This window comes from Pseudopodoces humilis, chromosome 28, assembly GCF_049639895.1.
Source record: "Pseudopodoces humilis isolate 2021_Gansu_Grassland_sample_001 chromosome 28, ASM4963989v1, whole genome shotgun sequence".
NCBI classification, from domain to species: Eukaryota; Metazoa; Chordata; class Aves; order Passeriformes; family Paridae; genus Pseudopodoces; species Pseudopodoces humilis.
In genome coordinates this window covers 5,530,112-5,634,096 of record NC_142227.1, presented here as the reverse complement: position 1 = coordinate 5,634,096, position 103,985 = coordinate 5,530,112, and the positions used below count along the sequence as shown (strand labels likewise).

At 44.8% G+C, this 103,985-nt stretch overlaps 3 protein-coding genes across 12 annotated transcripts; 2 read left to right on the top strand and 1 right to left on the bottom strand.

Moving 5' to 3' along the window:
- Positions 1 to 18,829: 18,829 nt before the first annotated feature.
- On the top strand, positions 18,830 to 55,847 carry LOC102100089 (excitatory amino acid transporter 4-like). 10 transcript variants are annotated; one of them, XM_088067697.1, is made up of 13 exons: positions 18,834 to 19,079; positions 32,378 to 32,488; positions 41,694 to 41,951; positions 42,800 to 42,937; positions 43,734 to 43,938; positions 44,797 to 44,839; positions 45,424 to 45,764; positions 47,918 to 48,151; positions 49,123 to 49,317; positions 49,744 to 49,878; positions 51,246 to 51,349; positions 53,499 to 53,525; positions 54,205 to 55,847. In XM_088067697.1, the coding sequence occupies exons 3-12, from the start codon at positions 41,738 to 41,740 to the stop codon at positions 53,501 to 53,503; spliced, it is 1,614 nt and encodes a 537-aa protein (XP_087923823.1). In that variant the 5' UTR covers positions 18,834 to 19,079; positions 32,378 to 32,488; positions 41,694 to 41,737; the 3' UTR covers positions 53,504 to 53,525; positions 54,205 to 55,847. The 10 variants fall into 10 exon arrangements, with proteins under 10 accessions (XP_087923824.1, XP_087923821.1, XP_087923818.1 ...); XM_088067692.1 differs by lacking the exons at positions 53,499 to 53,525; positions 54,205 to 55,847 and adding an exon at positions 40,752 to 40,836 and having other exon boundaries at positions 18,833 to 19,079; positions 51,246 to 51,481; XM_088067691.1 differs by lacking the exons at positions 53,499 to 53,525; positions 54,205 to 55,847 and adding an exon at positions 20,243 to 20,286 and having other exon boundaries at positions 18,833 to 19,079; positions 51,246 to 51,481.
- Positions 55,848 to 58,279: 2,432 nt separating this feature from the next.
- On the top strand, positions 58,280 to 79,511 carry LONP1 (lon peptidase 1, mitochondrial). Its single transcript, XM_005531372.3, has 18 exons — positions 58,280 to 58,663; positions 60,718 to 60,806; positions 61,210 to 61,329; positions 62,471 to 62,699; positions 63,222 to 63,283; positions 64,546 to 64,675; positions 65,812 to 65,895; positions 67,620 to 67,840; positions 69,366 to 69,504; positions 70,261 to 70,439; positions 72,131 to 72,218; positions 73,592 to 73,714; positions 74,470 to 74,586; positions 74,875 to 75,015; positions 75,102 to 75,267; positions 76,194 to 76,402; positions 77,665 to 77,829; positions 79,136 to 79,511. Exons 1-18 carry the CDS (start codon positions 58,280 to 58,282, stop codon positions 79,298 to 79,300), a joined length of 2,811 nt encoding a protein of 936 aa, XP_005531429.2. The 3' UTR covers positions 79,301 to 79,511.
- A 1,130-nt stretch (positions 79,512 to 80,641) lies between these two features.
- Positions 80,642 to 82,420, bottom strand: RPL36 (ribosomal protein L36). Its single transcript, XM_005531371.3, has 3 exons — positions 82,226 to 82,420; positions 81,333 to 81,467; positions 80,642 to 80,772 (listed from the first exon to the last, which is right to left on the bottom strand). The coding sequence occupies exons 1-3, from the start codon at positions 82,316 to 82,318 to the stop codon at positions 80,683 to 80,685; spliced, it is 318 nt and encodes a 105-aa protein (XP_005531428.1). The 5' UTR covers positions 82,319 to 82,420; the 3' UTR covers positions 80,642 to 80,682.
- Positions 82,421 to 103,985: the final 21,565 nt, after the last annotated feature.

The window sequence follows — 103,985 nt, the reverse complement described above, 5'->3', positions numbered from 1 at the left end:
TCAATAGCAGCTGGCACAGGCAGTAGAAACTGAGCAATTCATGATTCTTATCTAACCCGTAATGATTGCTTCAAGGCTCATTTAACAACAGCATGCACAGTGCCCATCATTTGACTACATCCCTCACAAGCTATCATACCAGCATAAGGCAGAATCCAAGGGCCAGGCTCCTGATTCCTTTTGCAAGTACCACTTGAAACCATCTGGTTTGCCTGCTAGGAGAATTGTCCATCAGGAATATAACAGCAGAACTGACAAAACTTGGTAAAAATAAACAAATTACACTAATTTAGAAAAAAAAATCAGAATGGGTTGGGTTCCAAGGAACCTTAAAGCCCATCTCATTCCCCTCCTTGCCGTAGACAGGGACACCTTCCTCTAGAACAGGTTGCACCAAGCCACATCCAACTTGGACTTGAACACTCAGGGGTGGGTCAGCCACATCTTTGGGCAACCTGTGCCAGGAATTTCTACTAGCCAAGAATTTTTCCCCAGTATCCCACCTAACCTGGCCCTCTGGCAGTGGGAAGTCATTCCCCCTTGTCCTGTCATTCTAGACTCCTTTTCAAAGTCCCTCTCCAGCTCTCTTGGAGCCTCTTTAGGCACTGGAAGGGGCTCTGATGTCTCTCCAGAGCCTTTTCTTCTCCAGGTGAACACCCTCGGCTCTCCCAGCCTGTCCCCAGAGCAGAGGGACTCCAGCCCTTGGAGCAGCTCCGTGGCCTCCTCTGGACTGGCTCCAGCAGCTCCACGTTCTCCTGATGTTGTTCCCCAGGGCTGGAGGCAGCTCTGCAGGTGGGGTCTCACCTGAGTGGGGCAGAGGGGCAGAATCCTCCCCTCCCCTGCTGCCCATACTGGGGGAATCAGCCCAGCACAGCAGGGGGGTTTCTGTGTGCCAGTGCCCATGGCCAGGGCATGTTGAGCTTCTTATCCACCTGCACCCACAAGTCCTTCTCCCCATGCCTTTTCTCAATCCATTCTCCCCTTAGCCTGTGTTTGTGTTTGGGATTGCCCTGACACAAGTGCAGGAGTTCCACTTGGCCTTGTAGAAGTTTTTAAGTCCCACCTCTCCACCCTGTTCAGGTCCTTCTGTATGGTATCTCTTCCCTCCAGCATGTTAACACCACACAGGATCTTTCTCTTTAAATACAGAATACCTATCTGTAAATAAATGTCCGTCTTCAGCATATGGTGGAATACTTCCATAGATCAGGCAGGACTCTTTGTAGTTCATGATTGCTAGTGCAAGCTGCATTATCAGTTGAATTTGCAAGACAGTGGGCACAAGAAATCCAGGCGTTTTCTAAAGCATGTTAAGGACAAATTCTTACTACCCTTGCTAGACAGGCCATCTAATTTAGCTGAACACCCAACTGTATCTGGTACTCATGACCAAGAGAGGAATGTTTGGGGACTTTATAATGGTCATGTTGGGTGTAACAACTGAAATTGTGTTTCTGAGGGGCAGAAAGATAAATGGCAGGCTGCAGCCCCTTCAAGAGAACGACTTTGGGTTATTCAAGTGAAATGAGATTCTGTGAGAGTTAGCTCTGAAGGACAAAGAAGCTCAAAAGAGCTGGCAGTTCGTTACAGACTTCCTCCAAGCACAAGAATAGCCTGTCCCAGCAATTAGAGGAGTAAGTAAATGTGTTGGGAGACCAACTTGGTAAACATAGAACTTGTGAATGAATGCAAAAACTATACATGGGATGAAAGCAAGGACAATCTACTGAAGTGGAATATAGGAATATTTCTTCTGCATGCAGAGGTGGTATTAGGAAAGCCAAGTTGACACTGCCAAGGGACTTCAAAAGCTTTCCTGGCCTTACTTTCCACCAAGGAAGTTCCCCAGATCTCTGAGCTTTGAGGCAGGATTCAGAGACAGGATCAAGTCAAAAATCTCTTGAGAACTCTCAGCCCACATGAGTCCGTGGGATCCAGTGGGCTTGGGGGGGGGAGGAGAAGGGGGATGAAAGCTGGCTCATGTTACTGAACAGACACATTTCATCAGCTTTAAAGGGTCCTGGAGATCAGTGAAGACCACATCTGCATTCCAGGGGGCACTTTAAGCAGCAGGAGGCTCTGTTTAACCTCTCACTCTCCAGCTACCAAGGCAGAAGAAAAATACCATTAAGAGTGTTGCTTTTCACCTGAAATGGGTCCTGTCATGCTTCCCTGGCTTAAATAAACTTGCCACTAGTCAATAAGCTACATGGTTCTGAACAAGTCATCCCCATTTTCCCTGAGGGTAGAGCTTCAGCCATGGAGCTCCCACAGATACCTGGGGCTGCAGCATTTTTTATTTGATCCCAGCTGACTTAAAGCTGATTTTAGCATATCCTCTGATCACGACCTGAGACCTTGAATAGCTTTTTAAGATTTTTTTTATTTTGTGCATGTCCACTAGGAGCTTACACAGCTGGACATTAGTGCTGGCAGCTGCATGATGTCCACATGGCAACCTGAGTCTGTGTGTGGTTCTAAACCTTGTCTGTGCCTTTTCCCTGGAGAACATTTGGTGCAGATGATTTGCAGAGAATTTAGCCAAAAGAATTAGCATGTTTCTATTCACACAAGAACTCTAAGTTTCAGGGATATACAACATGGATGACTTAGCTTCAGTCTTTATGGAATTAAGCTCCTTTCCCAAAGCAGACATGTCCTACAAACTGAGCCAAACACTAGTCTTGAAAAGCAAGAGTCAGAGTAATTACTTATTATGTGTCTAAAAAACAATAATTACATTTTTAATTTAAGTACTTACTCTGATACAGATATCCATTATAGAAAATTTCAGTTTAGAGCATTAAAACCTATTAAACTTATAAGAAACTGTGAACATGCTTTTATCATGAAAATGTTGGGCAACTTTAATTATAGGAATTACTGTCCTGTGCTTCTCTAATGAATGTGTGGTACTAGCATAGTGAGTGATGTGACCTATTTAAGGGGAGTGCTATAGAAAGAATGCACCTCAGAAAGTTACACTTAAGAATCAGCAGGTCATGTTCTCTATTCACGTTCTAATTAGAGCCCATACTTCTCAGAATCATTAACGCAAGAGAGGAAAATTAACAGTTTTATCCTAACAGCTTTGGGAGGTTTCTGATTGTGATTTAATTTACCTTCAAGTAAATCTGTAGTAATACCAGTGATTCTAGTAATTTATTATTTCAATAAAAAGTAAACTCCACCCACACCAACTTCACAGTTCTTGTGACTTTTAGAAATTAATTACAAGAGTTATCTGTACCCTGTGAGCTTGTCAACTTGCTGATATAACTAGAATCTATTTTGGGTGCATGCCATTAAGATACTATAAATGCCATACTTTCTGATTAGTACTATTGTTAGGTCAGTATTTCTAAAGGGACATGGCCTAAAAGTCACTATGACTTTGAAAAATTAAATATTTTTCCACAGCTGAGCTCTCAAAAAAAAAAAAAAAAAGAAAAACAAAAAACAGCAAAAAAACCCACAAACAACACCACCACAAAAAAACACAAAAACCCACCAAAAAACCCCACACAGAAAACCAAACAAACAAAAGAAAAACAAATGAACAAACAAACAACAAAAAAAACCAAAAAAACACAAAGGCAAAAAGCCGCCACCTCACAAAGAAAACCCCAGCTAAAACCAAGCCACTCTGTGGTCTGTGACTGTCATTTGGATGGAATCATACCTGGGAGCATTCACAGTTGTTCCACAGCATGACAGTGGCATTTTGATCCATAGTTATAAGCATTCATCAGCAAGAAAAGAAACAGAGGTTCTAGAGTGAAGATAGTGCCACAGGTAATCACTATCTCACTTCTAGGTCTATTGCTCTATCAGTGTCCTGGACAAGAAGGCAGTCTCTAGATGTTCATCCCATGTAGGTCAGTAAATATACTATCTTGTCTGCTTCTGGTGCAGACCTGGATCAAGCAGAAGGTTGTACTTGAGGCCTCCAGAGGTGCATTCTGCCCATACCTCTATGATTTTCAGCAGTACAGTAATTATTATTAATTGGGAAATACAGCCAGGACTCTGTAAAAGTTAGGTTCTGCTGTAGCTGATTCAGTTGAAACCTCTTTTTTTAACTTGTTTCTGCACTGATGAAATTATTTCTCAGATAAGTCATTCCTTACAGCATGGGGGAGCTGGCAAGGACAAACAACCTTAAGAGGAATAAGGTTTCCTTTTTCAACAGCAACATGGATTTATGTCACACTCAACTGATAGACGTCACATGCTTTCTCAGCTGCTAGACCATTTCTGTGGGTTTTACAGATCCACTTCAGAATATTTTTTAAGGTCCTGCTCCGTCTTGTGGCAGCTCACACCTCCCGTGACATCATGACCCTGAGCCAGAAACTGCTATATTAATGACACTGGGTGACTGAGCAGTGTCCAAGCCACATATTTCCAAACACTTGTTTCCTGGAGATTACAACAATAGAGAAAATACATCTGTTAACCTGCTTTCAGGCAACATGCAATGTGAAGGCAGTGGTCCATCCCTGGAAACTAATACTTGCGTGTAACCCTAACCCTAAAGTATATGGGGTGGGGTCAGCCACACACCCCACATCTGAGGGTCTTTAACATGACAGTGATGTTGGTTACCACCATTAATGTTTTCAGAGGTTCTAACTCAGCCAGCGATTTCTTATGAAACATTTTTTTCCTCTTTTGTGAGGACTGAATCATAATTTTTTCCCTGAGGAAAGGGAGCCATCAATCTTTCTCCAGCTGTAAGGAATGAGGTCATCTTGTGACAGCTTTGAGGAACCAACCAGCTACACAGCCTACACCTTATCTTTATCTGGTGTAGTTTCAGAAGGTTTTCAGGTTGTTATTAAATTCAGTTCCTTCTAGTATCCTCATCTGCAAGGATTTATAATTATTTCAGTGGGAAAATTCACAGGGTAAAATACTTGCTAAAGTGGAATGATCAATATGTCCTATGAGTGAATTGATTCATGAGTGAAGCTACTCACATGCTCAACACACTCCAGAACTCAGTCTAGCTTTATGAAAATGAGGGGCTATTTGGGGGCTTACTCAGCATTTCCAGGAATTGTATACAATTTCAGCTGCAGATCTTGTAACAGCATGGGCCAAGGCACCACTGATAAAAAGGGGAAGGTTTTTTCTGTTAAATGCTTTGCATGTTAAATGTTAAATGCTTTGCATGTAACCAACAGCTCAGCTGAGTGAAACTCCAAAATTCCAATGATGTCCCATTGGCACACAGCTCTGCTCATCCAGGCATCACTTAAGAGCTGCTCAAAAGAGCAGCCTGATAAATGTCCTAGGCCATGGCAAAGCTGTCCTCCCTGGCTGTGGTGGGATCTCCAGCACCCACTAGATGGTGATCTGGGATAATAAGAAGGAGGCTTATGAGGCCCTGAGAGCAAAGAACAGGGATTGTTGACATGAGGGACTGAAGGGTTTTGTCAAAACATAAGACCTGGGGGCAAAGGGCTAAAAACACTATGGGAGGGTCACTAAAGCTACCTTTCTGATGTTTTTTCTAGAGGAAGCAAGCTGGGTTGTTACAAGTTGTGTCTTGCTTCTGGCAAAGTGCATTTGTGCAAGGGCAACTAAGTCCACTCACTAATACTCAGCCTTAGAAGCATTCATAGTCTGAGGTTCACTTCTCTAATTAACTTGCAATGTCAGTGCTGCTTCTGAGCTGTGATTCTCCAGGCACACTGGTCCAAGACTCTAAAGCCTGAAAGCATGAGCAAAGCTGTCAGTATTTAGGGCTATTCAAGGCCTGAACTAAAAAGCTTAGAAATCCCACTCACCACCCTGCACTGCTGCTAGACTCTGGCAGTTTGAGCCAGTTCATAGAACAACCTAAGAGTGTGCTAAGAATCTATGCAAACAGCATCTTCTTCTGCAGACATCACAGTGTGCAAGAAAAAGGGGACCTGGATTCCCATTCCCTGGCAGGACTTGGGAGCAATTCTTTTTCTAGGACTTTGTTTTCTTCAAGTGCTTTCCCCAGGTGGTGGAACAGTGGTGGAATAGTACTGCTATATAGACTAAGGTGGTATATTCACTGAGGTGATGAATCTCCATCCTTAGAGAGTTTCAAATTTAGCTGGATCAAATTTGACTGAATAACCTGATCTACTCTGCAGACAGCTTTGTTTCAAGCAGCAACTTAAAGTACAAAATGTCTTGCCCTACCTATACCTTTCTATGATTTTTGTGATACATTTGATTTCTTTCAGTCTTAAAAGATTCTCTGAAATGAGCTGTGCAGATAGAAGGCGAAGAAGACGTAGAGAGTTACAACTGCAACTCTTTGTCCATCTAAATAGAATCAATGTGCAAAAACACGTAAGACCACATTTGTGGTGTTTGATTTTAGTGCATGCATACATCCCCAGCCTCCAGAGACTAGCATCTTATATTTACTAGAACATTCTTCCTTCTGGATATAACCACTAGATGGGGAAGTAAGCACTTGATTTTTTACAATTGTACTTCCATGGTTTTGGCTATGCTTATACATTGTGTTCTTGCCTCTTTATTTAGCATCTCTGAATGGATACCTGCTTTAGTACCTTGCATTGCAGCACCCAACCTCAGAATTTCAGCTTATTGAATTTTAGGAAGGCTCTGCACAAGACATCAAAAGAAAGACCCTAAATCTGGAGGTGTATAGTCATAGAATCACAGACAGGTTTGAGTTAGTAGGGACCTTTTTAGTGTTCCGCAGATGCAGGATCACGTCCAGGGAGGCTACAGTTACTGCTGACTGGCATGGGACTCAATGAGATGGGCTTCTGCTCAGGAAACCAGTTATTCAACACAGGAACCAACTCAGATCCAGAGACAGCCACAAACAGAGGCAGGGTGGTGGGTTTTATGGGACAAAACCAGGGTGGAGTTTAAGGTCGGGGTCTAATAGGGACACAGCAGGGGAGAAACCCCTGTGTCACAGAACCAGTCAGAACCCCTGGGCCGCCAGCCCCACGAGGGTCTGGGGTGGAGCAACTCTTCCCTGGCTCTCAGGGCCCATCCCCTGAGGCAGAGGGTGGATTTTACACTTAGCGAGCTTTAAAGCCACGCCTCTCACTTTAACAAGGCTTATCTGAAACGAAATCTCTACCTCGCTGGGTGGGGGCACCCCACAGACCTTAAAGCCCATCTCATTCCATCCCATGCCGCAGGCAGAGAATTTCCATTAGACCAGGTTGCTCCAAGCCCTGTCCCACCTGGACTTGAACACTTCCAGAGACGGGGCAGCCACAGATTCTGTGGGCAGCCTGTGCCAGGGCCTCATCACTCTCACAAGGAAGAAATTCCTCCTAATGACTCACCGTTATTTAAATTCCACCTCTTTTAGTCTAAAACCATTCCCCTTTGTCCTCTCACTATCTGCCGGTGTAAAAAGTCACTCTCTCTTTTCTTACAAGCTCCCTTTAAGCACTGAAAAGCTGCAGTTGAGGTCACTCCAGAGCTTTGTCTTCTGAGGTTATGAGGCAACCAGTTTATTTCAGCTTGAGCTAGTGCCTCCACCAAGGAGGCTGATCCTGAACAGAGCCGCCCCTGGGCCTTTATCTGTTCACAGTCTGTGCATTTTTATTCACACACAGTCTGTGCATCTGACCTTCACATGCTCTTCATGCACTCTGTACATGCCTCTTGGTCCAGTGGCAATTTATGATCTGAGGTCTTCTAACACGTTATTGGATTCTTTCTCCATGTCTATGTGAGCAGACCATTGACTGCTCTTCTCTTCCAGCTTGAGGTAATCTTGGGGCCCTCCAGGTCTCAGCTCTTCTTGAAGCTCTCCAGATTTCTGTTCCTCCCCTGCTTAGCCGTTCATGTTCACAGAGTTCATTACAGCTCACCTCAAAACCAAGCTTTGAGCAAGGCCCACTCATGCTAGACTGTAAGCAAGTTACAATTAAACTTCAACCTACATAATTCATTTCTAATATTCCATAAGTAAATTTACTTTAGTTCCCAACAGACCACATATCTCTGGCTGTGCACTTCAGCCAATTTCTTAGCCACCTATCCTGATTTCAGACAGCATAGGGTTAATTTTTGCAGTAGCCAAGAGGAGGTGTGGCTACGGTCCAGATGTTATTTGACACAAAAGGGACACTCTCTGTCTTGTACAGGGAGAAGAGGTTCCTTCCAGCCAAGAAAACATGATGGACAGAATGGTCTGATATTGGTTTTTTGGGGAGGCTTTCCATGTAAATAATTTATTTTTCTTGTACCTTTTGTTATTAATATTGTTGGCGTTAATGTTAGTTTCCTTATCTCATTGCTCTTTCCAGTAAATTGTTTTTATGTTAACCCATGATTTTTGCCTTTTGAGCCTGTCCTGGGGTGACTTTATGATGCTTGTATCCCAAATCACCTTGTTTATCTTACATATTAAGTTCTGCACCATTAAAACTGGCTCTGAGAGTGAAGCGGGGGAAGAAGAAGACGCAGTTTGGGTTGATAAAGAGCCCTCACTCCCCCCCATCCTGCTCCTGGACTGTGGTGTCTGCAGCACAGACAGACAGCAGGATGGAGACCTCCTTTGCTGTTGCATTGCTGAGACAGAGAGTTCCCCGGACTGTTTTTTTTCCTTTTTCTTGTATCTGTTCAAAGCTACTCTGGGCTGAAAACCCAGACAAACCCCAGGAGCTCATGCCTGTGGCCCACCAGGGCCTGGGCCTCGGCACTTTCCAGAGCCAGAGGGACCGATAAGAACCTGAGTGAGCCAAGCTACACCTCATGAAAAGGACGTTTTCTGGATTTGCCATCTCATCGAACAGTGAGATGTTTTATTGTTTAATGTTATTCCATTTCTGTTAAATAAACAGGTTTTCCTACTTTTCTCCAATGAAATATTTTTCCCAAACCAGTTGGTGGAGGGGCTGCTTGAATTTGCTTTCTGGAGGGACCCCATTCAGCGGTTCTCTCCCAAATTTGCCCTAAACCAGGACAGAGTCCCCAGTTGGAGGAGAAGAGGAGGGGAAGCAGCGCATGGTGTTAGCAGGAGTATCCCCTAATGGAGAATACCATGCTTAAACCACAACACTACCAAATACTCCCCCCTTGAAATCCATGTCTCCCCAGTTTGGAGACAAGGATGCCATGTGGGATCACATCACAGGCTTTACAGAAGTCTACGTAGATAAAATGTGTCATCTTCCCTTGTCAATTGTTGCAGTAACTCTGTCATAGAAGACCACCAAAGTGGTCAGGTACGACTTGCCCTTGGAGAAGCTGTGCTGGCTGTCCCAGGTCAACTCCTTGTCTTGCATGTGCCTTAATATTGCTTCCATGAGGACCTGCTCCAGTCCCTTTTGTGTCAGGGACCAAAGAGTGTTTAAGGCCTGCCATATTTCATGCACTGCTGACAAGATAATGTAGAAGAAGATCTTACTGTTAGTTAGCAAGACTTTAACCTTCAGAAATGAAACTATGTATCGGTCACCTGGTAGGGGATTCAACCTGTGAAAGGGGAAGAATATACAATAGTCATTGATGGCATGGAGGTGTTATCATGGGCTGTTATGACCTCATCTCACACACTGGCCCTGCATGAGATGATGTTGAAACAGGCCACTGCTGAGGAGGAGATATAAGGTGTCGTCCTGGGGTGGAGGGGAGAGGAAGATGTACACTGCTTTCATTCAGGGGATACCCTGAAGGTGCGCTGCCTCCCTACTCCTCCCACTCATGAGCCATGCTCTATCACCTTCTCCTGTTCAGCAGCTTCTCTAGAATCCAGGGGCCAGTATGTATTAATTGCTAGTGTGACTAACAAAATTAATTTACTTTGCAATTCTGAGTGCGTCTTGAGTTTTTTGTGCACATCCTCTGTATGTTCAGGCATCCTCCCAAACTTCACACCTTTCCAGGCAGAGAGATGATGGTCACTGGTATTTAGTTCCATGGGCCAGGACAGAATTAATGTTCTTGCAGTAGCCATGAGGGCTTGGAGCCTGGAGCTGTGTGGGCATACCCACATTGTTATTCTGTACCATCCACATCATATCAGGGGAGGTGGGGTAGAAGTGAGGGATTCTCATTTCTGAGAAGGAAGGCGGGGGGAGGGGGAAGTGCATGTGGTGGGCCCAGGGGCCATTTTCTTCATTGTCTCAGAACCATGCAGCACCTGCTGGATTGGTTGGTTGGTCAGTGAGCACTTTTTTGAATGTAAATCGTCCTCTTTTTGTCTATTTTCATAATTAAAATTGTTACTGTTCATTTTCTTATCACATTACTGCTTCCAACAAATTGCTCTTTAGAGAAGAATTGGTTTGTCTCTGACTTTTGTTTCTCTCTTATGGGAGGGGGTGAAAGTAAGGTAGCAGCTGTGTAAGGCTGAATTTCCAGTTGGGCTTAAAAGCATACCTTTTTAAATATAGGATTGACATTTTCCTTTTTCCAGTCACTGGGACTTAGCCTGACCACCATTTTCAAATAGGATGGAGACTGGCTTGGCAACTACATCAACTCTCAGGACCCTGGGATGCATCCAGTCAGGCTCCATAGATTTGTGCCTATTCAGTTCCATCAGATGGTCTTGGACCTCCTCTTTGCTGACGGTGGGAGGGACTTTGTCCCCCAACCTTCACCTGGAGGCTCAGCAACTTGGGAGAGGCAGAAAGTCTAATGACCGCTGGAGTCTGAGGCAAGGTTCTGCATGGGTTCAGGACTGCACAGGTTGTGCAACAGGAGAATGACTTACAGGGAAATGATTAAACAGACATGCTTGCTGATACACCTGCAAACAATCAATACCTTGGGTCTCTTCAGTCTTTATCCTAATATTTTTAAAGATCTTTCAGCAGCCTGGAACATAACAAAAGCAGTTAAGGCCTTTCTTAGCTTCAATCTAGTACTTGTAAAATACCATCAACAACAATTTGGAAAACTGGAATTACAGACTGCGGACATTTAAAACTGTTATAGATACATTTTATGTTATTGGCTTTTCGCAAATATTAAGATGAGTGTTATGTGTATAAGAATGAGAAATTTTGTTGTATTAATATAGTTTTCTTTATTTCTGTTATTGATGAAATTTAGAAATAGTAGTATAATACATATATGTTAGGTTATGGCATAGTATTAAAATAAAAACTGTCTTTGTTTGTATAACCCAAAGACTGAGGAAAAAAATAGCTAGAGAACTCCTGCATTTGTAAACTATCTTATCCAGATGAAGACAGCAGTGACCAGAGCTCTGGGGGAGGAATTTATTGCGTTCCTGGTATCAGAGAATGTAAATCTCAATGGCGCCAAGAAGATTGATCTATTGGGAAGGGGGCAAGAGAAAACTAAACAGAAGAACACCAAAGATCCTAAGAAGAATGTGTGATAAATGTAACTTTGGATAAAAAATCATGAAATAATAAATAAGTATATAACTGTATTTATAACAATGTAAAAAATATATAAAAGATAGTGTGGCCTAAGGATTCCTCCCCAGACCCAGCAGTAACTACCCATTCAGGCGGTAACGATCCTGGTCGACGCTTATCAGCCTGAGAGAAAGAGCAGGACACGGGCAATCAAGCTAGACAATGAGAGGAGCCCGGCCGAGATACCCATCGGCTCCACACCGCACCTGGACACTCCACCCTGAGAGTCCAACCGAAGATACAATCAGGAAGCACTCAGAACCTTTCATATGCGAAAGGACTCTGCCCAGTCGTCTATTGATTCAGTCCCACGGTTCCAGGAAATCCATTCAACCAACCATCTAGACTCTTTGTTGAACAGTGACTGCTCAGAGTTTGGCCTCAGGACACAAAATCCCTATAAAAACCCCGGACCACAGTCCCTTCCTCGTGGATTTGGGAAAATCTGTACCTCTGGGTGCAGACCCCTATCCACCCGGCGCTGCGCTGATTTATTTTATTGTGGTTTTTTTCTCTCATTGTTTGTGATTGAAATTGTTTTATAATAAATCGCTTTTTATATTAACCCTATTTTGCCATTGCATTTATAACAAATGTATGAATATGTATGAGAATTTATGAATATGTAGTAAGATTCTGTTTTTAAGAGACAATCCTTTGTTAGTAAGGTGTGCTCTCTTAGCTGAATGCAGAGACACCCGGCCGTATCTGTATACTTTATTTTTCTCTCCTAATTGTTTTTTTTATTAAACTTTTAAATTCTATAAAAAAAAGTATGTGAACCTCGTTTTTCACAAAACTGTAGTGCATATTAAGGAGGAAATAAAAATTTTAGGGGTTGGTTCTTGTTATAAATGCAATGGCAAAAATAGGGTTAATATAAAAAGCGATTTATTATAAAACAATTTCAATCACAAACAACGAGAGAAAAAAACCACAATAAAATAAATCAGCACAGCGCTGGGTGGACAGGGAGACGTCTATACCCAGAGGTACAGATTTACCCAAATCCACGAAGTAGGCACTGCAGTCCGGGGTTCTTATAGGGGTTTTCGTATCCTGGGGCAAAATCCGGAGTAAGCACCATCCAACAAAAGAGTTTGAATAGACTTCCCGGATCCGTTGAGCTGAGTCAATGGTCGGTGGAGCAGAGTCCTTTCACATGTGAGAGGCTCTGAGTGTCCTCCGATTGCATTTCCCAGAATGGAGTGGCGAGTTTGGGTGCGGAGGAGATGGATATCTCGACGGAGCCACTATCATTGTCTGGTTTGATTGCTTGTGTCCTGCTTTTTATTTTGTGTTGATAAGCGTTGCTGCCGGTCCTTACTGCCCGGGGAAGGTATCTCTGGATTATTTTACATTTTGCATCTTTACAGTATTACAAATATAACATATAATTCTTTATTCTCTTTCACGAATTTTTATCCAATGTTATATTTATCACAGTTCTCATATGCCTCATAATCAGTGTCTGTCCCAAAGGCTGTTGCTAGTTAGGGTTATCCAGTGTGACTTTTGCCACAACAAGTTTGTTTATTGATTAGGCAGTGTCTCACTTTCGGAAGGCAGGTGTCTGCTAGAGAGGGCAGGAGCCTGCCTTGGAATGAAAATGTAGACCCCCTCCCTCTGAATTATTATAATTTTGAAATCAAGGAGCTCTCAGACAGAGATCTGGGGATAGGAATAACAGTTCTTTACTAGAGTGTATAACGAGGCACACAAACAACAATAACTACAGCATTAGCAAGAAAACAGAACCAGGGACCCCGTGACAGCTTTCTCGGCTGAGAGGGGAAGGGATGGAGGAGAGGCTTTGTTTTCACAAACCCCCTCGGGCAGTCCCGGTGCTCCTGCAGGACTCTGAGGAACACTCAGCTGGAACAGCAGGGATGAGCAGAGATCCTGGGCCGGTGGATGAGGTGGATCAGCAGCTCCATGGTGGTGGCTGGCACTGCCACACGTCCCGGCAGGACAGGGGGTGTGAGGCCATCAACGAAGAGGGAAGGAGAAGAAGCAGCAGCAGCTCTGCCTGGGTGATGGCGAATTCCCTTCTCTCCACAGCAACAGCTCCCAGCAAAATGTCCTTCTCTGAAGCTGAAGAAGCCGCCAAATTGTCCCCACCCTCCCCTTTTCCTGCCCCCCTTGGCCCAGCCGAACACTTTGTGTTTCTCAAGCACCCACCAAGTACCTGCAGTCAGGTTTTCCCCGCAACTAATGGGTAAAAATTCCACAGGTGGGCCAGAACTAAAGGAAGAACCCCTAACCCCCAACAGGCAGTCAGAATATTTTCTTGGGAAATCACTGAGTATTGAATCCCATCTTTTATTCTAAATGGCACCTTCCTAGACTTGAGATTTCAGAGAAACATCTGAAGCAAGCAGAGCAGGAGGCACACAGATGAAGGCATCTGGCTAAGAATGGGGATCTGCATATTCAGCTATGACTTCATCTCAAGAACAGTGTTTGGTCCTCTGGCCATTCTGAGCAGGGCGTTCACTACAGCTTTGTCAACAATGGCACTAGATCTATGTTAGCCATGAACTGGAGGAACCCTGACCCCTCTCAGGACCCTCCCTGAGCAGCTTCAATTCAGCACAGGCTTCCCATGTGTTTCTACTTTTCCAGTATGAATTCAAACACACTCCTCCCTGGTTAACATCATGGTGGGCTAAGCCTCTTGAGGCATTAGGCATGACCACAGCAACTTTCTGCTCAGCCAAAGTGGACAGTCTACGCACATGCTGTCACACCAGGGAGCATTAAGGGTTGGGGTGTTGGAAATGCTGAGGTCAGGGTGTGGGGGAAGATCCCAAGGTACCAGGATGGCATCATGCCCACCGTAATTTCTCAAATCAATGTTATTTATGGCCACTGGAGAAGGCAAGTGCAGAGAGCCCAGATAACTTTTCAGAAGTCTGCCTTGACACTGCTCCTGCCACCACTTACACCAGCACATCTTATTTTCAGGAAGATTATGGGAGGCACTGTCCAAGAGCTGTCATGCTGGAGATGCAGTGAGGGGACATCAGCATGTCAGAGCTGTACAGGAAAGGAATATGGTCAGTAATGGAAATCCTGCAGTGGCACAGACAAGCAAGAACACCAGCCTCATTGACAAGTTGGGACCAGTTCCAGCTACCTGCCCCTAAAACTTTACTCTCAGGCCAAGCAGCAACAAACCAACTGCAGGCATCTTGCACCATCATGGTGGCACCAAATACTCCTGGCCGATTTATACCCTGTGTTCCTATACTGGAAACTTAAGAAACCAGCAACTATGCAGTTGCCACTGTGAAAAACGAAGTTCACTCCTGTAAATTTTAAAAAGTTTAATAAAGACAATAAGAGACATAAAATAAAGCAAAGAGTTAAAACGGCCGGGTACCTTGGCACGCTGCCAAGAGCACACCTGGTATCTCATGGATACCCCTTTTATCCCATCCTTGCTGTGAGGGGTTAATGCATATTCAAGCATGTCCCCTCCCTGGTTCCGCCTTCTTGGATCATGCTCCTGCACAGTCTCAGTTTCTGCTGGTCATCATAATTTTTTTGCTGGTCATCATTATTCTTGCTGGTCAGCATTCTTTTGGAGTCTGGTTTCCTTTTTTCTGCAGATGGTCAGTTGTTGATAAGGGTCTGGGCCCCTCATCCTTCTTCTGAGGGCAGCTGAGCTTATCTTTCCCCCCTGCCCACGTCCTGGTACTGGTTTTTTGATAACAGTTTGCTCTCCCTTTCCTGCTGCTGATAACAGCCTGTTTTCCACAGCTTAATCCTCCCATTGTCTTGCCTTGTCCGGATGAAACATATCTTTATTATTCAGAATTCCTATCTAAGCCTATAACTTACTAAGAGAGAAAAGAATATAGTGAAAGCATATAATATATATTTATCAGAATAATTGTGAAAAGCCAATATTTACAACATGAATTCACAACACCACCTCTGCCAGAAAACAGCACATTACAGGGAGCAGAACTGGACAATCCTCTGCAACTTGCCCTTGAAAGAGGGGCCTGCCCCTGTTAGCAGAGGGGTCATTGCACAGAATCTCCTCAGCACCAAATAACCCCTTAGCTCCACTGAAGCTTCCAAAATGCTCTAAAAGATGGAATAGGATTCCCCAGGGGAGGAGCTGCAGGGTTAGCTTTTTGTCTTCCTATCTGGGACTAAGAGTGGGGGGAGTGTTTGTAACCATAAAGACTTATTGATTCTCCAGCAAAAGTACCCTGACTCTGCAGTTCAGTAAATATCACAAAAATCTGCATTGTTGTATGCTTTGCATATCAGTGTCCACAGCAGCAGCACTCCTTGCTCCCATTGCCACACATGGACAGGAGTGTCACTTCCCATGCTGGACATGATTTGTTTCCTTCTGCATCATTTTACTGAGTGCCATGTCAGATTAAAGGAGTTACACTTTTTCCAAGCTAAGTGTTCTTATGCAAACTAGAAATGAGAAAGTGATAAGGTGGACAACAGAAGTTTTCAGATGTGAGATTTATGCAGAGGAGGCAATTGTCTCTGTACAACAAAAAGTTTTGTGAAATATGAAAACATGAATTTTGATGTAAACAAAACCCAAAGGGAACACATTTTGCTGCTCCTTTTTAATTAAAAAAAGCCGGGGGGGGGGGGGGGGTAAGTTTTCGGAACTTTTAAAGTTTGATGTTGAGAGGAATGACAGGTTTGTCTTTACAAACAAGCTGTGGGTCTGCTGATAAGATGAAACTATCACTGAGAGATAACAGAAACAATGGGATGGATTCCCCTGAGGGATGAGAGGGACACTGAGGAAACACCATAAATTCCACAAGAGTTAGGAATGAAGAGGAAGGTTATGCACTGGGGGGGAATCTCAGTGTCAGGAAAATTAATCCACAAATACCAGAGGTTTATGTCCAAAAAGGAGACAGAGGAGTCCTTTTACTTTATTCAAATAAAGGGAGAAGCCATGGGGCATTCTCCTGGGGTCTCTCAAATTTTTGGAGGGCGCAGCCTCCTTTTTATCCTAATTCCTTGCCGCTTGTCCCTTCTCTCTTTCCCCATAGGCTGAGGGACTTGAGAGGTACAGACTTCCCAGAACGCCTGATACCTGGGATACCTTCCCCCAGCAATGCATAATCTTTTCTTAACTTTCAACTCTTGTGGAATTCATGGTGCTCTTTCAGTGCCTCTTTCATTTTTCAATGGAATCTATCCTATTGTTTCTGTTGTCTCTCAGTGATAGGTGCATCTTATCAGCAGACCCACAGCTTGTTTGTAAAGACAAACGCATCATTCCTCTCATCAGGTACCAGGCGTTCTGGGAAGTCTGTACCTCTCAAGTCCCTCAGCCCATGGGGAAAGAGAGAAGGGACAAGCGGCAAGGAATTAGGATAAAAAGGAGGCTGCACCCTCCAAAAATTTGAGAGACCTCAGGGGAATGCCCATGGCCTCTCCCTTTATTTGAATAAAGTAAAAGGACTCCTCTGTCTCCTTTTTGGACAGAAACCTCTGGTGTTTCTGGATTAATTTTCCTGACAATGTGAACACACTCAAAATGTACTATAGCCTCCTTCCTCAGCTTTGCCAAACAACCTTACACAGACTTCCACAGCAACACTGTACAAATCCAGTATCAGTCTCTGGTAGTCAAACTTCTTGTGTTCCAAAGCAGAATAAGTGAGCATCTTCTACAAAGATTATTCAGATTATTGTTGCCATTCTATTGATGAGGTCCATCGGGTTCCAAGCAGATCACAGCCACAAGAAGTGTGTTTATGACAGCTAGCCCATGCTGATACTTGTTTATCTCTAGAGTCAGGAAGGAAATGTTTCAAGTGGAAAATTAGGTGTGTAAGATGCAGGGCAGTGGTGGACCTTCCTTAGGTACTGTTCTTCTTTGAAAAGTAGCATTACTGACTGCCTTGTACCTCGTTGTTCTAAAATATAAATACAAAACTGCTGAATGATCGAGCTATCCCTTCCTTGCTAATACCTCTTGATGGAGGTAGGAAGACTGCAAATGATATGGGCATAATAGTGAAGGCAGGCTATAAAAAATGCAGAGTAACATGTGGCAGATTGCCTCATTGGCTTTCATCCACAGTCAGGTCTGTGGAAACTGGTTCCTCCAAGTTGTCAGAGAAACAATTGCATGTAAAATCTCACTATGAGAAGCCAGTGTCCACAAAGGAGGCAGTAGTCCTGCAACTTTATTCAAATAAAAAAAGGAGAGAGTTCACTGGAGCATATCCCCAAGGGGTCTTTCTCGATTTTTTGGAGGGCACCGCACCTTGCTCTCTTCCTTACCCCCCTGGCTGAGGTACTAGGAAGATGCAGCCTTCCCGAACTGCCTACCTGTCCTGGGGTGACTTTATGATACTGGTATCCCCAATCGTCTGGTTTATGTTATATATTAAGTTCTGCACCTTTAAGACTGGCTTTGAGAGCAAGAGAGGGGGAAGAAGAAGCGCGCAGTTTGTGTTAAGGAAAAACATCACTCCCACACATCCCGCTCCTGGACTGTGGTGTCTGCAGCACGGACAGACAGCGGGACAGAGCTTCTCTCTGGATTTTAGTTAGTTTTAGCTAGCTGAGGCAGAGGAGTTCCCTAGACCTTTGTTTGTTTTTTTCCCAATTTTCTTGGATCTGTTCAAACCTGCTCTGGACTGAACACCCAGCCAAACCCCGGGAGCTCACGCCTGTGGCCCACCGGGGCCTGGGCCTCGGCACTTTCCAGCGCCGGAGGGACTGATAAGAACCTGAGCGAGCCGAGCTACACCACATGAAAAGGACTTTTCTTCCTAGACTTGCCATCCCATCGAACAGCAAGAGGTTTTATTATTTAATATTACTCAATTTCTGTTAAATAAACAGCTTTTTCCACTTCTCTCTAAAGAATTTTTTTCTTTTCCCGGACCAGTTAGTGGGGAGGGGCATTTCCCTGGGGAAATCCCCATTTGGAGTTTTCCTTCCTAATTTGCCCTAAACTAAGACACTACCCCATATCCCCCCTTGAACCTGGCATTTTACCCCAAAGTTCAGAAGTTCAGGCGTGTGCAGAGTCCCCCATTTGTCTATTTGAGGAGTCAGGCTGCCTGGGCTCTGTAACAAACCTGCTGCTTGAAGTTAGTGGACACGTTAAGATCCATTTCAAAGACGTCAACCCATCGAATTGGTTTGTAAAGACATGAGCACAAATCTTCCCTATCAAGGTCTCCTGGCCCTTGTTTGTGTTCTGCAGCTGCAGCCCGCCAACAGCCCAGACGCCCCTGCCCGGCATTTCCCTGAGCCCCATGAGCGCCTGCCCCAGCCGTGCCGCTCTTCACAGAGCAGCGGGGAATAACCCGGGCCCCACTGTCTGCAGCCGGCCCTGACCCGCCTCGGCCCGGCCTGGCAGCAGCCTCGTGCCGGGGGTGGAACTGGGCCTCTCTCGCTGGGGCCAGCAGAAGTCACGGGCACAAAGAAGGAATAAGAAACGAGCTGTGGATGTGATGCTTGTGGTTAACCCCTCCTCTCCACAGGCTTGCTTTCCATCTTCAAAAGCTCAGTGCCTGGCGTTACTGTGCAGTTGGAAGTGGGCAGAGCCTGTCATTCGACCTGAACAGGCAGAGCTTGGTTCCTGAGACAGTCAGAGCTCCCCCCTCCCCCCGAGCCCTCTACAAGCTTTTCTCCAGGTCTACAGTTTGAAGATATGGTGAGCACTCTGTAAAGGTAATACTCTGCTCAATTTTGCATGAAGACTTTGTTAATTATACAGGAGATCCCAAATGTGGGCAGGATTCTCGATCCAGGGAAGCATTAAAGATGCTAAGGGACTTGAAAGGACCAGAAATACTCTTTCTCATTTCTGGTTTTTAGAGATTTAGTACATTTCCCACCATCACAGGAAGAGGGGATAAGGTATCACAAATATAATTTGTCCTTACAGATTTTACATGAATCCAGGTTTTGTGAACAGAAGTTCATACACTTCTGACCTTCAAGAAGCAGCTTTGCTCTTGGGCTGTAAAGGAGCTGAACTGCCTAAGGCAGTATATTGACTATGTCACTGCTTTCTATCAATCTTTTACATGTTCTCCGACAGCTATGCAAAATGCGTATTTTAACCAGAACTCAGTATGTATTTTTTTTTGGTGCTAGATGCCTGGTTTGTTAGACTGAGCAAGCACCACTTCTTTAAATTTAATTGTATTTTCTGACACCACATTTTAAATTATCTGACTTGGAAAGTGCTAACAGACCTCCCCCAACGAGTGTTTTTTGAGACAGTACTTTAAATATATGGATGAAACATATGTATATAAAACCTCATCTAATGGAAGCATATAACGGAATTGAAGCCTTACTAAATGACCTTGTTACTGCATACCTAAATAAAATCCCTCAGAGAACACTTCTTTCCTGAGGCTCATTGCCCTTCTTAGTAGTGCCTCAGCACGTTTCTGCTACAACGTGGATGACTGGCCTCCTCCCACCCCTGCCGGGACCGGGATCATTTGTGGAGCCACTTGCTCTGCATTTCCTCTTCCCTGCTGTGATCAGAGGAGCAGGTGCCTTGTGGCCATTAGCAAGACACTTCATGATATTCAGACTCTCCCCTCTAACACAGCTGTGTTAGAGGGGAGAGTCTGAATAATATTATATGTTAATAATGAATACTTTATTTGCTGGTTTTGTATAATTTGATTGCATAGTGTTGCAAGAAACTAGCAATAGTATATTCACAGTGTGAAGCATAGTTTCCAGGGTTTACAGCTGTGTAAAATTCCCATGGGATTCATTCCCGTTGGAATGTACACTGGCTGTACACTGACCTGAGTGTCATTGTAGCTTTTCTGCTCAGACACTGGCATGCTTTTCTCACCTCTTCACAGGGAACTAAATGAACTTGCTGTGAGCACAGCTGAAGATCAGGGAGGTAAAAGTTTGTTTGTGTGTGGAAAAGCACCGGGAAGAGGGGCAAACAAGTCAAAGAGCACACAAAGGCTTTCAGACCATCAGCCGGGATTCCTGAATTCTTGAAAGGCTGTCATTCATTAGTCTCTTTATCATTTATGCCTTTTAAGTAAGAAGAGTCTGTAAGTTTGACCAATTTTACACAAGATAGAAGGGTTTGAGTTAACCTGAGATGAGGAGACGTCCAGAGCTGATTACTTAGCAGAAGTGAAAAGAGTGCAAGCATCAGGGAACAGGATTCTTGTGCTCAGCATGGAGCTGAAGGAGAGGTCGATTCTGTTGGTCCCCATGCTGGAGCTTCACCCTTCATGTTGCACTGCACTGAGTGTCAGCAGTGCTAAAAAAATATTTCAAAGCAGAGCAAAGTATGCAAGATGCTGTTCCAGAGGCACTTCTTATCACAGTGCTAAAAGAAGGCCGAGCAGATAGTTCAGGTATCCTGGCAAATGTACACAATTCATGGGACCAAAGCAGAGCAGCAGCCTGGCAAGCAGATAAACACACAGCTGGTTTGCTTCCCAAGTTCTTCAGCATGGTGTGCTGTGATGAAGAAGAGTGGAATTTTCCATCTGGTTAATCAGACTTTGCATGCCATGCTGCTGTCTCCCCACCATGGCTGCTTGCAGATGCCCATTTAGCTGCAGGCTATGAACAGTGAGATTTCTCAGGGGCTTCTCCTAGGTCAGGAACAATCACTGGAAAAGTAGATCAGAGAGCTCACAGAGGAGGTGGCCTGATAAGCTGGGAACGTGCCTTCCCTTTGGCTCAGTTTCTGTAATGAGCTGTGAGATGGTTTGTGTTGCCTCTGTTGACAGCTTGCAGCCAGCACAGCACCACTCTAAGCTTTTCTGAGCAAGAGCTTGAGCCCCACATGCCTGCCTGAGCTCAGCCTAACACCTAAAGGCATCTGGGGCCACCTCATGACCCATCTGCTTTATGACCCATGAGAGGGGATGGGGAGAAAACTCCCTCTGTGGGAATTTGGAAAGGATGCTTGGTTGGAGGCAGGAGTGATCCCTGATACTGTGTGACTGCTTGTACACCACTGTGCTGTGTGCTGGCACAGGACAGCAAACTTGGAGCACCCTTCCCATGTATGGAGGCCTTGCAAATCATAGCCCAGTATTGTCTGTGCTGGCTGCCTCCATGGGCCAGAACTGTGCCGTCTCAGTGGGTGAAGTGTGCTCAACAAACCCTTCTGTAGCACCAAAGGGGTCACACCAATGCTTGAGACACCAGCTCTGGAGAAATATTTGAAGACATGGCCATGCTTCCCCCTGTAATACTTCAAAGATGTAGCAGAAAGGGCAAAGCTTATGAAGCTGAACCTGTTCAACTGTTAATTTGAAAGCTGATTTATTGCCTTCAGACTGCATTAATATGTTAGTATATTATGTGATTGAGTGATTTGGCAGAAATCTTGCTGACAAGACAAGATACAAAGATAGACAGATAGCAGCATATGCCATTGGTATAAGATATCATTTGACAACAAAGGCAGTTTGGCAAGGAAATACATGTAGTGTCACCTGCATTCTGAAAGAGGAGATCCTGTATCTTTCTGATACAGCTTCCATGAGATGCTTCACAATGGGGAAGATTTGGAGATTCTGTCTGGATCTGGGAACCTTTGAGTTTTCCACTTGGGGGTCTTTATCGCAAGGCTGTACCCCAAGTGAACAGATGTTTTGTCAAAATTAGGAGCCTAAGAAGCATGACAGAAGAGTGTCATTAACAGAGTGAAATAAAGTCTATGAAGAAGAGGGAGGTAGAGTCTGCTTTTTCTAGACAAAACTTGAGAGAATGAAATACAAAGTCCATAAGGAATGGTTGAAAGCAGATGGTTTTAGGGGATTCTGCAATTCAGTGAAGGAAAGCCAGTGGTGTAGATTTCCTCTAGAGCTGTCTGCATTCTCTGAAGTCTTGTGGTTTTTAATTCTTCTCCTTCAGGAAAGCCATCTACAGGGTAGACTCCCAATGGAAACAAAATTGCAAAATCAAACCCCAGAAGTCAACATAATGCTTCAGTCTGTAGTTTAGGATCTCACTTGGAAGGAGAGGAAGAGGAACCATGTGAATCCATGCTGAGGGAAGTGGAGATTTGAGGGGGATCTGGAAAAATCTTGGAGATGCTGCTGTCGCAGTGACAGCTGCAGGATGATCCACTTCGACTTCCATACCACAGACCTCATTTGCATTTTAGTCTCTATGACTGCCTGCAGGTGCTGTATGCATGAGCGTTTGCTTATCCATGGTGATAAAGCTTCCACCTCTTGGTGTGTGAATGTCAGCATTACCATTAGCATTAGTAGGTTCAGTTCAGCTCCTCTACAGCAGCAGCTGACTGCTTTTTCTAGTGATGATACGTAATTTCCAGGGTCAGGTAGACTCAGGCTTATATAATTTGCCTGAAACTGGTGAATTAATGACCACCAGAAGACAGTGATGCAGGTTCTAAAATTTCTTTAAAATAGTATATTCTAGTTAAAAGAAAATTAATTAACACAGGGCTATTCCTGTCCTGAAAAAGGAGGTCAGATTAGATGATCACACTTGGTCCCTTTTGTCCTTGTAATACATATACAAATACACAGCATTGGGTACTGTCGGAGAAGAGCACAATACCAATGGTAATACCATATGGAGAATAGCAAAGAAAATTGGCCAAGTTAAATCTGGACAAATATATCATCAGAGCAGCAGAAGCGAAGCCTTTCCATCCTGTTTTCCCAGCTCAGAGAAGGCAGACTGCCCATAGCAGTATTAGACCAAGCTACTTGAAGCAACAGAAAGGCTTTGTGACATCCTCTGGTTTGTACAACTTATTAATAGAGGATGCCCAAATGAAAGTCATGTGCTGTTGTTGCAAAATCATGCAAGCTATTCCCCTGAAATAATTAATTGCCAGTTCAGATATTTCAGTCTATTGACATGGAACAGGATATACATGAAGGTGTTCTATTGCAGTCTTAGCCACAGAAACAAACCACTCTCAGAACAAATATTAATTGTGTCCACATCTGTTCAGAAGACTGTTGCTGCTGTTGCCAGTGTTTGTTTCCTTTTATTTTTTTAATTGCTTGGCTACATAAAAAATGCCTTCAAACAATATAGTGTTACCTACACATAGCTCCTCTCAACACAGCTGCTTTTACAGTTTTGGCCTTCCTAGTATCATGGTTGTCCTATGGCATAACATCACTGTACTGAAGATTCTTGGCTTACCAGGGACCTTCTAAATCATTCAAGCCAGAAACTGTTCCAGAGTGATTGCTTCCAACTCAGTAACCTTTGCTTCCTAAGAACCCAACTCTTATTCTTGGGTGGGATTCCCTTCTCCCTAACCATTCTTTGTTACCTCATCATCACCCACCTGTGGTGGTAGGGAGGCTGGGGAGTTAGGGAAGAGCAGCAGGAAAGTGCTGCTGAGGAGGGAATGGAGCAGTGGAAAGACAAAGTGAGAAAAGCTACAAAGGGGAATAACCCAAGCTCACTAGAGATAAGCCTGCGGGCAGCATGCTGATGTTAGAGAGATGGTGTGCTAGTGAGGTCCTTCAGTCTGTCATCTCCATGCTTGGGGAAGGGATGGAGATTGATGTGGCAGCAAAGAAACAAGAGTTATTGATGGGTTAGAGACCATGGAATCATCTGAGAATGGTCATGTAAGAATTAGGGGCTCTCCCTCCAAAAACGTGGTGGGATAAATAGGCCAACTGAAATGCACCTACACCAATACCCACAGCATGGACAACAAACAGGAGGAACTGGAAGCTGTGGTGCAGCTAGAAAACTGTGACATAGTTGCCATTACAGAGACATGGTTTGGTAACTCATATGATTAGAATGCTGCCATGGGTGTCTGTAGACTTTTTAGAAGGGACAGGCAGGGGAATTGTGGTAACTCTGTGTGTGAGGGAATGGTTTGACTGGCTCAAGCTTAATGATGGCAATTGATGCCACAAGATTTTTGCTTTTTATATATTTTTCATATATTCATAGCTTTGTAGACTATTGTTGTATTGTATAGTTATATAGCTTCCTAGTTTACTTCAGTACTTTTCCAGTACTCTCTTAAGACAGCCACATTCCTGGAATCCTATTCTAATCTTCTTCAGTGAACCAAGGCCATTCTTCTGCTTTCCTATGTATGTAGACATAAACAATGTAGGGCTAGAACCAAGGGTGGAGGCTTCAGCAGGAGGCTAAACCAAGGGGGGAATTACTTCATTAACTGTACTTCTAATTGGCGATTCTTGTCAACTATGTTCATATGCTAAACTTATAAAAGTATCATAGCCCTACATCACGTGTGCATTTCAGTGTGCGTTCTGCTGGGCATTTCAGGCTGATAAAGGCATCACCTTTATCAATGATAAGGTTGAATGCTTATGTTTATGGTTAAGGGGGAATGTCAATGACTTACAGACTGACCAACCAGGAAGAAGAGACAGACAAAACATCCTATAAGCAGCTGGAAAAATCCCCACAATCACTGGTACTTGTTCTTGTGTGGGACTTCAACTTACCAGTTGTCTGCTGGAAATACAACACAGTGGAGACAAAACAGTCTATGAGGTTCCTGGAGTGTATAGAATAGAACTGCCTGACACAGCTGGAAAGTGAGCCAACCAGGGAAACTGCCCTGCTGGACTTGTTGTTTGTGAGCAGAGATGGACTGGTGGGGGATGTCACAACTGAGGCTGTTTGGACACTGTGATAATGAAGTGACATAGTGTTTCATACTGGTCTGTTGAGGAGACTGAGTGTCCCTTGGGAAGCAGCCCTGAAGGGCAAAGGGGTCCAGGAAGGCTGGACATTCTTCAAGAAGGAAATCTTTAAGGTACTAGAGCAGGCTGTCCCCATATGCCAAAAGATGAGCCAGTGGGGAAGAGACTGGCCTGGCTGAACCAAGAAATTTGTCTGAAACTCAGGGAGGAAAAGAGTGTTTATCACCTCTGGAAAAAGGGGCAGGGAACTCAGGAGGACTATGAGGGTGTTGGGAAGTTATGCAGGGAGAAAGTTAGAAGGGCCAAAGCTCAGCTAGAAATTAATCTGTCCACTGCTGTAAGAGATAACAAAAAGTGTTTCTATAGATACATCAGCAACAGGAAGGCCAAGAAGAATCTCCATCTCTTACTGAATGTGGTGAGCAACATTGTCACAAAGGATGAGGAAGAGGCTGAAGTACTTAATGCCTTCTTTGCTTCAGTCTTTAGTAGCAAGAACAGTTATCCTCAGGATACCCAGTCCACTGAACTGGAAGACAGAGATGGGGAGCAGAATCAAGACCTTATAATCCAAGAGGGAATGGCCAGTGACCTGCTATGTCACTTAGACCAGCACAAATCCAAGGGTTAGCAGGAGGTGGTGAAAGAGCTAACCATGTCACTCTCTCACATGTTTTAGCAGCAGTTCCAGGTCAGCCAGAGAGGTCCTGGGTCACAGGAAGTCAGCAAATTGTAAGGCACACATGTAAGAAGGATTGGAAGGAGGATCCAAGGAACTTCAGGCCAGTCAGTGCTGGAGAAGGTCATGAAGCAGATCATCTTAAACTGTCACATGGCATGTGTAGGACAACCAGGGGATCAGGCCCAGCCAGTGTGGGTTTATGAAAGGCAGGTCCTGCTTGAATTGACCTCCTTCTATGACAAGGTGACCTGCTTAGTGGATGAGGGAAAAGGTGTGCATGTTGTATATCTCAGCCTTAGTAAAGGTTTTGACACTGTTTCCCACTGTATTCTGTAGAAACTGTCTGCTCATGGCTTGGACGGGTATGCTCTTTGATGGGTAAAAGCTGTCTGGACATCTGAACCAAGAGAATAGTGGTGAATGGAGTCACATCCAGCTGGGACCAGTGGTGTTCCCCCGGGCTTAGTTTTGGACTCAATCCTGTTTAATGTTTTCATCAATGATCTGGACGAGGGGATCAAGGACACCCTCAGTCATTTCACAGATGACACCAAACTGGGTGGGATGTTGATTTGATGGAGGGCAGGAATGCTCTGCAGAGGCAATTTGACAGGCTGGATCAATGGGCCAAGGCAAACAAGGGAAAAGGTTGGGCCCTGTCCTTGGGTCACAAGAACCCCACAGAACAATCCAGGCTTGGGGCAGAGTGGCTGGAAAGTTGCCAGCGGTGAAGGGCCTGGGAGTGCTACTCAATAGCAGCTGAACATGAGCCCAGGTGTGCCCAGGTGGCCAAGAAGGCCAGTGGCACCTGGCCTGTACCAGCAATAGTATGGCCAGCAGGACCAGGACAGTGACTGTTGCACTGTGCTAGGCACTGCTGAGTGCTAGGCCAATTGTGCAGTGTAAAGCACAGTGAACCACAGGCTGCAAGAGGCAGAGCAGAGATGGGAAGGAAGGAGAGATGCAGCCTGCTCATGGAAAGGAAGAAAAGAAATTAAAAGACAGTACCACATTGGCATTGGAATTGTCTCTGTGCAGCATAAACAGCTGAAGAAGAAAGCTGCATTCCTAAGTAATGGGTAAAACGCAAAATAGAATAAATGTACAAATACAGTAAGGCAAGTGAAAATAAAAAGGGTTATAGAAAGAACTTGCTTGTGACGAAACTTGAATCAAGTCTCAAGTAGGTCAGGGAGAACTACTGCTAGTTTGTAGTGCAGCAGACAAGCATGGGGCTGGGAGGAAGAGCCAGAGGTGGATTAGGGCAGGGAAATAAATCAAAATGACTCCTTGACAGCTTGTCATGCTGTGGGGATCAAGTAAGTTTCCACCAGGGAACCTCTCAGGATGGGAGCAGGGGATTTATTTTCCAGTGGCAGTGGCAGTGCAGTTTCTCAGACTGTTTGAGGAAAATGGTGTTTTTGAAAAGTCAGGCATCACAGGAACCACTGTAAGAATCTGCAGTTCGCACTGGCTGTGCCTCTATAGTGACTTACAGGGATTACTAAAAATAAAAAATGCACATAATAAATCACACATACTCCCAGTGCAGAACTCCTCCTAGCAGTGTGTAGCACAAGTTCCCAGTGCACCTGGAAGAAGCAGGGAGCATGAGCTGGGATTCAAAATAGCTAAAATGCCTCAGTCACACACATTCTCAGCAGAGCCAAGAAGAAAATGAGGACACTTTAGAATGACAGAAACTTCAGAAATTCACAAAACTTTGTCTCACTCATCTGTTGAAACTATCCAGACAAAATTTGGAGGTAATAATTTTTGTCACTGGATATACAATTTTTTAGCTTCACTGTCTTTGTTTTGTTGTCCCATCAGAAATTCTAACCAAATATCCTGGCAGGTGCTGTCAGTGAGAACAGCATCATATTCTCTTTTAGCTCTCTGGACCCTGTTCTCCTTGGCCCTTGCTCCTCCCTCCAGGCTGCATACAGGAAAATGCAATATAGCAACTTGGCTACAGGGACACTGCAGAGCATCATGAGACCTGTAGTCTATAAAAAATGAGGTAAAAAAAAATGAGAGGCACTCACATGAAGAAAAGCTATGACTCAGGTAGGAGTAGAATTACATCAGTCTGATTCAAATCAAAACATTTATTTACATTTCTGAATTTTCCTGAGCTTCATGTATGGTAAGAGTTGAAATTCTGGCTTTTTGATAAAAATAGGGCAAAAATAGATGTTGAGAGATTGGCATTTCCCATAGGAAGGAAATTCCATTATTTCAGTCGCTCTGTGAAACATGAAGGAAGTTCATTTGCAGAAAGTCTGCTAACTTGTAATGAAGGTCACAGCTGCATAATTGGACTCCATTCCCAGGGCCAGTGAGCAATGTAGGAGACAGAATTAATACCAAACCCCAAATTAAGGTTACTGTAACAAGGAGAACAAGACTATAGAATTGCAAAATCCAGGGAAGGGAGGGCTGAAGGATTGCTTAACACACAAAGAAATCACATCTTTCCCCACGATAATTAGCAGCAGGGAATATCCCAGTGTCTTTTTACATTCCAGCAGAAAGTATCCATATCCTAGGTATGGATGGTCCATATCCATCCTCCCAGTTACCACGTGTTCTGTTGACAGGGCTGTCACACCTGTCATTCAGTACAACTTGGTCCTGAAGGGCTTTGTACCAGTGGTTCAGAGAAATCAAGCACTTTCAAAAGACTGATATGCAAAGTGCTTACTGGAAGCCAGGAAAGCCATGGGACAGTCAATACAACCCTATACTTGGGTTTTGTATCCCAGCCCCACAGCCTCAATGCCTCCTCCAGGTTGTGTGTCCAAACTGGACACTTTAACTGCATTCTAACAGAGACTCACATGAGAGATTTACCTTCTTACATTATGAGTCAACTCTTAGCCCATTTTTAGGTGTTTTGCTTTTTAAAGATCCAATAGAAATCAGTCTTTCTTAAAAAGCAGAGATGATAAAGAAGACACACAAGCCCTTTGTAAATATTTGTCTCAAGAGGCATTTGCCCAGAACTTCACTTGTTTAGGACCTGGGTCTTTCCAATTTGGGCAGAGATACTGATGCCATCTGGATTTATACCTTTTTTTCTTTTATATGTATTTCTGTATCGTCCTGGAAATTAAGTCTTCTGATAATGTTTTCATAGTTTTAGTTACTTTCCCATGAAAGTCCTGTAAACATAAGTTGTTTATCACATTCCTTCTAAGAAATGTCTTTTGATGGACGTTTTGCATGACCAATGTGCTTGGGAAGGTGGTAGCTTAATTATCCAATCCCTGGTCATTGTCGAGAATCTATAAATACTGGAATCAGAGAATAAAGTCACGGGTTTTTGTTCTGACAGTGGTCGTGTGAATGATTTCATGTCCTTTAGCGACATTTCTGTATTCTTTTCACATTGTATTTGTAGCTTTGTAGTCTATTATTGTAACTTAGCTTCAGTATTTTCCTAGGCAGAAAGACAAAACAAATTCCATGCTATCATGGTTCTCCTTAGAAACCAAGGTTGAAACCAGCTCTTGAAGATATATTTTTATAGAGAGGGCCTGGTCCTTACCTGAGGGAGGAGGATTTAGAAGGTGCTAGAGCTAGGGGGCATTTCTTCATGGAGTGTGCTTCTAATTGGGGGGCTTTGTCAGATATGTTAATTTGCAGAATCTATAAAAATTGTACACAGATGATGCAGAGCAATTGTCTTCAGCATTTTCCACCTAATGGACTGTGCACCTAAAGATCCTTATATAAAGGTCACTTTTTATCACCCTAACTGTGTTTGGCTCATATTTCTAGGATTAGAGAAAAAGGCATCAATACAGACTGAGGATGTATCTAAAGACAGAAAGGGTGCAAAACTGCTCTGTCCCTATGTAACATTTTTAGTCTACGAGTGGAATTAGCATAAATCATTTTGAAAGGTGCTTTGTGGAGAAAATTTCCAGGAGCTGATTTTGGAAAGCTATTCCAGGCTGTTTTCCATCAAGCCCTTCCTTCAATTCCATCAAGCTCTCCAAGCAGCTGTGCAAGGATAGCATCAGAACACCCTCTGTAAGGTGACTCCATGACATGAGGTGCAGTTATCTTCTCTCATTGCCTTTCACAAGGTGACATTGTGAGTTTCCTTTTTACCCACTGATGAAAACTTAGAGCATCATGTGGCCTCTGATGTGGATGATCAAGCGTGCCTGGCACTCACAGAACAAGAAAAGACTTGGGGGAGTTAGCTGACCATGGGGTTTGTTCCCCAAGGACTGCTTTACCTTGGAAAAACTGCCTGGGCATCAGGCAGCTCCATCCTGAGGGAGCAGAGATCTTCACCTCCTCCATAGCTTCAGGCTGCTGCTCTGTTTCCTATTTAATAATTCAAAGTTGCCTGGAATTTGCCACAGGTACAAGTCAAAATATGGACAAACTTGCCAAAGGAGAAGGTTTAAGGCACTTGTCACTGCAAATTTATGGCTTTTATGGGTGCTAACCAGGAGATTAAAATCCAGGGTAGAAATTAGCAGATTCTAGAAACCAAGCTGAACTTCAGGCATCGGAGGTGGAAAGGACAATCATTCACTGTTAGTCAAACACTGCTGCCTGAGGTGGAATCAAGGAATAGAACAGCATTTGAGGTGTGGTCAAGTGCGTGGCTGCTCTGCCACTCTCTGGGTAGCACCAGAAGTGCACTTGTCCAGGGTAGGAGTGCTCTGCTACAGATCATCAGCCCCTAGCAGTGCCAACAGTGCTGTCAGGGGCAAGAGCAGCTTCTGCAAGAGCAGCTTCTGGCCAAACTACACGAGAAGCAGAGGCATGAGGAATAGGAGATGTCCTTTCTCTGGGACTGCCCCAGCAATGGCCAATGTGAACCAGCAGAAGAAGAAAAGAAGTTCAACCATGTACCAGGTGGGGCCAGCACAATCTGTCTCCCTTTACCTCTGTGGCTGAACTGGCTCTCAGCCACATTTCTGCAGGAAGGTTTTGGTGCATGGCACAGGCAGAGCACACCTATTCCCCAAAACCAGAAACATTAATTTTGGAATAAAAATATTTTCTTGGGTAGGCCCTTCCAACATGGGGTTTTCTGGAAAGATGACTGAAGCTTTGCAGGGCACAGTACTTGAAGTTACAGTCCCCAGTTGACACTTGCATGACCTAAGATGTTGTTGAACCTTCAGTAAGAAGATTGGTGTCATTAGTGCCATGTGAGACATGGAATCATGGATGCCTTGTGAGGTCTAGCAATTTATTTGGTTCAGAAAGTGTGTCCTTGTCTCCTAATGCAGTGATGGCTTGTGTCTGGAGCAAGTTTAATCAATGGGGAATGACAGAAACAGTCATAACTCCAAATGGCTCATCGAGCAAAGCCCCATCTAATCACCATCCTGATTTATGGTCTCACTCAATGATTTTAAAGTTCTTTTCAAACCTAAACAATTCTATGATAAATGTCTGAAAAAGCCAGTTGATGCTGGGAGTTGGTCTCTGTAACCTGGCCTGAGGAGATCCAGTTGTCCTCTTCTTACAGGGCTGATGAGGACACAGGATTTGGGGTGATTTAATTTCCAGGGTCATCTGTAAAATGACCATGGCGCTTTGGCTTTGACCTACTCCTCTCTAGATGAGTTCAAACTCTGTGGCAAGCTCCATCTGCAGATGCAACATATCAGCCTTGCTATGCCAAAGCCAGAGCACACAGCAAAACCCCTACACTGGGGCCACCTGAATTAAGGAGAAGGCTACTTTCATTGGACAGCTATGTCCATTGTGAGTGATGTATCTGGTAGGGCTAGAAACAGAGGTGCTGTTGTAACTTTGGTGCTGTGGCTTGATTTTTGAATATAATTTTTTACTCTGCCACATTCAGAGGCCAGCAATGGGCTGTGTGGTGCTCACACCTGTAACCTGACTTGTGGTTTTGACATAGTGCATTGATCAAAATTTTGAAATGTGGGACTTTTATTTAAAAAACTGCATCAGGAATCAATAAAGAAATCAGTGAGCAGTGGAAGTTTTGCCTACTTCCTTGGAAGCAGAGTCTGTCTCCCTGACAGACTGTACAGCTACTGTATTTCCTTTGCATGTCAGTGCACTGATTCCTCCATATGATGTGCCTAACACATCAAAGAGAAACTGCATAAGTTTGGCTGAAGCACAGACACATGTCTATTCCCTAAGGCTGATCTGGACAAACCACAGGGCTGTGTCTGGACCTCAGAGGTCCTGTGCACACAGACTGGACCAGGGAAGGACCTGCCTGTCCAGTACTCACTCAGCTGTTGCTGCTGGATTGACTTGTGCATGCAACCTCCCCTGTGGAAGGAACCCTTTTAAGGGGCAGAAGTGGAATGGGAATGAGATTTGATTCTCATTTAACAGCTGCCCTGCTCTCTGTTCCTGCTAACTCTCCTTGAAGCTTGTGTGAGGAGGCAGAAGAAAGTGCAAACCCACTGGTACTGTGAAATCCAGTAAGGGCTCTATGCAGCCTCCTGGTGACAGGTGCTTTCTGTGCTCTGGTCTGGTGCAATCATCAAAGATTTTTTCTGTCTCCTCCTACATGCCACTCCCCCACCCCTTTCTGCCATGTATCCTGAGCATATACAGTCTTCCTTCCCTCTCTAAGGAGGTATTGCTCAGAGCTCTCTGCTAACACTGTACCTTTCTAGGGAGAAAATCCTGCTTCCTGTCTTTGAAAGAATTAAAGAACGAAACAGAATAATCCTCAAGACAAAAACTACTTGCTTCCCTCTGTGCTTGACAACCTGCACTAGTTCCAGGTGAGTGGTTTTATCAGTGAATCTGAATGCATGAATAAGAGTGGTGCCAGTACCAGGGGCTGAAGCAGGGCAGGAGATTTCCTTGAGCATGTGCATGAGGAACCAGCAGGGATAGCTCTCATTTGCTTTAGGGCAGGGGGCTGCCCAGTGGGGGGTGCTCTAAAAATGGGACTCTATGTCTTGGGCTGTGGTTAAAAGCTGGTGGGAAGCTTGAATGAGACAACCTTATTACAGGACCTTGGCATGAGTAGGTAGCATTGCACAGAGTGGCATTTGTCTTTCCAGTATTGGACTTAGGCCCCAAACCCACTGCTCAGTCTTTGTAGAGCTCAGCTGGGTTCAAATTCCTGCCCATTGCAGATTCCTCTTTCTTTAGCTGGTGCTGTCTCACAGAGATAGGTCAGTGGCCCTGAGCAATCTGTTCTCCTCCTGGGTCCATTGTTGTGGTAGGTGTTGTCAGGGGGGGAGCTGGCTGACAGATATCAAGAAATAGGAATGCCCTACTGAGCAGAAAGCCCTTCTGGGGGCTGCTATAGCAATGCAGAGATGGCTGAGTTTGGCTTGGGAATGGAAATTTTCAACATAGGCTCTTTGGCTGCACTGCTTTCAGCTTGTACTTACCCTCCAAAGGGCAAGCAATGGGCCAGGCTGCAAAGATCTAATAGCATGAGGGATGAGGATGCCTCCAGCCAAGGGGGGGAGGTCTATGAACCCTGTGAAGATAGAAATCTTGATCCTCAAGACTGAAAAAAACAAACCAGGCAATAGCACAATAGCTGGATTTAATGCTCCTGATCACAGGCACTGAGCTACTGATGGGGAGAAGTCAGGTGGGAGTGGAAACATCTACTCCTCCTTTGCCATCCTTGCAAAGACAGTCCCCACAGTGGGAAGACTGTAGCTTCCCAGTAGAATTTGAGAGGTGCTAACATCAGCTTTCAGACCGCTGAGCAGAGTGACATGTCCCTTCCTTGCAAGCACTGAGCCTCCCCTCCCACCATATGAGAAGGGGCTATTTAACTCCTCTCCCTTGGTGACCCAGCACCAGAAGTCCACCTTGGAAAGACTGGCACAGATTTTTCAGTGACTCCTTGCCTTGCTCTTCCATATATGCCTAACTGTGCATAACTCTTTCCAACACCTCTCCTTCTGCAGAGAGTTCTCTTTCTCCCACTTTGGGTTGCTTCCTTTTTGCTACCTGCAGAGACTTCTCTCACTGAAAATTCTGCTGGTTTTGATGTTGAACATAAAGCAGAGTTTCCTTGGAGACAAGAGAAACAGTGGGCTCCAAGTGTTAATTATTTCACAGTCTGACTGGCTTTCAGCAATGAAAACTAAAAGGGGGATTGCATTAGCAGAGGGAAGAGGGAGCCTGGAGCAGCCATCATTGAGAGGGACACCCAACATGCTTTTCTAGTGTCATCCCTTTAGCGGCATGGCTTGACTGAGTGCCACATGCCTTATCTGTGGCAGGGTGTGATGGTACATGCTGTACCAAGCACTGCTGTCTTGGGATTATATTGCCTCTCTTCCACCAGCCCCTGGAGGCTGGTAAACCTGGGAGAGGGTTTGCAATGGGCATTCCTTATTTGGCTGACTTCTGACAGTCCCAGGAGTAAAACTGGCTAATTAGATTAACCCCTTTTTATGTTCTTATACGCAAACATTAACAATAGTAGGACAATGGTGTAAAGCAGCTGCATTTCAGTCATTGTTTCCCATCCATTTGTTCTGACAACTGGGCCTGTCCCAGCCAAGAGCCTGAACCTTCTGAAGAAGTGCTGGACACATAGATTTTTGCCTCTCTTGGGGTAGGTTATTTGGTCATCAGCTGATATCTCTTGGACACATTAGCAATCAAAAAGTTGCTCCACCTCATGAGGGAACAGAGCACAGGGCAAGAAGGCAGACACAGTCTTCGTCTGAAATTTTTGTTACTTTCTACAATCCCACACACCATGGCAAGAGTGCCCTGTAATGCTATGTCCTGCCAGTGGTCAGAACTTTCCCTTTTCCCAGAGAAGTATCTCACAGTGGATCCATTTGATTGATGGCTCCCCCTCTGCTGAGACACTCCTGGGTCCTCAAAATCTGTCCAACAGCCACAAATGGTGGCTATTTTAATGAAGCAGCATTTTCTTGTTTGTCTTTCAATGCAGTGCAGAAGTGCTGTGCAGGGGTCAGAGGGTGAGAGAAGAGTGGAGAACCAATCATGTCCCTGTGCTAATTAGAAATGTAAATAACCTCCAGGACACTGCCATGGACAGGATGTGTTAGTGCTGTCTGAAGTCCCATAAAGCTTTGTCTCACAGCAGCACATCAGCAGAAGGAAGGTCACATCATTGTTGAGGGTGGCAGGGACCCCTAAATATCATCTAGTGCAATCCCCCTGCCCAAAGCAGAGTCAGCCACAGTTCATTGCTCAGGACTCTGTACAGACAGCTTTTGAATATTTCCAAGAATGGAGAACATCCTGCTAGCCCCTCTGGGCAATCTGCCCCAGTGTTCAGTCTGTCTTGCAGCGACAAAGACTCTCTTTATGCTTAAGAAGAATTTCCTGGTACTTCAATTCATGACTGCCACCTCTCATGGTCACTGTGCAACACTGAGAAGGGTCTGGCACTGAATTCTTCACACCCTCCCTGCAGTTGTAGATTGTTAAGACCTACCCCAAGCACTCTCTCCTCCAGGCTGAGCAGTTCCAGATCTCCCAGTCTTTCCTCATGGGAGACGCCCCAGTCCCACCATCTCTGCAGTACTTCAGTGGACTCTCTTCCCTGTGACCATACTGGGAAACCCAGACCTGGACACAGGACTCACCAGGGCTGAGTTGCAGGGGAGGGATCACCTCTCTCAACCTTTTGGCATAAGCACAGCAGAGTTTCTGGACTCTAGTGCTAGTCCCACCTGGGATGTCTTGGGAGTTCTGTGGTCCCAGGGGTGATGTACCAGATGCAGGCCCTAAGAAACTGTTATTAGGGGTTTGATGTTGAGTTTGATCTGGACCATGTGAAGTAGTCAGATACATTTCTTCATCCACCACAGCCTTCTTCTGACCATTGCCTGGACAAAGGCAGGCCAGAGATCTCTGCAGCCCACCCCCATGCTCAGAACATTTGCTGCTCTGTGACCTCAGAGTTGTTGCAAGTCACTGGAATGAGGGCAGAGCTGCACACAGGCATGAAGTAGATTTATTTCCCTACATGTAGTTTCTCTTCTTGTTGCAAAGGGATATTAAGGCATAAGAAGCTCACGTGGAACAGAGAATAGTCCCCTTTAGTCCCAAACAGTCAAACAGCTTCTCTGCAGGCAGCAGAACTGTCTTATTCTCCCTGGCAGAAACTCAGTGTATCACTGCTACATAGAACTGACCTCTCACCAGCACCACTGCCCTGACCTCTTGGAAGATGTTTTCCATGTGGAGCTGTGCTCCCTCTGCAGATCTATATGCTGCTGTGTAGATCTACATATGCAGATACAACCTATCTCCTTCAGCTCCCCTAGATCCTGCCTCAGATGCAGCCCTACTGCCACAGCACTGGGCTCTGCATCATGCCAACACTGTCCAGTGACCCGCACCACACCCACAGGCTCTGCAGGGCTCCTCAGCACCATGGAACACATAGACTTAAGACCTGCCTGCCCAGTGGACAGACTGGATTCATGACCAGCGCATTTCTGAGGAAAGTGTGCGCTTCACCTCTGCTGACAGCTTGAAATATGCACAGCTCAGGGGGAGCTTGCTTGTGGGCTCCCATGGATGCAAACTGTCTTAATAAAGACAGTACAAAACTTAGCAGCACATGAAGAAAAATTTTTAAATACTTACAGCCTGCCTCTTGATGTTTGAATAACTGAATGCAGGAAAATTTCAGTGATGATGTCAGACTTGGCTGTGTTTTTTCTGAAGCTGAGCCTGCACAACAAAGAAAGTAAGTCATTGAAGACTTTCATAGATGCTTTCCTAGAATCTGACTTAAATGCAAAATTTCTTCAGCAAGCAACTTGAAATTTGCCCAAATAATTTCATTTTCGTTTCTGTTGTTGTGATGTAGCAATATTTAAGATGTGTATATGGGTTTCTAAATACTAAAAAAATCTCAACAGTTTCAAGCATTTAATGTTGCCATGTGAAAGCTGTATCATTCCCACAAGTGCGATTCATGTCTTGGCATTTTCACTTTATCACTATACAGTCCAAGATTGATCTTGTTACATGCTCTCACCCTAAATTTCAAACACAGCACTGTATCAACTACTAGGAGGAACTCATCCTCTCAGGGATAGAATATTTTCTTCTTTGTCCCCTAATGTCTCCCAAATAATTCCTAGTACTTTCTTCTGTCAGTCTGTACTTTTTTGTGGTATTTCCTGTTTCTTTGTGAGTCACTGGAATTAAGAGTTTTTCTTTCTGTGTTTACTGCTTTTCATTTTTGCATAGAGCAGATCATTCTTCCTGTCACTTGTGAGTAGATGAACAGCTCAGCCCTCCACACACTTTCTTTTTGGACCTCACAACTGAAATCTCTGTTGGCAGCCTGTCACCACAAGTGATGATGAAACAGGGATCTCCCCTTTCATTCCCTTTCATATCCATTGCTTTAAAAACCTTTCATACATGATCCTTGACAAAAGTTTTTTTAAACCCTGAATGATCTGACACTGATATTCTTACTGATGTGGGTTTTCCTTCAACTAGATACATTTGAAGATTGCTTTTTATTTCTGCTCTCCCTGGTTCTCCATTTAAACAAGCTGGTCTTTTCTCTGGGAGAGGGGCGTGGCCAAAATGTGGGAGGCTGTGTGTCTTTACGGAGCCTGTAGTGAAAGATTACATTCAAGATACTATTTCAAGAAGTTTCTCTGCTTTGTACAATATTTTACTCTCAGTGTAAAAGTGTGGAACTTCATGGGACCAAAATGACACAATTTGTGAAAAGGGGATGCAAACCTCTCCTGATGCTCCCACATTTGGCCCTCCAGCACTCTGAGTGTGCCATGGCTATCTCCTATCTCCTTTCAACTAGAATTTTAATACTCTCTGCCTCTAAAACATGCTCACGGGAAGATGCTGCACACTGGATGCTTTTCTGATTTTGGCTTTTCTGATGTTGGTTGCTTTAACAGAGACAAAAGATAAAGACGACAGTTGTTCTTCAATGTCCAGTACAGGCTGGAAGAGATGCACTGCAGTTGATTCAGATTCCCTGTTTTCTAGCTCTTTCTAAGTCCTTAAGCTCTATTGCACTCCTCCCCCCATGTAGGAAATCTCCTTGGGTGTTGCATCACATGTTGCAACAGCATCATGTCCAGGGAGGGTTCAGCCACTGGTGACTGATGTGGGAAACCAACAAGATGGGTCTCCATTTGGTTAGACTCGGGAATCCATTTATTGGGGTGTCACCAACACAGGAATTAACCCAGCATAAACCAGAGATGGAGAGCCCCGAACAGAGGCAGGGTGGTGGGTTTTATGGGGTAGAGCAAAGGTGGACTTTAGGGTCTGGGTCTAACAGGGACAAAGCAAGGGAGAAGCCCACGGGGCACAAACCAGTAAGGGTACAATAGGAGGGTTAATGCAGCAGAATACAATGAATAGCAACACAAGAAGGGCAGAACACCTCGGGCTGACACCCCATGAGGGATTTGGGGGTGGAGCAACTCTTCCCGGGTTTATAGGGCACATCCCCCAAGGCAGAGGGGTGGAATCCACTCTTCCCGGGACTTAAAGCCACGCCTCTCACTTTAACCGTGCCCGTCTAAAATCAAATCCCCTCCTCTTTGGTTTGTGTGTAGAAAGTCTGTGGTGGGTGATTTTAGAGCCATCAATGTGACTTTTGACATCACTAAACTGCTTGGAGCTTTCCACATCAAAATAAGCCAGCACTTCACATTACCAATGTGTGCTGGGTCATTTGATGAAGAGTGGTTTGGGAGTAAGAAAAAGAGTATCTGGGGTGTGAAAGTTTATATGGTGGTTTTTCTTTTAGAAGTGATTGCCTTGGACAGCAATCTGTTCTACTGTAGGCAGCCACATGGCTTCCCTGATGATTGGGAAGTGAGCCAATATTGTTCTAATCCATAAAATGGTGTGAGGGAAGACACAAAGAACTACACAAAGACCTGTGAGTCTAACCTCAATTTCTAGAAAAATTATAGAGAAGGTCCTACTGAATACTCCTGAAATGCATTTGAAGAATAATGCAATCTTCAACATGGGTTCACAGAGGAAAAGTCCTCTTTAACCACTTTGATTTCTTTCTAGGATGAGGTCACACCCCAAGTTGATGAAGGGAAGGTGCTACATGCAGTTTTCCTGACTTTTAGTGAGGCTTTTGAACTGCCTCTCAAAGCATCTTTCTTGACAGTTGTCCAGCTGTGGGAGGGGCGAGTTGTGGTGTGTGAAGAGCCAGATGGATCACAGGACTTGAATGGTTGTAGTGAATGGGGCTGTGTCTGGCTGGTAAGTGGTCACAGGTAGTGTCCTTGGGGCTTAACACTGGGGCCAGTACTGTTCAGTATTTTGATCCATGATCCAGATGCAGGAATTGAATATCCCATTAGCAAGCTTGCTAGCAATATCAAACTGGGAGGTGTCGTTGATTTCCCTGAGGAACAAGAGGCCTCAAAGGAGAATTTTGGTGAATTGGAACATTGGGCTATCTCAGTCATGAAATGGAAGTGGTCCAAGTGCTATTTTCTGCAGCTGGGAGGGAGTAACACTGAGTACAAGTCTAAGCTGGGAGAGGAGTGGCTGAAGAGCAGAGAGGGACCTGGGGGTGCAGATTGGCCACAGGCCCAAGAGAAGTGAGCAGTGTGCCCAGGCAGCTGAGAGGGCAAATTGCATGCTGAAGACATGACACATAGCATGACCATCAGGTCCAGAGAGGGGATTATCCCATAGTAGTGAGCATTGCTGCAGCCTCACATGGAGCACTGTATGCAGGGCTGGGCCCCAACATTGAAAAAGGATGTGAAGGTCCTCAAACATGTCCAGAGGAGAGGAATGGAGGGTGAACTTTCTTCTGAAGAGCTGGAAGGCATGTTCTACAAGGAGCAGCTGAGTGCTCTGGGTTTGTCTCCTTCAGAGAAATGAAGGTTGGGAAGCACTGATTTCTGCAACTTACTCAAGAGGGAATGTGGAGAGGGAGGTGCTGGACTATTCTCTCTGAGATCCACAGGAAGCACAACTAGGAATGGCCCAAAGTCATTCCAGGGGACAATCAGACTGGACGTTAGGAAGCATTTGAATGCCCAAGCAACAAGGCAAGGAGTAATGGCCTGAAACTAAACCACAAAATGTTCCACCTCAGCATGAGGTAGCACTTCTTCACATTGAGGGTGGCAGACGACTGGAACAGTTGCCCAGACAGGTCATGTAGTCTCCCTCTGGAGACATTCAAACCCACCAGGGTGTGTTCCTGTGTCACCTGTTCCAGGTAATTTGTTCAGCTCTGTATCTGGAAGGCTATACAGGATACAAGTTTATTGTGGAACACAAGGGGATTGAATTAATAGTTTCTAAACCTACTGCCAGGTTCAGGAGGCACAATCTCAATAAACTTGAATCTTGCAGTTCCTTTTTCTCATGTGTAGTTGTGAAAAGCAGGACTGGCAGTGAAGAGAAGGAAAACAGGCAAAGTTTTCACTTTGTCTTTCACTTCACTACTTCTGGTGTGTATTGTCTCTGTCAACAGATAAAAGTGGGGTGGTAAAGTAAGGAATGGACTGCTTGATCAAGCTAGAATAACTGGCTCAAAATCCATGGAATGCGGTTTGCTGATCTGAAAGCTGGAATGACCACAGCAGCACTGCAAGGTTCCTGCAGCAAATACCCATCATCTTTGCCAGTGGCCTTTGCACAGCTTAGCCTTGGGGGGGCTTAGAGTGACTTGGCTGGGCCACCTCAGGTGTGTCTGCTGTTCTGAACCTCATGAAGGCATTAGCATCTATGCAAACAAACCTTCTCTCAGAATGGAGGTTTTTCTCCAGCTACTGTGCACATAACCTTGCATTCTTGTAACACGAAACAGTTCCTCTTTAAGGCAATGTCTTCAGTTCATGATAGGCATTTATCTGGGTCCAAATGGAAGATACTAGGTGTGTAATTTATAGAGAATATAGTTTCATTTGTGAGGGTTTCTTTGATTTAAATTTAGGATTACAAATGGACTAGCTCTTATTTGACTTGGAACACCAAAGAAGGTCTTCCAGCACTTGCTGATGTGCTAAGGTGACTTTGTTCTTCTTTGGCTTAATTTAGGTTTGCAAACTCCTGGGAACAAGAATAATTTTCAGACCTTCCCTCTGTCAAGGCACAGTGACAGAAGGAAAATGACACCTGCATAGTAAGGCAATAATCTTCCTCATTATGTGAACTGGTGGGTGGCTGGTGCCTTCTAACTCTAGAAGGGACTGATTTGCCTGTGTAGCCTCCTTGTTCTTTTGTTCTGAGGAATATGGAAATAACAGTAAAAACGAAACAGATAAAGTACAGTAGACTGTCCAGGCCTTGCAGCTAATTGGTAATGGAGCAGAATTGGTTCTTTATTTATCTCTTTGGAGTAGGTTTGATTTCAGTCTTAGTATTTATGAAGACAGAACATCAGGTTAATCCCATTAGTAGAGTTTGACAAGAGATACTACTTGATACTACTGTTGTGTTTCAAAGGAAAGTCAGTAAATAAAGAATTATCCTCAGGATCCATGGAAGGCAGAAACAGAAACAGCCAGCACCACTCACTGTGATGGAGAAAGTTGTTGTGGTATGGGCCTGTCCACCTTGGAGGTGCATCAGAAAAGTTGTTTGCTGCTTGGTTTTGTTTGGAAGAGTCTGTGTATGGGAAAGGGGTTTGTTGCCAGGTGATAAAAATAAATTCCATTCCAAAGTGATCAAACTCCTAAGAACAAGCCTGGGTGGCTATAGAGCCCTCTCTGGCTGCCCACGCCAACATAAGCCACTCCTCAGTGCAGGCTGGGTGCTTTAGAGGCCAGAGCTTCTCTAGAGGCACCAAAGCAGTAGTGACAAGAGCCTGGCAGACCTTTAGATACCCTTCCCCAAGGTCTGCTCCTTGAAAGTGGTCAGAGGAACTCATTAATCACCTTTGAATAAACCTTTGTAAGCAGGCCCCAGGGAAATGACCTAAAGATGAAGGCAAGATGTGCCACATCTTATGCTTTCCTGCCTGTACTTCTCCCTGCCCAGCATAGGCAGAGCTGTGCCTGGAGGACTAAGCAGCTGTCCTGACCATGAGCGAGCAGAGCCACGTCAACAGCCTGTTCCTCAACGAGGATGCAGCCAAGCGGCTCCATGCCGACAGCCGGGTGCAGCGGTTCCAGCAGGCTGTGCAGAAGCGGGCGGCACGGGCCAAGAAGCGGATGCACAGCATCACTGCTGAAAGTGCTAAAAGCTTCTTCAGGAGAAATGCCTTTGTCCTCTTCACCATTGCTGCGGTCCTACTAGGTATGGAGATGGTGGCAACACCAGGCACCATTTATAAATATGGAGAAATGTTTATTTTAAAAAGGTTTTATTTTATCATGGCAGTTAGACTGAGGAGGTGAAGCTGATGAGCTGACAGCTCAAGGTGGTGTCCACATCATGTGGGCAAGATCAAGAGACCCAACAGACAGTGTATATGTGGGAGGGAGTCCTTGTTGATCCTTTCTAGCTGCAGTATAGAAACAGTCTACAATAGAAAGAGTTTGATGGTCGTACTCGACCAATCCTTATACAAATCATCTAAGTTTCTTCAGAGGCACCTTGTGAGTGCAGCTGAAGGCACAAGGGCTTTTCAGATTTGTCCCACAGCTTTAGCCTGACAGGACCAGAACTGCTGCAAATGGCTGTGATGCAATGCACACCAAATCTGCTTAGCAGATAGCAGGTTGTCCCTAGCTTTTGATCCAGGCTATATGTCTCTAACTGGCTGAACTCAGCTTTAAGAGATGGGTAGACAAAGAATCTGAACTGTGTAGTCACACTTATTTTAGTCTGGGAGATCATATCTCTCATCACAGCATTTTGTATTCATGAGCCTCCTGGGAACAGACTCTAGAAGAGCAGAACAGACAAGGAACAAAGAGACCTGTGGTTTTACACAAGGCTCTTCTGCACATAAATATGTCAGAGGGAGAGAGAGCATATCATAAAAACTGGATCACAGCCTTTTAGAAAATGAGTATTTGTTCCTATGGGAAGAGGAGGAACTGAGAATAGGTGAGAAAGAGAAATGCCACATTGTAGGAGTGAGGGACAAACCACTGGATCACACTGTCCCACTTCCATTCTCATCCCTTGCTGATCCACAGGGATTATCCTGGCCTTCTCCCTCCGGCCCTACCAGCTGACCTATCGCCAGATCAAGTATTTCTCCTTCCCTGGCGAGCTGCTGATGCGTATGCTTCAGATGCTGGTTCTTCCTCTCATTGTCTCTAGCTTGATTACAGGTAAGAAGTGCTTTTTGCTGCTTTCAGCCAAGACAATGGCCAGCAAAGCTGTTTGGGTGACCAACTGGAGGTGCTTGGATTAATTTGGCTAGTAGTAACAAGCATGAATCTACAGACACAGTGAACATGTTCCACACTGAAACCCCTGCTGGCTCAGTAGTGGTGCAGAGAAGCAGAAGACTTGTGCTTTCTTAGAAGACTGAGGAGAACACAATGCAGTGGTTCCAATGCCCAGCACTTGAGCACTAACCAGGATTTAATCCTACATAACTTCAAATGTCTCCAAGTTTGTTGCCCAAGTCAACTTCAGGTTTCCTCCAGCCTAGAGGAGGCTAATTTGTGTCAGTCCAAAAGGGTTGAAGTTGATCACCAGCTGGAGGACTTGTCTCACCCAGATCCTTAAAGAAGACATGACAGACAGCCAAGCTTTCAGACAGCAGAAGGGACTGCAAGGTGTTCCACTTGCTGAAACATTCCACCATTAGGGACTGAAAGGCCCAATGTACTAGGAGGGGATTATTTCCCTTCTGAGGGCTTTAAAAGAAAATTGCTACATTCCCAAATGCAGACTACGATCTACCAGTACTATGCTTCTTCATGACCACAAGCCATATTTTTCCACAACATCATCACCCTGAACTCCAAATTCTGTTCCTTGTAGGCTGTGCTTCCTAGAGACCCTAGCTCCCTGTCCAGCTCATGCAGGTGCCTTGCACCTTTTGAATCTTCCTCAATCTTTCCCTTTCTCTCTAAGATGATAGGCTTCCTCACCTTGTCTCTCTGTGTGACACCCCAGGAATGGCTTCACTGGATAGCAGAGTCTCAGGGAAGATGGGGATGCGGGCTATCATCTACTACATGGTGACCACAATCATAGCTGTCTTCATCGGCATCTTCATGGTGATCATCATACATCCAGGAAAAGGATCTAAGGACAAACTTCACCGAGAAGGCAGAATTGAGCAGGTGCAGACCACAGATGCCTTCATGGACTTAGTGAGGTAGGTAAACAAAATGGTCTCATGTTGAGACTATATCAGTGAGATTACATTCCTCCATGGAGTGTCCTTTTGAAATATCACAGCTTTAGGCATACAGTCTTCAGGAAAAAGGTTAATGGCTGAGTCTTGGCAAGCCTACTACTTCTAGCTTAGTCTAGCTAACTGGCTTTGCCACTCCAAGACTGAGTGCTTGGCTTGGAATTCACTCCTTCTCCAGAGGTATTAATGTAAGAGGTCATGGTGTGCTCAACAAAACAAGTAATGAAAACCATCAGTGGCTACCTCCCTTTCAGAAATTCACACAGCAAAGGCTACTCCAAATATTCATCTTCAATGACCAAAAGGAATCAAGGAAATGGTTCCCAAGACATTGCCTTTTCTTCCCTTGCTGTGACCTTACTCAGTGAATTGCAAGGCTGTACCATCTCAAGTGGCATAATGCCATATTTTTGAGGTACAGAATAATAGAAAGCTCACATGACAGCTGTAGAGATGAGGCTGAGAGCAAGGTATTAAAGCAAGTAGTATGTAGTATGTAGTATGGTATTGTTTCAAGGTTCAGTTGTGTTTGATGATGGTTTTACAACATACCTTTATCCCAGGGCATCTCTTTCCACATACTTGAATAACCTTCTGGAGTCTGAAAACATGCAGTGGATGTCTGACAAGTTGCAAGAGGTGCTGGGTCCAGATCAGCATATTCTCTTCTTCTGTCAGTCAGACTGAAAGGGCTTAAGTGGACATTGTGAAAGTTGTGACCTCAGACACTGCTCCAGGACAAAGAAGTTGGCCAGGAAGTCCATGTTTTCCTCCTAGTTCAACAGAACAATAATGCTTTCCTTGTTTTATCTACTGCAGGAATATGTTCCCGCCCAACCTGGTAGAAGCTTGCTTCAAACAGGTATGAAATCTCATCTTTGTGCCTTGTGCCCTGGACCATGGTCCTATCTACTTCTCTGAGGGATGGAATAGCACTTTATTCCCCAGGTCTGACTGCTGCAGGAGGCATTGCAGATTTTAGTCTGTATTATAGCATCCCCCATGCAAACTTTTCAAACTGTCTGTACATGGGGGCTTCAGCCTCCATCCCATCCCAGAGAGGCAGGAAGGGTTTGCATGATCTCAGGTAGCAGGCTTGAACTGGCAGTGATATGGAATAGATTCTTCAAGAATCTGTCTCTTTTGCAGTGCTAATGCCCTTCATAGCAGCACAGGGGGTTATCAGAGAACCCAGAATATCTCAGTCCTCATGATATGAGATCCTCTAATGGTCTCTTTTGATGCTCTGCTCTATGAACTCTCTGAACTTTCTGGTGAAAGCACTACACTGGGGACCTTGAGAACAGGCAAAGCAAGTTTCCTACACCGGTCAGCAGCAACTTGCAGTACTCTCCTTACTTTAAGAAGGGATGTAAGAGCCTAGCATGTGTTCTGATCATCTGAACTAGGGCCTGTGAGTGCATTTGATAATCTGTGTCTTTTCAGTACAAGACTCAGTACAGCACCAGGGTCTTCACCAGAACCATCCTCCACAGCAGCAATGTCACAGCAGGTGTGACAACCACTCAGATCCCTGTACCTGAGAATTTCACCAGTATCATGGAGAATGTCACTCATGCCCTGGGAACCATCTCCGAGGTGCTGACCTTTGAAGAAATCATTCCCATCCCAGGCTCAGCCAATGGGGTGAATGCGCTGGGACTGGTAGTGTTCTCCATGTGCTTCGGTTTGATGATCGGCAGCATGAAGCAGAAGGGACGGGCCCTGCGGGAGTTCTTTAACTGCCTCAACGAAGCCATCATGAGGCTGGTGGCCATTATCATCTGGTGAGGAGCACGGCCGGTTGGAGCAGGAGGTCTGCAGGTGCAGTTTCCATTGACATGATGAGAAGTGGGGTAGCTTTAAGGATTTCATGCACAAGACAGGAAAAGCAGATGGGCACAGCTCTATTTTGGCTCCATTAAGCTGGAGGGAAAAGTCTGGATGGGATATTTGTTCACATTTCATTTCCTGTTCTTTTTGTTTTTACCTTAGAAATATCAGGTACACCAGGACTTGCTTTTCTTGAGGCTTCTGGAAACATCCTTGGAAGACCAGAGAGCTGGAGTGGAAGATCTCTTAGCCTTACCAACAGGAGTAGGGTGTGAGGCTTTCTCACCAAAGGCTTTCCTTCCAGCTGTGTTCCAGGAGTCTGACTTAGCTATGAATCACAGTAACCCTTTGCCCCTTTCCTGCTTTCAGTGTGGCAGCTGTTTGCAGTTATGCAGTAGCTCTGAGAGCTGAGCTGGGTTGAGGATCAACCTCTCAGTTTGAGGTTTCCCAGATCATGACTTCTCTGGAGCTCAGCTACTCATTGCTTTCTGTGCAAGGCTACCTATGACACATGGTCCAGACAAACAAGGCTGAGACAAGTCTACTCTAGAAGGCAACTTTTTACAAAATACTGTGATTTAAGCTTTTTACCCTGTTAAGGCTCAAAGTTTTGTCAGGTACTGCAAAAGAGGATAGATGCAGGTCTGGCAGAATACATTCAAATGTCTGACAGGGAAGAAATCTGTCAGCCTGACACCCTCTCCCATTTTAGATCCCTCCAGCTTCTTTTCCTTGGTCTTTTAAGTCACCGTCTTGTATCTCAGAGCAAAATCCTGAGCACAGCAGGACAGGCCTTACAGAAAAAGGCACAAAGGGGAAGAATATCCCTGAGCCAATAGCAGATGTTGGGACGCCCCACTCCCCCAGGATGTTTTACTCCATGTCTGAACCAGAACTTGGGGCTTTGCTTTCCTAAGAACAGGTAAGACTTGCCTGAGGGCACAGAAGCAGGAGCATGAGCACAGTGCAACAAGTAGACCTGCATACTACTACAGAGACCTTCAACACCCCTCCTTAAACCTCCCTTTAGATGAAGGAAGGCAGGGTGTTTATGTATAGAACATTGGTTACACTTGGACACTGCCTGTGCATGCCTTCCTGTAGCCACAGACTGCAGATCATCTCCCAGGAGTGTGTTTTTCCTGGGGAGATCTGGTCACTGGCTGCAGCCAAGGATGTGTTCTAACAGGAAGGTCAGAGGAAATGAAATATTTATTAAATCCTTTCCTGAAACTTTTCCAAACCTCCCAGGCTAAGCTGGAGTTTGGCATGTAGATCTCTGAGCCTTGTGCATGAGTTGCATGTGAGCTCTTGAGCTGCAGAGGCCCAGCCCTTAGAGGTGTGGCCACAGAGCTGGAATTTTCTTTGGTCCAATTATTATATTAGTACCCATGATTCTCTCCATATCTGACTTACATCTTCTTTTCTGTGGAGGCTCACTGCTGCTTGTCAGCTGCATTGTTATGGAGGGGAGGGAAAAGGCACGAGAAATGGAAAAGATAGGTACCTCAAAATGGGGTTTTATATGAGCCATGGCTGCTTTTACAGGTGTTGATGTGCCCAGTGCTTGTTTCGCCATATCTGGAATCCCTAGATATTCATAGTCCCTAAACGTGAGCATCTGAAGACAGCAAGGGTGATATCCCAGAGCCTATAGGACACTCTTGCTTTTACTCCCTGATTCCCTGTTTCTCCTGTACTTTCCTGTGCCTCTCAGGAGAAAAAAAAATACTGTCAGCCCAAGCTCTGTTGGGAAAGGAAGGAACTCTGAAAGTTTCTCTACATAACCTTCCTTATCAATTCTACAAAGAGTGTTGTAGAAATGTAGAAAACCCAAAACGAGGAGGAAACCACCACTGCCCATGCTGTGTGCAAAACAGAGTGCTCAGGTCCCCAGGCATGCACCAAGAGCTGATTTTTGACCATGGGATGAACAAATCCCAGCTCTCTCCAGGTTTCTAGAAAAGAAACCAGTAGTATAATCCAGTGATTAGACGCAGTGAGCACTTATGGTATGCTGACTTATTTAACACAGACAGCATGTCTTAAAGCTGGTGTGAAAGTGTGGGAGCCAGTCCTGACCATCAGCCTTGTGTTTCTGTCACAGGTATGCTCCAGTTGGGATAATGTTTTTAATTGCGGGCAAAATCCTGGAGATGGATGACCTGGCAGTGATGGGAGGCCAGCTGGGGATGTACACGCTCACTGTTATCGTTGGACTCCTCATTCATGCCCTTTGCATCTTGCCCCTGCTGTACTTCATTGTCACTCACCGAAACCCCTGGGTGTTCATTGCAGGGCTCCTGCAGGCTCTCATCACAGCCCTGGGCACCTCCTCCAGGTATGATGGCTATGTATGAGTGGGGTTTGGGCTGACAGAGATACTACATCTTAGCACTCCATTGCTCTCAATGCAGCACTGTGGTCTCACAATTTCTAGCACTAGCGGCTTTTTGCAGTGAACCAGACAAACTCATTTGGGAGTGGAAAGGTTCCCTCTGTCCTGCTCAGGAGCCCTACTCACATGACTAGCTCTGACCATCACTGAATGGCCCATATACCTCCTGACAGAACATGAGGTTGACTTTGCTTACCACTGAAATGCTGAGCTCAGGACAAATATCCTGCTGAATCACAGCATTATTCCACATGCACATACCTCTCACACATGTACTTGCATACATTTTCACATCCGTCTCTCCCAGGAGAGTGAAATTTGACTGCCATGTCACACAGCCAAAACAAGAGATGGTAGGTAACTGTTGTCTCACTAAGTGCTATGTTTCTTGTTATATTTATGTCCTGGCAAGCACATAGCAGGGTCTTCCACATACATTCTCATACCATAACACGTAACATTTTTCCTGCTCATGTTCTCTTTCAGAAACAGTTCTTTGCTTTCCCTGCAAGATATATTCTCAAACATATGTGATTCTTGTCTTATGGACTGAGAGGGATGAGGAAGGGCTCAAGTTTTTTTAACAGCAGAAAAAGGAATTCTGGTCTTGAGGCTCTGCCCTATTACCCTGAATCCTCCTTCTTTTGGTGCTATACCAGCATCATCAGCCTCAGGGTTATACAGCTACTGTCCCAACCCCCTGAGAAAAGACATGTCAGAATGTGCAACTGCAGTGTGCATCATATCTGAGGAAGCTTTGCTTAGACTGTTCTTTCTCCTAGCAGCTTCTGGCCTCTGGCTCACGTGACAGGGTGAAAAAGCAGGTGGGTAAGGTCAAAAACCAGGCAGAGGCTTAGTCCTTCTTCCAAAGTCAGCATACAGGCAATTCATGTGGTTTTGTAAATTCCTTTCAGCTCAGCAACTCTGCCCATAACCTTCAGGTGCCTGGAAGAAAACAATGGTGTGGACAGGCGCATCACGAGGTTTGTGCTGCCTGTGGGAGCCACAATTAACATGGACGGCACTGCTCTGTATGAGGCCCTTGCAGCCATCTTCATTGCACAAGTCAACAACTATGAACTTGACTTTGGGCAAATCATCACAATAAGGTGACTTTTGAAAGAGTTTTGAAACTACAGAAAGGGTTTCAGTTTTGTTGTTTTATCTGAGGTGTGATCACGTTCCTCTTTTGCTCAGAAGAGACAATATGGAAAAAAGTATGGGAAAGAAGGCTTGTACTACAGCTCCAGGGGTCAAAGCACATGTGGACACCATGTATTTGAGGCTCCACTTGAGCCCTTCTTGCATGTCCAGGTCTTAGGAAAAGCTGTGGTGTGCAGTCTGTTATGAGGGGGTGTCTGGCAGGGGCAGCCTGGCATTGTCTTGATGTCTCATGTGTCACCATCCCTCTTGGTGATCAGGGCAGAAAGGCTGCCAAAACAATGATGAGTTTGAGCTGCTTCCTGACATTTCTGCAAATGCGACCAACTCTTTTCTTCCCTTTGCTGATAGCTCTGCTTTCCCATTCCCTCCAGCATCACTGCCACAGCAGCCAGCATTGGAGCCGCAGGTATTCCCCAGGCAGGACTGGTGACAATGGTTATAGTGCTGACATCAGTGGGGCTGCCTACTGAAGACATTACACTGATCATCGCTGTGGACTGGTTTCTGTAAGTTCCCTGCTCAGCAGGCATGCACTGCTGTGCATTCCTGCCAGTGCTTACAGACGTTATCTATATTTCTGATGTCTTTGCTAAAAGCAGGCTCACTAAGCTGTACAGTTAAGCTTAAAGCATGCCTGTATTCCTGAGACCTTTTCACAGCAGCCCTCTCTGCCCATGCTGGAGTCTTCGCCATGTGCTTCAGTGACTCAAGGCATCGGATGTCACTTGCTGATCAGCCTGGTGACCAAACAGAATGTCCTCCATTTGCTTTATTTAAAATGCGCACAGAAATTATCTGCAGAGTCATAGGAAAAGGTTGTGCCAATAATAAGCAAATCCACACTAAGAATGATAGTTCTGGGTTACCAAACACTGAAAGAGGGATGAGATTGGGCTGTACATAGTTGAAGAGTGTTTACATGGGTGCAGTTAGCCACACTGCTACATTTCAGCTTTCTTTCCTTTTTAAATAAAATAGGAGTGCTCGTAGGAACCAGATTGAAGAATGCATTTGTGCACAGTCCCACCTCTCTGTCTTCTCAAACACCAAAATCCTGATAGATGGATACACTGTCAGTATTTCCTCTGTTCTTCTGTATCTTGTATTGTTGGTTTGTAGCCATAACAGCCAAAATCTGCTCCCAGCCATGGCTGACCAGTTGGAAATAGATTTGCAGAACACCTTCACTTCTCCTGTGGATTGTGCATAAGAACAGACTTTGTTGGGAAAAGCTCCTAATAAGTCAGGTTACTTCTTGTGCTTACTCAGAGTAGATTATTTCAATCAGGTGCCACTATTATCACTGAAGGATCTGATGGGGCGCTGGACTGGTGGCAGCTTCCGCGGCTCTGACATACTGTTGTGGTTGTAAAGAATATCTCATTGCAAAGCATCTTTTAGATGTGCTATTTTGCACAAAGAATCTTGTGCCTTGTCTTAGTGCATGCTGTCCATGCTGAGGAAATCTGTGTCCACAGCAGTGCTGTCATAGGTTTGCACCAGAATTTCAGCACTTTCTGTAAAACAAAATGCAACTTAACAGATGTGGTGAGGTCTTCTGCAGCAAGGCCTTTGGAAAGGACAGTGTCCATATAGAAACAAAGCAGCCTTCCTCTTCATTGGTGTCAAGTCCAAAACTTTTCAGTAAGAAACTGGAAGTGCAATAAAACAGGAATGAATGTGAAGCTTGAGCTCAAGGATGTCAATCAAGGAAGGCTCTCTGGGAGTTATTTTCCTGTCAGCATTGAAGTATCCATTATTAGAATGACTTAGAAAGTAGAAAAAGTTTCACTGAAGATGCTTCTTAAAATTATCTTCATCCCCTTAGCTGCTACTCTGAAACTGTATTTCGTTTTTCTCTTTGATTTTTCAGGGACCGCCTCAGAACAACTACCAATGTCCTGGGGGATTCTCTCGGGGCTGGCATTGTGGAGCATCTCTCCCGGCATGAGCTGGATGCGCAAGACTGCGAACTTGGTAAATCTGGGACAGAGGAGAAAGAACAGCTCTCCCACCTGGTTTGCCCACAGAATGACACCCACAGGCACTCCAGGAGGGAGACAGCGCTGTGAAATCAGGCAGCAGAGCGCAAATTAATGCTGTAAAAAGCGAAAACTTGAGACAGAAGTCCAGAGTGGAGGACAAAGACTTTTCTATCACCTCTGCCACATGCAGTCTTCCCTAATCCTGTTGCTCCCCTATTTCTCTCTGACTGGCATTAAAGAGGAGAAAATTAAACTGCAAAGAAAGCCTGATTTAGTCATTCTTATGAGGCCAAATAGTTAGACTTGAGTAAGGAAGACCCAGTGAAGGAGCTGGACTAGGAGCTCCTTTATTTCTGAACTAGTTAGCCACATGACTCAGGAGCACCACCATCAGTCAGCTGGCACCAAAATGTTGCTGTAACTCTGTCCTGCAAGATACAGCTGCAAAGTCTTCACTTGGTTAGTACCTTCACCCAAACAAGCTTTTAGCATTGACCTCCTTGCTCACACTCCTGGTGTTTGCACAGATATGCACTTGATGCTTCCTGAGAGCTCCACTGGCAACCTACTTGGTTGCAGATACTAGTCACCCACCTCCTGAAGGAATGTGGGATCATACAGCAGGGACAGATGGCTGGTAGCACCAATAGGGGTCAACAGGCTTCTCATCAGTGGAAGATCCTAAAGGATTGTAAAAGAAGCAAACAGTTAAAAAATTATTATATCCATTATTCAGTCTTGAAAAAGTTCTCCCCTCTAACAAGGTTTGCCAAAAACCAGTTAACTGCATTTCTCTTTAGCAAGCTCTTCTCATCCTGCTGAAACCAGAAGGGGAAACACAAAGTTTAAGAACAATTTGCCCATCTGAGCAGCTGAGTAGGACATCCATGCCAGGAATGACTCCCTTCTGTGCCAGATTTTCTCAGAAAACAGTTTCACTCCTCATCACAGGATTCCTAAGGAAATGATTCCTGTGGTCATCTCTGCCTGTTTTCAGAAGTGACTTCCTCTCAGTCACATTGCTCTAGAATGTGCTTTCAAACACCTCTGTCTTTCCACAGCTCCTTATCTGTTATAGGCAGAGCCAAATCAGTTCTTAGTGGTTGCACAAGTTTGACAGATACCAGACTTAATATTTCAGGATATATTTTTCGATTCCTACCAAATGGAATTCAGCTTCTGTTTAACACACTTGGACATAAGCCCACATTACATCCATAACATCTCAGAGTCTAAAGATAGAAGTAGCGACCTGCTTCATCCATGCTCTCTTCCCTTTCCTTAGCATGGCCAGGAATACAGCTGGTATCTCTCACACCAGTGAACAGGACCACTGGGACTTGTTCCATAACATCCAAATCCATGAACATCCAGAAAATGAATGTCTATAACTCAGCCAGGAAGATGTTAAGGATCCACAGTGTTGGGGCTACTGCAGTATAGCAATGGCTAAGAGCAGGAATAGCAGTGAGCAGCTTCCTGACCCACCAAGGAACTATCTAAACTGGGAAGTTTTCACTTGAGGTCTGCTCTTTATTCCAAAACCACTATGTCACTTACACCCCTCTACCCTGGCTTTACACACTGATATTTTTCATCCCTAGCCATAGACATACACTTAGAGGTGCACATCGTGGAAGGAAGACCTCAGAGGCATTGCTGGAGTCAACTTTGCCAATCACAACTGCACACCTGCCCATGCTGCCCTCCCTAACAAAGCTTCCTCAAACACATTTCTTGAGATGTTCAAAGCTAGATCCTGAGGCTCTTTTTAGTTGTTCAGAAACTGCAGGGTTACATATAGGTGCTGCCACATTGTCATGCTGTAGGCAGAGTATTTTTATGGGCTGGACAATTATTTGGAACCTGAGATAAATGCACAGATGCATCTCCTTCATGTAAGACTGGTAGTAGAACATGGTAACTAGAAGTGTGCAGTAGTTCTGTTTAGCAGTGGCTAGCTCCAGACTGTAAGGCAACAAGTTGTTTGCTGACTGTCGAAGGCAGGTTGCTTATTTTGACAAGAGATCTACTCAAGCAGGAGGCAAGTGAATTGGATAACAAATTATTATCCTTCCCTTTGTAGCACTTTTTTAATCTTGTTTGAACACTTTTATAATGTCTGCTCTTCTCCTTTCTAGACTAAACAGATCCTGTATATATCACAGGTAATAATCATTCATGTTCCTCTCCTCTGGACTTTGTCCTTGGTGTTCCACATCTTTCTTGAAGTGGAATGACTAAAAATTACACAACAATCCAACTAAAGATTTATTATTACTGAGCACTGAGGAAAGAATATTTTCTGTACGTTAAGATTTAGACCTCGGACTCATGTTACCATGGTTGTTAGCAGGCTATGCATCGACTGATCAGGATAACTGTCCCTGATGCATACATACAGCAAACTCAAGTCTGTTCATCTTATCCTAACTCTTAGCAAGGTTAGACTCTTCCTTTGATGAGATGGCTCTATCTGAGGACTGGATCTTAATCAAAGAGTTTTCAGATACACTGCATCAGCTTGTATCTATAGTGAGCTAAGACAGCACAAGCTTATCAGTAACACTGCTCAGCTGACGAGTCTAAACCTTCATAAAGAACAGACCTGCTTATAAAACCCAGTTAAGTGCTTTATTTTTTAACAACAGCATGATAGCATCAGCACTAGTCCAGTGGTAATACATGATAATTCCCATATCATTTTAAGCAGGACTGCTGCCTATCAAGCAATTTCCCAGTCTCTGTTTGTGCAGTTGATTATTATTATTATTATTGAAATATAGTAATTTCAATTTGTCCTTATTGAACTGCTTCTTGGTTTGTTTTTTTTTTTTTTCTTTTCAGACTATTTGTCCAACTTTTCAAGAAAACATTGAATTCTAATCCTGAAGAGACTTCCTGTATAAAAAGGGCAAACTGAAGGATGAATCAGAAGATTGTTGGATTGGATTCTAGCTCAAACGGGAATTAATTCTGGGAAGTCCTATGGCTTGGGTTACACAGACAGTCATACTAGAAAATCATAAGGGTCCCTTCTGGCTTTATAATATATGCACATACTTTCTGGCTTAGATATCACAGAGGGTCTTTCCAGCCCAATCATTTCTAAAAGCTATCTGAAAGGATCCTAATGATACTTAAAACTCAGCAGGAGCCTAACCTGTTTTCAGTTCCTGTTAGCAGACATGTACACATATCACAAAAGGGACTCTCCATACCACATTGCATCCACATGTTCACAGATGTTCCCAAAAAGTGGTAAGCACCAAGCCTTTGTGGTTTCCTGCTTTCCACACAAGATTAACAGAGCACAAACAAGTAGAGGCATCATTTTCCAACAATGCAAACCAGTCTTCCTTTGGGAATTTCAGAATTCAGTTTGTAGATTTCAGCTCTGATGTTTACCTATGTTATTAACCAGATTATGATTGGGATTATCTGTTTAGAGTACCTCAACATCAAAGTATTGTCAGAAATTTGCATATACTTACATATATATCTGTACATATATATGAAAGGGGTACATATGTGCAAGCATACCTATACACTGAGTCAATTTTTTTGTTACTAATCCAAGAAGGAAAGCCAATATTACAGTCTCACTATGTGTAAAGCTGCATATTTCATTTTGGTGCCCACCTTGATTTACTAATTTAACCCTGTACTTAAAAAACTGAGGCTGTTCTACTTCGTTCCAGAAATGAGTTTCAAAGCCAGATTTCCCAGAAAGGAGCTCAATGCATGCCAATTTTGACTTGTACCTGCTGGTGATGAAATGAGAACTTCTCAATGTATAGAAAAAATTCTCCACTGTGTCCTTGTCTGTACACATCTCAAAGATCCGCATCCACGCTGCACCTGTATAGGCAAAGGCCAAGCTTTCAGAGCTCAGTCAAGAATACTAAAGTATTTGTACTCCTTCCAAATCCAGTGCTGACCTTGTACTAACTCAGCCTTTAAAACTGGATAATTGAAAGGTATTTTATAATTTTATCCACCATCTTTTAAAATTTCCAGATATTTGTGAGCTTATGCAGTCTTTACTGCGCTCCTGCTGCTTCAACTTGCAGAAACTTTCTAAGTTTCTCATATTTGCAAACAGATCTCTTTCTAATGATTATAAATGGCATGAAGCAGAGAGCTATCTCAATGTGTAAATACACAAGTAGCTCTTGAATAAGGACATAACTCTTCAATACTAATTTGAAGAGAGAAAATCCAGGAAGAATACGGATTTTCAGTTAGGCTGCATGTCATTTTATGTATGTGATACATGCACCTTTTTCCAGGAGTCAGAGCTGCCTATGAAATTGTATGTCCTTCTGCTCTGCTCAAAGAACTGGAGATCAGTACTGTACAGTGTGTTCATGGTATTTGTGCAATTTGACTCTGTTAATTCCTGAGGGCTTTTTCTTCATGCTGTTACTTCCAGTGTTAATACAGATAGTTTCCATATTTGAAAAATAAAGGGAATTTTTTCCACAATACTTTTCCATGATTTTTTTTCTATTATTTTTCCTCAGGACTGTGACCTTCCAAAGCCAGAGACATTACTTATCACATGAAGTATTATACTTTCTTATCTCCATGTGCCTATCTCATGGGTCAAATACTAATCTCAGATTTTGACAAGGCCTTTCCCTAAAGCTTCTTATTTGATGCTATCTTTGGCATATGTCCATAAACTGACAAAGCTACATGAGGTTTGCTTCATCTGCACCATACTGTACACAGGCACATACTTCCATCTAGAAAATCCACCCCCAAAAGAGATTATGTGGAAGAGGTCCCAGAGGCTTGAACAGTAATGGGTTTTCATTACTTACTAAAATGTTGCATTAATGGCATGGCATCTGCACAAAGTGAAAGGTGTTTGTTGCCCCCCTGATATCCCTTTTTCTTGTCTTCTGTTCCCTAATGGACAGGAAACAAGCTGAGTAACAGGGCTGCTGGGTGACATAAATAAAGGGCTAGGAAACCTCCTGCTCCCTTTACCAAGCCTTTATTAGAGAGAACAGGGCCTAAAGGTGGGAGTTCAGGGTGAGTGCTGCACCCAATGGTCAGTGTCTGCGAGAAGGATCACACAGGCCTGTCACCATTAGCTGTTGGCAGGACTAGAGCCTATCCTCACAGGGACCCTTCAAAGACCTTGCTTTTGGCTCAATAGTCCAGGGGAGTCTTCCCGGTCAGGTACTGCCTAGGTCATGGGGACCAGCTCGTTGGACTGAGACTGGCGTACCCAGCTTCCTCAGGTCCTTGCTGCCTCCATAGTGTGGTTTTCTAGATGTTCCTTGAGAGTGGCTCGTTGTCCAGGACTGTCTTTATTCCCAGGTGGTAATGATTTCAATATGCACCCATGCGCAAGTCTTTATGGGAAATCCGGAAGTTTGTCCTGGGTAGCAGCGGCTAAATTACCCGACGGGTTGGAAGGGAATAAGGGGGGGTACAAATGACTAAAGGCAGGGATAAAACAAGTAAGCACTTTTTAACAACTTAACCAGGGACATAAACTGGGATTAGAACAAGAAAATATAATTTGAACATTGGTTTTATTTATAACACTGGAGAAAGAGTACCCCCAGTCCCACAGCACCCAAGAAAGGCAACAGCAGAGACTCAGAAGTCAGACCATAAAACAAGTGATAAGCAGGTCTGAGGGAGGCTGCCCAGGGCCACTAAAGCCTAACAGTCCACTTGGGGTGCATCTGCCATCTAGTCAACCCCTCCAGCCCTCCCAGCCATGCAGACTCCTGTGTGGTACCACTAGTTTGGCTGAGGGGTCCCTGAAGATCCACAGTCAAACCCCTCTGTTCAGAGCAGAAGCAACTTGCACAGGCTTCTCAGGACTTTGTCTGATTGGATTTTGAACATCTCCAAGGATGCCGGTTCCACACACTGTTCCAACACTCAATAACACCCATTGTAAAAACGCTTTGCTTTGTTTAAATAGAATTTCTTGTCTTTTGATGTGTGCCCATTGCCTATTGTCTTTTCACCAAATACCACTGAAACAAGTCTCAAGGCTCCCTTGAATCTTTAAATTTAATTTAATCTTTCAACGGGATGGAAAGATGTTCTGATGTTCCCATCATGAAGTTCGGCAAATAGAAATGCAATGTCCTGCACCTGGGGAGGAATAACCTCACACACCAGGACACACAGGGGGCCGGCCAACCTCCTGAAGAGCAGCTCTGCGGAACAGGACCTGAGGGCTCTGCCGAGCCCTGAGGTGAACCCGAGCCACTGCTGTGCCTGTCCTGGCCTGGTGAGGTTCGGGGAGGGGAGCCTCCCCTCAGCACGGCTGGCAAATTGTGTCCAGCTGTGGGTTCCTCACTACGAGCACCACGGACCAGTCCAGCAAAGAAGTGCAGAGATGATGCAGGGACTGGGCATCTCCCCTGAGGAAAGGCTGGGGGAGCTGCCACTGCTGCCTGCTGAAGGGAAGGCTCGTGAGTGTCATAAAAGTAGAGCAATACCTACCTAAGGGAAGTGTGAAGACAGAGCCAGGCTCTTCTCAGAAGTGCCTGGTGAAAAGGCAAGAAGCAATAGGCAAAACAAGAAACACGGGAGGCTCTCTCAAAACATGGGAAAAGACTTTTTTACAGAGAGGCTGTCGGAGCAGTGGCACAGGGTGATTAGAGAGATTATAGAGTCTCCATCCTTGGAGATATTCGATAGCTCTCTGGGCAGACGACTGCAGGGAACAGAGGAGGAAAAGGAAGACTGGGCAGGGGCCAAAGCCACGCCTATGCCATCCGCGTCCCTCGCTCTAGCACCTGCCCGGCCCGGGCCCGGGCCCGGGCCCGGGGCTCGAACCCGCGCTCACGGGCGGGCTCGGACGTGCGCTCCGCCACGCGACCCCGGGAGGGCGGGGACGGCGCTGCTGGGAGGGCGGAAGTGTCGCGCGCGCGCCGGCAGCATGGCGGCAGCGCGGTGGTGGCGGCTGTGCGGGCGCTGGCGGCCTGCGCTTATCGGGCCCGCCCTGGGGCCCACGCGGCGTCGCCTCTGGGCCCCCGCTGCCGCTGTCCCGGCCCCGCTAGGCTCCGCGCCGCCGCCCCGCGCCTCCTTCAGCACCGGCTCGCGCTGGCACCAGCGCAGCCCCGGCGGTCTGTCGGGGGGCGATGCACTGGAAGGCGGCGGCGAGGACAGCGGCGGTGGTGGCGGTGGCAGCGCGGACAGCGGCGGGGCCGGGCCGGTCATAACGGCGTTGACGCCGCTGCTCGTCCCGGAGCATTTCCCCAACGTCCCGCTCATCGCCGTGACGCGCAACCCTGTCTTCCCGCGCTTCATCAAGATTATCGAGGTGAGCTGCCGCCGAGCCCTTGGTCCCAGGGCCGGGGCTCGGCTCCGCCGGCCCGGCCTGGGCAGGAGCTGCCGCTGCCGCAAGGTGCCGGGGTCGCGGGCAGGAGGTGCTCTGGGCAGGCTCTCAGAGCGGTCGGAGGCTGCTCAGCCCGGCGTTGTGGCCTCGGGCGAGGATCCCGGGGTTGTATCACCCGATGCTGTGCGGGGGTCAACGGCTGACCCCGCCGCTGTTGGTTCCGCCGAGAGTTGGGCCGCTTTCTTTGCCTTGGCAGGTTCCTTGAACTGCAGAGCAAGGCAGCCGCGTGCGTGACCTCCACGGTCAGCCGCTGCTGGGCCTTTAGCTCGAGCTTTGTAACCAGGTCCTATCGGGACAGGGGTTTCTTTTGGGCCTATTGAAGTTTCACGGTTATTGCATCAGCAGCTCTGCTTCTAACAGAGAAGGTCGGCTATTCGCACACACTTTCTCGAAGTTCGCTGTCTTCTTTGTGTTCTCTGATGAAGGTTAACCAAACGTGTCCTTGTTTCAGCACCGTGGATTGGTGTCAGAGCACTGAGACCCGTGTTGGTGAGCTGCAAGAAAAAAGCAAGAATTCGGTGTAGAGCAGGACAGCTGCAGTGGGAAAGGGATGGGGATGGCAGTCACTATTTCAGAGTGTGATCTTTTCCCTCTGCACCTATAAGGATTTTAAGAGCTGTAAATTATATCGCTGATGTGTGACTTGAGCTTACAGGCCAGAAATACTTTTCCTTCTGAAATGAAGCCCATTCTGGTTGTTCTGGAACAAGTACTTGTATTTTTGTATATATCTCTATTTTTGTGTATATATATATCGCCTCTCTGGTCTATTGCCAGTCTAATTTTGAAGTAAATGTAGTATGAAATAAACCAATATTTTCTTGTTCCTGTAGTATTATTTATCATAATGTTACTTTTACTATAGTATTTTTCTGCATGTCCAAATCGAATATGTACAGTTTCTAGATGTGTCAGGGAAAGAAGAAACATGCATTATTAAAAGCATGCATTCATATGAGATATAGGTACAAAAGCCATCAATTTCAATGCACAGGTCAACAACGTCTCACAGAATTGTTAAATGTTCTCCCTTATTCTGTGAATTCATTGTGCTGCAATTTACCTGACAAGGTCAAGTCTCTACAGTGCCTGTAGAATTACTGATTTTCTTCCTATTAATGTCTCTGACACTGGTAAACATATTTTTGCTAAATACTGTGCAAAATTAGAGTAGGCATGCTGAGATTACAATAAGCTAACAGTGTTGGTATTACTCATGTTCTGTCAGAGCCGTGCTGGTTGCTAGCAAAGCGATGAGCAATGCCGCTTATGTCCATCACTTTAAAGAACACTCAGTGGTTGATAAGGTGACTTCATGCAACAGCAGAATTCACAAGGAGTTATTTTCTTGGTCACTGAGGATTCGTCCTGCTGTGATTACAGTTCAGTGGTGCTGGGAGATCTGCCAGGGAGAGGTGTGTGGCATCTAGAGAGCAGAGGGGAGTGAGAAAGTAAACCAGGAAGAAATAACTGGCTGAAACTCAAAGCAGGAACTCAGGCTCATGGGTGTAGGAGAGGAATTGAGCAGAGAAGGCTTTGGAGGAGAGGATTTTAACTAGAGTTTGTGGGCAGAAATCAGGCAACTGGCAAGGAAGGAAGAACTAGCTCCCTATCAGGAGCAGAGGACGTTCACATACAGAAGGGGAACAATGATAGCAACAAAAATGTTCATGGTACTGTTCAAGTAACTCAGGTTTCTTGCTTGTAAGACTTGTACAGATTAGATCTTGTTCCTCCCTTAGCCTTTGAGCTTGTCTTGTCTTGACTGTGAAGCAACTTGTTCGAAATACTTAAATTTCATGTTTCTCTGCCTTTTTTTCCACTTCTATATTACTGTTCTCCAGTGGAGACAAGACTAGAACAGTATGAGCTCCAACTTCCTAATTTAGTTATAGGGTATCATCATACACCCTGGGAGTGCCAAGATTACAGAAAATCCACCTCTGATTGCCTACCTGATTGCATACCTGTTGTCCTAGGTGAAAAATAAGAAGCTGGTTGAACTGCTAAGGAGAAAAGTTCGTCTTGCCCAGCCTTATGCTGGTGTTTTTCTTAAAAAAGAAGACAAGTAAGTTGTTTCTGTTGATCTTTTTAAAAAATACAAAAGTAAGCTCCAGGTTGCATTTACACTAAAAGCTATCATCCTAAATACCCCTGCCTTGGATAGCATTGCAGAAATTGTGGCTAGTCTTGAACCATCCTCTTGCTATGACTGTTTTTGTTGCCACCACCAGCACTGCCGGGAGCTGGAGTTTTTGTTTAGAAAAGGGTGTTCTTTGGGAAGCATATGAGCTGTGCAGATAATTGGGTGATTTGGAAAGGGGTTACATGGTGGTAGCAGTGGGGATTAAGTGGTTTTGCCCCTAAGTCCAAGTTTAAAGTCCTGCAACCAGTGATTGTATTTTTCTTTTTTAATCTGACCTGCTATCTCAAGTTTCTGAATATCTGCTCCAATTTTTTTTGTTCAATAGCAATGAATCTGATGTGGTGGAGGATCTGAATGAAATATACCAAATGGGAACTTTTGTCCAGATTCATGAAATGCAGGATCTTGGAGACAAGTTGCGTATGATAGTCATGGGACACCGAAGGTTGGTTGCCTGTACTTCACTGCATCTCACCAGACTTCTGTATTAACAGAGACATCGCTTATCAGTTTAACCACATACATGCATTTTTCTACACAACTTGTGTTGAACGTGTGTTACCACGCCATATCCTGAGAGTGTCAGGATAGTCCACGTATTGTCACAGCTGTGGCAGGTTAGCTGCAAAACAAAAGAGACAGTGCATTTCATTGTCATATCAACTGTGATGTGATGCAAGCAAACATTCAGTAAGGTGAAGTTTAGCAGTTACTTTGACAATTACAACAAGGTTTAGTAATGGTGAAAAAAAAAAAATCTCTGGAACTAACTCAAGCCAGTGTTTTTGGTTAAAAAAAAAGTGGAGAGAGGGGGGTCTAGAACTTTAATTATGTCTTGTCTACATAATTTTGCCCCAGAAATGAATTGAAAAAAATATGATTATTGCTGAAAATCTAGTTTTAGCCATTTATGTCAGATATTTTTAACTAAGTTAGGAAATTGTACTTTTAAAAGCATCAAATAAGTAATTTCCATTAGAAGGAAAAATACAAAGGCAGAAACGTGGCTGAAGAGACAGATCCAGGGTGGATTTTGCTTTAAAGTATGTCTTTTTTTCCTTCTCCTCACTTTTCTTTTGTTCAGGACAGCAAAGAATGAGCAGTCCTGTCAAAGCTGAATTTATCTGAGTTCACAAGTCAGCTCCTTTTCAAATGAAGTCTTAGACCTCCTACTGCATTATCAAAGCACAGCCACGTTTTGATTGCATTTTTTGATTGATTTTTGATTGCATGGGGTTACTTGGAATAGAAATGTTTCCCTATAACTTGGAAGAGTTTGGTATTCCTAAGATAAAACTTGAGGATTGGTCTTTATATTTGATTGAGACATGGAGCACTGGTCAGTCGCGTCCATATGAACCACAATGGATATCAGATTTAATGAGCATTTTATAGGGAAACATGTAGAAAAGGAAACCCCTGTATAAAATCCAAAATCATGAAACATGGTGTCTTGAAAACGTGTGTCCTCTTTCTAAATTTTAGCTTGTTCAAAATACAACTTAGACTCTCTCCTTTTCATGCTGAAGAACTGAAATGACACGTAATGGAGAGATTGACTGTTGCTGGTTTCTTTTGGCTTTCAGGATTCGTATAAACAAGCAACTAGAGGTTGAACCTGAGGAGCCTGAGAACAAACAAAAAATCAGAAGGAAACAGAAGCGATCTAAGAAGGAGGCTGAAGAGGAGCCTGGAGCAAAGGACCAATCTGTGGAGCTGGTACTAGATCCTGTATCTGCTCCTTCAAAGGAAGTTCTCATGGTAGAAGTAGAGAATGTGGTTCATGAAGATTTTCAGATCACAGAAGAGGTTAAAGTAAGTGAATTAGTTTACAAGCTTGGACTTGTCCTGTAGAATTGTACCTACACTTCTTGCTTAAAAGGAAGAGTTCTAAAATCAAGCTCTAATTTCAGGCTGCAGAAACTAGTTCCTTCTTATAATAGTCACTGCACAAGGATTATATGAAAGTAAAGAATTTTTGTTACAACAGCTCAGTTCCTTAGGACTGTTGACATCAAAAAGTTACTGAATGAAGAGGCTGGTCTGTGCTTATATCTGTATAATGACCTCTATCAAACTAAGTGTTTCCTCAAGGGTGGCTTGAGTGTTCAACTTGATTGTATCTCTGGCCAAGAGCCAGTCAAATTCTGTGCATGCAGAAAGCCAGTCTATAGGCTTTGTTGCCTTTCCTGTGAGTAGGAACTGCCCCAGCACCAAGAACCATCACAGCCCACCACTGCAGTGAGTGGCTGGGGTCTGGGGAATGTCATATTTGTACTGAGATCTTGCCTATCCTTTTCCATTCTTTTGGTGATTAAATTTGTTTTGTGTTTATAGGCACTTACTGCAGAAATTGTTAAAACAATCCGGGACATCATTGCCTTGAACCCCTTGTACAGGTATGTCTTTCCTATGCTGCCCTGCTTTAGGAACAGCATGTTCTCAGTCTGGAACATGCTGATATTTTCTATATCACTTGCCTTTCTGGTGTAATAAACTAGAGATTTTTGCTGAATTGTCACATAGATTTTTGGTTTGGGCTGTAAGCTCTATCCGTTATTGGAATCAAAGTTTTGAAAACCTGATGTGCAATTTAGAAACAAGATAGAACAAAAGAACTAGTAAGTCCTAAGGCAGGTGATCTGGGTCTGAGTGAAAGACCTGATCTGATCCATGTCGTACCAGCAGGATAAAAGTGTTTGAATACTGGCACAAAAAAATCTTACATAACTGTTTGGAGAGCATTTCAGATACTTAGGTATATTGGTATATTAGGTATTTTGGTGATCATTCCTCTAAACAAGTGATTTATCTGTTTGTTACTGTGCAGTTGTCTTGGTTTGAAAAAGACAGGTGTCTGCTAAGGAAGGCGGAAATTTCCCTTGAAATAAATAAAAATGTAAACAACCCCCTTCCCCTTTGAAATATTATAATCTTGAAATTAAGGTGCTCTCAGACAAAGATAGGGGAATAGGAATAACAGTTCTTTACTAAGGGAATTAAAAATAAAAATGCAATTAGTACAAAAAAAAGCCAATAAAAAAACAGCCCACTGACAGAGTCAGAATACAACCTGACACCCTCTTGGTCAGGGTGTTGGTAGCAGTGTGATTAAACGGTGGCTGCAGTCCTCCTGGAGTGACAGATGTGGTTCTGTTGAAGCAATGATCCTATAAAAGGGCATAGATTTCCTCTGAAGGTCCAGTGGTGGTGTAGATGGGTCTGGTCTCTCCTCTGGGATCCAGTGGAGAAAGGCTGCTTGTGGTGTTTTGAGTCTCCAAAGAGATACAGGTAGAAATGCTTGGCTCCTCCCCCTGGGTGGAGCATCTCACAGTGGGATTTGTGAGATTTTACACAAGTCATGCAGTGAGACTCAATGGCCCATTAACAGAAGATATCCCCCAGTTACGAGGGATGGGTCATGAAAGAGATGAAGAACCCTGCCTCAACTGGTTTCAGCAGATGGTAATAGAATACAGACTTTTGGTTATACCTTGCATTGCAACCCAAGACAGTAGTGATATAGTCAAATTTCAAAAACACTTTGCTGTGAAACTGAGCTGTTTCATTTTATTGCACTGTCATAACAAGCAAATTAACATACTCCATTTTGAATGTAAATTTACAGAGTATTTTGGGGTTTTTTACCTTTTATTTTCAGAGAGTCCGTACTTCAGATGATGCAGGCTGGACAGCGTGTGGTAGATAACCCTATCTATCTGAGTGACATGGGTGCAGCCCTAACAGGGGCAGAGTCACATGAACTTCAAGACATCTTGGAAGAAACGAGTGTAAGATGAAGTTTATAACTCAAGGGATGTGAACAGAATCAGTACATCTGTTGTATGTCACAGTTTCTTTACCAGCCTCTGTACAGAAGAGACTTCAGTGCTACTGTATCTGTTTTAGTTTAGGGTAAATTTGGGAGAGAACTTCTAAATGGGGTTTTCTCAGGAAAGCAAAATTGAAATGACCCCTCCCCCCAACTGGCTCAGGAAAAAGAGATTTTCTTGGAGAGAAGTCGAAAAAACTGTTTATTTAAGAGAAATTGAATAATATTAAACAATAAATCTTTTCACTGTTTGATGGGATGGCAAATCTAGGAAGAAAAGTGTTTTTCATGTGGTGTAGCTCGGCCTGCTCAAGTTTTTATCAGTCCCTCTGGCGCAGGATAGTGCTGAGGCCCAGGCCCCGGTGGGCCACAGGCGTGAGCTTTCAGGGTTTCGTTGGGTGTTTTTCAGTCTAGAGTAGGTTTCCACAGATTTAAGAAAAAAGGGAAAAAAGTCTAGGGAACTCTTTTGCTTCAGCTAGCTAAAACTAACTAAAAGCTAAAGAGGAGCTTTGTCTCGCTGTCTGTCCGTGCTGCAGACGCCACAGTCCAGGAGCAGGATGCGGAGGAGTGATGTTTTTTTTCAACACAAACTGTGTGCTTCTTTTTTTTTTTTTTGCTCTTAGAGCCAGTCTTAAAGGTGTGGAACTTAATATATGACATAAACCAGGCGACTGGGGATACCAGTATCATAAAGTCACTCCAGGACAGCTACTTTTGATCATATGTTAATATCAGTGACTAAATTCCTGTTGAAGGATATAGTAGATCATTAGTACTGATTTACTGTGAGTAAATCAGAGTGCTCTACATCTTTGGTGGCAAATAATTTTCTTTGTGTGTTGTGGAGTAGCTACATGTTTGTCTTTCCACATCTGCAGGTGCTGTAAAGCTCTCCCAAACCTGTTGGAATTTTTTATTCTGCATTTCTCACTGGGAGGGATAAAGTGTGTGTGTGTGTGTGTGTGTGTATATATATATATATATATATATGTATGTTATTTTTAATTTACACTTATATATGTGTGTGTGTGTGTGTGTTACTTTACAAAGGGGGGTGTGGTGTCTTAAAACTCATTTTGTGTCTATCTTTTCCAGATTCCCAAACGGCTTTATAAAGCTCTTTCCCTTCTGAAAAAGGAATATGAGCTGAGCAAACTTCAGCAGCGTCTTGGAAGAGAGGTAAGTTTCTAGAGTAACAAACACTGTGTATGTATATTTATATTGTGTCCACCACTCTGATGCTTAGTTTGGGTACGTACTTTAAAGGGTACATTATTTAGATGTAAGGGTTTTTGTTGTTCTTTCAGAAATGTGTTTTTTCCTGCACATGGTGGAAGTAACAAGACATGAGGCAGCATCTGCTGTTAAATTGTGTCCAAGTTGTAATTTCATGCAAGCAGATAAATCTAGAGGTCTGCAGTTTACCAAGCATCTGTGTAACAATATACAGGCTAATACTGTATATCGCATGTGCTAGTGTAAATACCACAGTGTTATTTCAAATGACCCTCTGCTAACTCCTGTGAACTGCATTAGCTCCTGTTTGTTGTAAGATTTAATCAGAGTACAGTAACTCCATCTAAATGGTAATGAAGTATGTGAAGTACAAATATTTGAGAATACTCCGCTTGTTTTGTTTGCTAACTCCCCTTAACTGAGGCTTTTAGAATTCATGTCAATTGCAAAATGCTTTTGGACCAGGGTTGGAATATTTGGAGACTTCTTAAGTAAATTGAACAGATCCAGTCTGTGGGACCAGATATGCATCCAAGGATGCTGAGAGGGTTTATCAATGTCATTGTTTTGTTTTTTCACTCATCTTTAAAGCACTGTAGTTACGGGAGAGGTTTCTGGGAAGCAGAAAAAGCTAAATGCCATGCCCATCTCCAGGAAGGAGAATCTGGGAGAGACTGTAGGTGTGTCAGCCTACCCCTAGTCCCTGGGAAAATTATGGGGAAAATTGTCCAATAAATCCTGTACAGGCTAATGAAGAAGGATATGATTTGGAACCGCCAGAAGGGATTTCCCAAAAGCAAACTGCCTAATTGTCTTGCCTTATGAGAAGGCCCAGAACACAAAAAGGAAATGTGGTTTAGTGGTGGGCTTAGCAGTGCTAGGTTAATCATTGGACGCAATGATCTCAGAGCTCTTTTCCTACCTAAATGATTCTATGATACAACAATGACTTTTGTATTCCTTGACATTTGCATGCCCTTTGTTGAGGTCAGACATTCTAACTAAATTGGGATGTTAAAGACTGGAAGTATTGTAGTATGAGGTTGGTGAAAATACTGGCTAGATTAATGGGCGGAAAAGGTTGTGATCAACCTAGTAAAGTCTGACTTCAGACAGCTACTAGTGGTATCCCCACAGGGAGTTGATAAGAGCCTCCTTAAGTTCTGCCAAGAGAAATTTACATCCCAGAGCAAGCCTGGAATAATCAGGATAGAAAATAGCTATACAGCTTTTAAAGCTGTACGGACTTTGAAGCCCTGATGTGCAGGAAGCTCACCACGAATTAGTAGACTGTTCTTGTGGCAAGGAAGGCCAACTGCATACTGGGTTTCAGTTGCCTTGTGTAGGCAGGAGGTAGAGAGTAGTGGTTAACCCTCTCTGTTTGGTACTAAGGAGGTCACATCTGTCTTACTCTGCCCAGCTTTTGGTCTCCCCAGCACAAACAGAACATTGGAGCACTGAATCATGGCCAGTGAAGGCCACCAAGATATGGAGGATGCTGGAGAATGTTGTTAAGTCACTTCTTGTGTTAGAATACACTTCAGATGAGTTCCAAGTAGTATTTTCAGTTGCTTGGAATGTCATAACTGAGAAGTATTTGTAAGTGTTTGATGTTAGATGGGCTGTACCAGGAACATACTAGTTACTGCATTTGTTGCTTTGTCTAGGTTGAGGAGAAGATCAAGCAAACACATCGCAAGTATCTTCTTCAAGAGCAGTTGAAGATCATTAAGAAAGAGCTAGGTTTGGAAAAAGAGGACAAAGATGCTATAGAAGAGAAATTCCGTGAGCGACTAAAGGAGCTGGTAGTGCCAAAACATGTCATGGATGTGATTGATGAAGAGTTGAACAAGTTGGGCTTGTTGGATAATCATTCCTCCGAATTCAAGTGAGTGCATGGTCATTTCATGCTATCAGGGTTTGTTGGGAGAGTGAAACATCAGTGCAGTTCTATGAAGCACTTAACTTTAGTCCCTCTCCTCTCACCTCTTCCTTTCTTTTGTCCTGCTATCCCTTTTCTGCCCTCCCCTCCCTGTAGCATATCCTTACATTGTAGGATTTTTCTCCAAATTGTCTGTTTACTCATGTAGTCTACCTCTTTTGATCATTTTAGGTCTTCTGTCTTTTCCTGCAGTCTGATACTAGAGATAAAAAAATGTGTGGTTAGTTCCTCATGAAGTGTGTGGTGATTCTTTTTCTGCCCTCAATTTTGGCTCTTCTTCCTTGTACTTTGGTGTCTTCAGTAGATGTGAGAGGAGTTAATACATGACATTGGATAAGCTACCTGAGGTGGTCCCTGAAGCATGGGGGCAGGGTTGGAATTGCTAAGGAGAGAATGAATAGTTTATAAAGTATTCTGTAACGTGAATTGTGAGAAATTGAGGTTGAATTGAACATTTCTCAATTGTCTGTTGAGTCAGAGTGTGCTATACGATACAGCAGTTGGTGTACTCCTCAGTTCTCTTAATGTTCTGCTTTTAAAAGTATCTTCTACAAAGTCAAAGACTGTGGTTGGGGGCAAACATGCCTTTGGATGAGCAGTGTCTTGGCAATCATAGAAGATGTACTGGGCTTCACAAAGGCAGCATTAGCACCTCTCCCTTTCCTTCAGAGTTGTAACAGTGGTTGCAGGTTTGCATAGGAAGTACTTGGGGAAAAAAAGCCAAAGCTCTGATGGCATGGCAATTACTATCAGGTGAATCCTGGGCCCAGACAGCCCAGCTGTGCTTCCCTGTGTCCATGACTGTGCACAACTTGATAGTTACTGCGTTGTGCAGACCTTTCTGTACACTTGAGTTCCTGATCTAAGTGCATAGTTTTAGAATACTGAGTAGTGCTTTGACACACCTGTGTTCTCTTCAGTTTGTTTATGCTGATTATCTCTACTGTTAACTTCCATACTGGCATCATTATCCTGGTCTTAAATCTTTCTCTGTGGTGTTGTACATCCAGCTGTTTTGTCTTGCTTCTGAGCCAGGAGTCGTTCATCTCTACCATATCTTTAGTTTACTGTGGATACAGAAAACTTCTAGTTTTAAGTTTCGTGACCTGATCTAAGTAGTTGATGTGGTGGAGATCATACAAGCAGTCCTGTTCTTTTTCAGACAGGAGCCAGCCCACCAAAGCAAGTATACAAGGAAGTTGTGTGCTGAAATTTAAGTCTGTCCACAGTATATTGGAGATTCTCGGTTTCAGAAAAGCAAAAGCTGTGAAAAAAAGCTTTGTGGTTTTTGTGGGGGGAGGGGCAAGGGATTGAAGACTGTGAAAAAGGTTAGTGGTGACTGCCCAAATAGTGATGCTCTTTTCATAGCCTCACTTCCATGAGTAGATTATATCCCACTTGTTCTGGATGAGGTTGTTTTGGAAAGTGGTGGAGAAATACATGAGCACTTCTATTTGTGTGTTTCCATCAGTGTTACACGGAACTACTTGGACTGGCTGACATCCATCCCGTGGGGTAAGTGTAGCGAGGAGAACCTAGAGCTGGCCAGAGCCCAGGCGGTTCTAGAGGAGGATCACTATGGAATGGATGACGTCAAGAAGCGAATTCTGGTAAGGCAGGAGTAGGCAGTATGTCCCATTTCACACTGCTTACCATCAGGCATTTTGGATGTGTTTCAGATTGCAGTCTCCATTGAATTGCTGGTAATTCATGCATCAAACAGAAAGTTGCATGAAAGACACAGATGATCAGTTAATGTGCTTAATTACTTGTGGTAATGAAGGTCACATTCTCATTTCAAACTGCAATATTCTGGTTTGCACTTAATGCTAGACAAGTGTCCCAGGGAAGCAGTCTCTGGATTTTTTCTCCACTTGCACAGTCATTTCTTCACTGTAAGTGTATAACCAGTTGAGACTGGAGTTCTGAAATGTGATCTTTTGATTCCTCAACTGTTTAGTGTTACTTGAGGGTTGTCTGTCGTAGAAGTGTGAAATGAAACAAGCTTAACTTAGCACATGGGAGTGGTAAAGTAGGAGATGCTCACATGTAGCTTGAGAGACTCAGGTGAGAACAAGGGAACTAGAACTCTGTCTTCTCACTCCAAGGCAGTGGAGAGAGAGAGAGAGACTACTTCTGGTGAGATGATGCAGAGCACAGAACCTGGGGACAGCCAAGCATGCAAATAACCAGACTGAAAACAGATGCATCCTGATTTAGTTTCTCCCCTTGCCCTCCCCCAAGTCCTTTGAGGACCAGTTTTGTGTATGATGCTTGTTTTGTAATCACTGCTTGACCTGATAACAAATGTGTTCTGCTGTTGCTCATATTCCCTTCTGTTCACTGCTGGTGCTTTATTTCTACAGGAATTTATTGCAGTCAGCCAGCTGCGAGGATCCACCCAGGGGAAGATTTTGTGTTTTTATGGTCCTCCTGGAGTCGGCAAAACCAGTATTGCTCGCTCCATTGCCAGAGCTCTAAACAGAGAGTACTTCCGCTTCAGTGTTGGAGGGATGACTGATGTAGCAGAAATAAAAGGACACAGGTCAGTGTAACTTGAGAAGTTTATCTATGCAGCAGTTTTTACTAAAGTAAGTAGGTATCTAACTGAAGTTGGACAGTGCATGTAATTTTCACCTCTGTTCTGCCAACCCTTGCTGACAGGACTTGAGATACAGAAAAAGGTGAAAAAGATAGCAAAGGGTGGAGTTTGGAACATAATTCAATTTGTGCTTTTAAGTGCAGTTGCTCCCTGTTTCTTGTGTATTGTCAGCTTTGAAAAGCTGAGTGAGCTACCCAAAACCATTGGACTGATGCCAAATGCTAATACATGCCTGTCTGTAAATGTCAGAACTAGAGAATGGTGACAGTTCGAACAGGATCATTCACATGTGTGTCCAGGTGTGATGAAGACTTGGCTTCTGAATAATCAGGACAGAGATGCTGCATGAGGAAAACCTTGGAAACAAGAACATTCATGGGGAGAACAAGAAGTGAATAAAAATTGGTAGATCTGACCCTTGCATAGGTTTATTTTCCTTCCACATACATAAAATCTTAGAATGGCTGGTATTGGAAGTGATCTCTGGAGGTCGTCTAGACCATTCCCCTGCTAAAGCACATTCAGCTACAGCAGGTTACAAAGGTGTCCAGACAAGTTTTGAATGTCTCTAGAGAAAGAGATCCCACAGCCTCTCTGGGCAGCCTGTTCCAGGGCTCTGCCTCCCTCAATGTACAGAAGTTTCCCCTCATATTCAGGTGGAACTTCCTGTGTTTCAGTTTGTGCCCATTGCCCTGTGTCCTGTACTGGGCACCACTGGCAAGAGTCTGGCCTTGTCCTCTTGACAGCCACCTGTCAGATATTTTTACACATACTGGTAAGATCCCCTTTCAGTCATCTGAGGGCTAAACAGGCCCAGCTCCCTCAGCCCTTCCTATGAGAGAGGCTCCAGCCCCCTCATCATCTTCATAGCCCTCCACTGGGCCCTCCCCAGCAGTTCCTTGTCTTTCTTGAACTGGTAAGTCCAGAACTGGGCACGACACTCCAGATGTGGCCTCACCAGAGCAGAGGAGAGGGTCTGCATCTGAACATAAAACCAGCAGTGTTTTCAAACCAGTAGCCGTTCTGTGGAGTAAATTGAATCTGCTGGGCTCTGCCCTACACAGAAGCAGAGAAAAATATTTTCTGTATTTTTCAGATGTTATCTATTCTTTGCATCTTGGCCTTCACTCTGTTGTTACCCTCTTTGCTTCTGCTTATTTCTGAATAACAGAAACAATCTTTAGAAGGAAGATTACATTTTGCTATTAACAGTTTGTTCCTTTAGTATCTTTTGATTTACACTGGTCTTGTTGTCCCTATTAAGTGAGAAAGTGAAATATTACTTCTTCTAACATTTCTTACCCAAAACCCATGAAAATTCAAACATCTGTATTCTCAGCCTTTTCTCTATTCTCAAACCTTTTTGCTTTTCTCTAATTGAGAAATGGTTTAAACTAAAGATAAAAACTGTAGTCCAGGAGTATTTTGCAAAAACTCCTGTCAGTTCTTTACTAGAAACAGACCAGGTGGGTCTTGGTGCTTAATGTAGTGATGGAGAATGCTTTTGACAGATGTTGAAGAAATAAAGACTTGTTTCCCAGCAGGATATACTTGCTCTGTCAGCTGTGTGGTGTACGCTCTGATACGTGCTGTGCTTTTCAATGGTTCCCTAAATACAATCTCTGGTAAAACAGGAGGACATATGTTGGAGCAATGCCAGGAAAAATCATCCAGTGTCTGAAGAAGACCAAGACAGAGAATCCACTTATACTGATTGATGAGGTGAAGTATTTGGTCTTTCTTGTAGGTTTTGCTCTTAAAGACTTCTATCAATTTGTGATCCCCGTAGAAATGGTGAAGCAGTAACTCTCCTAAAAATCCCAGGTTCTTTCTCAAGTTCTCTGGGTGACAATGATACCTTAGATGCTTTGTCTTAGAGGCTTTGTTTTCTCTCCTTATAACAGACTCCAGCTTTAAAATTCTAGTTGTGTCCTTCTGATTAAATTACAGCTGTTTGGATCCTAATGGACCTGGCTGGATATTCAGAGTTTCCGTAGTTCTTGTGTTTCTTATACAGGTGTGGGCACATCGCTGTGCACAAATCCACTATTGCCTATGTGATTATTAGCAATAGTCACTCTCTCAGTAGGTTTAAATCGGGGCTCTAAGGAATAATGCTTACAGTCAGTTTATGGTCTGATTTGAGAATAAATGAGTCAGGGCTACCAGCCTAATGCTTTGTGGAAAAGCAAATAAGGACAGGATGTAATAGCAGGTTTTTAGAATAGACTGAAGGTTGTTCTGGATTTCTTGTGTGCCATACCTGGGAAGGACCAACAGTGGATTCATGAGAATGGTGCGAGTGACCAATAAACTGTCATCTGTTGCAGTGTGATGTAACCAATAAGTATCGTGATTTGAAAGGTAATGGAACCTGTAGGTTATGACACTTGAGTGGTCCTGGGCCCTGCCTTGGCTGTAACAGCAAATTTCATTTAGGCCATCCAGTTAACACTGTTCCTGAGGGAGAAGAAGCAGTGGTGGAAGAGTCAATTCACAGTGCTGGAAGAGTCAATTACCTTGGCCATGGTCCTGGGCAGCTGGCTCTAGTGGCCTTACGTGAGCAGTGGAGTTGGTCAAGATGACTTCAAGAAGTCCCCATGATCCTCAATCAACTTATCACTTGACAACAGCCCACGTCACTAATCTGGCTCTGCTTGGATGGCTGTGTGTAGAGTTTTTGTACCTTGGGCAGGGTAGGGAGAGTGTCAGAGCTTGGATATTAGGGAAGTGGTATAAGCTAGGACTCTAGTCCTTTCACCGTGGAATAAATGTTCTGGTCTGTGCCTATAGCTTATCTCAGCTAAACGAGTAGTAGCCCACTAGTAGTAGTGCTTTTTATTGTATGCACATTGCCTGAGACTTCATAGTTATTTTCTGCAACACTCAGAATTCCTGTGTCTTCTCAGGTGTGTCATGTGCTCACAAAGGAAGGTCCTGAAGTCTTGGATGAGTGCACAGAAAAGTGATAGACTGGTACTGGATGTTAATGAATACTCATGAAGATTTTCAGATAGAGCCTTGGGAAAAAATCTTGCTTGAGAATTTATCATGGTAGGAAACTTCTTAGAGTATTAAATTCTTTTCTCCCACAGGTAGATAAAATAGGAAGAGGCTATCAAGGGGATCCATCCTCGGCCCTTCTAGAACTATTGGATCCAGAACAGAACTCTAACTTCTTGGATCATTATCTTGATGTTCCTGTGGATTTGTCAAAGGTATTTCTCTTTTATGCAGAGGTTGTAGAGCCAGAATGTATGAATGTGTATCAATGCAGAGATTTCCTGTCCATGAAAAGATGCTGACATTTTACTCGGTTGGAAAGTCAGATGGAACATAAATGGTAATTTACGTTCCTGTCAACAGCTGTCTCTGCAGGAGTTGGCTTTAACTGAAGTGTCTGTACATGAAAGAACATGATCACCAGCCTATGTCCTGTAGCCTTAACTCCCTGTAGAGCCAATGACAGACAGATGTGTGGTCTCCACTAGAAAAGGCAAGAGTTCTCCTGTACATGATGATTGGCAGAGCTGCTGTCAAGGGAGGTGGCGTAATGCTGCTATGAAGCTTTTGAAATTGGTCATTTTGACACACCATCGCACTTTTGGTGAAACTGACATAAATTGCAGAATTGACGTATTAGGAATATGTATAGATACTTGGGTCATTCTGTGCTAATTTCCTAGAAGGTAGAAAGAACTGAGAGAGATCTAGATCTCCTGTTTTCTGGTCCCTATCAAACCATTCCGATTCCCCAGTTTGTGCATTGTGTATTTCTAAACATTTGTTTTTGGGGTAGGGAACATGCTATTACATAGCTCTAAAATCCAAACTTTTAATAAAATCTAATTCCACAGAGAGGTTAATCTTGTACTACCCCTTCAGACAGAGGAACACAGAACTTAGGAACTAGTACTTGGAGTAAATCAACAGGTTAATGAAAGTTCTTGATAGGATCTTTTAATGCTTCCAGGTACTTTTTATTTGTACTGCCAATGTAACAGAAACCATTCCAGAGCCACTGCGGGATAGAATGGAAGTGATCAATGTGTCAGGATATGTAGCAGAAGAGAAACTTGCAATTGCAGAGGTAAGAGAAATCACTGTAGTGCCTTATGTGAATTACATCTGGTAAATTTTTTTTTGCAGATTTAGGGTTATATATTTACATCCAACTGTGTCCAAAAAAATTAGGCACGTGGTATTTTGGACAGAGTTCCTTTGATTTGAACACATAGTTAAAGTAATTCTAGTGTTCCATAGGCTGTGGACACCAGAAAGCAGCATTGAGCTAACAGCAGAAAGTTGAGTAAATTGGAACTGCTAGGCTTTTGTCACAAATACTAAGAGAAAGATTTGGGGGGGTTATTTCTTTCAGAGATACTTGGTCCCTCAAGCACGAGTTCTGTGTGGCTTGGATGAAAACAAAGCTCAGATCACATCAGATGTCCTGACTCTTCTCATCAAGCAGTACTGCAGAGAGAGTGGGGTGAGGAATCTACAGAAACAAGTAGAAAAGGTGAGGGAAAGTTAAGTTGTAACTGTGACCACTGTGCATCAGCCTTCTCAGCTTTTTCTATAGAGATAAATTACTATCTCACCCAGGTATTGAGGAAATCTGCCTATAAAATCGTGAGTGGAGAAGCAGAGACAGTCCAAGTAACACCGGAAAACCTGCAGGATTTTGTAGGAAAGCCCATCTTCACTGTGGATCGCATGTATGAAACCACTCCCCCAGGAGTTGTGATGGGTCTGGCCTGGACAGCTATGGGTGAGACAAAATTAATTTTGGGTTAATTTGTACATTTCTGTGTAATTTCCAAAAATTGAATGTAATAGTCAAACAGAACTGAATCCAGTGACGTTATTCTACAGGCACCAGTGAAAGGAACTTCCTTTGGCCTCTGGATCCTGAATACTACTTCCTTGAAGAAGAGAGACTTTCTTATGCCCTTACTCAAGTTCATCTGAGCTTGGAGCCAGCATGTTTTCTCTTTAAGCTCCTTATCCCATACAAATGACATACATTAGGAAAATCAGCAGCAGGAGGTGTCAGTGTGACACATGACACAGCTGAGGAATGCTGTGTCTCCTCAGTGATGTGCAACACTGATTTGACTTCTGGTGTTGAAGGCAAGTGTGTTCCAGCACTCCATGGAGTGTGTGCAATTGGCTGCTTACTTTTCATTAGATTACTCCCCTAGTAACTTGGGGGCATATGTGCACTACAGGATGGAAATACAGCACACAGCAAAGGAGATGACCTCTTCATACTCAAACTGACCCTGGGCAGAATTAAAGTAGTTAAGAAGGAAATTATTAGTATGATGGAGAAGGTAAATAGATACCTGGCACTGGAGAACTCAAGTGGCTAAAAGTGTTTTATGAACTCAGCTTACTCTCTGGAGGAAACAACATGAAACCATTATCAGAACTTGATTCCATTAAATAGGGGTTGCATCTGTATTCCTAGAAGGCGAAGTCCAAATAAGTAATGAATGGACATTGTTGAGATTTCTAGCTGGCCTTCCTGAAGGTATTTAAGGAACAGGTTTTAGTTGCTCTCTACTCAAGGGCTAGTGTCTCATCAGAGAGCATCAGTTCCAAATGCCTGACACAGCTTCTGCATTACCAAAACCTTCTGGTTAAATTTTCCTTTAACTTTTTTCAGAAATTGTTTTTCTTTTCTTTTTTTAGGAGGTTCCACTCTCTTTATTGAAACATCCCTGAGGCGACCCAAAGACAAGGAGAACAAGGATGGGTCACTTGAAGTAACAGGGCAACTGGGAGATGTAATGAAAGAGAGTGCCAAAATTGCATACACATTTGCAAGAGCCTTTCTGATGCAGAAGGACCCCAACAATGACTTTCTTATGTCTTCTCATATCCACTTGCATGTGCCAGAGGTAAACTGATGCAGAGTTCACAGAGCATGCACAGCAGCCCAGCTGGTTTGCTTCTCTAGATGTAAAGCTGGAACATACTTCATTTGTCCATATATTGTCCATATGCCCTCTTCTAACAGTAAAACCCAGGAATTTTTCTTCAGGCTCTTGTGAAGGTCTTCTTATGAGCTATGTTTCCATTCCTTTCTACAGCAAGTATGTGGCAAGAATACAGGGGGCTTGGACAATTTTCTAAAGAAACCTAAGCTTTTGTGGTAGCTGTTGGCTCTGTTGTGCATGACATAGAGATAAGTGATTTGGCTAAATGCTTGGATGAAGTTACAAGGACATAAAAATTTAGGTCTCTGTGTTACCAGGCCTTGTTAAAGGCTTCAAGTCATTTACACATAATTGAAAATACTGCTTCTGATCTCTGTGCCATGCTTCCTAGTCCACATAATGGCAGTGATTGCAGTTGTCCAGTATTTGGGGCTGAAAATAAATGCACACAGTGCTCAGAGTGGCTCACATGCTGCATAACAAGCTTTGGGCAGGTGCTTTACTGAAGACAGATTTTGAGCTGTGATTGTGCCCCAGCCTTACTTCTGGACTACTGAGTGCTATGTGTGCAATGTCTTTGTTGCAACTTGCTCTATATCTGTCCAGGTACTGCACTGTTGTCTGTGAACTCATTTCCTGAAAGATGAGAAGACAGAAGATATTATCTCTGTCTCTACTCCCTCTCAAACATTGATTTCCTCTGCTCTTACCTCAAAGAGGTTTGATCTCAGTTAAATCCAGTCACTAGTTCAAGCCTGGATTTTGTGGGGCTTAAATACTGATCTTTTCTACCTTGAATGATTTTTGGTATTGGCCTCCACTACTTTGTGACTCTTGACACTCACTCTCCCCCTTGTGATGTTGACTTCTGTTCCTTGTTTCCGTGGTTGGCTTAGGTCTAACAAAGAGCTTCTAAGTGTCTGTGCTCTTTTTTCCACTGATGCTGCTTACTCAAAGACCTGAGCCCAGGGAGTATGGTGATAGCATCAGGCCAGAAACCACATTGTAGACTCATGGATTATGCCTCATGAGTAAGGTGAGGAATGCCAGTTGTTAATACATCAGCCAATTCAAATAGCAGCATTCCATCACTCGCACATACAAAAACCTTTGAGAGGCTTCATGAAATTTGGACCATGTTAAAACAACAAGGACAAAAGTACTGTCTGGCTATGCTGCTTCTTGAATGAGCAGGGGGGTTGTGCTTTGTGTTTTTTAAACAGGGAGCAACCCCGAAGGATGGACCAAGTGCAGGATGTACCATAGTAACAGCTCTGCTATCCCTGGCCATGAATTGCCCAGTGAGACAGAATGTGGCCATGACTGGAGAAGTGTCATTGACTGGAAAAATTCTTCCTGTTGGTGGAATCAAGGAAAAGACTATTGCAGTAAGAGCTCTTCTCTTGTCTCTCTGCATCGTCCACAGGAGAGCCGTGGGTTAGGCTCAGTGGGGACAGGGACAGCCAGAGGGGCTGCTCCTTGAACTAGGAGAGGCAGCTTTCATTCTATGCACAGCCTGAATAAAGCCTGCAAGGGAACATGGGGATCTTGAGTGTGTCCAATGGCTGTGAGGAAAAGGATGGGACCCCAGGCTTTATGCCAGGTCATCTGTGTTGGCCTAGTTCAATTCCACCTACACTGGCAGAATTGAAGGTGACTGACAGCTTTAACTGGCTGTCAGAGCTCTCTGCTCTGTTAGACTAGCACAGTTCAATCACCTGTGCTGTGCTGAATTGCCTGTTTCAGGAGGGCATCCAGTGGAACTTTGACAGCATCTCTAAGGTACATTCTTGAAATCAAGGCTCTGTTCCCTAAAATTCCAGTGTGAATCTTTTATACAGATGTCTGTTTTAGATAAAAGGAACTTAGTGTCTTGTATTTTTGGAGTTTTCAGAATTCCTTTCCAAGTGTTCAGTTACTTTTCAGCTGTACAATTCTGGCCTACATAAGCCTTGCACCGCACACACTTTTCTGTCAAGAATGTTATTAGGTCTTCCTCCATTGAGCTGGGGCTTCATATGGGTTCTGTCCCCAGATATATTTGGGCTACAGCCTTGTGCATTGTGATTTCTTTTCCTTATATGACTTGAAAATGAGTAGTAGTTTGTAGCAGTCAGTACAGCACTAACCTGTCTTACGGCACTGACTGGCTGCACTTGCAGGAGTGTGAGTGGTCACAGGCCTAAACACAGGATCACCCCTAAAGCAGTGGGTACAAACCTGTCCTGGGAGGAGCAGCTCTGCTTTCTATGCTCCCTCCAGAGAAGGTTTCCCTATCAAAAGGTTCTGTAGAATTGTGCTAAAGTTACTGAATGGGATAGGTTGGTCGGACCAGTATGTTTCTAACTCTTGCTTTCATCCTAGGCTTTATCCTCACCCAAGGTGGAACAGATACTTAAAACTCTGTAAAATAGTACAAATGTTCTAAAAAATCCCCCGAGCTGCTGACATAGTCCAGTTAAAATGCCTCTCCCTCCACCTGTCCCTGCAGCTGAGATGGCACTGGAGAGTGTGTGTTTTGGGGCTTCAGGGGGGATCTAGAACATGCATCACCCTGGTGATGTCTATCAGGAATGCCCTTGGTGCTCTCCAAGCGAGTAAAGCTGGATCATGCTCTTGCTTCCAGAAATGGGCTAGGGTGTTTCTGGTACATGGAAGGAATCCTAGGACTCAACAGACTTTTTCTCCCCACAGGCGAAGAGGGCAGGTGTTACCTGCATCATTCTGCCATCAGAGAACAAAAAGGATTATTATGACCTTGCTGGATTCATTACAGAAGGACTGGAAGTGCATTTTGTAGAGCACTACAAAGAGGTATTTGATATCGCATTTTCACAGCTGGATCTCACTGGACGATGACAAGCTGTGCTCTGATGGCTGGAAGGTGTTCTGTCCCTAAGCACTCGGCCCCCACCTTGAGATGGGTGACCAGGGCAATCCTGAAGTGGGACATAAAGTTATTGCTGCTGCGCAGCTGCCAAAATGATGGCTCTGCTAGAATAAAGTATTTCTCAGTCTTTAATACTGAATTATGATCTACAATAAAGGATTTCCAATTTTGCCAAAGGAATGGGCATGTTATCAGCCACCAGCAGTGGGGCTAGTCTGGTGTGTTCTCATTGAAGATGTTTCAGATATTTCACTGTAAGTTTTCATATGGCTTGTGGAAAAGGACTAAACAGTACAGCCAGAGCTAGGCTGATGTACAGCTGTTATTCCTAATGGAATAACAGCAAGTATTATTAATACTTATTAACAAAGGCAAGTAGCTCTCAGTATCTTGTCTCTCTGGGCTAGGCTGAAAGGACAGTGAAATCCTAAAATAGTTCAGCACAGCTGGTACATTCAGCTGATAAAGGTACATGGTTCTCCAGGTTCAGTCACCAGGTCAATACCACCAGAAAGAACTCCAGGCTTAAAGAGAACCAGGCCAGCAACATGCTCAGTATCACCAGTCAGCAGCACTGTGCTGCATCACAGATGGCCTGTGTCTCTTCAGCAGCTCTGTCATATTGAGGGAGTGAGAAAAGGAATTACGTGTCTTGACATGACTGTTGGACATCAGTGAACACAGGCTTGGGGACCAGAGAACTTGAATACTTCATCTTCCAGTGAATACTAAAATGAATTTAAAGAAGGTAAGAGTAATAGCATGAAGTCCAGTTGAAAAGTATTTTCTCAGCCAAGAACAGCTCTTGTCATCTCACAGCAAGGGAGCCCTTAGGGGAGAATAAAGAAGCTACCAAAGTCTAGGGAGCTCTTGCTGACTCCAGGTATCTTTCATGACTTGCTAACACACTGCAGAAGACGGGCCTGAATAGAGGGTACAAGGGGAAACACAGGTGCAGGTTAAGCTGCATGAGGAATGGGCTGATGTGCCGTGGGGAAGAAGTGCAAAGCAGTTACTATTTTCAACACCCACTTTTTTCCCACTTGACTTTCCTCCTACCACCACCTAGGTGTGAAGACAGACTAGGAGGTGTAAGGCATTACTCCAGAGATTTCCACATCCCGAGACTGCACATAGTCATAGAGGATTCCCCTCTAGAGTAAGTCACAGCAGCACCAGTATCAGCATCTCCAGCTGCAGGTACAATAAACCACTGACCCAAATTCTTGATGGCTGAAGTTCAGGACCTTGTCAGCATTCCCCAGCAGCACACACTGAAATAAGTGTACCAAGAACACTCACAACCCTGGTTTTGGGAAAAAGGACTTTATTGTATTGCAGCCTGTGCAACTCAATCCTTCTTTGCAGCAGCTTTCCTCATGGCTGCCAGGACATTACTGAGTTCCTCCCGCTTCCTCTTGGCCCGAATGTGAGTGCCAACCTGCAGGGACAGAGCAGAGCTGTCAGTTTTTACCCAGTGGAGACTGGACAGACTGGGACTGCCACAAGTGTCACTGCTGTCACACCTCAAAACCAGGCAGAATGGTAAAGTCCTGGTAAGATGGACTTGACCTCCAGCCAGGACTTTGCCATCATGTCTCAGCAGTACCTCAACACAGTTATTTGGTACACAAAAGGGGCTGCTTTCAGCTCTCATAACCACTACAACTCAAGGAACCCCATTTGAGGTCTCCTGGTTAATAGCACCCAACCTCAGTGCTGCTTCCATCTTCCCCACACCAGACATGCAAACCATGGAAAAGTAACATGACAAGCCTGAATCCTGGAATTCAGGACTTTATTGACAAAGTGTCTTTGCATCCATCTCCTGCTCTCCTACCCACCCCCCAAGGAACATTCTCTCCACTCCACTGTATTATAGCAGTAACTTCTGAAACAAATTAAAAAAACAAAGGTAATTAATTAAAGCCAAATATTCCTAGGGGAGGGCAGAAAACAGGCACAGCAGTTTTTGCCATCATTTTTAATTGATTGACCCACCCGCTTCTTGATGAACTTCAGAGCACGTTTGTCCTTGGACACTTTCAGCAACTCCATTGCACGTCGCTCATAAGGTGCAAAGCCACAGACTTCCCTGATCATGTCTCGCACAAACTTGGTGTGTTTGGTCAGGCGCTGTGGGAAAGGAGGGAGGACTCAGGTTACAAAGCACTTACATGCTGGTTGATGCAAACGGGACTGCAAGGGGTTGTGACATATTCTCGGCTAGGCCTCAAAACAAGTCCATTCCTGACGTGTCCCAAGAAAACTCTCCCTGGCAGATCCTGCAGAGCACGAGAGCTTGGCCAGGTGTGCCAGATCTTTCTTCAGGCTCGGGTCTGGATGTGCCACAAAGTGGTATGGAGTAGCAGTTTTAGAAAAAGCAGGACCATAGCCAGGGTTTGCACTGCAGCACACGTCGGGCACCGCAGCTACACAGAGCGTATAATAAGAATAAATAATAGACCCAGATGCATTCATGTCCCGCAACATGCATTTATCGGACCTGTATACATATATAGTAGTACGGAAATTCCGGGCAGTTTTGTAAGGGATTGCCTGTTGTTACCAAGCGAAGCAGAGTAAGAGAGACTCTAGAAGGCACACAGCTTTCATACCCCGTCCCTGCCCGGCCGAGTCCACCGGCCCTCCCGGCCCCGTTCCGTCGAGCCCCGCCCGCCCCGCAGTCACGGGCAGCGCGCGGGTTCTGAGCCCTCCCGTCTCTCCACAGCGAAAGCGCGGAGCACCAGCGCCTCGGGACGGGGCCGGAAGCGGTGGAGGGCTGAGCGCCGGACACACAAACAGAACCGCGCTGCGTACCGAGGGCAGCGGGCCCGTTCGGCCGCCGCGAGAGGCGGGCGCGGGGCACCGCGCGCCCGCAGTCTCATACTCACCCCGCGACGGCGACACTGCCGCGGCTTGGACACGTTCTTGGTCACCTTGTAGCCCTTGTTAAGGCCCACGGCCATGGGGTAGCGGATGGCCATGGCTACAGCGCCCGGGCCCGATGGACGCGGATGGACACAGACACACCCGGCCCCACCTGCCCCGCGACGATGGCGCCGCACCGGAAGGAACGAGAGTGCGCAGGACTCTGGGACGGGGCCATTTCCGGCGGCGGGCGGAGCCGAGGGCCCGCGGAGGAAAGGACGGGGGAGAGGGCGCCCCCTGGCGACGCAGCAGGTGTGCTATGCGGGGCTGGGGACCCCCCGTGGGGTCATTGTGGGTGTGAGAGGACAGCGGGGACGAGATGGAATCACCCCCCCGTGGGGTCATTGTGGGTGTGAGGGGACAGCGGGGAAGAGAGGAGGGTCACCCCGCAGAATGGTGTCCGGCAGAACTGCTGGTTCCCCTCAGCTGTGGCCGGAGCCTCGGGGTGCCCGCGCTACAGGGCCGTACAGCCCTGCACTTACAGGCTTTTCCTCGATAAACTATAACTTTGGTATTGCTTGACCAGGATCTGATAACATTTGACAGACAAACCTAAAGAAAGAGATTAAACGATTTTGTTGGAATAAAAGGTACTGGATTTTCTACCTCTGAAAGAGGACTGAGGTGTACATGTTCAACTCAACTTTACTGTTTTCAAAGACAGAATTTAGTTTGTTGAAATGGAAAATATTTTCTTGAAATTGAAAATCTTGGATTTTAAAACAAATTAAAGAACTTTACATTCTGCTGTAGAGCTTGTCTTTTCACGGCTGGTTCCTTTCATCCCAGCTCACCAGCTCATAGCTGGACTCTTGTCACCCCCTCACGACACAGATTCCAACAGTGAGGAATGTTCGTGGCTTAGAGGGTGGGACAGATCTGACTCGGATGCCTTGCTCCACAGGAGGGCAAAGTATGAACAAGTGTCTGCAGAGTGGGGGTGATTGTCCTACAAAGGTAGAAGGAACTGCCTTTCTGAAATATTTCCTAATGTTTCTGAAAGTCAAGAAAGAAAAATTACGAATGCCATTTTTTTTTTGTCAATCTGCACTTCTAAAATCAGCACCATCTTTGCTACTGAGAACTATTGCACGGGATAGCTGAAGGTCTCCCCATCCACAAACTTTGTGTTCCTCACAGGAGGAGCTGCCACAGCCCCAGGCTGGAGGAGGTGTCAGCTCCCCTGCTGCCTTTCCTGCCACTGCCGATGTGCATGGAGCTGCCTTAGGATGGCTGCTCACTGACCTCTGGGTGTGCTGAAGAAGGGCCCTCACCTGCTCTGGCTCTGTGACCTCATTAGGTACAAGTGGCCCTAAAATAAATATTTGCTTGGAAGAGGAGGAGGCGGCACCTGCTGCTTCCCTCTGCCTGGTCTGTAAGCACCACCCCACCAGCAGCATCTCTGTAGGGCTCTTCCCTCTCACACCGACTATTGCTACCTTCCCCTCAGGACATCTTTTCCATTCATGCAGAAACATACTGATCTACAGTTCTCAAACTCCCCGTGGGTTTCTCATCATTTGACCTCTCTGTGCTGCACTGGACCCCCCCAAACTGTGCCGTTTCCCAGAGACAAGGGTTCTTGCTGAAATAAATTGAGATGATTCGTGCTAACTAAATTGTAACTATTTGGAAAGTTATTATTATAAAGCAATAAAGGGATTTAGTGTTACAAGGCAGATGGACCCCTTTGCAGATATTACATGTTAAAAATAGGATACAGGATGTAGTTTTAAAGATAAGTAATGTCTAAAGACAGAATCGACCTTGAGATGGACAAAGTTGTAACAACTTCAAGCATAAGGTCTAAAATTATGAAATGCAAGGCTAATTATTGGACTATAATGCTTACTTACATAACACAATGCTTAGTACGCATGCGCAACTTCTAAAGTTATTTAGAGGACAACAAAGATGAGTGTAAGCCTTCATCCAAAGACCACCAAAAGAAGACTGAAGACCCCCTAGCAACAAGTGAGGCATGCACTGTGAAGTCTAGTGTCATAGAATTTAAGAATTGAAAGTGGGAGGAAACTTACAGGAAACATTAATGAATCTGTATAAGCATATAGCATATAAGTTTAGTTTGAATTGCTTTGTTTTGTATGTGAAGTAGGGTGAGAAGCCCTCTCTGTACCCCGGCTGGTTTTGCTTATGTTTTAATCAGATTTAATTACTGGAAAATCATATATATATATATAAATATATTCACTAAATTGTATTCATTTATACTAAATTGCTATTCAATTCACTATTTTTTTTTTAATTAAATTGCTATTAACTCAATAGACCTAGTTGTCTAATTTCATTAATTCATAACATTGCCTCCTATAGTTGCCTGCACAAGTCCCTAATAGAAAATCCTGGTTTTCAGTTTCCAGTTTTGCCCCATTCCAACACTGTTAAATGTCTTCTTCTACATTCCCAGAATTTGCAAATCTCTTGAATCTTTCTTTGGATTCTGCATTACATCTCTTCACTCTTTGACTTACTGCTTTCCTAGAAGCATTACAAGTAAGATGTTACCCATCAGGTGAGCCCAAGGACAGGAGGGCATAAAAAAGGTAGGTAAGGTAGAGGAAGCCTTGGGATTGGAGCCGAATCTGAAGCTGGGATGGACTGGTTCTGCTGAGATGGACATGTAGGGCTCAGTGGACCACAAATAGGCTGAACATCTGCAGTGCGTCCTGGCTGCTGCAGTGATGTCCTGGGCTGTATGGACAGATGCACCTGGCAGGGCCCAAAAAGGGATTGCTCCCTTTTCCTGGCACTCACTAGATCACACCAGTGGTGCCATGTTCAGGCCTTGCAATGCAAAAAAAACTTTGTTAAACTAGAATAAATTCAGAAGAAAGCCATGAAGATGTCTGAGGTCTGAAGTATGAGGAGCAGTGGAAGGAATGAGCCTTTTTTAACCTGGAGGAGAAGTGAGCTGAGATAGATCTAAAACAGCCACCTGAATTTCTGATTAACCAATGGACAACAGGTATAAGAGTGATCCATCCCAATGTTGAGCAAGTACAACAGGAGGCCAGACTGACTGAGCGGAAAATTCTGCATCATATTTAAATACAAAAATTAAGAATGTGGGGGGTGGAAGCAGCATCAAAACTACCCAAGAGACATACACAGGCATTGCATGGACATCAGGAACAGAACTGGAAAAGCTAGAGCTCCTCTTTGTCGCCCTGAAAACTCAGCTTCTGAGCTTGCTGACATGGTTTTCTAAACTTTCCCAGGACAGTAACTGTAAACATAGATATGTGCACATTCTTTCTGTTGCACATCTTGTGATGGGCATCTCTCATGGCCAGTGCAGTGAGAAAGTGTTATCCTGACCATCCAATCCCTGGCCATGGTCAGAAGCCTACAAATCCTGGGAGGAAAAATAAACTCTCTCTTCTTTTCACCAGACCTCGACCTGTGTCCGTGTGAGCTATTCATCTTCAGTGGCAACACCTCTTGACCCTGTGAAAAACAATGTTCACTTTCCTGGTAAATATTAAATGGTTTAATTTAAAAAAACCCCAAAAAACAAAAAACAAACAAAAAAAACCAATAGGACATAAAAACAATAAAACAAAAGGTTAAAAAAGGCCAAGTGCTTGGCATTCTGCCAAGACTACACCTACTGTCTTGGAGATATCCTTTAAATACCTTTTCCATTACACTAGCCTGTTGCATATTCATAGACCTTCATTCAAATTCAAACTTTTCCACTAAATAGTTTACATTTTCCAGGAACTTTTTAGTATGGCCACTGCTTGGGTCTGCCTTTTCAGAGCATGCGTGTTTCTTGGCTTGTGGTTTTAATCCTCTTCTTATCACCTTTCATTTTGAGCCTTGGCTCCTTCTTTCCACAGAGAGTAAGTGTTGGTAAGAAGCAGGGTCGCCAGTATCTGTTCATTGGATGTTATCTCAACCAAGCAGACAGTACAAGCATACTATATAAACTATTACTACTATGCCTAAATTTTTGCTAATAGCAGAAATAAAGACTGTATTCATACAGCAAAGTAATTTTAACATTATATATATAACATTCATCCTAATACTTGTGGAAAGCCAATATTATACTATGCATCTATAACAACCTCACCAAAGACCAAGGAAAGAAGCAAAAGTGCAGTACCTTACTCTCCCCTGACTGCTCCAAGTTTATGAAGAGAGCCTGTTTAAGGGTAGGATTTTTCGGGTTTTTTTTATTTTTGTCTCAAGGATTTTTCTCCCATCTGTCGCTAAGAGACAATAACCACCAGGTACTTAAGACAGAAAGAAGTAGCCAAGGTGGGGGGAAGAGTGCAGCTGCACTCTGGTAACTGAGGGGACTTTTCTTGGAAGGGCAGAGAAATTATGAGATTTTGGATGAGGGTGAGGGGCTGGGTTGGGCTCAGCTCTTTCTCTCTCTATCTCTCCCCCTCTCTCTCAAAATTGGAGGGAACAGTCCATTACTCTTTTCACCTACCACAAGTGAGACTTTTGCTTATACAAGCAGCCACTGAACTGGGACCATATGAAGACCCTACTTCACCAGAAAGAACCCTCACCATCTACTCGGGTGCCTCAGGGGAAACCCTGGGATCCCCAAGACCCCTCTGCCTCCAAGGGAGCCCTCCAAGTGGTGTTCCAGAGCCAGGTGGCTCCTGCCCAGCCCTGCCGCTTCTCTGCCCCTGCTCCGGGTTTTCACTACACTGTAACCCAGCACCCCTGCCTGCCTGGATGCTCTTCAGCTCATGCTACAACTGTGGAGTTTCTGTTACATTTCATTTGCTACTCTGGAGTTTGCTCATCCCTGCAGCTCCAGCTGCCGCTCCACAGTTCCTGCTGCAGCCCGTTTTGGCCATTGCTGTGTGGAGAGGCGGCCGAGCTCGCGCCACAGCGCCCCCTGCAGCCGCAGGGGAATCATCGCACCTGCCCTGCCCGGCCGGGAGCCAACAGCGCCCCTGCTGGCTGTGAGCGGAACTGCACCAACAGGGAAAGTGGCCGCGAGAAGGCTGGGACCGGGTCTGAGGTTCTGGCTGGGACCGGGTCTGTGGTTCTGGCTGGGACCGGGTCTGAGGTTCTGGCTGGGACCGGGTCTGAGGTTCTGGCTGGGACCGGGTCTGAGGTTCTGGCCGGGACCGGGTCTGAGGTTCTGGCTGGGACCGGGTCTGAGGTTCTGGCCGGGACCGGGTCTGAGGTTCTGGCTGGGACCGGGTCTGTGGTTCTGGCTGGGACCGGGTCTGAGGTTCTGGCTGGGACCGGGTCTGTGGTTCTGGCTGGGACTGGGTCTGAGGTTCTGGCCGTCACTGGGTCTGTGGTTCTGGCTGGGATAGGGTCTGTGGTTCCAGCTGTCACTGGGTCTGTGGTTCTGGCTGGTACCAGGTCTGTGGTTCTGTTTGCTGTTGCTGCCATTGTTGTTTGTTTGCCTTGTTATAGACATATACATATTGTTAAAGAACTGTTATTCCTTTACCCATATTTTTGCCTGAAAGCCCCGTAATTTCAAAGTTATAATTAGAGGGAAGGGGGTCATATACTCTATCCCAAAGACATTCCTGCCTTCCTTGGCAGACACCTGTCTTTCAAACCAAGACATAGCACATGCTAAAAAGAGCCCTGTCTGTAACACAGGAGCCACAGAGAAGCTTCCTGCAGTACAGCTCATTCACAGTGTTCCCCAGGTGCAGGAGGAGGTGTATGGTAGGATACACCAGGCTTCAGGGTATCATCACCTACTGTGTCTCACCCTCACTGGCTCCCCAGGATTCAAGAATTCTTCCAAACTATTAGGAAAATAGATTTCTTGGCAGTTGAATACCATGAAAGCACCACTGAGAACAGATGATCTGTCCAGGTAGAAAAATGCCACTGTTTCCTTCCAATCAGACTGTGGCAACCTGTGGAGCCAGAACCCTGGGCATGCCTGTGTAGAGTAGCTGTTGCTTAAAGAGATAAATACTAATATTACTCTATAACCAAGGAAGGGATTATTCACATCACTCTCAATGAAATATTGGGCCAATAATCTCTAACACTGTGAGTTTTGTCTTTCACATACAGAGCTGGATTTTATTCTTATATTTTATTTATGGAGTTCAGGTTCCCTCATCTCATGTGCAAAAATCCTAATTGTTTATCCATTTGGTAGTTTGGAGAGCACAGTGAAGGAGGGTGGGGACTGGCTCTGAATGCAGTTCCTCTGAGTTCAAAAAGCTTGGTTATCAGCCCAGAGCAATTCCAGGTCTTCTCCAAGAATCACTTAAATCATTGCTACACCAGTGGAGCTGTGGGAGGGGAGCATGCAACGCTCATACCCCTGCATTGTTATTATATATAAAGCCTGGCACTCATCTGCATGCTAATAAAAACAAACCCAAGTTTTTTTCAAAACAACCATTGGTGCTTAATTTTCAAATCTGCAGCCCAACTGCAGTTGGCTAGGTGCCCACCATCATAGAGTTATTTACATATTTTCCTCCAGCAGCTGCAGTAACTTGTTCTCTTCCTCATGCCTGGCTAGGCTGGCTCAGCCTTTGTCATGGTCTCACTGGAGAGAAATACTTTGGTCTTATGCTATTATACAAAAAAACAAATCAGTTCCTAGTGGAGTTCAATTTTTAGTGTAGAAAGTCAAAGTAGAAACCTTTGGCTCCACTTTGAAAGAGAATTATCTACTTATCCCATCATGTACTGTAACATGCTACATGTGTTTGGCAGTGCCGATTCCTTAAGCCAGAGGTTCTGTCAGAGTTAAAGTTTACAGAGTAAAACATATGTGACAAGGAAGAAGATGGGCCTAGGGAGATAATGAGGTATGTGCATGGGATCAGTCTCTCTTGGACATATTGAATGAATAATCAAGGAGATGAAAGGAATGCTTTCTGCATTTCTGCAAAGTGTGCTCCACCCAAGATCTCAAAGTATTTAACAAGGGATAATTCATTAAGCTGTATAATGATCTTGAAACAGAACTATATGACTATGAAGATTATTCAGTTAATCTCTATATGTTTAGAGTTTCATGGAGTAGCTCTTTGAAACTGGCTTTCAGGTCACAGAATAATAGGGAATAATAGAAGAATAGAATAGAATAGAATAGAATAGAATAGAATAGAATAGAATAGAATAGAATAGAATAGAATAGAATAGAATAGAATAGAATAGAATAGAATAGAATAGAATAGAATAGAATAGAATAGAATAGAATAGAATAGAATAGAATAGAATAGAATAGAATAATAGGGATAAATAGATTGATTTCGGTTTGGATTGGAAGGGACCTTAAAGCTCATCTTGTTCCAACTGCCTGTCATGGGCAGGGACACCTTCTACCTTCCATAGGTTGCTCTGAGTTCTGTCCAACCTGGCCTTGGACACTTCCAGGGGCAGCCACAGCTGCTCTAGGCAACCTGTGTCTGGGCCTCACCACCCTCATAAGGAAGAATTCCTTCCCAATATCCCATCTAACCCTGCCCTCTGGCAGTGGGAAGCCATTCCCCCTTGTCCACTCCCTTGTCCAAAGTCTCTCTCCATCTCTCTTGGAGCCCTTTTAGGGGCTGTCAATATATCTCTCTCATTGGAAAACATTTTTCCAGTCCACAGCTGGGGACAACAGCAAAGTGATGGAGCACTGCCTCAGTTAACACTTGTGTTGGAACTGCACATCCTTAAAGAACAGCTCTGGCTAACCAGGGACCTACAACGGGAAGCCATTTGCTGTCTTGAGTTTGGTACAGTCAGGAGAGACCCTGCCCTACCCCATTCTCTTGCAGCCTGTGCTCTGTACTGAATTTTGAAGGCCACCAGCATCATATTACTTTTTTCTTTACCACCATCACACTGAGCATGCATGTGGGTGGGCAGGTGCAAGAATCAGGTGTTTAGGGCAGCCATGAAAGAGATTTGCTTGGATGGAGTAAATGGGCAGGAGCTACAGCAAATGAGGAAAAGCTTTTGTTTGATGGTGATATTTGCAGGCTTCCTCTGTACTGCTGTCGTGGTTTCAAAGCAGTAACTAAAAAAATTACTAGAAAACGTACTTATTTCTTGCTGTAAGATGTGGATTAGAACAAGAGCAAAACAGGCTTAAAACTTAAAAGGAATAAAGGAAATTTATTAATAAAAACTGTAAGAATAAAAAAAACCAGAATAAAACTTCCAGAAAACCCTTTTCTCCCCTACTACCCAACCATTCTCTTGTTCACATGAAAACATAGAGACAAAAAACTTTGGTGTTTAAAACAGTCCTAATTCTTGCTAGAGTCTTTTCATCAGTCTTTGTAGAGAAACAGAAGTCTTCTTCTGCTAATCTATGGAGTTTCTCACATGAAAACATTTTCTGTTATAGCTTTCTATTTCTCTGATGCCAGCTGCCCGGAAAAATCTGCCATCAGTTTACTCTTCCCATTTCACATCACTCTGAGGTGTGTATGGGTCAATGAGTCTAGGGATGTCATTTTTAAGGATGAGTTATTCAAAGGCAAAAGTTCTCTTCATCTGTCTCTGTGAGCTTCCCTGGAAACAGAAGTTTTCTCATTGCCTTTCAGGGCCTCAAATCTTCAACTATTACTTCTCCCCGCTCTGTTCCAGCACCTCACTGTATCACAATTACTCCACCTTTTGCTCAAAATCCACACTTTGAACACTCCATTCCTCCCAATATAGCCTGTCATGAATTAAAGGAGCTTTTTTTCAGAATGCTATTGTCCATCTCCATAGCTTTAACAGAAAAATATTTCAGCTTAATTAAAGCATCTCCTTATTCTCTCTTCCTCACCTAAAACTTAACTCTTTTCTTCACTGTCTTTGATGGTTTTATGATGTCTTCTTCATGTTGATTATTTCTCTCTCTCTCTTCCCCTCTCTCTGGGAAAAAGGAGTAATCTGTAAGTCTCATCCAGGTAGTAAAAGAGTTAAAGTCTTGGAAAGCTGCAGATGTTGATGGTGTCAGGTTTCAGTTCAGCAGCAGAAACCGCAAACCAAGTCAGGCCGGCCGGCTCCGTTTCTCCCCCCACCCTCCACGGCCTTGTCCGGCCTTGAGAAGGGAGAGGAAGCCGAGACAGAGCCTGTTACCTCGTCAGAGGCCAAAGAGAACAAGAGATCCCTGGCTTTACATCTTAAGGTAAAGGTGGTGTTCACAAGTAAGTTCACAAGGTAAAGGCGGTCTTCACAAGTTGATCTCACTTCACAATAGTTAAAACCGCCGCCAATTCTCAGAAATGACCAATAATTAGTCAAAAGAAAAACCTCCCATCAGCCTCCAGCAGCTTCAACTTCCCCAGCTCCCTAAACTAGCTTAAAAGCAAAGTCACCCCAGGACAACTGCTAAACTCCAGTTCTGGGCATGAGAATAGCATAGATTTGTAGGACTTAATTTGTTTTACACTGTCTGCAGAAATCTTGAATGTACAAAAAAATCAGCTTCAGCATGGCCCTATGTAGTGTACTGTGACAGGCTGGCATGCAAAAAAACTGTGCCCTGGAAAGATCAAGGCCACTGTTTTGGGGGGCTGGATGGATGTCCTCACTCAGTGGGTAATCTGCCCAAGTGCACAAATTTAAGGCTGCACCTGTTCTGACTGAACCTCTGAGCTTCTTCAAGTGCAAAAGGTATAACTCCATGGAATCCAGAAAAACAACTGTGTTCAAAATGCTGAGCTTCTCAAACTGTAGAGAACTAACAAGTGGCTTGGATTCAGTGACAGTCCTTCCTGTGTGCCAAGGAGACCAGGACAGTTCTCCTTCACTATACTAGGAAATATTGCCCTGATTTTACAGGCACAGTGTCCACCTCTGTCTCTCCCAGCAGCGTGGACAGATCTGGTTCAGAGCATCATCCATCTCTGGGGATTTACTTGCACCATTAATAGAGATAATCCCCAGCCCAGTGCAGGTGTGTGCAACCCCCATGGCACATGTGACCACATCCTTGAGGTCTGGCATCAAGCTGGATGATCAAGCCGTTATCTTGGAGAAGAGTCTACCTGAAAATACCTGTCTGACATGTGAGACTCATACTCAGTTTTAAACATGGAATTAATCTGGTATTTGCTGGATAATAAGGAAGTAGTTGATAAACCATGATGCAGTTGTTACTTGCATTTTTATAAGAGCATTGCCAGGCAGCAGGTCTGGCAGTTTCTTGACAGTGTTCAACTGCAATCAAATCATCTCCACAAAACATCTCCATGAGCCAGCACATTCCAATGGAGAAATGTCTTGTTTAAATGTTTCTGATGAACTCTTGTGCGGCAGCTTTCTCACTTTTCCTCCTGGCTGTGTTTCTGAAGGAAAAAATACTTCAAAGGCATGGCCCTGGCTTGGGATGCTGTAGGTGTGACTGTGCTGTCTCAGCCCAGGTCCAGACTCTTTCCCTGAGGTCTGATGAGATAAAAGAACTCTTACCAGTGCTGGGCAGTCTGGTCTGGAGTGGGAAGCCAGCAACTGCTAGGAAACTGCAGACATTTAAATGGCCTCAGAATAGAGGAAGGTGGAGAGATCAGTTTGAGGCTACATGGTCAGTTAGGCCATTGACAGTTTATACTGACAATTTAACTTAAAAAGCAATAAAGCAATAAAGAGTTAAGTCAGTGATGCATGGTGGGCATCATGCACATGAGCCTCCACTTGCAGGAGACATAGTGCCAATGGCTAGAAGTGTGCATTTTCTCTTCTGTGCCAGCATTGGGCTGGTCTAATCAGGCCTGGAGGAGCAGATGCGCAGATCTGCTCAAGCCTGTCACGTTTGAATGTTGCAGAACATAAATCACTATTTGCCCTTTCTACTCCTGCTATGCAAATATGTTTGGATGGTACATCCATCACAGGCTGTTCTGGTTCAGTGGCCACCCCACACAGTGTTAGGGTCTGGAGGAATGGCCTGAGGCCAGTAGGGAGAATACCTTCACCTTATACCTGGCAAGGAACTGGGAGTCCTTCCAGTGTAGTGCCTAGAGGTGGTCAGCCAGCCTCAGGACATATTTGGCTTCATAACTGGGACTCCCAGAAGGAGAAAATTCTGTGTGGAGAATCCATTCTTCTGTGGGCCATCCATGGGCACTGTGACTACTGAGCCCTTTACTTTTGCTCTGTTGTTACATAAATTTCTTGAATTTTGTTTACTTTTTCATCTAGTTTTCTTCTCACTCTGAACATTTCTCCTTTGCTGTCAATGACAGCACACACCTGGCCACACCAACCAATTAATGACAAATTTTCCTGTTTGTTCTTGTCAAAAATAAACACTTTAAGGGCAAAACAGGCTTAAATTTAAAGGTATAAAGTAAATTTACTATTAACAGATTCAGAGGAAGATAATGAGAAGTAAAATAAGCGCTTAGAACACCTTTTCCCCCCCAGCCCCTCCCTCCTTCCCACCAACAACACAGGGAGACAGGATGTGGGGGTTTTGGTCAATTAATCACTAGAGATCTTCTGTTCTCTCAGGGAGAGTCTGCTCTGCTGTGCCATGGGGTCCCTCCCACTGGCAGTCATCTCAAAACTGTTGTGGCACAGGTCGCTCATCCATGGGGTGCAGTCCCCTAAGGATAGGCTGCTCTGGTTTGGAAGCAAGGGCTCTCTCTCTAACTTTGGAAGCAGGGGTCCTCTCTATTCAGGTCTCCCACTAGATCACAGTTTTCTCTAACATCCACCAGCTCCAGCATGAGCACTTTTCCCATGGGCTGCAAGTGGATGGAGCTCTTCATCCCCCATGGACTTCATGCATGACAAGGGGACAATTTTTTTCACCACAGTCCTCACCATGGCCTGCAGAGGAATCTTGGCTGTGGTGCTTGAAGCACCTCCTCCCCTTCCTTTTTTCCCACTGACCTTTGTGTCGCCATGTTGTTCTCCCTCACATGTTCTCACCTCCTTCCCTTCTCTGACTAGAAGAAAATTGCTGATTCTAGGTACCACTGCCAACAAGTTTTACTAATTCAAAGATTCCTGCAGGATCCCACAGTGCCAAGAAGTTGATCTCAGTTAGGTTCCACATTGGGGAATTGCTCGCCATGTTTCCGCTGCTGTCAATGCGGCCCTGCTGCCATTGCACAGTGGTGCTGCTGCTGTCGTGCTGTCTCTATTGAACGCCTCTCCTCATGCAGGGCACTGGGAGAGGGAGCCACCGCTGCCACCCCTGCCCTTCTATCCGCAGCACAGTTAGCTAGGGGAGGCCAGGAAGGCAAGGCTCACCATGGGCCACACTGAGATGGCTGTGGCTATGACAGTGCATTGCCACACGCTGCGCCAGGAATGGCCCCAGCGGTGGTGATTCACTATCCCTGGAAAAAACTGTGTGTGCACTGTTTTGATTTTTTCCTAAATATGTTGTCACAGAGGCATTACCAACGTCTCTAATTGTGCCAGCAGCATGTCCATCTTCAGAGCCATCAGAGACTGGCTCTGTCAGACATGGTAGAAGCTTCTAGCAACTTCTCACAGAAGATACTCCTGTGGCTCCCCCCACCACTACCAAAAACCAGCTTGTGCCAAACCAACATACAGGGTCAGGGAGAAGCATGGGGAGCCAAGAATACACTGAGCTAGAAACCAGAGCCAGCTTTAAGCCTCTGTCTGAAAACTGAAGTCCTCACAGGCTCCACTGATGAGATGCCACTTTGTGCTCCCACCTCTCTCTGGAAACTCTTTATGGCTGGACAGCCCAGGACCCCATCAGTACAGAGTGACAACTGGGCAGAGTTCATCCAGCTTCCTGGCGCTGCACAAAGGGGCAATGCCCCCTGGCTTCTCCATCCACACTATCCAGCCTGCTCCCCCTTGACAGCAGTGATCTTCAGCTTGCCCACCAAGGGACTGAGGCATGGTCCCATTCCCACAGAAACCATTCCTAGTCCTAGCTACATAGCATCCAGCTGTTGCAAAGCACTGGCCACCTTGTAAAAGGCAGCAGGAATACAAATGGAGCTTGCATTTGTCCAAAGTGACTACTTCCAAGGGAAATCTGTAGGTCTGTAAGTGGCCTTTCCCATCTGATAAGGGTGAAACCTTTCCATCCCCAGCAAGACCAGCAAGGAGGAAAGGTCGGTTTCACATGGTCCCATTGCACCATTCAGTGGCCCAGGGGAGCAGCAGTGTAAAACTCCCAGTACAGTGGCTGTAAGGGAAGCCTCAATTGTGTAGGTCCCTCAGAGAAGGCAGGACATTGGCTCAGTTTGGCTCCTATTGCTCCCTGGTTCTATTACACACCAGGGACCCCTCCACCTCTGTCATCTCACCAACAGAGGCTGAACAGACCCTTGTCCAGTTCTCTCCTGCTCAGAACAGGACAACGAAAGAGCACAGTACAGCACTGGTGGCAACTACCATCAAGCACCCAAGCAGGGCCAACACAGCGCTATCTGCCCGTAAGAGAGGCCTTGCTCATCATCATCATCACAGGTTTTGTGTCTCACAGCCACAGCCACTTCTTAGCTAGTAAAGAGAGAAGTTATCATTTCTGTTGTTCCTAGATCCTCTTTTCAGAGCCGTGTTCCGTTATGTATGGGAATAATTCCATCCCTGATTGAGAGGGCCACATTTGCAGAAATAGTGTGTGTGATGAACCCTATGCAGAGATTTTTGCTGTCTGCTGTTGTAATTATTTCCTGGAAGACAGAGAGGCTTCACCACCTGGGGAAACACCGTGCGTGGACATTTGAAGCACAGGGCAGAATCACGCAGTCCTGAACCTTGCAGAAGCGAGTGAAGCTTTCAGCTATTTGAGGTCCAGAGGCCTGAGGCAGGACAGCCAGCATGCACTGAGGAAGGGCCACTTCCAGAAGAAACCAGACATTGAGAGCAACACCCTTTCAGCTCAAAGGGAAAGCCTCTGGCTACCTATGGGAGTGGTGGAAAGTTCTTTCACATTGGTTGCTATGCATATTTTGTTAATTAACATAAGACCATAGCCTTGAATTTAAGGTAGCCTGGATTTAGGCATGAGGCAGAGCCTGTCTCCTGCCTGCCTTCCCTATAACCAGCCTCTGCCAGCGTCCTTGGAACTGCTGGCTTACAGGGTGACCCTGCTGGAAGACATCTAGCAGAAAACTAGGTCTAGATCTTGGCAAATGCAAATAACTGCATCTTGTAAAGCCTTGGCCAAGAAGGGGTAAGACAGGAAGGTGGAGCACTGCTAAGCAGTATCAGGCTACTGTCTTACCTGTCCTCCTCCCTTCTGGGGAGGTGATTCAGTTAATACTTGGAATTGATGGGTAAAGGGCTTCCCCCACTTTGAGAGCATCCTTCATCCAATATGACACAACAATTTGTTGGTGAGTACAGGCTTCACAGCAACCCTCTGGGAATTCTGGCTCTACTAGCAGGAGAGAAGGGGGCTCTGCCTTTCCATAGCTGCAGGTGGTGGATCTCAGAAAGTGAGTGTGGTTTTTTGGCCATGGTGCCATGAAGGGGGCTGGCTGAAAAACTAATGCAGTCAAATGGGCAGGTGGAAATCAGTTTGTATCTGGTGTGTTTGCCTGCTTTAATAATCCATAACTCTGCAGTGAGCAGGATGAGCTTCAGGTTCAGAAGACAGTGGGGTCCCAGGCACCACCATTCACCTGTGCATCCTGTGTATTTGTCAGGTGGGCCAGAGGTTGTGCTGATTCTGTATCTGGAAAAGAGGAAGGACACTAAAATAAACACCATCTGTCTTGAGACAGAGAAAGGCTCTTGGTTTGAAAGACAGGTGTCTGCCAATGCAGGTGGGAACCTCCCTTGGAATAGAAAATGTGACCCCCTTCCCTCCAAGTTATTATAACTTTGGAATCAAAGGGCTTTCAGACAAAGATATGGGAAAAGGAATAACAGTTCTTTAGCAGTATGTATGTGTGTATAACAAGGCAAACAAACAACAATGGCAGCAGCAACAACAACAAACAGAACCACAGACCCGGTCCTGGCCAGAACCTCAGACCCGGTCCCAGCCAGAACCTCAGACCCGGTCCCGGCCAGAACCTCAGACCCGGTCCCAGCCAGAACCTCAGACCCGGTCCCAGCCAGAACCTCAGACCCGGTCCCGGCCAGAACCTCAGACCCGGTCCCAGCCAGAACCTCAGACCCGGTCCCGGCCAGAACCACAGACCCGGTCCCAGCCAGAACCACAGACCCGGTCCCAGCCAGAACCTCAGACCCGGTCCCAGCCTTCTCGCGGCCACTTTCCCTGTTGGTGCAGTTCCGCTCACAGCCAGCAGGGGCGCTGTTGGCTCCCGGCCGGGCAGGGCAGGTGCGATGATTCCCCTGCGGCTGCAGGGGGCGCTGTGGCACGAGCTCGGCCGCCTCTCCACACAGCAATGGCCAAAACGGGCTGCAGCAGGAACTGTGGAGCGGCAGCTGGAGCTGCAGGGATGAGCAAACTCCAGAGTAGCAAATGAAATGTAACAGAAACTCCACAGTTGTAGCATGAGCTGAAGAGCGTCCAGGCAGGCAGGGGTGCTGGGTTACAGTGTAGTGAAAACCTGGAGCAGGGGCAGAGAAGCGGCAGGGCTAGGCAGGAGCCACCTGGCTCTGGAACACTGTCGCTGCCCGCTCGGCCCTTCACGCCTCAGCTAGCTCGTGCCAAGAGTCAGCAGCAGGAGTGGGGAACCAGGTGAGCACTGTGTGACTCGACTTGGAACCTCTAGAGCTCCTCTGGGCTCGGGCTCTATGATTCGCAGGGCGACGCGGGGTGCGGTAAAGGGAGAGAGAGTGCTCGGAGTCCTCCAATTTCCCAGGAACAAGTTTATTCTAGCAGGTGCAGGGAGAAGGCGACGAGGGACGGGGCTGGGATCACGAGGAGAAGGTCCGAGCCGAGACCCTGGGCACCTCCGTGCACCAGGTTTTAAAGTCCGTGGGCAGCTCATACAACAACCACTAGGACGGCAGCAGGGGAGGTGTTGTGGGAAGGGTTTACAACATACAGAACTAATGGTAGGGACCCGGGGGAGGGAAGACAATTGTACAACCAATAGGGCATCAGGTAAGGGGTGATAAGCAGGGAAGGAACCAGAACAAAAGGTGTGGTGTACATAGATTGATAGGGCTCAGGGGCAGGACTAAAGTGATGGATGGGGAACAATCTGGAAAAAGGGGAGGGGTTTACAATGACAGGCAACTGGGGACAAACCATGTTGGGATAGCGGGGGAGTAACTGGGGCAGACCAACTTTAAACTTAATGAAAGTGAACAAGCAGACTTAATGAAAGTGAACAAACAGGTGGCAACAGAACACCACTTGGAGAGGCTCCCTTGGAGGCAGAGGGGTCTGGGGGATCCTGGGTAGCACCCGAGTAGATGGTGTGGGTCCTTTGGTGAGGCAGATGTTAATATGGTCCCAGTTCTGTGGCTGCTGTCAAGAGCAAAAGGCTCACCCCATGGCAGAAGAAGCAAGGCCAGGCTGGGCTCTAGTAGTGCCAGCGAATTCCCTCTCCCAAGCAGCAGCTCTGACTGTCCTCCGAAGCCAAGAGAGCAAGCGAGCTAGCAGCTGCCCCAGCTCCATCTTTTACCAGCCCAATTATTTCTGTATCTTTACCCCTCTGAGAGAAACCCTCAGATAAGAGAAGTGCAGCCAGATGCCCTCCTCTCTCCTGAGCTTGGCAGCTTCTTTTGCCTCTCTTAAGTACCAGTTTTGTTCCTCAGCAACAAAAATGGGGGAAAATTCCCTAAAAGAAAAGAAAAACAAAAGAAAAAACCCTAACCTCTAACATGTAAATCACTCTGTAGAAAAATGACAAAGCAGAAATGTGGAAAGTCAGGGAGCCTTGAGCACTGACCACTCAGCATCTTCTTTTACCTCTTTTGTGTTGAGATGGGGGGCAATATGAAGTGTTTTTTGATATGAAGTGTTTCTTGAATTAAATTCTCTTTTCTTTCTGATCACATGGAACCAGGGTCTGGTTCCAGTAGAAGGGCCTAAAAGGGCCACGCTTAGAAGTTACTCTCCTTCCTGCCACAAAAGAGGGAACAATTCCAAGCACAGACCAGAATTCTCCCTGTCCAGACTTGATTGACACTTCCCCTAGTGTGACACAGATTGAATTCTGCCTCAATAAGGAGGTAAATGATGTACCAGAAGAATATTATTTTTCAAAACTCCTGCCAAACAGTAGATGCTGGATTCAGAAATAAATACACCCTCTACACATAACGGCGTGATGTCTTGTGAGAAGAAGGGACAAGGAGACCAGCTCCTTTTTAATGCCTTTATTGAGGTCAGCTCTAGGTGGGGGGCTTGAGGGGCTGCACACACCACTGCTGCTCCCAATGGATGACCCAGAGGAGGAGGTGTTCAGCTGTGCTGCGTGGCAGAGCTGAGGCTTCCGTCCCCACGAGAGTCCCTAGAAGACACTGGCTCACTGTAAATCTAGGGTAGTCATGTATAGTCATGTTGTTAGTTATGGCAATGAGGTCCAGAACATCAGTACGTTGTGCAACATTGCTCCTCAACATAGTTTGGAGTTCGGTTTGTGCGATGGCTCACTGATTCTAGGGGTCTTTAGACGTTAATTCCAGTTCCCCTGGGTGCTAATCCCCATGGGAGTTTGGCTCATCTACATACTGGGTGAGGTCATCGGCTGCCATTTGGGGGTGCCGGCAGCAGCCGAGGCAATATACAAGGCCAGGTGGCATTTAACAAGGCTGTCACAACAACATTGATATTTACCAAACATGACACAACATGAGGTATTTAACAACGAAGGCACCTTATGGTGACAACATTCTACTGTTCAAACTGTAAACATCTTTGTATACTGATCAGGAGGTCACATTTTACTCTTTATGTCTCGTCTTGAAAAAAACCCTTGTCCTACAGACAGTCTGTTGTTTGCTTTAACCCCACAATTGTGTACCATGTTCCTCTTTGCTCTTTTTTACATCTCAGCAAACTTTCTCGTAATGCATGAGGAAGGTTTCATCCATGACTCATGGTATACCATTAAAATTCTCCACTTGCTTTAGTGCTTTCTGTCCTGACACTGCTGGAAAATATTATATTCAATGAAAGATGAAATTCAGGACCAGAACTCTGTGGTATGAGTGCTTCTTCCAGACTTGGAGCCATTGCTAGCAATTTTTTGAGCACTAATGAAGAGGCTAGATTGAATTTGGATTTATAGGGAAATGTTCTGTGATATATGTTCAATCCCTTCTCCTTCCTGAAATTAATGACAATAGCTGAGACAATCAATGAAACATTATCTGGCTGTTCGAGCAAGGTGAAGAACATGAGGCGTAGGGGGAGTTAGGCGACTACAGGAAAGATAAAATAATCCTATTCAAGATATACAAATAAAAGGGTGTAAAATGAGAAAGGGAAGAACATGGGTGCAGCTGCTGAGAAACCAAAACAATTAAGAAATAGCAGTGGAAATCCTGTATCTCCAGATTTATGAAAATGTCAGAGTCGTTATGAAATCTCAGATAGCATCAGAAAATTCGTTACACCCAAATGTACAGGAAACTGGTCAACAAATGAGAAGGTGCTCTGCATCAAAGGGTACACAAGGTTTTCCTTTGTCTTTTATTACATACATGGAAGCAATTCCTTCATTTATCTGGTGAGATAAACACTCCAGAGCTAAACAGAGCCTGTCTCTACTGCCTGTGTCTGACATTCCAAAAATTTATTCTTATCCTATGCAGACAATCATATATGTTGCAAGTGTCTTTGAGCCAGAGCTTCAATAACGAGCCCAAGGCTCTTCCAAGTTCCTGACTTTGTATCAGGGTGGGACCTATACCTGCAGCAGCTTCCTTCTCTGCTCCCCTTCCCACAAAGGGAGAACCTGGGAAAGTGAGCAAGGCAGGAGCTGCAGTGTACTCTGAACAATCTAGATTCCTAATCTGAATGCCCAGGAATGCAGCCCTAGAGACTGACATGATCCTCTGCTTTCCCAGCCAGGTAAGGCTGACACATCCCTTTGTCAAACACTAAATTATTCTATCTTAGGGTAACAAATCTATTATACTTGCTCAAAACAGAAGTTTATTGTAAAATTATTTTGGGTAGCAAAGATCTGTCAAGGTCTCTAATGAAAAACTAATTGCTAAATATGAAGAGATAAGTCACCATATTTACCACGGTTCAATACTAAATCCCTGTCATAGGAGGGATCCAAGAGGACCTGTATTTAAACAGATGCCAAAGCCACAACTGAAACATGTGTTGCACTCCCTGGAAAACACAGCTGGTTAGTCGGCACTCAGGTTTTGCACTTCCCTTTCTTCATCTCCCCATCTCACCCCCAAACCATTCTCTTAATTTTAGAAGAGATAGGAAAAGTGAATATACATCTTCTGTTAATGAGGTGTCAGGGATAAAAATGTGTGTCTGGGTTACTGCAAAAGAAAGGGACTTTCTAAAAAATGTAGAAAATATGAGGTATTATTACTGTTGGATATTTCAGGAAGTATATATTGAAAAAAAAAACAACCAACCAACCAACCAACAACTTTACTGCAATAAAAAAACCAAAAAAAACCACAACCCACTGAAATCCCAAAGCACACAAACTCTTGAAACATTCAAAGTTTCTAAACCACTTTCTAAAAAAACCAGAGGGCTCAACCTAATGAACAAAGGGGATTTACATCTGGTTTTTTATTATTGTCAGGAAAATTTAATCCACAGATACCAGAGGTTTATGTCCAAAAAGGAGACAGAGGAGTCCTTTTACTTTATTCAAATAGAGAGGCCATGGGGAATTCCCCTGGGGTCTCTCAAATTTTTGGAGGGCGCAGCCTCCTTTTTATCCTAATTCCCAGCCGCTTGTCCCTTCTCTCTTTCCCCATGGGCTGAGGGACTTGAGAGGTACAGACTTCCCAGAACGCCTGATACCTGCGATACCTTCCCCCAGCAATGCATAATCTTTTCTTAACTTTCAACTCTTGTGGAATTCATGGTGCTCTTTCAGTGCCTCTTTCATCTTTCAATGGAGTCTATCCTATTGTTTCTGTTGTCTCTCAGTGATAGGTGCATCTTATCAGCAGACCCACAGCTTGTTTGTAAAGACAAACCCGTCATCCCTCTCATTATCAATCAAAATTCGGCAAAAAGCTTAAAATAATTTCTACAATATGACAGATGCACAGATGATCACATCAAATTACAAGAAGTGAGCTAGCTCAAAAATGCTTAAGAGGCTTTCAGCATCTTAAAATATTTTTTCCTGTCTTAACACAACCAGAGTTTATAGCTGGTCTTGCACAAATTTGCTAGTGTTGGAAACTGAATGTTAAAGAGAGAAAAAGTTCACTCTAAGTGCACGGCTCAGGGGTATTTTTTTGTTTGCTCGGGGGAAGAGAGTGCCGTTGGAGACGACATGGATTGCGTGGGGCAGGAGCTGGGGCAGGAGCTGGGGCAGAAGGGGCTGGGACTGGAGCCGCTCCAGCAACAGTTCGCTTACAGTTTGCAGACAGGCGCCAAAATTCAAAACACGCACTATACTGTACTGCAACTCCCAAGCGTGGCTGGAACAAAGAGCAGGAGGCGGATGGAGCAGGATCCGACCTCGCTGCGAGCAGCGACCACAGGACCCTGGGATTTGTAGTCTCTGCTCTCTGCCTCCTTTCCCGATTCAGTCAGAAAGCTGCGTTTCATGCTAGGTCGCACGTCGTATCATCTGATCTCACTGGCAGCACCATGCCGGCAGTGATTCTCATGCAGAGGTTGTGCCTTTGAAAAGCGCACGGGGAGTGATCTTGCTTCCATTTTAGCTGTCACTGACAAACACCATCCAGGGAACCCACTGATACCCACAGCTCCACAGACTGGTGTGGAAATTCCCACCCTTGGCTCTCAGCAGGAGACGAAGGGGCACACAGTGCTGTCCTGGGAGAGGTGATGCCCAAGCAGGTGAGACGGGCACTCTGCTGTCTCACAGCAGCAAGGACATATCCTTTTGTATCAGATGTACATGCTGAGGCAAATGCATTCAGGTGAAAACCTGTGATTTACACAGTGATTTCTAAAGAGATTTACAGCTATTTGCCCACAGGGATATTGAGCATCCAGAATCACTGCGTTTATTCCAAGGTTTTTCCAGTTTGAGGTGTACTTGATATTAGGATTAAAATAATTTTAGTGCTGTTTTGAGACCAAATACCTCCAACCTACCTTTTCATCCTGGGTCCCTAAGTTTTCACATTGTATGCTGCATTTTCTTGCTGTTTTTCCTGTTTCTCTTTCCAGACCTATATTCCCACCTTTGCATAATGCTCTTGCTACTTTTTCTCTTTGCTCTTCATACAGACGACACACTTTTAAGTCTGTTTTTCGACTTCTACTTTTTTTCTCAGCCCTCTCTTGTAGCTGAAAGGCATAAGGCCAGGAGCAGCTTTGGGAATGGTAATCCAGTTTATACTAGCTAATGCGCAGAACTGACAGAATTTGGGGATTTGGGAAAAAATACTACCCCAAATATTCAGGAAGAGGAAACTTCTAAGTAGATTTGAGTTTGTACAAAGTTTGACTATAGCCATTAAACATCACTCTTTAGGCAATCCTAAAAAGCTCAACCTTGGGAGCGTCCAATCCACGTTTTCACAATTTCAGCACAGAGCTGGACCCTGGCCTGTGCAGAGCCGACAGCAAAGAAGGGCAAATCGTAACAGCGCACAGCCTGCTATGGACGATATTTTACGGAACTACAGTGAACTACACAATCACACGCTTTCAGGGAACCCGTCACCCCACATGCCTGAGCCCCGCGGGGGATGCGGGCTGCTGCTCCGCCAGGAGTGGGTGAGGGTCAGCCCTGTCGGTCG

Bases quoted from the DNA above. Each gene is read 5' to 3' on its own strand.
- RPL36 (XM_005531371.3), bottom strand. From the start codon at position 82,318: ATGGCCATCCGCTACCCCATGGCCGTGGGCCTTAACAAGGGCTACAAG. The intron at 81,468-82,225 runs GTGAGTATGAGA...CCTTTCCCACAG, and splicing joins GGCAGTGTCGCCGTCGCGGG to CGCCTGACCAAACACACCAA. The intron at 80,773-81,332 runs GTGGGTCAATCA...CTGTCCCTGCAG, and splicing joins TGAAGTTCATCAAGAAGCGG to GTTGGCACTCACATTCGGGC.
- LONP1 (XM_005531372.3), top strand. From the start codon at position 58,280: ATGGCGGCAGCGCGGTGGTGGCGGCTGTGCGGGCGCTGGCGGCCTGCG. The intron at 61,330-62,470 runs GTTGGTTGCCTG...TTTGGCTTTCAG, and splicing joins ATAGTCATGGGACACCGAAG to GATTCGTATAAACAAGCAAC. The intron at 67,841-69,365 runs GTGAGTGCATGG...TGTTTCCATCAG, and splicing joins AATCATTCCTCCGAATTCAA to TGTTACACGGAACTACTTGG.
- LOC102100089 (XM_005531373.3), top strand. From the start codon at position 41,738: ATGAGCGAGCAGAGCCACGTCAACAGCCTGTTCCTCAACGAGGATGCA. The intron at 41,952-42,799 runs GTATGGAGATGG...GCTGATCCACAG, and splicing joins CATTGCTGCGGTCCTACTAG to GGATTATCCTGGCCTTCTCC. The intron at 42,938-43,733 runs GTAAGAAGTGCT...GTGACACCCCAG, and splicing joins TGTCTCTAGCTTGATTACAG to GAATGGCTTCACTGGATAGC.